Below are 141987 nucleotides of genomic sequence, written 5' to 3' on the forward strand. Positions count from 1 at the left end.
AACGTGGCTTTTAAATGCAGTCAGTAATATTCCACAAACACAGAAATAACACCCTCTGTATTGACCTCTGCTCACTGCCCTCCTGACCAGGAGCTCAGGTACTGAACTTGGGTCATAGTGCTGTGCCTAGGCCCCAAATCTTGTCTGGATCACTTTCTTCTCTAGAACTCTAAGCAAGGGTACCTTTTGGTGTAATTGTTCTTATCAGCTACAAATTACAACATATCCATGTTCTCTTTTCAGTGACAAAATCTAATGTAAAGGGAACCCATGGAGAGCCTTGCAGGCCCCTGGGTAGCTCAGTTGGTTAAGCATCCGGTCCCTGATTTCAGCTCAGGTCATGATCTCATGGGTTATGAGTTGGAGCCCTGCATCAGGCTCTTTGCTGACAGTGCAGAGCCTGCTTAGGATTCTCTCTCTCTGCACCTTGCCTACTGTACCTTTCTCCCTCTCTCTCTCTCAAAATAAACAAACGTAAAAAAAAAAAAAAAAAAAAAAAAGGCTTTAAAAAAAAAAGAAAAAGAGAGACTTGGATCTGTAGAGGCACAAAATGTGCCAGTCACTGTTGGTCATTGTCCTCTCCTTGAAGAGATTAAGTAGTGTCAAAAGCACTCAAAAATCACAAGTTTTTGTGGACTTTTTTATACTTAATATTTTGTAGAGTGTCAGAGAATGGTACAAGTTTCCCCCAGTATAGATGTGCCCTGTGGTAATTAAGCAATGAGCACCTCCAAAAAATAAAATTAGTAAATGTATCCAACAATTTATTTATTTTTTTAGAGAGAGAATGAGAGCGTGAGTAGGGGAGAGGGGGAGAGAGAGAGAGAGAGGGAGGGAATCCTAAGCAGGATCCACACACAGCACAGAGCCCCACTAAGGGCTCCATTCCACAGCCCTGGGATCACAACCTGAGCCAAAATCAAGAGTCAGACGCTCAACCGACTGAGCCACCCAGGCACCCCGACATTTTTTTTCATTAGTAAACAGGGCATTTTTTATCTGAACTTGGTTGATATAATTTCAGTCATACATAGTGATCACTGTGATCTCTGCTTGATAAATTCTAAGTTCTGGTGAAACTGCAAACAGGTTAGAAAAAAATTGGCAACATAAAGTAGCAATATTAAACCAGGAGTTACCTATAGAGGCAAGTACAAATAACACAATGTACTTTTGGAGATCTCCCAGTGCTAACTCATCAGCATACTGGTTTGAGACAGACCAGCTGGGTTTGAATGGCTCTATGCTTCTTGGTAATGCAATTTGAGGCAAATAACTTGATTGCTGTAGGTCTCACTTTCCTCATCTGTGAAATGGGAATAATAATAATGGTTACCTACCTCATGGGGATGTAGTAATGATTAAAGTATATATTCTAAATATAAAAGACTATATATTCTAAATATAAAGGACTATTCTAAATATAAAGGTGCCTCAAGATGCAGGAAGCTCTCCAGAAATGTTAATTTGCTCTTGTTTTCATTATAACATAGATAATTCAACCTCTTCTGATGACCCCTTTTCCTTATCCATAAACTAAGGGCCATGATTCTGAACTGCCTACTTCATAATACACCTACGAGAATCAGATGATCTTAAAGTCTCAACCAAGATTATCATAATAAGGATGTTCGGTCCTAACATAACCATGATCTCTGCAAAGCTACTCTCCATAAAACATTCCCTTAGAGCCCTTGATGAGAGCTCCTCCTCATTATGTGTTTATTCCCAGGCTCCTTCCTGAGACTTGGGACTAAGGGAGGAAAGATGAGAAGAGGAAAGAGAACACAAATCTAAAAAACATTCAAACCTAAAATTACAAAATCAGGCAGCACATAGAAGTCATTTACTTGTGAAGGATGACTGTCTTAGTAGGAAAGCCTTTCCCTCTCTGATATATAGAACTCCACACCAACCATGGCATTTCACCTGCTTACAATCTTCTGAACCCTGCGGCTTCCCTCTACCCCACACCATGGCAATCTCATACCTGTCTCAGTTGATGTCAGGAATAACAGCAGAAAGACAAATAGCACTTTCATGTGGTCAATTAACATTTATCGAATACATGCCACACGCTAGGCTCTAAACTAAGTGGAATAGAAACACAGTGCCTCACCCTCATACAGCTTGCTGTCTGTCTAGTAGGGAGGCAGACCTGCCCAAATAATCAAAAATATATAATTACAAACGGCTGAGTGCTAGAAAAGAATTGGATATTGTTAGAACTTAGAGGGATCTGACTTGACTGGGGTGTGGGGAATGGAGTGTTCAGGGAAAGCTGAAGTATGAGGAAGTGTGGCATCATGGCCCTCGTTTTGACATCTCCTTGCTAAGCTTGAGAGCTTCCGAGTTGCCCAAGTTCCTCTAGATTATAGATGCGCCTAGTAATTGTGAGAAAAGAAATAGGGGTGCTCTTGGAGCCTTCTGGGATGTGAAGACTCACGGTGGCCACCTATGTAATTATGTTGTATATCTACATGACTGCTTTTAGGACCCTTCGAGAAAATCTGCACATAATAGTTTAACTCACTTAGAGGAATATGTGTATTATTTAAAAATACATATTTCAACTCTGCAGTGTCCTTTTAGTAGGAGGTCTGAGTCAGAGCTCTGAAAAAAGAGAGAAGGCTGTTGTTTTTCATTCACTTTCTGGGATATTTTCAAAGGTCCAAAGATCTTTGATCTCATTTTAAGTATATTTTCAAAACATCCCTATCCTTGGCCTCATAATTACTGTCTCCTGCATGTATGCGGGTTTGGTCTTATGAATGGCCACTTCCTCTCCACCCAGTGTGCCATGTCACTTCATGCCACTGTGTTTTCATATACTTGTTTTGAAACTATAAAACACTCAAACTTATGGTTTATATGAAATACATGAAAAAATTGCACGGTACAATGAGAAAGCTTTAAAACAAAATCTAAATATTTCATAGTAGACAAAATATATATGTGCATACATAAACATAAGTGATCTTAAAGAGTTTGTATAACATAGCACAGAACCACATCTCTGCTGGCATGAAAGACGATGACTATTTTATTTTTGCACAACCACATACTGGTCTGAGAATGAGGAAGAATACGTTTATGAAAGAGGATACTTGAGCAGTCAAGCAACCTGAAAATCAGACAAAACTATCTCCCTTCTCTGGTAAAAACAGTGATTGATTTTTTTTTCATGGCCACAACTAATGTGAGTTTGCTTTACAACTTAACCTAGGATCTTCCTTAAACATGTTGTGCCTACAAATCATTAAACCCAGAAGAAAGGCATTTGACTATTAAATATCCAAAACCTCAGCATTTTGAAACCCCCACAGCTGTTTTCCTTCAGTTCATAGTTTCCCCTTACCAACAAACATCCTTTGTTCCATACAGTTTCCTAAAATCGAGAGTGAATACTGCAAACAGCTATTAAGCTATTTCACAGTAGAAAGTTTATTTCAAGTTCATTAGCTTTCTGTCCTCAAGTCTTTCAAGTAAAGTTTTAGATATGGCAGGGACAGGCATTAAAGGCCATTAGCTTTTCCTTCCACTAACAGAGCTCAGATTCCACCCTCTTCCTCCAGCCTCCCACACCAGTTCTGGCGGGTGGGGTGGGAGAAGCCAGCTTTGCTCAAGGACCTCACTAAAGTGTAGTTTGTGAATATAGAACAGGCTATTCTCCCTCCAGGAAAAGTCCATTTTATAACCAAAACTATAAATGACATTGGAGCCAAATGTGCTGTTTTTTAGACAGACATTTTAAACAAATTGCCTTAGGTTATACATGCACTGTTTTTATTTTCATAAGGAGACATATTTATAGATAATTTTCACCACATCTACAATGCTCATCATAATGATTCAATGGAATGAGGCTTTATGTAAAAAAGCCTTAAGTTATCCCTGTAGACTTTGATAGAACAATGGATTAATTTTTAGAGTCTCCAACGTCCTGGTTGATAAATGAATGGGAATTTCTCCATTGTCATACTATAAACAGCAACATATACATAGGAATATGTATACATGATACATGGTAAATCATACTTGAGAACATTTAATATTTATTAGCTCTTTTCCTCATTTAGAATTTATATTTGGACACAAGTATCAGGAGTACATTATATTTTTGACATATAGTTTAAAGAATTTTTAATTTTAAGCAAACTCTGTGTCACATGTGGGGCTTGAACTCATGACCCAGAGATCAACAAGAGTTACATACTCTACCAACTGAGCCAGCCAGGCACCCCCAAAGATGTTTTAGGGAAAAAATTAAGTCAGATCATTTTGACATGATAGGCAGTACATACAGTTGATTTTTTTTTTTTTTTTGAGAGAGAGAGGGTGCAAGTGAGTGAGGGGCAGAGAGAGAGAATCCCACGAAGGGCAGAAAGAGAGAGAGAGAGGAAGAGAGAAGCACGGCTCACCCCGGGCTCGTGTTTTACTCAAAGCAGGGCTGTACTCACCCTAAGTGGGGCTCATGCTTACCCGATGTGGGACTCGAACTTACAAACTTTGAGATCATGACCTGAGCTAAAGTCAAATGCTTAATGACTTAGCCACCTAGCCCCCCCCCCATGCAGCTGATCATTAATATTGTCCTGAAATAAATTCTGGAAATAGAGAAATAAAATTGCTGTGTATGTATAATGGATTAGAAAAAAGAAATGTAAAGTCACCTTTTTTTTTAACGTTTCTTTATTTTTGAGACATAGAGACAGAGTATGAGTGAAGGAGAGGCAGAGAGAGAAGGAGATACAGAATCCAAAGCAGGCTCCAGGTTCTGAGCTGTCCGCACAGAGCCCAACATGGGTTCCAAACCCACGAACTATGAGATCATGACCTCAGCCGAAGTTGGACGTTCAACAGACTGAGCCACCCAGGTGCCCCATAAAGTCACCTTTTAAAAAGGCAGGTCTGGGGCTGCTGGGTGGCTCAGTTGGTTAAGTGTCCAACTTCAGCTCAGGTCATGACCTCACGATTCGTGAGTTCAAGCCCCGTGTCAGGTTCTGTGCTGATAGCTCAGAGCCTGGAGCCTGCTTCGGATTCTGTCTCCCTCTTTCTCTGCCCCTCCCCCACTTGTGCTCTGTCTCTGTCTCTCAAAAATGAATAAACATTAAAAAAAATTAAAAAAAAAAAATAAAAGGCAGGTCTGTTGTGGTGCCTGGGTGGCTCAGTCAGTTAAGCATCTGACTCGATCTCAGCTCAGGTCTTGATCTCAGGGTTGTGAGTTCGGTCAGGTCCCGAAGCCAAGACTTGATTGCAGATTGACTGAAGGAAGATCATAACATATCTACAGAAAAAAACAGCTCATTGGGGGTAGAGGTGGGGAGGAGTTGTGTCAGCCTTGGGAAATGGAAAGGCAGGCTGATTCGGTAGTGGATCTCCATCATCAGCCCAGGAGACAGTATCCTTCACTTTGCTCAATGCTGCACGTGTCTCTCTGTGTGGATGGTGATGGGTGCATCCATTTTATCCAGGCTCCATGACATCGTCCATTAACATCATTCTAAATGGCCACATCCCTCATTCCATGCTCACCACATGGTTGGATGTGCTTCACCCAACAAATATCAGACAGACCTCACTTGCCTGAAAAGTGCAATTGATAGGGATGAGAACATTTCCAGATTGTTGAGGTATGCTGTGGTTCTCTTTCAAGGTCTTTCTTGCCCCACCCCACATTCCTCATCCCTGAACCCCATTTCCATTTATCCAACTCTCATCTTTATCATCAAAAACAGGGTGAACACTCACACCAAGAGACAGGAAACTCAAATTCTAGTTACATCCCCGACATTTTCCATGTGACCTCGTAAAATCACATAACTTTCATTATTTTGTTGTAAAAATGGTAATTAATAAAGACCACCTGTGCATATGCACCTGGATTAGAGACTCTTCCAGTTATGGGATCTGTTCCTTCACCTGCTTACTTTCTTTCATGAATTATGGGTTCTGTGGATATTTCCCCAAGTGATAATATAAACATACCTATACTTACATAGTACACAAGAGAAGTGGTATAATTTTGTTTTCCCACACACTTTAACAAGAAATCTCACAAATTCAGTCCCATAGCACTCCACAAAATAGGAAATAATTTACAGCAAATCGTACATACCTGTGACACAGTTTGTAAGTAGAGCCATCTTTCGTCTTGACAGTTGTGTGCTTGACAAATTGTCAGCTTCTTATGATCTGAAACCAAAATCCTTACATTTCCTCCTCCCAATATCAGTCACTCTCCCACTTAGTGTGAGGCTTGCCCAGTCCCCTGGGAGGAGGCACTCATTAGGAAAAGTAGGAACGAAAATGAACATATTTCTACCGCATGAAATTCTAGATCTGGGCCACAGCCTCACTCTTTATGAAAAAGAGCATTGCAAGAGTACCACCCAGGCCACTGAAAACGACAATGGCTCACAATAGATGCCAGACATTGTGGTAGGTATCTTAACGTGTGTCATCTCTTTATTTTTTTTTTAATTGTTTTCTTTTTTTTTTAGAGAGCACGTACGCATGTACACCCAACTTGCGGAGGGGCAGAAGGAGAGGGAGAGAATGAATCATAAGCAGGCTGTATGCTCAATGCACAACTGGTGGCAGGACTCTAGCTCAGCGCAGAGCCCTGCAGTGGGAGGTGGGGGGAGGCTCTATCTCTCCACTGTGAGATCATGACGAAAGGACCTGAGCCAAAATCAAGGGTAGGACGCTTAACTGACTGAGCCACCCAGGCATCCCCATGTGTCATCTCTTTTTTCTTTTTTTAAGTTTATTTTTTGAGAGAGAGAGTGCAAGCGGGGAAGGGGCAGTGAGAGAGAGGGCGACACAGAATTGGAAGCAAGCTCCAGCTGAGCTGTCAGCACAGAGCCCGACACGGGTGGAACTCATGGACCGTGAGATCGTGACTGAGCCCAAGTCAGATGCTTAACCAACTAAGCCACCTACATTCCCCTGTGTCATCTCTTTTAATCCTCAATACAATCTAAGAAGGTTGATACTATTGTTATTTCTTTTCTTTCCTTCTTTTTTCTTTTCTTTTCTTTCTTTCTTTCTTTCTTTCTTTCTTTCTTTCTTTCTTTCTTTCTTTCTTTCTTTCTTTCTTTCTTTCTTTCTTTTTTTTTTACAGAGGAAGAAACCAAGGCACATAAAGCTTCTATTGCACAGCCAATGAGTGGTTGAGGCAGGATTTTAAAGCAGGCGGTCTGATTTCAGAACCCACATTCTTCACACAATGCTCTACTGCCTCCTAGTGTTTTAGCCATCCTCAGCCCAAGAGCATCAGAATCCCGGGTGGTGTTAGTTACACTGCAGGTTCCTGGGTCATTCGAGGTGTACTGATTCAGAATCTTGCTGTAAATCAGAAATCTTTAACATGGTTCACAGGAAGAAGGCGGGGAAGAGGTCCTTAGCAGAAGTGCTATGTTCTTTTTTTTTTAATGTGTATTTGTTTTTTTGAGAGAGCAAGAAAGCTAGTGGGGGTTGGGCAGAGAAGGAGGGAGGCAGAGCATCTGAAGCAGGCTTTGAGCTGACATCAGAGAGCCTGACATAGGGGTCGAACTCACAAACTGTGAGATCATGACCTGAGCCAAAGTCGGGTGCTTCAGCCACTTAGCCACCCAGGTGCCCCAGAAGCAATATGTACTTTAATAAAAAGTGTTAATAAAACATTATTCAATAGTCATGATATTGTTAATGAGGTAATTATTTTTAAAGTGTTGAGATACCCTAAAAGTGTTGAGATAACCATTTGACTTTCTGAATAGCAAGTCAAATGTCACTTGTGTAATCACTTCAAAACAATCTTCCAGAAATAAAATGAAGACAATTTCTGTGGTCTATAAATATTTTTTAAGTCCAGTAATTCACCCTGTATAGTATACAGTTTGAGTTTTGACAAATGCATGCAAGGGTTGTGACCAATACCCACAATCAAAATACAGAATATTTCCATTCCTTAAAAAAATTCCCTGTGTCCCTTGTAGTCAACCTCTCTCCCCATCTTAGATTCTGCCAACCACTAATGTGTTTGCTCCTCTGAAAGTTTTACCCTTTCCAGAATATGATTTAAATGGAATCATACAGTTAGGTAATCTTTTGAGTCTGGCTTCTCTTCCACTTAGCATTGTGCACTTGGCATTCATTCATGCTGATGTATCAGTAAATCTGTCTTCTTACTGACATATGTCATTCCATGATATGGATGTACCACAATCTGTTTCCCTGTTAACCAGCTGAAGGACATTTGAGTCACTTCCAATTTTTTTTATGTATGTGATAATGACTAAACTGCCATAAACAACTGTGTACATGTTTTGTGTGAACACAGTTTTTGGTTCTCTTGAGCAAATAGCTAGCAATGGGATTTCTGGATTCTATGTCAGATTCTATGTCTGTCTAACTTTTTTAATAAGCTGTCAAAACTGATTTCTAAAGCAGCTGTGCCATTTTAATTCTTCCAGGACTGTATGAGAGTTCTAGGTGCTTCACAATCTTGTCAGCACATGGAATTGTCAGTTTTTATTTTAGCCAGTCCAATAGTTATGTAGTGGTATTTCACTGTGGTTTTATTTTTCTTTTAATGTTTATTTATTTATTTTGAGAGAGAGAGAGAGCATGAGCAGGGGAGGGGCAGAGAGAGAGAAGGAGAGAGAGAGAATCCCAAGCTCCCAAGCTCCACGCTATCAGCACAGAATCTGATACAGGGCTTGATTTCATGAACTGTGAGATCATGACCTGGTCGGAAATCAAGAGTTGTTCACTTAATTGACTGAGCCACCCAGACACTCCTTCACTGTGGTTTTAATTTGCCTTTTCCTGATAACCAATAATGTTAAAGATCTTTTCATGTACTTACTTTCCATCTGTAGCTCTTCTTTGGTGGAATGTCTGTTCAAACATTTGCCCCTTTTTTATTGGGTTGTTATCTTTTAATTGGTTGAGAGTCTTTTTAAAATACTCTACATGCAAGTCTTTTATCAAATATGGATTTTGCAAATATTTTCTCCCAGACTGTGGCTTACCTTTTCATTTATTAACAATGTCTTTCAAAGATCAGGAGTTAATTTTTTTCCCCAGACTTAATGAGGTATCATTGGCAAGTAAAAATTGTGTATATGTAGATTGTACAACATGATTTTTTAAAGGTGTACAATTGGATGATTTAATATACATATAAATTATGAAATAATTATAATAATTAAGTTCATTAACACATCCATCACCTCACATAGGTACCTTTGTGTGCATATGTGGTGAGAACACTTAAGAGCTACTCTCTTAGCAAATTTCAAGTGTATAATATAGTGTTATTAGCTATAGTCACCATTTTTTACATTAGATTCCCAGAATTTATTATAACTGAAATATTGTGCCTTTGGACCAACATCTCTCTACTTCCACACCCTCATGCCATAGCAACCATTGTTCTCTGGTTCAATGTTTTAAGCTTCCATTTATAAGTGAAACCATACCAGTATTTGTCTTTCTGTTCTGGCTTACTTCACGTAGCATAATGTCCTCCAGGTTCATCCATGTTGGTGCAAATGATGAGACTTCCTTCTTTTTTATGGCTGAATAATCTCTGTATCTATATCACATCTTTATCCATTCATCCATCAACGAACACTTAGGTTGTTTCCAAACTTGGATATTGTGACTAATGCTGCAACGATCATGGGAGTGCAGATACCTCTCTCTTTTAGTTTTGTTTTAAGTTTATTTTGGGAGAGAGAGAGAGAGAGAGAGAGCGCGCGCACGTGCACAACACAAGCGAGGGAGGGGCAGAGTGAGAGGGAGAGAGAGAATCCCAAGCAGGTTCCACACTATCAGCGCAGAGCCCCACAAAGGACTCGATCTCATGAACTGTGAGATCATGACCTGAGCCGAAATCAAGAGTTGGACGCTTAATGGACTGAGCCACCCAGGCATCCCTCTTTTTCTTTCAGTTTTACTGAGATATAATCAACATACAGCATTGTGTAAGTTTAAGGTATACAGCATAACGACTTGACTTACATATATTATGAAATGATCATCACAATTAGTTAACATCCATCACCTCATATAGATACAAAAAGAAAAAAAAGAAAGAAAATGTGTTTTTCCTTGTGTAAGAACTCTTAGGATTTACTCTTAACAGCTTTCTTTTTTTTTTTTTAATTTTTTTTATTTTTTTTAAATTTTTTTTTTTTTTTCAACGTTTATTTATTTTTGGGACAGAGAGAGACAGAGCATGAATGGGGGAGGGGCAGAGAGAGAGGGAGACACAGCATCGGAAACAGGCTCCAGGCTCTGAGCCATCAGCCCAGAGCCCGACGCGGGGATCGAACTCACGGACCGCAAGATCGTGACCTGGCTGAAGTCGGACGCTTAACCGACTGCGCCACCCAGGCGCCCCAAACAGCTTTCAAATATACCCTACAGCAGTGTTAACTACAATCATCATGTTGTACATTACATCCTGAGTACTTATTTATCTTATAACTAGAAGATTGTGCCTTTTGACCACCTTCTTCCAATTCCTCCTTTCCCACCCCTGCCTCTGGAAACCACAAATCTCTTTTTCTGTGAGTTTTCTTTTGTTTTGTTTTGTTTTGTTTTTCTGTGAGTTTCTGGGTTTTTTTTGTTGTTTTTTTGGTCGTTGGTTTTTTTGTTCGTTAGATTCCACATATAAGTGAGAGCCTATAGTATTTCTCTTTCCCTGTTTTAGTTCACTTAGCATAATGCCCTCAAGATCCATCTGTGTTGTCACAAATGGTAAGATTTCCTTCTTTTTATGGCTAAATTCCATTGCATATATATATATACCAAAACTTTATCTATTCATCTGTCTATGGACATTTAGATTGTTTTCCCTGTCTTGGCTATTGTAAAGAATACTGCAGTGAATATGGAGGTACAGATATCTCAACATAGTGTTTTCTTTTCCTTCAGATGTAGTCCCAGAAGTAGAATTGCGAATCATATGGTTGTTCTATCTTCAGATTTTTGAGGAACCTCCATGCTGTTTTCCACAGTGGTTGCACCAGTTTACATTGCCATCAAGAGTCCACAGGGATCCCTTTTCTCCACATCTTCACCAGCATTTTTTATCTCTAATCTTTTTGGTGATAACCAAACAGGCATCTGTTTTCAATTTTATTGATTTCTGATGTTTATTATTTCCTCCTGCCTGATTTGGGTTTAATTTGCTCTTTTTTGTTTGTTTCCTAAGGTGGAAACATAGATTATTAATTTCAGACCCTTCTTTTATTTATATATAATATATAGGCACATATGTATAATATATATACATATTCATTTAATGCCACAGACTTCCTTCTAGGCACTGCTCTCATTGCATTCCACAAATTTTGATATACTGTATCATGTTTTCATTTTTGTTCAATTCAAAATATGTTCCAGTTTCCTTGCTGACTTTTTCTTTAATCCATGAGTTATTTAAAAGTGTGTTTTTAACTTCCAGATTTGGGGGGGATTTCCCAGGTAGGTTATTGGTTTCTAATTGAATATACCATTATAATCAGAAGACATACTTTATATGACTTCTTTCATATGTGTTGTTATTTCTTTTTTAATTTTTTTTAATGTTTATTTATTTTTGAGAGAGACAGAGACAGAGTGCGAATGGAGGAGGGGCAGAGAAAGACGGAGACACAGAATCTGAAGCAGGCTCCAGGCTCTGAGCTGTCAGCACAGAGCCTGACGAGGGGCTTGAACTCACAGCCTTGAGATCATGACCTGAGCCGAAGTCGGACACTTTACCAACTGAGCCACCCAGGCACCCCATTATTTCTTTCACTGCCCAGATGTTCTAACTTGCTAAATATTTCATTTGCACTTGAAAAGAACGTGTATTCTGCTGTTGTTGGGCAAGCTGTTCTATAAATGGCAACTAGGTCAGGTTTCTTGATGGTATTGTTCACTTCTATATCTTTATTGATTTTCCTTCTAAATGCCCTATTGATTACTAAGAAGTGAATTCCCACCTAAAATTGTGGATTTTGGGGGCACCTGGCTGGCTCAATTGGTAGAGCATGCAACTCTTGTTTTTAGAGTTGTGAATTTGAGCCCCATATTGGGGGTAGAGTTTACTTTAAAAATATTATTTAAAAAATTATAAAATTATGGCTTTGTTTATTTCTCCATTCACTTCTATTAGTTTTTTGCCTCATGCATTTAATTTTTTTTTTTTTTTACATTTATTCATTTTTGAGAGACAGAGACAGAGCACAAACAGGGGAGGGGCAGAGAGAGAGGGAGACACAGAATATGAAGCAGGCTCCAGGCTCCCAGCTGTCAGCACAGAGCCCAGTGTGGGGCTTGAAATCACAAACTGCAAGATCATGACCTGAGCCGAAGTCAGACGCTCAACCAACTGAGCCACCCAGGCGCTCATTGCTTCATGCATTTTGAAGCTCCGTTATTAAGTACATACATATTTAGGATTATTACATTTTATTGGTAAGTTGATCCACTTATTACTAGGTAAGCTCTCTCTTTACCCCTGGTAATATTCCTTCTTTTGAAGTTGACTTAAATGTTAACATGGCCATTCCAACTTTCCTTGGATTACTGCTTACATGTTATATTTTTTGGTCCTTTGTCTTTAAACATACCTGTGTCTTCATATTGGAAGCGGATTTTTTGGTACATATCATGTAATTGGATCTTGTTTTGTTTTTAATCCAATCAATAATTTCTGTTTTTTAATTGGTATATTTAGACCATTTGTATTTAATGTAATATTGATTAACATCTAGTCAGTTGTTTTCTCTGTTCCATTCTTGGCCCTCTTTCCACTTTTTCTGCCTGCTTTTAGGATGATTAATTTTTATTATGCTATTTCCACTATAGGCTTATTATTCATGCCTCAGTTTAAATATATATATATATTTATGGGGCGCCTGGATAGTTCAGTTCGTTGAGCATCCAACTTCAGCTCAGGTCATGATCTTGCAGTCTGTGAGTTCAAGCCCCATCTTGGGCTCTGTTCTGACAGCTCAGAGCCTGGAGCTTCAGATTCTGTGTCTTTCTCTCTCTCTGCCCCTCCCCTACTCATACTCTGTCTCTCTCTCTCTCAAAAGTAAATAAACATTTAAAAGAATTTTTTAATATATATATTTAATGGTTGGTCTAAAGTTCATAATATACATCTAAAATTAATCACATCCTACCTTAAAATAATAATATACTTCTTCCATATGGTGTAAGAACCTTTTAACAATATATGACAAATTGTTCCCTCTAATCTTTTATATTATTGTTGTCCTATATTTTATTTTTGCATGTACTGTAATTCCCAAATACAGTGCTGCTATTTTTACTTTAGATAGTCAATTATCTTTTATTGAAAATTTTATTGAGATAATTGTGGATTCACATGCTGTAGTAAGTAATAGTGCAGAATTATCCCATGTAATCTTTACCCAGTTTATCCTAATGGTAACATCTTACAAATTAGATAGCACATATCACAACGAGGATTTTGACACTGTTAACATTCCACTAATCTTTTAGATGGTTTTACTTGTGTGTGTGTGTGTGTGTGTGTGTGTGTGTGTGTGTGTGTGTGTGTTTAGTTCCATACAATTTTATCACATGTACGTTCATCTGTCCACCACCATAGTCAAGATACGGAACAATTTCATTCCCACAAGGATTGCTTGTGTTGCCCTTTTATTTATTTATTTATTTTTTTAACGTTTATTTAGTTTGAGAGAGAGAGGGCATGAGCAGGGGACAGGCAGACAGAGAGGGAGAGAGAATCCCAAACAGGCTCCCCACTGTCCGCACAGAGCCCAACACAGGGCTTGACCTCACGAACTGTGAGATCATGACCTAAGCCAAAATCAAGAGTTAAATGCTTAACTGACTGAGCTACCCAGGCGCCCCATGTGTTGCCCTTTTATAACTATGATCATCCTTATCACTTCCCACTCCCATCTTAAACCTCTGGCTACCATTAATCTGCCCTACATTTCTAAAATTTTTTCATTTCAACAAATGTTACATAAATGGAATCATATGGTATGTAACCTTCTGTGATTGGGTTTTTTCATTCAGTATAATTCCCTGGAAAATCATCCAAGTTGATGTGTGTGTCAATAGTTTAACTTTTATTGCTAAGTAGTATTCCATGGTTTCTATGTATCACAGTTTGTTTAACCATTAATCTGTTGAAGGAATTGTGTAAATGTAAGTTTTCATTTCTCTGGGATAAATGCTCCAAAGTGCAATTGCTATGTTGCATTATAATTGCATGTTTAGTTTTATAAGAAACTGCCAAATGTCTTATAGAGTGGCTGTACCACTTGACATTTTCACCAGCAATGTATGAGTGATCCTTAGTCACCTTTTAAAGTGATTTAGCCTGGGTGGCTCAGTCAGTTAAGGGTCTGACTTGGGCTCAGGTCATGATCGCAGGCTTCTTGGCTTTGAGCCCCACATTGGATTCTGTGCTGACAGTTCAGAGCCTGGAGTCTGCTTCAGATTCTGTGTCTCCCTCTTTCTCTGCCCCTCCCCACTTATGCTCTATCTCTCTCTCAAAAATAAATAAAACATTTTTAAAATTTTAATAAAAATAAAGTGATTAAAAATAAGGGGCACCTGGGTGGCTCAGTCAGTTGAGTGTCCAACTCTTGATTTTGGCTCAGGTTGTGATCCCTGGGTTGTGGGATTGAGCCGTACATCAGGCTCTGTGTTGAGCATGGAGGCTGCTTGAGATTCTCTCTCCCTCCACCCCTCTCTCACACTCTCTTTCTCTCTCTTTGAAAATAAAAAAATAAAAGATTTAAAATGATTATAAAATAAGAAAAAAAGAAGTCTTTTGTATTTACCTCCATTTTAACCATTTCTGGAGATCTTTATTCCTTGGTTTAGACCCAAGTTTCTATCTGGTAACTTCCTGAACACTTCATGTAATGCACATCTGCTGGTAATGAAACTTTCAGCCTTTTGTTTGTCTGAAAGTCTTTATTTCACTTACTTTTTAAAATGTTAGTTATTTATTTTGGGGGGCAGAGAGGAGAGACAGAATCCCAAGCAGGCTCCATGCTGTCCACGCAGAGCCTGATGCAGGCTCCCACGAACCGTGAGATCATGACCTGAGCCAAAACCGAGTCAGAAGCCTAACTGACTGAGTCACCCAGGCAACCCTCACTTAATTTTTAAAGATATTTGCCTTGTCTATAAAAATTTAGGTTGACAATTTTTTTCTTTCATATTTTAAAGATGTCATTACATTGCCTTCTGTCTTCCATTATTTATGGTGAAGAGTGTGCTGCTCATCTTATTTTTGTTCCTCTCTATGTAATGTATCTTATATCTTGGGCTACCTTCAGTTATCTTTATCTTTGGCTCTCATCAGTTTGAATATGATGTGTCTAGGTGTTTTTTGTTTTGTATGTTTGATGGGGTTTTCAATATTTATCGTGGTATTTTCCTGGTTCTCTGAGCTACTTGGATCTTGAACTTCTGGGTTTGATGTCTTTCATTATTTTTTTTGAAAATTCTTGGCTATCGTCTTTTCAAATATTTTTTCTAACCTGTTCTGTTCTCTTTTGGGGTGGGAAGAATTCCATTAAAATGTACGTTTGACTATTATATATTGTCTCAAGTCTCTTGGGTGCTCTATTCTTTTTGATTCTCACTCTCTTTGTGTTTCAGCTTGAGTAATTTCTACTGACATATCTTCAAGTTCACTGACTCTTTCCTCATGGGACACTCTGCATATTAAAGTTTGCACAAGTTTAGGGTACCTGGGTGGCTCAGCCGGTTGAGTGTTTGACTTCAGCTCAGATCATGATCTCATGGTTCATGGGTTCAAGCCCCACATTGGGCTCTGTGTTGTCAGCTCAGAGCCTGGAACCTGCTTTGGATTCTGTGTGTGTGTGTCTCTCTCTCTCTGTCCCTCCCCCACTTGTGCTCTGTGTGTGTGTGTCTGTCTGTCTCTCAAAAATAAACATTAAAGTTTGCGCAAGTTCAAACTTCTTCACCACTTTTAGCTCTCCCTTCAGGATTGAGTGTGGATTTATGATTAATAGACCATTCTGAAAGATAATACAGTCATATCCCCATCCCTAGTTGTCCTTATCTCCAGGCTTGGAAAGAACTTTGCTGATTTCAGGAAGAGCAAAATGAAAAAAATGCAGGAAATACACCATTTTGTATTCTCTTACTGCAACACCCTGGCTTGGATCAGAGAACTCAGAATATGAATCAGGTCTACTCTACCTACACTGCTTCCAATTCTTACTGAACATACCCACCAACAGACCAAGTAGTGGAAACCCATTGAGTACTGTTATGATGTACACCCCGTGGTAGGCTGGAGCCTGCTCATCCTGGCTGGTAAAAGCCATTATCAACTTTTCAGGAATTTCTCAGGCTGGGTTTTTTTTTTTTGGTTTTTTTTTTTTTTTGTTTTTTTTAATTTTTTTTCAACATTTATTTATTTTTGGGATAGAGAGAGACAGAGCATGAATGGGGGAGGGGCAGAGAGAGAGGGAGACACAGAATCGGAAACAGGCTCCAGGCTCTGAGCCATCAGCCCAGAGCCTGACGCGGGGCTCGAACTCACGGAGCGCGAGATCGTGACCTGGCTGAAGTCGGACGCTTAACCGACTGCGCCACCCAGGCGCCCCTCTCAGGCTGGATTTTAAACACAGCAATTGTTAAAAAAATAAAGTAAATAAAAAGCGGAGGTGGGGGGGTGCTTTGGTGGCTCAGTCAGTTAAGTGTCCGACTTTGGCTCAGGTCATGATCTCACAGTTCTTGGTTCGAGCCCCGCGTTGGGCTCTGTGCTGACAGGTCAGAGCCTGAGCCTGCTTCAGATTCTGTGTCTCCCTCTCTCTCTGCCCCTCCCCTACTCACACTCTGTCTCTCTCTCAAAAATAAATACACATTGAAAAAAATTTAAACACAGAAATTGTTAAAAATTAATATACTTAAGTTTATGATTAAATGATATTAAAAATAAAAGTGATAAGTACTCAAAACATTACTTTCTAGTTGCTACATTTTACTGTTATTTGTGCTTTTAATGTTATTAATACCTGCCATATCTGTATGGTGATACAATATGTGCATATGGTGTTACGATTATGTGTTTTGTTTTTTAATTTTATAATGGCATGATACTGATCATCTCTCCCCCTAAATCTGTGTTCAGTAATATCACATTTATAGCCTGAAATTAGCTATAGTGGATGTATTTATATCATGGAAATCAGTATATAGTATTGTTTTGTTTTGTTGATTGTCTAGACCAGGGGTTGGCAAACTTTTTCTATAAAGAGCCAGATAATATTTTTGTCTTCTGAGTCACATACAGTTCCAGTCACACAACAATTATTTGTTTGACAAGCCTTTCAAAATACAAAAATTATTCTTAGATCTCAGACAGTATAAAAAGAGACCACATGTTGGATTTGGTTCATAGGCCAAAAGAGGTGTGCCAACCTCTGGTCTAGACTTAAGAAAGTAATAAAGAAAATGTTAACCATGCAGCTGAAACTCCAAACTGTCATCTCTGTATCTGTGACACTGTGAAAACACAGGGAATTGAGGACATATTCTTTCCAGTATTGAAAATTATCATTCAGTTATTCAGAGAAGTTACTCACATCATTAATGACTGAGTAAAGTTCTGAAGTATGTCTTTATTGTTTCTTACTGGTTATTATAAACAAAAATATAAAATAACATTTAGATTGTAACTATACTCCTTGGCCTATGACATAAGTGACTTCTTTGTTGAATTGAATACTAATCAAGCATTTATTCTTAGTCTTGATTTCATGATTATTGCTATGAATTATAAAACCTTATGAGTGGAATTTTTAAGAAATAACAAGTCACACTGACATTATAGGTGTATGAAATTTACAATAAAGAGTAGGTATTATTAGTATTTTTAAGTCATATGCTATACATCCTTTTTATCAGTAAAATATATAATAAAGTTATATATGCATATATATGCATACATTTTTTTTTTCAGAGAGCCAGTTCTTAAGTATTTTCAGTTCACCAGTGTAAACAATGTGTCATGCTGAGCAATGACCATTCTTGGGTAGGAGAATCTAACAGGCTGGCTCAGTCAGAAGAGTATGCAACTCTTGATCTCAGTGTTGTGAGTTTGAGCCCCACATTGGATATAGAAATTACTTATAAATAAATAAATAAATAAATAAATAAATAAATAAATAAATAAATAAAACTTTAAAAAGAGAGAGAGAGGGAGGCACCTAGGTGGCTCAGTTAGTTAAGCATCCAACTTCGGCTCAGGTCACGATCTCACAGTTCATGGGTTCAAGCTCCATGTCGGGCTGTGCACTGACAGCTCGGGGCTTGGAGCCTGCTTCAGATCCTGTGTCTCCCTGTCTCTCTGCCCCTTCCCTGCTGCTCATGCTCTGTCTCTCTTTCTCTGTCACAAATAAATATTAAAAATAATAAATAAAAGAGAGAGAATATAATAGGCACACAGAGTCTGAGTCAGTTAGATGAAGATGAGCAACTGATCTGAAAGGTCTGGTGCTCAGTTGAGAGTATGTGTGTTTGAGAGAGAGAGGACCGTGAAATAAAGATGTCAGAGGCAGAGAAAGCTACCTCAGGCCCTGCCTTTCTCACTCCAGTCCTTGTATGATTCAACTCTATTTTATTCCCTGTCTGCGATGCCTATGAATTTCCCTACTGTATCCTTACAAGGACCCTCTCTTTATTTAAGACAGCTGAAGTTGAATTCCTATTCCTTCATAACCAAAAGTTCTATGACCAAGCCAGCCACATAAATCTGGGTTATATGGGTTCTCTTATATTGGCCCTGGAATCTACCAAATGTGACCACTATCAGTCACAGGGTAATCTACAGATGATGGTGATGCAGCATTACTTAACGAAAAGGAAAAAAAAAAAAAAAAAAAGATGTCTTCACTGATATAATCTGTTGAAGCATCAGTATGAGGCTTAAAATAAAAGGAAGTAGGGGGAGACTGGGCGGCCCAGTCAGTTAAGCATCTAACTCTTGATCTCAGCTCAGATCTTGATCTCAGGGTCATGAGGTAAAGTCCCCGCCTTGGGCTCCACACTGGGCATGATGCCTACTTAAAAAAATAATAATAAAATAAAAATGAAGGAAAGTGGCATGCACAATCAGGTGGACTCTGGAAACTGAAGGAAATCACATAGCAGTTCAAGGGTGAAGAAGAACAGTTGCGACCAGGCCACAAGACCACTTGGAAACAGCCAACAGAGAGGCCTGAACTCATATTTAACTTTCTTATTAGTTTATTACGGTAGTCAAAACACCCTAAAACATGTTGTATTTGTTTCATCTGTTTTGTTTTCTAAACAAATTAGGGGTTATAAAATACAGTTTTGCCTTCTGGTAGAATGTAATCTCTGTAAGAATAAACAACTGAAGATTTGTTTGAATCCCATGCTAGCCAAGCATTGGCCTTAAAGAGCCCCTGTGTAGTCTGTCTTGTTCCTCATTGAGAAGGGACTCCAAACCAGAATCTGAATTACTGCAATGCCCAGGGGGACCAGGCAAATCAAATTAAACATAGCATCATGAAGATCGAAAATTGTACTAGGGAAAAAAAAAAGATTTAAAACATAATTAGCTTCTCTAGCGATATCTCTTCTTAATTCAAAGATATATAACAAAAGGCTTCAGAAAAATTTTGCTTTCAAAAAGTAATAGAAATTTTATCAAATAATCTGGATTTTTGTCCCAAATAATTGAATAATCCCTACCTTCCAGTTGCCCATACCAGAGGAGGCTGACATGTAAATGGGTGATGCTAATGCCTGATGGGAAGTCATACAGCTTATCCTGAAGGATCATTCACAGTACATGGGAAGACAGAGGGTGGAGGTGAGGGCACACGTACACGCTCATGATGCTTCAGTCTTGAAATTACCCTCCAACGTGTTTTAAACAAAGTGGTGGGAATTTGGCATTCATTTTTATCACTAAACTTACTTCCATTCAACACAACTAGAGGTTACAAAAAGAAACTACAGTTAATAGTTATATTCAGGAGTAGCAGGTCCTGGTTTTCTGCCAAGAACTTACACTAAGCTCCCAGGTCCCTGTGGTTCTTCATTATGCTCCTGGTAGATCTTTTTTTTTTTTTTTTCCTTCATTTAAATCACATACATTAAAAGAGGGCTCCTGATTATTTGGGGACTGATTATCCAGTCTTCAGCTTCTTTCTGGTCACCTAAGCTATCTAAAATATCACCTCATCCCCTCAGCCAAGTGAGGAACTAACAGAAAAGATCAAAAATATCTGATAGTTTAGGAAGAAGAAGAGGCAGTTTATTACATTTTCATACTAAAATCAGCTGCTATTCCCAGAAACTAGGTATCATTCATTCATCTGAAAAAAAAAAAAAAAAAAAGGCACTGTGTGATTATTAAATGTGTTGGCACTGGACCAAGTACTGGGTATTCAATGGCAGGCAAAACTGACAGAGTTCCCACCCTCAAGGAGCTCACCTCTTGGTGCAGAAGGCAGATCTTAACCAAGCAATCACAGATAAGAGTGATTTACATATGGTGACTAGGATCACTGCATTAAGGGGGCGCCTGGGTGGCTTGGTCGGCTAAGCGTCCGACTTCGGCTCAGGTCATGATCTCGAGGTCCTTGAGTTCGAGCCCCGTGTTGGGCTCTGTGCTGACAGCTCAGAGCCTGGAGCCTGCTTCAGATTCCGTGTCTCCTTCTCTCTCTGCCCCTTCCCCTCTCATGCTTCACCTCTCTCTCTCTCTCAAAAATAAATATTAAAAAAATTATTTAAAAGATCACTCCATTAAGTGCTGTGATGGAAAAACACAAGGTATTAGATGGCAGCACATAGCCAGAGGGGCTGGCCTACTCTTGGCAAGTGGAGTCCAGAGGAGGCTCCCCTGGGGAGCAGTATTTGAGCTGAGATCTGAAGGGTAAGTAGGCATTAGCTAGAAGGCCTGCACCTAGAATCATGTGCAAAACCTCCAACTATCACTACCTCCTCCTCCAAAAGCCATAGCTGGGAATGTCCTTGGTGCTCTGGACTGGACTGCATTTGTTAGGAATGGCCACACCTTCCGATCAGTGCTCCACAAGACCACCCTTCATCTCAGGTCCTGCTTGGTCCAAGAATTGATTGGTAATGACCTACCCAACCCATTGCTCTTGTGCTGCTAGTTTCTGGGCTCTGAGACACAGAGGCTTGGGTCACAGGCTGGGCCATCAACACATATCTACTATAGCCTCTGGAAGTAACAGAGGCACCAAGGGTGCCACTGATACATGATGTCACTTCTGCTCCACACAAACTATCTTTGGAAAAAACTCATTTGGGGGCATGTGGTGTTGTATCTTCCCTGCATTCTTTCCTTTAAGAAAAATCCTCCCTGCTCTTCCTTTCCTATCTGACTGCCCAACTCCCAACCCCAAGATCAAGTACATGCCCAGACCTAGTCTGAGAACTCCAACCTCAGGCTACAACTACTGACTCAGGGATGGGCATGTGACTCATAAAGCTTTTCAAGGTCCACTGGGGGACTTCTGCTGGGCTAATGGGACAAATGTTAAGTGTTTCCTTTAGGATCTTAGGTTGTTGGGCCCAAGTAAGCTTGGAGTTATCTTGCAGCCATGTGGTAAAAGACTGGACTCAATACAGAAGGTAAGTCAGAGAAACAGGTTCCTATCATCACCTTTTCAGCTACCCAGATCCACCTCTGCCTGACTTCAGTTACAGGAGCTGGCAAGGTTTTTTTTAATGTAAGCTAGCCTGCACTCGGTTTCTGTCACTTACAGCCAAAGTGACTTGAATAATGTACCTTTCCCATTGGCACGTATGTCCAAATTACCATAAATTGGCAACCTCTAACCATTATCGGGAAAGATTCAGTGATTTCTATTTGGCCATTACTAACAAGGACACAGGAAGTTTGAAACAGCTGAGCACAGATTTCAAGAATGGGAAGACAAGGTCATGGTTGGTACTTTTGAACAAGACGTAGGTGCACACAAGCATGATGCTTCTCTCACCGCCTTGGTTCACTGATTGGAACCACAAGACCAGATGAGAGAACTGGACTGACAATGGGTACGAGATGCCAAAGAGGTAATGGAAACCCAAGTTCCAGTGTGAAGCAGCCTCAATCACACATTTCTCAAACACAAAGAAGAAAGGAATTGGCCTGATCAAGACCTTTAAAGGGGAAAAGAACCACAGAGCCATGATGGTGAGCTGCTAGTCACGGAATTAGTACAATGTGTGCTCAGAAGCCCAGTGTTTTATGAAAAGACTGGTTTCTGCTTGGCCGAGGCTCTTCTGTGCGTCTTATCTGAGTGTTTGGTTAGCAGCAGGAGCCTATTATCTTCCAGCATTTTCTAGTTATAACAGATTCCAGTTTCGGAAACATCAAGAAATTGGATTCCAGCTTCCAAGGGTTCCCTCTGGGAGATATTCGCTCTCCAGGACAGAACTGTCTTTTTCTCTTTTTTTCACAGTGAGTGAGGGCATGGGGAACACCTGTGGTAATCTGCAGAGGCAAATTGTGAGCACGCCAACAATACTGCAGAGAGAGAGCCTTAGGCTGAAAGTTCAAGGAAAGGCAGGGGGATGAACAGGATGAGTAAAGCAAGCTGAGAACTACCATGTTGTGGTTTAAGACCGAGTTCTTGCAGGCAACCATGTTAATGTTTCCAGCGGCCAGAGCAAAGGTCATTTCCCTACCACTTGATTGAATTATTTGATGCTCTTCAAAAGTCTCTCTGGTCTTTCTGCTCCTTTCTTAAGATTTCTTCTCTTTCTCTTAAAATGTCATTCTAATCTGGAAAAGATGCCCAGGATTTAGAGAATTTCTTTTCCTCTTTCACATTATGTTCCCTCTACCTGGATATGATTGGATCTATTGACCAGTCAGGCTTTTATGCTTTCAGAATGTCAATTCCAACCTTTACATTTTTTAATGAATCTCTGGTAGAAAAATAATTCCTAAGCCTTGCTTATAGTTTTGTTCACTTAATAAATATTTATTGCACACTTACTGTTTGAGGTGCTTGCCTATAGAGTAAATCAACACTGATCCTTACCATCAACAAAATGTATATATATTATAGTGGAGGCAAAAAATATCTTTAATGTTACTTTATAATAACAGCAATTGCACCTCTTACTTATGGAAAAATTTTTGCACCTCATATGCTCTCATAATGTTCTGCTTTCAAAAGAAGTACCCACCTGCGGGTTATAACATTCTAAAATATTGCTGTTGGTGTCTTTTTCTTCATTTTCTTGTCTTAGCTTACACCTGCTAAACAATAATATTGTTTTGTGCCAGTACAGATACTTTTGAATTAGGGATGGCAAAATTTGAGTCCCTCAAATTTTGAGTCCCTCTTTGCTACCTCTAGAAAGGGAACTTCTCCTTTCTAGGGTCAGCCTGATGAGACCCTTGTAAGAATAATGATGGCATCTCATGTATTGCAGGCTTATATGTGCCTGGCCCTGTTTGACACTTTTTTGTCACTGCTACAAATAACCCTGAAGATACTAAGGCTTACCTAGGTTAATTAAATTGCCCAAAGTTCGGGGTGCCTGGGTGGCTCAGCCAATTAAGCACCCAACTCTTGCTTTCAGCTCAGGTCATGATCCCACGGTTCATGAATTCAAGCCCTCATCGGGCTCCGTGCTATCAGCATGAAGCTTGCTTGGAATTCTCTCTCTCTGCACCTCCCCTGCTCACTCTCTTTCTCAAAATAAATAAATAAACTTTAAAAAATTAAAAACAAAATTTCCCAAAGTTCCACAGCTTGGAGCTGGGCTTCTTATCTCAATCTGAACTAAAAATCTCTCCAGGAGAAAATGGAATTTATAATATGAGTTTAGAAGAAAAAAACATTTTTAAAGAATAAAGTCACACACTTTCTGTGGAAATGAATTCATAAGGTCTGAATGAAAGGCAATGGCCTATAACAAATGTCAAGAACACTAACACCTTAATACGATCACATTGCCAGTGTGGAATGGTAAGGGTCTAAATCTCTACACTTCTTTGCCAGAGGTTGGGGCTATTGTTTTTTGGGTTTTTATTTTTAAGTTTATTTTTTATTTTGAGAGAGAGAGGGAGGGGCAGGGACAGAGGAAGAGATAGAGAATCCCAAGCAGGCTCTCCACTGTCAGCATAGAGCCCAACATGGGGCTTGAACTCAAGAACCATGAGATCATGACCTGAGCTGAAACCAAGAGCCAGATGCTTAACGGACTGAGCCCCCAGGCACCGGGGGTTATTGTTAATGTTTCCACCTATAAAGACTAACTAGAGGGGCACCTGGGTGGCTCAGTTGGTTGAGCATCTGACTTCGGCTCACATCATGATCTCACAGTTCATGAGTTTGAGCCCCACTTCGGGCTCAGTGCTGTCAGTGCAGAGCCCACTTCAGATCCTCTGTCCCTCTCTCTGCTTCTCCCCCCGCTTGCATGCATGCCCCCACCCTCTCTCTTTCTCAAAAATAAATAAACATTAAAAAAAAAGACTAGGAAAAAGCAGCAGTATAATATTTATTGGAAAAAAACAAGAAACAAAAAACAAGCAAACAAACAAAAAAACCCTGAAGTTGATGATCTCCTCTTTTGGACATAATCTTGTCCTCAGGTGGTCCCTTTGCAATGGAACATAACTTTTTTTTTTTTTAACTTAAATTCAAGTTAGTTAACATATAGTGTAGTGTTATTTCAGGACTAGAATCCAATGATTCATCACTTACATATAAAACCCAGTGCTCATCACAAGTGCCTTAATACCCATCACCCATTTAGCCCATCCCCCCACTTCTCGTACAGCAACCCTCAGGTTGTTCACTATATTTAAGGCTTTTATGTTCTGCATCCTTCTCTGTTTTTATCTTATTTTATTTTTCATTCCCTTCCCCTATGTTCATCTGCTTTGTTTTTTAAATTCCACATATGAATGAAATCGTATGATATTTGTCTTTCTCTGACTGACTTATGTCCCTTAGCATAATACATTCTAGTTCCACCCATATTGTTGCAAATGGCAACATTATAACTCATATACAGAGGAAAAGAAGCAGGCAATGGGAAAGAAATCAAAATTGTTGATAATTCTGTGGTGGTAAAACACAGGCTATATATTATCATGGTCCTGTGAACTTGTGGATAGAGTTTCCTCAACAAAATCTCCCATCACAGCCCCATTTCGGACACATCATTAGGAAACTGATTTAGCTAAAATCATAATCTTTTGGACCAAATGCTCTTCATTTAGAATGTTACAAGTGCTCATGTTCATGATACTTGGCAAATGGACTTAGCACGGAACATTGTTAAAAAGTGATTATCCCAAATTCTAGCAATCTCAACAAATGTATATGCTTATATGTACACACTTCTTTGCAGCTATAATATTTTATATACATTTAAAAAATTTTTAATGTTTATTTTTGGAGAGAGAGCGATGGAGAGTGAGCAGGGGAAGGGGCAGAGAGAGAGGGAGACACAGAATCGAAGCAGGTTCCAGACTCCGAGCTGTCAGCACAGAGCGTGACGTGGGGCTCAAACCCACAAACCGTGAGATCACAACCTGAGCCGAAGTTGGACACTTAACCAACTGAGCCACCCAGGCACCCCTATTTTGTATACATTAAAAAAAAATTTTTTTTTAATCTTTATTTATTTTTGAGAGAGAGCATGTGAGCAGGGAAGGAGCAGAGAGGGAGGGAGACACAGAAGCAGAAGCAGAAGCAGGCTCCAGGCTCCGAGCTGTCAGCACAGAGCCTGTCGTGGGGCTTGACCTCACAAGCCGTGAGACCATGACCTGAGCCGAAGTCAGATGCTCAACCGACTGAGCCACCTAGGTGCCCCTATACGTTTTTAATCTTATCTTCCCAGTGATGTGGGAGGGGAAGTCCTATCTTACAGTTTGAGGCTCTGAATACATGGAGTGTCCTAACTACTGTTTCTTGCTCTTCCAGGGATCGTTATAGAAAGCTATATGCACTTTTCAGAGAAATGGTTGTTTGTGTTTCCTATTCAAGGTCCTATGCTTCAATGGCTTACTAGGTCAAGAATATGTAAAAACATTAATCAAAAAGGGGCGCCTCGGTGGCTCAGTCAGTTAAGCGTCCAACTTTGGCTCAGGTCATTATCTCAAGGTTTATGAGTTCAAGCCCCTCATCGGGCTCTACACTCACAGTGCAGGGCCTGCTTGGGATTCTGTCTCTCTCCCTCTCTCTCTGCCCCTCCCCTCGCTCAGAATAAATAAATAAAACTTTAGAAAAAGACGTTAATCAAGGAATTTACAATAAGTATTTCAGAATCAACAGCATGCTTATTGAATTGACAGCTTGAAAGAACAAAATCCACCAGCACCAAGTATAATACATAAGACTAGCTCATTTCTAGTCTAGGTAACCTAATATTTAATACTGAATAAACCCACCAATTTTGTCCTAATGTGAAACAGAATTCATTAAACAAGCAGAAGAGAGTCCTTGCCTGGAAATTTCCAGGCTGTTGCTGTAGTAAATCACTACAGAAAGCACTTATTTTCCAAAAACAGCTTTAAAACTGATTTTAATGATTAGCTACATAAAATTAAACACTAAGAATATTTTCATTGTTTAAAAGACAAAGCCTTGAGGTTACTTTTTATTCACTCTGAAGCAATTCATTTTCCGATCTGCTCCTTTGCTGGAGTTTAAGACAGTATTGTTTACTATGTCATTGAGAGAAAAACCACTTTCAAAACTTTTATTGTAAGTGTAATTTTTGAAGTATTATGAGGCCTTCAGACAAAAGAGAAGCAAAGGGAAAGCTGCACTTACAGTATTTAAAAACATACTTGGTTCGGGGCACCTGGGTGACTCAGTCATTTAGGCATCGGACTGCAGCTCCGGTCATGATCTCGTGGTCCTGAGTTCAAGCCCTGCGTCTGGTTCTGTGCTGTCAGCAACCTGGAGCCTGCTTCAGGTTCTGTGTCTCCCTCACTGTCTCTGCCCCTTCCCCACTTGCACTCTCTCTCTCTCTCTCTCTCTCTCTCTCTCTCAAAAACAAATAAACATAAATTTAAAACAATTTTTCAACATTTGGCTATGTAGCAGAGTGATCTAGAAGACTATTTTTTAAGTAATGGATTTTGTTTTGGTTTCTGGCAGAGTATCCACAGATGACAGTGTAACTCAACAAATAAACTGGCAGATTTGGACTACTGGGGAAATGCATCTTTCCATTCCAGAATGTCTTCTCAAGCAGCAAGAATTGGGCCAGGGCTGTAAGACAGTGCTACCACACGGAGTCAGTGCTGTGCTCCGTGTCCTGTAATAAGCAGCCGAGTGCCCAGCTGGTGTTCCTCTCGCACTCTGGGCTTATCTCAACCTTGGACTTAACTCGTTGTACCACACCTTCTGGTCTGCCTCCTGCACTAATGCCATGTGAGTTCCCAAGGGCAGAAAGCATCATGCCTTACAACTCTGTATCTCAGGTCCCAGCTCAGTGCTAACACCTGGTAGATACTCCACAAATGTTTGCAGACAAAAGAATGCAAAGCATGCTTAACTGTCCAAATAGAAGGAATAGCCGTTGTTTTCTATAATATACTATAATTTCATTGTCACTTTTTTGTGAAAAGTGTGGACTTTGTTGCACTTTTAATAGAAGCTACATGCATAAAATAAGAGAATCAGTTTCTAATATTATCACATGAAGTACCTTATACCCTATAATTAGGAGATATTACACATTGGTTTTTTTGCCCAAGTACCCCATTTATGAGTCTCCATTAACAATAAACTGATCATTATACTTACAGGCTGCTGAGTAGTATATCCATAGGTCAATAAGAAGAAAATAGATCTATCAAACTTGATGAAATAACATGCCCCTTAGAACCAACATTTCTCTAACTATATCAAGAAATCACAGACCATCTTTCAAAAATGGCAGGGGCAAGAATAATACCCTTGAACCATACAGTTCTGCATACTCTAACAGTAAAATATTAATCAGGTATTAGAAGACTCCCTTACAAGCATGAAATTTATTTCAAATAGACATTTGCTAAATTCATCCTACGTGAATCTCCAAGCACTCTCTGATCACCTAACCATATCCTGTTCAGTGTGCAGTTGGCCTCTGGACTTCAGTCAGACACTTTCAGATTAGCATTAGCTGCGTAAGGCCACCAGATGCCAAATGTTACGTTATCACACAAAGATAAATGATCTTTAAGTGCCCTAAATAAGTTTATACCTCTAAAAATGCTTACTGGACCATGAGACTAGTTTGCCAGCGTGTCTGATTGTCAATGTATCTATGCCCAAATCGACAAGAATTAGTCTCTAGAGCCTCTGTTTCCAAGGAAGTAAATCTCTAGGTTCTCCACATTGGCTGCCCAATAGAATAAGCTAGTGACCTTTAAAAAATACTGATGGGGGCACCTGGGTGGCTCAGTCAGTTAAGTGTCCCACTTCGGCTCAGGTCACAATCTCATGGATGGTGAGTTCAAGCCCCATTTCGGGCTCTGTGCTAACAGCTCAGAGCCTGCAGCCTGCTTCAGATTCTGTGTCTCCCTCTCTCTCTGTCCCTCCCCCACTTGCACTCTGTCTCTCTGTCTCTCAAAAATAAACATTTTTTAAAATGTAATAAATAAATAAATAAATAAATAAATAAATAAATAAATAAAGCTGATGCCTGGACCTCACCCCCAGAGATTCCGATTTAACAGGTCTAGGGTATGGCCTGGACATCAGAACTTTTTCAAGCCCGAAGTGATTCTAATGTTCAACAGGGTTGAGGAACATTACTTTAGGGCCTCTATTCTCCAGGAAAATTTAGAGACAGGTTAAATGCACCCCTTCTTCCTGCATTGCTCTTACATCTATCAACAAATGAACTTTGAGTTCTTTCTACCCCAGATTCTGTTCCTCTTCCCTTTCAACCACCATGGTTTTCTTCCACAACATTGCTTGAGATTTTTGATGTTAACCTGGATTTCAAGCAACTTCCCCAGTGCAGGTGGAAAACATTCACTTAGTAGATGTAGAAGCTGAGATTAAGAGACCTGGATTTCAAGCAACTTCCCCAGTGCAGGTGGAAAACATTCACTTAGTAGATGTAGAAGCTGAGATTAAGAGAGAGTTCCTTCAAATTCTATAGAAGAAATGCCATCCAGAACAGTCCACATTCAATTCCTGTGTATACTCAACTCATTTCTCAACACACAATCACCCAGTTGTGAGTCATGCCTCTATAACAAGTGTCACCAAGTGCTGTTGATTCTAATTCCTCAATCCCTTTCATGTAAATCACTTCCTTGCCTTCCATGTTACATTGCTTTAGTCCAGGCCCACACCAGCATTTCTCATATAAAAGCAGTTCATCGGCCTTCAAACTGTTCTTTGCAATTCTGCTAACCTCCCTTCGAACCATTATGTACACTTCAGGGTGATGTTTTCAAAAGCAAATCTGATATTATGACTCCTTGGCTTAATAATAATAATATTCCATTCCTTTTAAGATCAAATCCACACTTCTCAAGCCTTTCTAAACTCTTTGCGGTTCCTCCAGCCATGTCACATGATCTCATGCCTCTCTGTACTTGCAGACGCCTTTTACATTGTCAAAATTCATCTGAGAGATCGCTTCTTTGCTACCCAGTCTGAATTGCATGCTTAGCTAGGTGTACTCACACAGCATACTTACATCAATCAATAATACCTAACACGTAGCCTTGTGATTTTCACTGTAATTGACGTTGAGCTTATTCAGGGAGGGGGCTTCATCTTTCGTCTTTTTGTGCTTTAGGGCTTATATATAACCTGATTTATAGTGTTTGGTAAATGTTTGTTGAACGAATACGCTGTCATTTTACATGTCCGTGCTTTGCACGTACCATTACTCTTCCCTCGCTACCTCCAATCTCTGTTTACACTATTAACACCTCCATTGAAACCCAGCTGAAGCAGCTTTTCCTCTGTGCTACCTTCCTGGACTTGGTTTCCAAGGCAGTGTCGATCATACCCACCTTTTAGTCACCATTATATCTTGTATATACTTCTAACTATAGTAGCTACCACTCTGTGCTGAAATTATCCTCATGTCTCCCTGACTAGATTGTAGGCTCCTTAGTGGCAGCAACCTGTTTCATTTACTTTTGTATCCAAAGCACTTGGTACACAATAGGCAACAAGTAACAAAGTTATCATTTTTGTCCCTCTCGAATCCTTGTTTTATACAACTGCCAGAATGTTCTCAACAAAATTCAGATTATGTCTGTCCCAGTTTAAAAACTTACAATGATTTCCTTTATCTATAGCAGTCTTTCTCAAAGGACAGCATCTGTATTCCTGGTAGTACATATGACAATTTTCAGATGTTACACAATTGTTCTTTTTATTCTAATGGTTAAGTGTTTTGTGTTAGCAAAGAATGAAACCCATGAAATGAATTATTTTGTGTCTAACTTGTTTAAGGCATGTAAGATTTTTTTATGTTCATAATTAAAGAAAAATATTTAGCAAATAATAGTACAGAGAGTAATCATACAACAAAAGACAAAAAAGTCATCATATTTGGGAAACCCAGATGTATAAGATTAAGAACATCTAAATCTAGCATACAGATCCTTTAGTCAGCCCCTGATTTCCTTTCCAGCCTCACCTCCCTCCAGCTGCCATCAGCGTGACATACCATATGTTACGGAATACAGGTTTCCATGTCTTTCTCCTTTCCCCCATCCAGCCTATTTTCAACACAGTAGCCAGAGGGATGCTGTTTAGGTCATTACTCAGATCAAACCTCTCCAGTCAGAATGCTTTTATTTCTAAGAGATATATACTAAACTAGAAGAGATATATAAATTATAAGATGTACGAAGTGCCACTATCTGCAACTTAACCTTAAAATAGAGAACAAAACACACACATGCACATAGATACAGATAAAGCGGATACGACAAAATGTTAACAACTGTTGAATCTAAGGAGTGGGTGTATGGATTTTCTCTGTATGTTTTTTTTTTTTTAACTTTTTTGTGCGTTTGAGATTTTTCATAATAAAAAGTTGTGAGGGGGCACCTGAGTGGCTCAGTCGGTTGAGTGGCCGACTCTTGATTTCAGCTTAGGTCAGGATCTCATGGTTCAGGGGACTGAGCCCCATGTTAGGCTCTGTGCTGGCAGCACAAAGCCTTGCTTGGGATTCTCTCTCCCTCTTTCTCTGCCCCTCCCTTGCTCTCTCTCTCTCTCAAAATAAATAAATAAAACTTTTAAAAAATATACGTGATAAAACAAATATAGGTACAAATAAATAGTGAATCTAGCTGGTGAATATATGAATCTTCCCTATACATCTTTTTCAACTTTTTTTGTATATTTGAAAATTAAAGTGTTCATAATAAAATGGGGGGGGGTGTAAGAAAAACTTTAATACTTTTTTTTAATGTTTATTTATTTTTGAGAGAGAGACAGACAGGCAGAGCATGAGTGGGGGAGGGACAGAGAGAGAAGGAGACACAGAATCTGAAGCAGGCTTCAGGCTCCAAGCTGTCAGCACAGAGCCCAACGTGGGGTTTAAACTCATGAACTGTGAGATCATGTCCTGAGCCAAAGTCGGACATTCAACTGACTGAGGCACCCAGACGCCCCTATAAGAAAAACTTTAAAAAATAAATCCTATGGATGCCTGGGTGGCTCAGTCAGTTAAGCATCTGACTCTTGGTTTTGGTTCAGGTCATGATCTCACAGTTCGTGACTTTCAGCTCCACCTTGGGCTGTGCACTGACAGTGCGGAGCCTGCTTTGGATTTCTCTCTCCTTCTCTCTCTGACCCTCCTTGGCTTGCTCTCTCTCTCTCTCTCTCTCTTAAAAAAATAAGTAAACATTAAAAAAAAATCCTTGGGGGTCCCTGGGTGGCTCTGTCAGTTGAGCATCCAACTGTTGATTTGGGCTCAGGTCACGCATGATCTAGCGGTGATGGGATCGAGCCCCACATCAGGCTCTGCACTGACAGCACGAAGTCTGCTTGGGATTTTATCTCTCTCTCTCTCTGTCTGCCCCTCCCTCACTTGCACACATGCACACATGTGCACACAGTCTCTCTCTCTCAAAATAAATAAATAAACTTTAAAAAATATGTTTTGGGGCTCAGTCGGTTAAGCCTCCAAATTTGGCTCAGGTCATGATCTCACAGTTTGTGAGTTGGAGCCCCACGTTGGGCTCTGTGCTAACAGCTTGAAGCCTGAAGCCTGCTTCAGATTCTATGTTTCCTTCTCTCATCCCCTCCCTGACTTGTGCGCGTGCGGGCGCGCTCTCTTTCTCTCTCTCTCTCAAATAATAAGTAAACATTAAAAAGATTTTAATAAAAAAATAAAAAATATGTTTCAAAAATAAAGTAAAATAAAATCCTTGGCTATGTAGAGTAGAAAATCCAAAAGAATCAACAACAACAAAAACTTCCTAGAACTAATAAGCAATTATAGCCAGGTTGCAGGATATAAGGTTAATATACAAAAGTCAATTGCTTTCCCAAAAGTCAACTGTTTCCTTGATAAACAAGTGGAAATTGGAAATAAAAACATAACACTATTTACATTAGCATCCTAAAAATTAAAGACTTTAGGGGCTCTGAGTCGTTCAGTTAAGTGCATGACTCTTGATTTCAGCTTAGGTTATAATCTCACAGTTCGTGAGATCAAGCCTCATGTCGGGCTCCATACTAGACATGAAGCCTGCTTAAGCTTCTCTCCCCCTTGGGGCTCCTGAGTGGCTCAGTCGGTTGGGCGTCTGACTTCAGCTCAGGTCACGATCTCGCGGTCTGTGAGTTCGAGCCCCGCATCGGGTTCTGTGCTGACAGCTCAGAGCCTGGAGCCTGCTTCGGATTCTGTGTCTCCCTCTCTCTCTGCCCCTCCCCTGATCATACTCTGTCTCTCTCTGTCTCAAAAATAAATAAAAACATTTAAAAAAATAAAAAGATTCTCTCCCTCTCTCCTTCTGCCTCTCCCCTGCTCACACTCACACGCGTGCTCTCTCTCTCTCTCTGAAATAAACAAACAATAAAAAATGAAGAATTTAAGTATAAATATAACAAAATATGTAAAAGATATCTATGAAGAAAACTACAAAAATCTGATGAAAAATAGAAAATTAACTAAAGAAATGGGAAAATATTCCATGTTCATCGATAAGAAGACTCAATATTGTCAAAATATCAGTTTTTCCTAACTTGATCTATAGATTTAACTCAATGCCAATCAAAATCCCAGAAGGTTATTTTGTGGTTATCAACAAACCGATTCCAAAATTTATATGGAAAGGCAATAGCCTTTCCATATAAGTCAGTGGGCCTACATAACCTGACATTAAGACTTCCTATAAAGCTACAACAATCAAGATAGTATAGTATTGGCAAAATAACAAATAGATCAATGCAATGCAACAGAGAGGCCAGAAATAGATCCACATAAATATAATCAACTGATCTTTGACAAAGGTGCAAAGGTAATGCAATACAGAAAAAGGTAGTCTTTTCAACAAATGGCTGGAACAACTGGATATCTACCTGTGTAAAATGAATCTAGACCTTGCACCTTTATAAAAATTAACTCACAACAGATCACAGACCTAAATGTAAAGTGCAGAACTATACAATTCCTAGAAGATAACACAGGAGAAAATCTGGGTGATTTGGGTATAGTGATGACTTTTCAGATACAACATGAAAGGCAAAACCTATGAAAGAAGTAATTGATAAATTGGACTTCATTAAAATTAAAAACTTCTGCTCTGCCAAAGACATTGTCAAGAGAATGAGAAGGGAGGCCACAGACTGAGAGAAAATATTTGCAAAAGGCATATCTGATAAAGGATTGTTATCCATAATATGCAAAGAAATACTAAAACTAGAGGCGCCTGGGTGGTTCCATCGGTTAAGCATCCAACTTCAGGTAGGTCATGCTCTCACGGTTCGTGAGTTTGAGCCCCATGTCGGGCTCTGTGCTGACAGCTTGGAGCCTGGAGCCTGCTTCAGATTCTGTGTCTCTTTCTGTCTCTCTCTGCTCCTCCCCTACTTGTGCTCTGTATCTCTCAAAAATAAATAAATGTAAAAAAAAAAAAAAAAAAAAAAGAAATCCTAAAACTCAATAATAAGAAAATGAACAGCCTGATTAAAAAATGGGCAAAAGACCTGAACAGACACCTCACCAAAGACATGCAAATGGCATATGAGGATATGAAAACATGTTCCACATCATAAGTCATTAGGAAACTGCAAATTAAAATGAGGTACACACCTGTTAAAAAGGCTAAAGTCCAAAACACTGACAATACCAAATGCTGATAAGGATGTGGAGCAACAAGAACTCTTTATTTCTTTGCTGATGGGAATTCAAAATGGTACAGCCTCTTTCAAAAACAGTTTGGCTGTTTCTTACAACACTAAACATACTCTTATCACACAATTCAGCAATTGTGCTTCTTGGTATTTACCCAAAGGAATTGAAAGCTTATATGCACACAAAAAGCTGCATATGGGTGTTTATAACAGCTCTATTCATAATTGCCAAAACTTGGAAGCAACCAATATGTCTTTCAGTAAGTGAATAGATAAATGAGGTGTACATCCAGACAATGGAATCAGTGCTAAGCCATGAAAAAACATGGAGGAAACCTAAATGCATATTACTAAAATTTAATCTATCTGAAAAGGCTACATACTATATGATTCCAACTATCTGACATTCTGAGAAAGGCAAATCATGGAGACAGTAAAAAGATCACAGGTTGTTGGGGTTAGGGGAGAGAGTAGGATGAAAAGGTAGAGCACAGAGGATTTTTAGGGCAGCAAATCTATTCTTTATGATACTGTAATGGTGGATACATGTCATTACATGTTCATCCAAACCCACAGAATGTACAACACCAAGAGCAAACCCTAATGTAAATTATGGACTTTGGGTGATAATGATGTATCTATGTAGGTTCGTTGATTATAACCAGTGTAACACTCTGTTGATATAGGGAAGGCTGTACCTAGTGGAGGGCAGAGAATATACAGGAACTCTGTACTTTCTGTTCAATTTTCTTGTGATCCTAAAACTTCTTTAAAAAATAAAGCAAATAAATAAAAAATAAATCAATCCTCCACTGCCTCACCACCACCAGGAATGTCATAGTGAAACCAAAGTAACAAAGCAGGGCTCTAAGGACCTACTAGACCTGACCTCCTCTCACTTACTCTGCTCCAGCCACACCAGCTTCCTTGTGAGATCTAGAAAGCCAGGCATGGTACCTCTCCATTCTTTTGCACTTGCTGTGTTTTCTGCCAGGACCACTCTTGCCCCAGAGAGCTGCCATGGTGCCCTCCCACCTCCTTGCATTTATTCAAATGTCACCTCCTGGGGCCTTGCCCATCACACTAATTAAAAATGCAGCTTTCCCCAACTCTTCTCATTCCCCTTCTTTCATTTTTCACCAAAGAACTTATTGCCAACTAATATAATATGTATTTTATTTAATTTTTTGTCTACCTGTCTCCCACTTAGAACTTAAGTTCTAGGAGGGAAGAGATTTCTGTTGTTTTGTTCCCTGCTGTTTGCTGCCCTATCACAGAACCTAGAACATGGTAGACTCTCAACGACGTTTGTTGAGTGAATAAATGAATAGCTTATTAAGAGTGCTCTCATGCGTCCAGACATTTGCCATGCTGTTTTATCTGCCTGGAATGATGTTCTTTAATGTTCAGGAGGAGAAATCCAACTTAGCATCCAAAACTCAGCTCAGGAACCCCCTTTTCTCTTAGGTGCCCCCTGCCCCAGGCAGACCAAACAAAGTAGGAATTTCTTATCTGTATTACCACAGTGCCCCATTTTATGCTTCCAGTAGAGCCCTTATCACAGTGTTTTACAATCTGTGGGGCTCCTTAGAGGCTCCTTATTCATCTTGTATCTGCAGCACCCTGTTTTTTTTTTGTAGTTTATGGGGGGGGGGACAGGCAAGGGGTGGGGAGGTGAGAGGAGGAGAGGAGAGGAGAGGAATGGAGAGGAGAGGAGAGGGGAGGGGAGAATCTTAAGCAGGATCCAAGCTCAGCACAGAGCCCAATGCAGGGCTCGATCCCACAACCATGGGATTATGACCTGAGCAAAAATCAAGAGTTGGACCCTCAACTGACTGAGCCACTCAGATGCCCAGACCCCAGCACCTTTAAGCCTGGCAGGCCCTCAGAAACATTTGTGCAATGAAATAATAAATGAATGAATGACTTAGATAAAAGCAATCAATATGTAGCTTAGTGTGGATTATATAGATATTTGTAGTATAATTTAAAGAACACTCTTAAAGATACTCCTATGAAAATTCCTTTGATATTAATACTCTCTACTATAGCTTACTCAAAATCTATGAATTAATAACTAATAATATCCAAAGTCCAAGATAATTGCCTAGTAATCAATATAAAAGTCTGAGTTTGCTTTAATATTTCCTTTACATTATTTCAAAGGCATTTTTACTCTACCTTTTATCTGCGTTTCCATATCCATACTGTTTTAGCTTAGAGAGTATCATCATGGGAGCTAAAGACTGAGCAGGTTTGGTAAACAAAGCATTGATGCCAAAAACCATTGAGGAAAGGGGTGACCTGAAACAGACAAAGATAGCATGGGTCTGTATCACACAGAAATCAAGGAACTTTTTGTCAGTTAAGTCCTCCTTGACTGTAACTAGACAATAGAAATATATAGTAGTTATAGAATATTAACCTCTTAGTCATAGTGGTTATAAACTTAAAAGAACCAAACTCTTTCAGTGAAGAAATGGATCAAAGAGGAGACACAGCTAGACTCTTACATGCTCAATAATGAGAGCTATATGTGCCCTGTGCTGTTAAGTCATTTTTTCTTAATTTTTAAAGTTTATTTATTTATTTTGAAAGAGAGAGAGAGAGAGAGCTCGAGTTGGGGAGGGCAGAGAAAGAGGGAGAGAGAAAGAATCCCAAGCAGGCTCTGCACTGTCATGACAGTGCAGAGCCCGACACAGGGTTTGAACCTGTGAACCATGAGATCGTGACCTGATTTGGAATCAAGAGTTGGGCATTTAACTGACTGAGACACCCAGGCGCCCCTGTGGTAAGTCATTTAAATCCCACCATAGCGGCACCTGGCTGGCTCTGTTGGTAGAGCATGTGACTCTTGAGCTCAGAGTCCTGAGTTTAAGCCCCACACTGGGCATGGTGCCTACTTAAAAAAAATGCAAACCTGTAAACTCCACAACAATCCTATGAGAAAGACATTGTCACTCCTGTTTTAGAGATGGGAGAATAGATTAACTTGTCCACAGTCACACCGCTAGTAAGTAGTAGAACTGGGATTCACACCTAAGTTTCTCAGCCCAGATTTCATTAAGGATTACTCAAATGAGCTCTAAGTGAGAATCCTGCCATATCATTTTTGATAACTAAGTTATGTCATATAAAATAAACCTAAAAATCCAGTGCATTGACTGAATAAAGTGAAATCTTGTCATATGTCAACTATCGGTGGAAACCTCTCCAAGGAGGAGAAAGAGAAGAAAAAGCAAGAAAATGGAGAGGAGGAGAAAGAAAAAAAGACAGGGAAGAAAGATGAGGCCAGAGAACTGGAGGAAGTCTGATTTGACAGGAAGAACTTGGGTTTCACTTCTAGTTCTTTAATCTGCTGGTTTTATTACCTTGGGCAAGCTGACCCCTCAAGAGTCTTAGTTTCCTGAAAATGAGGGTACTTCTGATTGTATGATATAATACTATAATACAATTGCTGTCTGTCTCCCCCACTAGGCTGTCACTGCCACAAAGGGTGAAGGCTACATCTATTTTGGCTCATTGTATTAAGTTCTTATCTGACATGATCTGGAGGACAGTTGGCTAGAGCAGAACAATCCTTTTTATTTATTTTTTATTATTATTTTTTTTAGTTTTTAGAGAGAGACAGCACGTGTGCGTGGTGGAGAGGGGCAGAGGGAGAGTGAGAATCCCAAGCAGACTCCACACTCAGTGTGGAGCCCAATGTGGGGTTTGATACCATGACCCTGGGACCATAACCTGAGCCAAAATCAAGAGTCAGGCGCTCAACTGACTGAGCCACCCAGGTGCCCCCAAAACAATCCTTTTTAGAAGAAGAGACATTAACCATTCTGTTTTAAGTGAAATGTACTCGTTCATCAATCTTTCCTTTGGGCTTTTCCTTTGAGTATGGGCCCACGGGTGGAAGTGCTATGCCATCATTCTCGCGAGGACAGTATCCATATTACATGATCTACAGTTTCTACTGTCAGTTATAGAGAGAACTACAGTTATTTACAAGGCAATCTGAGTACACAATAGCTTTAGGCTTTTATGAATTTCCCCCAAAACATTTATAGTTCTCATTGCATCAGATCTGATAATATTTTTTTATACCTTACCTTTGTCAGATCTTTATAAAGCATTCAACTTAGTTTTCACAGAAACAACTTTCATCTCACCCTTACAGTTCCTAAGTACTTTTTTTAAGTTTGTTTATTTATTTAGAGAGAGACAGAGACAGCACGAGTTGGGGAGGGGTAGAGAGAGAGACAGAATCCCAACCGGGCTCCATGCCAGTGCAGAGCCCAACTGAGCCACCCAGGTGCCCTGTAAATGTTCTCATTAAAATAACCATTGCATGGGGCGCCTGGGTGGCGCAGTCGGTTAAGCGTCCGACTTCAGCCAGGTCACGATCTCGCGGTCCGTGAGTTCGAGCCCCGCGTCAGGCTCTGGGCTGATGGCTCGGAGCCTGGAGCCTGTTTCCGATTCTGTGTCTCCCTCTCTCTCTGCCCCTCCCCCGCTCATGCTCTGTCTCTCTCTGTCCCAAAAATAAATAAATACGTTGAAAAAAAAAATTAAAAAAAAAAAATAACCATTGCAGCTGACATTAACAGATCTGAAATAAAAAGTACTAACTCCTGGTAAGGATACAACTTATGCCAGCAGATAGGCACAGGTATCCCCCGGGGTAGCCACTGGTCAGGAGCATACAGCATGCCATATGCATAAGAGAGTATGTTTTAGGAGAGCCTGGCAGTCTCAGTCTGTGGAACATGTGACTCTTGACCTCAGGGTTGTGAGTCTGAGCCCCACGTTGGGTATAGAGATTACTTAAAAAATTAAAAATAGGGGCGCCTGGGTGGCGCAGTCGGTTAAGCGTCCGACTTCAGCCAGGTCACGATCTCGCGCTCTGTGAGTTCGAGCCCCGCGTCAGGCTCTGGGCTGATGGCTCGGAGCCTGGAGCCTGTTTCTGATTCTGTGTCTCCCTCTCTCTCTGCCCCTTCCCCGTTCATGCTCTGTCTCTCTCTGTCCCAAAAATAAATAAAAAACGTTGAAAAAAAATTAAAAAAAAAAATTAAAAAAAAAAAAAAAGAAAAGTATGTTTTAGAGGGACTCTGTTACAAGGCCTCCTATATCGTATCTCCAGTATTTACCACAGTGCCTGACACATTAGCAGGCAAGCAACACATATTTATGGAGTGAGTAGTATCTACCACACAAGGCTGGTGTGAGACCTGAACGAGCAAAAGCCATATAATGTTCGCACACCTTGGAATGTGGTAAATGTTAGTGCCTTTTCCTTTCTATTTGAGACATTTTATTTACTTGTATCCAGTTTCATTCAAAAAGAATTTGAGAGTTGTAAGATGTTTACTGAGGTTTCTTCTTTAAAAAAAATTTTTTTTTAAATGTTTAGACAGAGAGACAGAGCATGAGCGGAGGAGGGGGAGAGAGAGAGAGGGAGACACAGAATCCGAGGCAGGCTCCAGGCTCTGAGCTGTCATCACAGAGCCTGACGCGGGGCTCAAACTCATGAGCTGTGAGATCATGACCTGAGCCAAAGTCAGATGCCCAACTAAGTGAGCCAGCCAGGCACCCCTCTTCTTTTTAAATTACTCATTCATTTTTTTAATGTTTATTTTTGAGAGACAGAGAGAGACAGAGACAGAGACAGAGCATGAGTCGGGGAGGGGCAGAGAGAGAGGAAGACAGAATCCAAAGGAGGCTCCAGGCAACAAACTCTGAGCTGTCAGCACAGAGCCCAACTGGGGGCTCAAATTCAAACCGTGAGATCGTGACCTGAACCGAAGTTAGACACTTTACCAACTGAGCCACCCAGGCACCCCTTAAATCACTCAATTAAAAAGAGTGGTTTGAGCCAGTCACTTTTCTAGACACTAGAGACACACAAGGAGAACGGTCCTGCACTGTAAGGAGCTCACCATCTTGCTTATCCTTCAAACATAACTTAGCAACAAAACCCTGAAACAGAAGAGGAATTATATAAAGAAGACATCAAGCAGTTTGACTGGCAAGGCTTTTCGCAGTACAGATTTCATTAAAAAAAAAAAAAAAAAAAAAGAGGCCATGTAGTCTAAGTGTTTCTACAGAGCTAATAAAGAATGTACCTGTGGGGCACCTGGGTGGCTCAGTTGGTTAAGCATCAGACTCTTGAGATCAGCTCAGGTCGTGATCTCTTGATTGTGAGATCAAGCCCTGCATTGGGCTCTGCAATGAGCCTGAAGCCTACTTGGGATTCTCTCTCTCCCTCTTTCTCTACCTCTCCCACGTTTGCACATATGCACACATGCACATACATGCTCTCTCTCTCTCTCTCTCTCTCTCTCTCAAAATAAATATTTAAAAAAAGGATATACCTGTGTTAAAATAACACGGGTATTCCTCTCTAATCTGTAAAATAGGGCACAGATAAGAAAACATTTACCAATCAAGTGAATTTTATAGCTGATGTAAAAAGCTTATAACCACACCAAAGAACAAAACCTCTCATCAGCAGCCCCTTATACTTTTTCAAGTAAAAAAAAAGATAAGATTTTTAATCATTAATTTTAATTCTTGCAATGTCACAGAGAAAAGGTCATTTTGCCTTCGACATCCAGTGTAATAAGGCGTACTGCAATACGTAGAACATAAAGCTATCTGAGATTTCACTTTGGTTTTGGAGATCTAATCCTGTCATAGCATTGGCTGTATGAACCTGCCGTATAAAAAATTATGATGCCCTTTCAGAAACAGGGAAAAGTTGCCCAGGGCAGACAATTATGAATATCCTATTATGTTCTGCTCTCTAATTCCCAGTGATGCTCTTATGATCATCTCTTAGATAGATGATTTGTAGTGGAAATATAAAAGGCAGACTCTTACAGGTCCTGCCTCCATGTGATATTGTTACAGCTGATATTTGAATAAATGTACTTACTGCCGATTGAACTTCAGTAAATCTGCATCCACCATGTCAGCTAGTGGCAGGTTAAACAAACAGAAAGAAGCTTGCACAATTACCCTAGAAATGATTTTAAAATATACGTATAAAATACACATATAACTAGGAGGCACAGATTTTCTTTTTAAAAACCAAACATCAAATGAAAGTTGAAATTTTGTTTATAAGAAGGAAAAATGAAATAATGTACAGTTGATTCTTGATTAACACAGAGATTCGGGGTGCTGACCTCCCGGGCAGTGGGAAATTCACATATACCTTATGCCTCCCCTCAAATTTAACTACTAATAGCCTACTGTTGACCAGAAGCTTTACTGATAGCATAAACAGTTGATTAACACATATTTTGTATATTCTATGTATTATATAAAGTAAGCTAGAGAAAAGAAAGTGTTAATAAGAAAATCATCATGGGGCACGTGGGTGGCTTAGTTGATTAAGTGATCAACTATTGATTTCGGCTCAGGTCATGATTTCACGGTTCGTGAAACTGAGCCCCGCATTGATATCCATGTTGACATTGCAGAGCCTGCTTGGGATTTGGGATTTTCTCTCTGCCTCTCTCTGACCCTCCCCTGTTTGTTCATTCATTCATTCATTCTCTCTCTCTCTCTCAAAATAAATACATTTAAACAAAAAAAGAAAAGAAACACCAGGAAAGAGCCAGGCAAGAAATGGTGAAGAGCTTTCCAGACACAGAATGCTACATGTTAGATATGAGGTGCCTACACTACAAAGTATTCCTGTTTGGTGTGGAGTACAGAAGAACTAGAAGAGTGATATGAGGATGAGGAAGTAAACAGAGACTATATAACAAAAGACCTCATATGTCATCATTTTATGATATAAATCTTAAAAGCAGTAAGAAGCTACTTAAGATCATTAAGGAATGACATGTTACTGTAGGAACGATGTGGACGAAGGTGTCAGGAGGACTGGAGACTAGAGACAAGGGAACCATATGGGAGGCCAGATACTACTCCATGTGAGAGATGATGAGGACCTGAGCTAATGGAAGCAGAGAAGGGATGGATTCAGGACGTATCAGGACTAATAACTGGTAGCCTATTGGACACAGGTGACAGAGAAGAAAGAGAAGACAAAGACAAAGTCTCTGACTTGGACATCTAAACAGATGGTAGAGCTGTTTTCCAAGATGGGGGACAAAGACAAAGAACAACAGGCAAAGAGAGAGAGAGCAAGCGGGGAAGGAGCAGAGGGAGAGGGAGAGTGAATCCTAAGCAGTCTCCATACCCATTGAGGAGCCCAATGCAGGCTCAATCTCACAACCAAGAGGTCATGACCTGAGCCAAAATCAAGAGTTAGACACTTAACCAACTGAGCCACCCAGGTGCCCCATGGGGTCAAATCTTTATTTGGCAGCAACATTTACTAAATGATGCACTTTAATAGGTTAAAAAGAGGAACATAACTTTACTACAAAATCTAATGTATGAAATCGCTCCAAAAAAGAAACTGTGAACATTCAGTTTGCCAGAAAGGTACAATGATTGCCTAGAAATGAATATTCAACACAGTTCAGATAAAAAATGTTGCACTGCTTGAAAGTGTAAATGGCAAGACCTAGTGTAATTTTGGGACTGGCATTTGGATTTACTTACATGATAATAGTGAGATAAAGAGCCAAAAGGTAATAGTATTGCTGTCCAAGAAGTGACATGACAATGGAGGCTGTTCCTTCTAGGTAGAAAGAAATTAAGATAATTTTATAGTAACCAAACTTCTTCAGCCAGGACTGACTGATAAATACAAGGCACTGAAAAGGAAACAAAGAGACATCGTATTAAGATGGACCACCATTAATTATGCTTGCTCTTGCTGGCGACAAAATAAATGTGCTCAGCAGAAAACACATTTGCTTCTGAACTATAATAGCAGCTGAAACACACAAGTAATACTGTCTATTGTGGCTAGAAATGTTGTGACCCATGTATATCCGTTGAAAATTGACTAAGGATAGTAATATTCCATAATAACAAAGAAACAGCTATTACTTCCTTTAAAATGAACAAACCAGGAAATGGTTTCCTACATTTTTATTTTCACACTATTATGAAGAAATTTTACCAAAACCAACCATATGAAAGAATCCATTGCTTAGAAACAGTCAGCATTGCTTTATGGTGATGTGAAAGGTGCAACTAAAATCTACTATAAATCCAGATTTTAAAATTTGGGGTTGGGGCACCTGGGTGACTCCGTCGGTTAAGTGTCCAACTTCAGCTCACGTCATGATCTCATAGTTCACGAGTTCAAGCCCCATTTTGGGCTGGGTGCTAACAGCTCAGAGCCTGGAGCCTGCTTCAGATTCTGTGTCCCCTTCTCTCTCTGCCCCTCCCCTGTTTACTCTCTGTCTCTGTCTCTCTCTCAAAACTAAATAAACATTAAATTAATTAATTAATTAAAACAAAATTTGGGGTTAAAGCCCAGAATTCACCTAGCACACAGTAGGTAAAACAAATATTTATTGAATAAGTGACTATACATTTCACTATTCTTACTGTAATCTATCTGAAATGTACTTTTTATACTAAAATCAAGTTTATGATTCTATCCACATTTCTTTGGGTTTTGTTTCCTGTCTTATCTGACAAATTTTATAATTCTAATAGATTCATGTTGAGGGCTCAGGCTTACATTTTTTCTGTGCATTTCATGCTATCAGTGAAGAAGTTCATTGTTCTAGAGTGAAAAGTTTTTGCTAAATATACATATTACATTAACAAAGATTAGAAGATACTCTTTGTCTTCAATTAAAAAGTACATTGTTTAGCCCTGAAAAGTTTTCATTAACCAAATGTACATACATTGTAATTACAAGAGAATTCTGAGTGATGCAAGTAGAATGCAAATGTGCTATAATAAACAAAAGGGTTCTTTCCCCTAACATTTTGGCTTACTTCTCTACTTTCAAGGAACAAGAACTCCTTTTCTGGATATTAAAAACAATGGCTCAGGGACTGATGTGATCCATGGCATTTCTTAGAGTTCTGTAAGAGTGAGTACATAGAACACCCCAGCAGTATAATATCATTATATTCCTCCACATAATGATAATATTCAATAATTTCAATATTTCAATAATATTTCGATAATTTCAATAAACAATATTGAATAATATTCAATATTTCTACATATTGAAATGAAGCTTCTTGTTCTCACCCTCTAACACATAAACATAAAATACAAGAAATTAATGATAACGTAAGGAATATGTGGCAGAGTAGAAAGTGCAAGATTTTGAAATCAGATGTCCCTCGGTTTGAATTCCAGCTGTGCCACTGTGCCAGTTGTGTGGCCAAGGACAAGTTACTTTACCTAAGGAGCATTTCATCCAACTAACACTCTCTCTGTGTGTTTCTACCTCCCACTGTCTCTCGTTCTGTCTCTGACTCTCTCATCTATAGCACACACTCAACATATAAGGTACTCAATTGTTAGTTATTATGATGATGTCCAATATATAAAAAGATATGAGCCAATGATAAAAATGATGAAAGATACCACTTTTTCATTTATTAAAATAAAGTGTTCACAAACTGAGGATTTTGGCTCTCCATTCATGTTTATTGAGTAGGAGTTTGTGAATAGTGAATCTCAGCATGAATGTTGGCAACCTGTGCCAAAGAAGCCCAAATCAAAACAGATAAGGTCAGTGTGTGCTTGCGGTGAAAACTGAATAAATATTTGCTGCATGGAGTCTTAATAATAAGAGCTAACATTTCTAGAGTGTTTAGTTTGTGCCAGGAACCATTTTAAGTACTTTGTGTATTTTGATTCATTTAATCCTCATAATTATTCTATTAGTTAGGCACTATTTTTATTCTAATTTTACAGATGAGGAAACTGAGACACAGAACTGTTGAGTAACTTGCCCAGGCTCACACAGCAAGAGACTCCCCTGTGGCAGACTCTATGCACTTAACCCATTTACTATCCTGCCTCTCTGAAAGGAGTGGGATGTGGAAGATCTCAGACCTGTTGTTGTTGCTGTTGTTATAATAGTAATGGTGATGATAAATATAATTATAGTTATTATTTATTAATAATAAATATAATAATTATTATTACAATTACTATTTTAGAGAGAGAGAGGGCACGAGCAGGGGAGAGGGGCAGAGGGAGAGAGAGAAAGAATCTTAAGCAGGATCCACGCTCAGCATGGAGCCTGACTCAGGGCTCAATCCCATGACCCTGAAATCTGACCTGAGCCAAAATCGAGTCGAACACTCAACTGACTGAGCCACCCAGACACCCTGTCACAGACCTATTAAAACAGTTATTAGAATGGAATACTACTTGGCAATGAGAAAGAATGAAATACGGCCTTTTGTAGCAACGTAGATGGAACTGGAGAGTGTTATGCTAAGTGAAATAAGTCATACAGAGAAAGACAGATACCATATATTTTCACTCTTATGTGTATCGTGAGAAACTTAACTGAAGACCATGGGGGAGAGGAAGGGAAAAAAAAAGAGAGAGGGAGAGAGTCAAACCAGAAGAGACTCTTAAAAACTGAGAATAAACTTAGGGTTGATGGGGGGTGGGAGGGAGGGGAGGGTGGGTGAAGGGTATTGAGGAGGGCACCTGTTGGGATGAGCACTGGGTGTTGTATGGAAACCAATTTGACAATAAATTTTATATTAAAAAAAAAATAGTTATTAGAATGAGCACTTGTTCATGCTTTTCTCCTCTCACTTATACAACTCCTCCAAAAGAAGGCCTCTGAAAAGACAGCCTGAGAAAATGAAAACATGGTGCTTATCCTTCATGACTATATCCAACAGTTAAAGTGACTTAGCCAAAAATAACAAATAAGCTATCATTTTTTTTTTCTTTTTATTCCAATAATTTATGTGAATGTCACTTGTCTGGATATTAGGAATACACTTGAAGCAATTTTGGGCTTCCACTTTATAATGATTTTTTTTTTGTTAAGATCAACAGAAATCATGTTAGTGTTGAGGGTTTGAGAAAAAAGATTGTGGAAATCTTTTGACCATGTTCTCTTAAAATGTAATAGCCAAGATGAAGAAGTCATGGGTGTAAAAGGTGCAGCATAGAGAATATAGTCAATGGTACTGTGATAGCATTGTATGGTGGCAGATGGTAGCCACACTTGCAGTGAGCAGAGCATAACATATAGAATAGACTTGTCCAATCACTACGTTGTACACCTGAAACCAATGTAACACTGTGTGTCAGCTATACTTCAATAAATAGTTTAAACTTTTATAGCCAAGAGAGACTAGGAGAAAATACTTGCTGAACATACATCCAACAAAAGACTTGTATCTAGAGTATATAAAGAACTCATATAATTCAGTAATATGATAACAAACAGCTTGATTAAAACATAGGCAGGGGTGCCTGGGTGGCTCCAGTCAGTTAAGCGTCCGACTTCAGCTCAAGCCATGATTTCATTGTTCCTGAGTTGAAGCCCTGCGTTGGGCTCGCTGCTGTCAGTGAGGAGCCTGTTTTGGATGCTCTGTCTCCCTCTCTCTCTGCCCCTCACCTGAGTTGTCTTTCTCTCTCTCTCTCAGAAATAAACATTGAAAAAAATTTTTTAAATAGGCAAAAGATCTGAACCACCTGAATTCACCAAAAAGCCAAATGGATGGCACATGAAAAGATGAAAAGATGCACTAATAGTATCATTAGTAGTCATTAGGAAAATGTAAATCAAAACCATAATAAAATACTATTACACACATACTAGTATGACTAAAACTAAAAAGACTGATCATAAACATTGGCAAGAATGTTGAACAACTGCAACACTTATACACTACTGGTGGGAATGTAATCTGGAAAACACTTCAGCAGTGTTTTTATGTTTTTTAAACACTTTTTTTCTGGAAAGTTTTTTTTTTAAGTTTTATTTAAGTGATCTCTACACCCAATATGGGGCTCAAACTTAAGTGGAGATCAAGAGTCCCACACTCTTCTAACTGAGCCAGCCAGGCACCCCAGTGTTTTTATTTTATTATTATTATTTTTTAAGGCAGGCTTCACGCCCAATGCAGAGCCCAATGCAGGGCTTGAACTCACAACCCTGAGATCAAGACCTGAGCTTAGATCAAGAGTCAGATGCTTAACTGACTGAGCCACCCAGGAGCCCCTATTTTAGCAGTGTTTTTAAAAGTTAAAACACACGGGGTACCTGGATGGCTTAGTTGGTTGAGTGTCCAACTTTGGCTCAGGTCATGATCTGGTGGTTCAATTACAGAACACTGATGTAATTTACCCTAACACAGCTATTTTTAAAAAGTAGATTTATATGTGACATGGAAATTTGCATAACTTATTAAATTTAAAAAGCAGTATACAAAAAAATTCATGGATGTTTCAATAGTGTATGAATCTTTACAGCAAATATGTATTACTTTTGTTAAAAAAAAGAAAGAAAAAAGTTGTTATGGTTTTCTCAGAAGCACAGTAGCCCTTCATTCCATCAGAATTCAACCATCTGGCAATCTCTACCCAGAACATGTCTATGAGCTAAAAGGAAACAAAAAACATTTATGGGAATCACCAGAATAAAGCCACTAAATCCATGCACTTAATAAAGCTCATGTACTTTGTTCTGAAAGAGCCCCTCAAGTCTTCACTAAAAATCTATCTAAATATTTAGGAATAAATTTAACAAGGAAGGGGAAAATTCATCCTCTGAAAGCTACAAAACATTGTTGAAAGATATTTTAAAAGATTGAAATAGATGGAAAATACTCTATGTGTCAGAAGATTTAACATTGCTAAGATAGCAATACTACCCAAACTGATCTACAGATTCAGTGCAATCTCTATCAGCATCCAATCTGTCTTCTTTGTAGAAACTGACAGGCTGATTCTAACATTCACATGGACTCCAAAAGACCCTGAATAGCCAAAGCAATCCTGAAGAGAAAAGGGCTGGAGGCATCGTGATTCAGGACTCCAAGCTGTATTACAAAGCTGTAGGCATCAAGACAGTATGGTACTGGCACAAAAACAGACACATAGGTCAATGGAACCCAGATAAGGGCCCACAACTATATGATCAACTAATCTTTCACAAAGCAGAAAAGAATATCCAATGGAAAAAAGACAGTCTCTTCAACAAATGGTGTTGGGAAAACTGGACAGCACATGCAGAATGAAACTCTACCACTTTCTTATACCACACACAAAAATAAATTCAAAATGGATGAAAGACCTAAATGTGAGACAAGAAACCATCAAAATCCTAGAGGATAAAACAGGCAGCAACCTCTTTGACCTCAGCTGGAGAAACTTCTTACTAGACATGTCACCAGAGGCAAGGGAAACAAAAGCAAAAATGAACTATTGGGACTTCATCAAGATAAAAGCTTCTGCACAGTGAAGGAAACAAACAAACAAACAAACAAACAAACAAACAAACAAAGCTAAAAGGCAGCCTGTGGAACAGGAGAAGATATTTGCAAATGACATATCTGATAAATATATAATTTATCCAAAATATATAAGGAATTTATGAAATTCAACACCCAAAAAACAACCTTGTTAAGGAAATGGGCAGAACATAAAGAGACACTTTTCTAAAGAAGACATCCAGATAGCTAACAGACACATGAAAAGATGTTCAGCATCACTCATCATCAGGGAAATGCAAATCAAAACCTCATGAGATACCACCTCACACCTGTCAGAATGGCTAAAATTAACAACTCAGGCAACAACAAGTGTTGGTGAGAGTGTGGAGAAAAGAAAATCCTTTTACACTGTTGGTGGGAATGCAAACTGTTGCAGCCACTCTGGAAAACAGTATGGAGATTCCTCAAAAAGTTAAAGATAGAACTACCCTACGACTCAGCAATTGCACTACTGGGTATTTACCCAAAGGATACAAAAATACAGATTCAGAGGGGGTACATCTACCCCAATGTTTACAGCAGCATTTACCAACAATAGCCAAACTACGGAAAGAGCCTAAATGCCCATTGACTGATGAATGGATAAAGAAGATGTGGTGTGTGTGTGTGTGTGTGTGTGTGTGTATACCTATATGTAATTGAATATTAGTCAGCCATTAAACGGAATGAAATCTTGCCATTTGCAACGACATGGATGGAGCCAGAGTGTATTATGCTAAGTGAACTAAGGCAGAGAAAGACAACTATCATATGATTTCACTCATATGTGGAATTTAAGAAACAAAACAAATGAACACAGGGGAAGGAGGGAAAAGAGAAAAAAGAAAAGAGAGAGAAACTGTAAGAGACTCTTTATGATAGAGAACAAACTGAGAATTGATGGAGGAGGGTGGGGGGTAGGCTAAATGAGTGATGGATATTAAGGAGGGCACTTGTGTGAACACTGGATATTAATATATCAGTGATAAATCACTAAGTTCTACTCCTGAAAACAATATTACACTACATGTTAACTAACCATAATTTAAATAAAAATTAGAAAAAAAAGTAATAAAATTCATATGGATTTGCAAGTTACCCAGAATAGTCAAAACAATCTTTAAACTTTTTTTTTAATTTTAGAAGGAGGGGAGGGGACAGAGGGCGAGAGAGAGGGAGAGGGAGGGGGGAGAGAGAGAGAGAGAGAGAAAGAGAGAATCCAAAGCAGGCTTCAGTGCAGAGCCCAATGCGGGGCTCAATTCCATGACCCTGGGATCATGACCCTAGCTTAAATCGAGAGCTGGACACTCAACTGACTGAGCCGCTCAGGCGCTTCTGTTTTTATTTTGAGAGATAGGGAGAGAGAGAGAGAGAGAGCATGAGATGCGAAGAGGAGCAGAGTGAGAGAACAAATCTTAAGCAGGCTCCACTCAGCACAGAGCCTGACACTGGGCTTGATCCCATGACCTGGGAATCATGACTTGAGCTGAAATCAAGAGTAAGATGCTCAACCAACTGAGCCACCCAGGCACCCCATATCTACTCTTTATTTATTTGTTTGTTTGTTTTCTATTTTTTAATGTTTATTTATTTTTGAGAGAGAAAGACAGAGCACAAGCTGGGGAGGGGCAGAGAGACAGGGGGGAGACAGAATCTGAAGTAGGCTCCAGGCTCCTATCTGTCAGCACAGAGCATGACTTGGGGCTCGAACCTACAAGCTGTGAGATCATGACCCGAGCCAAAGTGGGACACTTAACCAGCTGAGCCACACAAGCGCCTCTCTACTCTTTTTATTTTTTTATTAAAAAATTTTTTTAAACATTTATTCATTTTTGAGAGAGAGAGGCAGAGCATGAACAGAGGAAGGACAGAGAGAGAGAGAGAGGGAGACACAGAATCTGAAGCAGGCTCCAGGCTCTGAGCTGTCAGGCAGCACAGAGCCAGATGAGGGGCTCGAACTCACACACCACGAGATCGTGACCTGAGCTGAAGTCGGACATTTAACCGGCTGAGCTACCCAGGTACCCCAACTCTTTTTATTTTTAACATAAGAGTTTAACAAACTTTTTTCTACTTTGAGGAGATACTATAGGCAAGTACATGATTAAAAGTGGGAAGATATATATATATATAATATTTTATGTATTTTAGAATCTGATAAAGCAGAGATAGGAACCCAAACAGCTCCCCATCCTAGGTCATTGAACATAGGAGCAAACAGTTAGACAAACGTCAGACTGTCCTGAAGGAATAGCATCATTTCAATATACATACCCAGTACCAGGGACTATTCTGATAAGCCAAAAATGATACTCTATTTGGCATACTCTGCTAAGTAAGCCATGTAAACACAGTACATTTTAGAGAGAGAATCTAAACATGCACAACTCTAAAAGCAGATGCCTCTGTACATCCCTTTTCTCATCTGTAAGGATAAGAAGAGTCTTTCCTTTGAAGGGGTTGTGAGGATTAGGTGAGGTAATGTATACAAGGTGCTTGGCATAGTTCATGGCACATGGTAAGCACCCAATGTGACTTTCCATTATTATGATGTATACAGTAACCAAACTATGACAAAGGCCTGGAGCTAATCGTGGAAAAGACAAATTGCATTCTGTAAAGTCTGCATAAGGAACCATGTCAACACTTAAAATATTTTAGAACTATTTCTATCTAACATGGTTTAAATATTTTTGAAGCCAGATAAACGTGTAAACAGTAAAAACTCATCTATCTAGAATGATTTATTCTCTAAATAATGAATTTTACTTATTTAATTATGAAAATAGGAATCATAGGCTACATTAAGTCATATTTTGGGGTGACATATTTAGGTGAAAGAAAGCAATATGATTCATCAACTCTCTAAATGCTGTAAAAAAAAAAAAAAACAAACAGCAGGCTGGTTTATTTTTTGAAGGAGGACATACCTTTTCCAGTAATGGTCATGAGCATGGAATTTTAATAATGCTTTGGAATTCTAGGACTCAGTCTTTTAGCCAAGTGTTTTGAAACCTGGCTTCAAGAATTCTTTTTTAAATAAAAAAAAATTATTTTAGAGAGGGAGAGAGACAGTGTGAGCTGGAGAGTGGGTGGGACAGAGGGAGAGAGAGAGAATGGCAAGCAGACTCCATGCAAAGCGTGGAGCCCAACGCAGGGCTCCACGTGGGGCTCGATCCCATGATCCTGGGATTATGACCAGAGCCAAAATCAAAAGTCGGACACTGAACCAACTGAGCCACCCGGGAGCCCCAAGAATTCTTGACCAAGTAACTTTCTTCCTTATAATGGTACAGGAACGTTAACTGCCCCGGTAAAGCAAAACTGCCATTTATTTCCCTCCATATCTCTGCTAAGGTTTAAGTGAGGAAGTTCAGAAGAACAAAATTCAAAAGCTAAGATGTTTCAATTATCATGTCACTCAGCTCTCATTGGGTTCGCTTTTCTTTTTCCCTTTCACTTCTTATTTCCATTACGTTTCTACTGAAACATAATATCTGGGGCTCTGAATCTTTGGGTCTCTTTTTTATTGAAGTACGTTTGATACACAATGTTACACTAGTTACAGGTGATTGGACAAGTCTGTATGTTATACTATGCTCAGTGCCAGAGTAGCTACCATCTGCCACCATACATTATTGCAGTATCATTGACTATATTCTCTTTGGGTCTCTTATGTGCATCATTTTGTCAAACTACTGACATAATCAGGCTTTTAATTTCCTCATCCAGGTGAGACTTAGACCTCTAATTCCCGTAGGAAGATAAAGGAAGAATCATCACATACCTGTGGGCAAATAAAGCCTGCCCCATACATGATGCTCCTTAGGAAAGAAGGAAGAACGTCCTTGGGAATGAGATTATCTGCAAAGATCATCATGAAGTTTTTGAAGAAAGTTAAATGGAAGACTTGGAAGAAACTCATTATCAGAAAAAGGCAAAAGTTTTTCTGGGTCAAGAGCTGTCTCATCAATGAGATGATGGAGGTCCAGGGGAGATCCTGTTCACTTTCGGAGAAGAGGTTTTCCTCAGGGCTTCTTTTCGGTCCAAAGTGACTCATGCGGTACATGCCAGTGTAAAGGCTGGCAGTGGCAAGAATGGCAATGAGCACAGTGAAGGCCTGAAAATTGAAGAAAATTTCCATGTTATCAGAGATGAGGCCACCAAAGAGGATGCTGGTGGATCCTACTAGTGATGCCACTTGGTTAATTTTAATAAGCTGAAGCCGACTTTCATGTCTAGTGAAAATCTCTGCAAACAGCATATACTGGACTTGCTGAACGAAGGTAAGCGTGCTATCAAAAGCACATAGCGATACCACCAGATGAAGTCCACTCAGCCAGTCACCTTCGTGATAGTATTTCCAAGGGAACCAAGGAAGCAGGAAGGCTATCGAATACAAAGGGGCACCATACAACACAGAACTATGACGACCGGAACAGCAGTCAGCCTGAGAGTTGTGAAAATACCCAGTCAGGTCATTAAGAGCATTCCAGATCATTAAAATCATCTAGGAGAAAAAACAAACAAACACAGGGATTATTTTAGTGTGGTTTATCCTGATGAAAATGACTCCTGAATTTTTATTTAATGTAAAGTAACCAAAACTATCCATAAAAAAACAGAAAACAAAAAACAAAACAAAACAAACAAAAACAAAAACAAAAACCACCACCACACACACTCAAAACCCTCACTGCTTTCAGGACCAGCAGGGGGCATATATCCTATAGTATCAATAATAATAACAGCTCATGCTACTCCAAAAGCCAATGTGCATTCACTTTGTATTTAGGCATTGTACAAATACTTTCATGAATTAATTCATTAAATCCTTAAAATAATCCTACGAAGCAGGTACTGTTATTATTATCCCTACTTTACAATGAAGAAACTGATGGCCAGAGAAGTTAATCAATTTGCTTACCTGATAAACGACAGAGCCAGGGGCTGAGCCAAGGCAGATGACCCCAGAATCTGTGCTTTCAATCATTACGTTAGACTGCTTCCCCACAAGGCACTCAGGGCCATGCCTCTGCAGGGAATGATGGCCCGTATATATACCATGGCATAGTTTTACATAATTTCATTAGGAAAAGTTAAAATACCAATGTTTACCATTGCAAAATGCCAAAAACACTAATTAAGTCAAGTATGTAATTGACTTACATACTTATTACCAACTTACATACATATTACCAACTTACATACTTACAATATGACTTATATACATATTACCAACAATTGTTGGTAATAAAGGAGTAACATTATAAAATATAAAGGTTTTTAAGGGCATTAACTTTATCCACCCTGACCACATAATTGGTAATGAGTTACAGCATAATTTGTGATTACCATGGACCTTTTCAAGATATAGTGTCTTAATAATAATTCTAATTGTCCCGTATAAGTGAATTTTCCAAATAACCAAAACTTACCCTTTAAATTCTAAAGCTTTAAGGTTTTAAGTGGCAATCTTTTAATAATTTCTTTGCCCTCAAGCAGAGGATCTTGGACATGGATAACCTTTTCTTAAAAACTCTTCCAGCTGTGTGAAGAATTAGCTCTTTGGGAAATTACAATAACATATAACTATGGGGAAAGAGAAACTGTCCTAGGTGAACAGATAATAAGGGCTCCATCTCACCTGGGCTTGGTAAAAAGCCACTTCTGAAATCTTGTACAGATGTAAAAACAGCTTCACATAGTAGAAACTGAAGACAGAATTTAGCATTTCAGTCCCTAATGTTATCATAGCATATGCCCAAGCAATGGGTTTGATACTTAAAAGTGTCATTTTCCACGCAAAGGAATTCTTCCTCCTTTTGTTTAAAAAAAAAAAAGATAATGGTTAAAATCCATTATTTGCATATAATAGCTGATGGGTGGCAAAATTCCTCTGAACACTAGCTCAATTTTAATTAAGAATCCCAAACCACTAGCTGTGCATATGTCATCAGATTTAACACTTAACTTTCTTATCCATTCACTCAACCTTTTTTGAGAAGTTGACAGGAATCCTAATTTGCATAGAGTGTGACTCTGCTTCTATATATATATATATATATATATACACACACAATATATACTGAGTACAATATATATACACAATATATATTCAGTACAATATATACATATATGCACAATATATATTGAATGAATATACATTCATATATGTATATAAATATAAATAATAAATATAAATATATATATATATATATACATATATATATATATATATATGGCTTGAACCTATGACCCCAAGATCAAGAGTCACATGCTCCTCCAATTGAGCCAGCCAGGCCCATGCCAGTGAACGTATTTTTATGAACTCTTCCAAGTTATCCAAGTGAGATTTATCCATGAGTTTGGGTATGCTTAATTGGAGGCCAGAGGGATGTGTTTATGTCATTATTATCCTCCTTACTTGGGAGGGTGCAACAGAAAAGGAATGATGAGGTGACATCCCTTAGCTAAAGTTGGAAGGAATAGAACCCTTCATCTTAATATAAAGCTGACCATTCAGTGGTTACAGACTTGCATTGGAATATTTATGCTTGGTCTTCTCCTGACAGACTATATAACTTTAGCCCAAAGGACATATCTAAGATGGCTATAGAAATAACACATTCTGGGGGTGCCTCCGTGGCTCAGTCGGTTGAGGGTCTGACTCCGGCTCAGGTCATGATCTCACGGTTTGTGGGCTCAAGCCCCGCGTGGGCTCTGTGCTGACAGCCTGGAGCCTGCTTCGGATTCTGTGTCTCCCTGCCTCTCTGTCCCTCCCCCACCCTCACTTTGTCTCACTCTGTCTTTCAAAAATAAATAAATGTAAAAAAAAATTTTTTTTTAAAAAGAACACATTCTGGTCTTTGCTCTAATGTAGATACTCCTCTTAAATCTGGCCTATTGTCCTACCCTTTCAATGAGTTGATTTATCCAATGGATAAATAGGAAAATAGGAAAAGGTTAACCAAGCGAGAGGTAAGTACAGATCCATCTTTTAATCCTGACTATAATTTAAGACAATGCCATGATTTTTCTGTTTTTCTTACTGGAATATTTGGCCAGGTCTCCACAATCTAACTGAATCACAAAACAGACAGATATTCAGATAACTCAAGAGATGTTACTTGCTTATATAATCCTCGGGAATTAAGCAGACACTGCAGTCTATATTGTCCAATCTCTTAGGGAAGGAGAGGGCAAGCTAGAAGCAGGGCTCAAATGACCAAAATATCTAAGTCTCTGAGCTTCACTTTGCATTGGGTAGATCCAAGAATGATTGTGATTCTATGGGAAGTAGGGCCCTACAATTAAAAGGGGTTATTGAGGTACCTGGGTGGCTCAGTTGGTTCGGTGTCTGACCTCGGCTCAGGTCATGATCTCACGGTTTGTGGGTTCGAGCCCCATGTCAGGCTCTGTGCTGACAGCTCAGAGCCTGGAGCCTGCTTTAGATTCTGTGTCTCCTTCTGTCTCTCTGCCCCTCCCCCACTTGTGCTCACTCTCTCTCTCCCTCTCTCTCTGTCTCTCAAAAATAAATGAATGTAAAAAAAAATTTTTAAGGGGTTATTAAACCCATATGCAGACCAAGCATTGTCTATAGACTGAATAAAGAATATTTTGCTCATATGTGCACTAGTATTCTTTAAATGTTTCTGCTGTAACGATTCCACCTGAAGTTTTTTGTTGTTGTCATTATGCAGTGCTCAAACACTTGAAAAGTACAAGTACTATTACGCGGAGGTCAGCCAACATTTTTGGCTTTAAACACAATTTTCGGATTTGAAAAAACTGGGAACTACTGGTGAAGACCCCACTCTAGGGAGTTACTTTTGGCCTAAGTGAGAATGAAGATTGAAGGCCAAAACAAGGCAGTCAGTTGAACCAAAAGCCAAGATACAAATTTAGCCCACCAAAATGTAGGCACTCTTATTTTTCTTAGTTTTATTTCAGGCATGCCGAAACAAGAAGCCTGCCACGCATTCTACGCTGATCTATCATTAAGTCAGAAGGTGGGTATTTATAAACCGAGAATTTTGCAAAGGGTCATAAACTCGCTGAGTTCAAATTTTTTAAAAAGATTTCTAGTTAAGCACCCATCCTGTCTGAAACGTGTGAATATAAGGTTTTAATAACATTATGAAAAAGTCTTATAACCTGAACGTCTCTGTTTCTATATGCTAATCTTTGTATCGTTCCAATTTTAGTCTACGTGCTGCCGAAGTGAGCCCTGTTTGTTTATGTATACTGACAGAAGGAAGTAAAATCCCTCTTATTTTCATTTGCAAAAGGAACCATCAATGTTTTGCTTTAGACTATTTTCATCATAGTAAATACTTGTTTCAGTAAGTATCAAACTGAAAATCACTTAGAATTTTTTTTAAAGCCAACACTACTCTCTAAAAACTCTCCTTACCTGACTTTACTATAGCAACAAAACACAAAGAATATTATATCTTTCTGAGCAGCGACAAAAGACTTCTGACACTGGTTCTTCTTTAGCACAAAACGTTTTATACAGAAGAGTTTAAGTGGCAAAATAGGGCAAAAAAGAGTTTAAGTGGCAAAATAATGATATACCCATTAATTATTAAATGAAAACCCAAAACCCTCCTTTAGAATCACCCTGGGTTGTTATTCACTAACCTACTACTAAACCAAGTAATATTAATGTCACTGAAGAGGTGTTCATGATTGCTTCTATGTTTTGACTAAGTAGACTGTATGAGCATGATGGAGACCCCTCCAAAGCATGGCTTCAAACAGTGAAAGCTAACATCTCTTTTTCATTGCAATTTTTGTGCAAGATTTCCCAGGGGGAAAAAAAAAGTTTCCCCAAAAGGTTTTCTTAGAAAGAACCCACTAATCCCAAAGACAGTCTGTTGTGGGTTTGGGTTTGTTTTTTTTTGTTTTTTGGGTTTTTTTTTGCCATTTTAAATTATCAGTGACTTTAATTCTCCATATCTTTCTATTTGTTTTTTGTTTTTGAAGGAGAATGTGAAAGAACGTTTCATTACACTGTCCAATTTGATATGGAGTCAAATGAGTTATTTGCCATGGAGAAAAAAGCTAGCACTTTCAATCTTGCGGATCAGTGACTATGGAAGATGAGTCCCTTGAAGGTCAGATGCCTGATTCTAGCCCTCAGCTTCCACAAACCACAGTCAGCAAATCCTAAATCCAATCATCTCTTTCCAAAGAGCTCTATTTGTAGTGACTTACTTTTAGATTAAGATAGTTGGCTTTAAATTATTTTCTTTTGGCTCTGGACTCTATCTCTACCTGAATTTTGACAATTAGGGCAGTAAAGGCTCTCAGGTAACCTAAATTTCTTCTTTTTTTAACCTAGCAATAAAAGTAATCAGTAACATTTTGCCTTTTAGTATATCTGGATTCAGAAGAGAAGGATTTGTGAGTTTACCATTCCTCTTTTATTACTTTCTAACACCATTATTCCTTCTGCATTTATTGGTTGGCATTCTACTATAAGAGAGAGCACTGCTGTCTTCTATCAGTTGTTATCTTTACCTTTACATCAAGGTCGAGAACATTGACCTTCTGGTCTGTGCACTATGTAGGAGTTTCTGGGTTTTGCCTGCACGATGATGGTAAAAGCCGCACCCCAGGAGCAACAGTGTCCCTTAACTCTGTGGAGAACGAAGTTCACTGCCTTGCTGGCCATCAGGTGCTAGGGCTGCATTTCCTTCCAGGTGCAATGTCATGACTCCGGGTGCTTAACTGGCGGTCTATGAATCTTTTAAAAGTCGTATACAAAAGTGCTTGTAACTTTTTTTTTTTTAAGGAGATACCTTCAAGCGCACCCCTTTTCTGCCCCAGATACTCAAGTGGATCCGGGGCCCTCTGTTTCAGGGGAAGTAAGTACAACTCTCAGCGGGTTGAAGGTGAGAGTTCACTTAATCAAGGAGAAGACAGCTAACAGCTGTCGACCGACCCTTAATTTCCTCAGATCAAGAAGAGCAAATCTGAGAGTCAAAAGGCCCCAAGGGCCAGCCGGGCAGCGGACCTCGGGCTCCCGGCACCCTTCGCGCCTCCGCTTGCACGAAGGGCGCCCCCACGACAACCGCCCACTGCTCTGAGGCCGGACTCCCGCCTCTCAAGCCCACGCACCCTATCCACTGGCTAACTGGCCGGCTGGACACCCGCCACAGGCGCCGCTGATGTCGCCACCTCCACAACCAGCACCCGAAACACTGGCCCAGGAACGACCCTAAGCAGAAAGGAGGGCGGGGTCCTCGGCCGCACCCCTTCGCCTTTCCCCCGCCTTCTTTGTTTCTTCCGGAGTCGCCATTGGCTGCCTGCCCGCGAGACCGGGCGACCCGCGGGACAACGGTGAGACAGGATTGGACGACGTCACTGCCGCTCGGCCAGCGGCCCGCTCTCGATTGGCCGAGGAGCCGCCGGGGGTTTGAATCGCGGCCCCGGCCGGGGAGGGTTCTGCCAAAGTGCCACGTTGGGCCCGGTTGCGGCGTGAGGAGCCGGCTCAGGGCTCCGTCCCGGGCGTTCGCGCCTGGGCACCGGCCGTTGGGCGGCACGAGTAGAGTCGGGAAGGCGGTCCGCGGCGTGCGCTGCGGGCCGCCCCGCGGCGGCGGCGGCGGGGAACGGCTCCGGTCAGGCGGCGCCGCGGAGCCTGGGCGGCGGCGCGTCCCGCCCGAAGGCGGCTCTGGCTGAGGGCGGAGGGGCCGGCGGAGCGCCCGGGGCAGCGGCTGAGGCGGGACGGCGGCGGCGGGGGCCGCTGCCCCCGGAGGAGCCGGTCGAGATGCTGGCGGAAAACCTGGTGGAGGAGTTTGAGATGAAGGAGGACGAGCCGTGGTACGACCACCGGGACCTCCAGCAAGGTGAGGGCGCGGTCGCTCCCCGGGCGGGCGGCCTGGAGAGGGAGGCTCCCGGGTGCGAAACCGTTAAAAAGTTGGTTTCCCTGGCGGCTGGCGGACGTCAGGTGCGGGAATGTCCGGCGCTCACCTGGCGTGGGGACCGGGAGGGTGCCCAGTCCGCCGGGAGGCCGCTTCTGCTTAGTGACCCTCACCGTCCCTGCGTGTGGGGTGCTAACTGCGCCGGGCACCGCTGGGACCGCCTCCCCAGTTAGCGGTTGAATCCTCCCCGCGTTACCTGGAAGCTCCGGTTGCCCCTCCGCACCTCCATGGGGACCCCCGGCCCACGCCCGGTGGGAGCTGCTGCAGGTGTTGGGGGTAGCAGTGCTGGGGGGCGGGAACGGTGCCGGGCCCTCCCATTTCATCCGCCCGACACCTTACTTGGAGAGCAGCGTCTCTTGTCCCCATTTCCCAGATGAGGAAAGCGAGGCTAAACCGCCAAGTGACCTCCCCCAAGTGAAGCGTGGGGGCAAGCATTTTTGAACCCATACACTCACAACGAGGAGTCCTAGCTACTGCCCAGACCTTATCTCTCCTTTATCACCGGCTTACAGCTTCTTAAGTTGGGTGTCAGAAGGTTGAAAAACTTTTTTTTGCTAATGCATCGTACACCAGATGCCAAGTGAAAATGACTTGAGGCACTTCTGCCTCTGCCACTTCTCCTAGTTGGCATCTAGTTTTTTAGTTGCAAACAGGCTTTCAGATCTGGGCCTGCCTCGGATTTCTTGCTGAAGATGTCTCAAAGAAAAATGTTAAAGCAGCCTTCAGTTTGGAGGCAGTGCCCCCACCCTTTTTTGCATATTAATAGAGAGCATTTGCAATTAGGGAACGCTTTTTGTGGATTTTTAACACTGATGCCCATTTAGTCTTCCCATCAAGCTATGGATACTGTTACTGGGGGAGATAGGATTCCACTCCGAACTTCAGAGCAAACTTTTTAACCAGCACACCGAATACTCCTTAGGAATTTTATCCAGGCATCTTCGGTTTCTGCAATTCTGTGCAAATCAACTTTCTCAGCTCTAAAACCACACTGCAAATTAACATCTCATTTAGTTGAATATTAAATGGCGGTGATACTTGTTCATGCTAATCATTGAACTTGGGGTGGAGGTGGGGAAGGGTGTAGGCTTGAGTAGCTTGTACTTAGAAAAGGAAAACAAGAAAGGAAAACAAGACAAGCAACTCTTTTGAGAGGGGAGGTGGTTTTGTTCTTTCTTTTTCTTTTTCTTTTTTTTTTTTTAAGTGTTTCGTGGACAGTCACTTGAACCAAAGTGGTTCACAAGCTCACTTACATAGTCCAAGCTATTCAGTGGCTATAGTGCATGATTTGCCATCATGTTCCCAATATCCACAAGGCAAATTTGTCTTACATTTTAACAAACCCATTTTCAGAATTCCCCATAAGGATTGATGGCCTAGTTTGATACTTTCTCTAGGATTAATGAGTCAAATACTGCACCATTGCAACATTTCCCTACAATACCTTAAGCAGTTTGTATAATCGAAGCTAAATATTTTTATTTAGCAAGCACAGATCTGTATAGGCCCTTATTAAAAAATCTAGCATAACACTGATCACAAAATAGAGGCTCAGTTTTAATATTTGGTGAACTGAGGCTCTCAAACTGTTTTCATGTCTCCCATCAGGTGCTTTTGTCCACACTACACTTTACACCCTGTGGGAAGTTGTTAAGAGCAGATTTAAGTTGTAATACTTAAATTTACAAGAAGCAAATGTAACATGTTGGGGTTACATGTGGAACTCTTTAACCTCTAACCAAAACAAAGTCATCAGATGTTCAAGTTTAATGAAACCTTAATGAGCACAGGTCTGAACCTCCTTAATGTCAGTTTGCATTTGGAATTTGTTCTCTGCTTTTCAGAAGACTTTCACATCTGTTATTACAGTGGACTTTGACAACCCTGTATGTCATAACCAAGTGCGTGGGGGTAGGAATAGGTGTGAAATTGCAAAAGTCATAACTTACGAATAGGCCTGTAAAAGAATGACGTCTGCACTGTGAATAAAAGAATAGCTTTGTCCCAGTTTTCATTAAAAAAATTTTTTTAACATTTTTATTTATTTTTGAGAGACAGAGACCGAGTGTGAGCAAAGGAGGGGCAGAGAGGGAGATACAGAATCTGAAGCAGGCTCCAGGCTCTGTGCTGACACAGAGCTGGGGCTCAAACCCATCAACTGTGAGTTCATGACCTGAGTCGAAGTCGGACACTTAACCAACCGACTGAGCCACCCAGGCGCCCCTGTCCCAGTTTTTAAAAATTATATATTAAAGAATACCTAAACTTCTAATGAATTTTTAAGTGTGTTAATTTCTGAAAAATTTATTATCTACTCTGTGCCAGGTATTCATCTAGGCACTGGGGCCACAAGATAGGATAGATAAGATCCTACCTTTGGAGTTGACAGTGTAGGAATCTGTTTACTAGAGAAGCCTGGAGATGTTGCCTCCTGGTGTGTGCCCAGCTACAGTGCCTGGTGCATGGTAGGCCCTTAGTAGATATTTGCTGCTAAATACAGTTTGGGAGCAAGTCTGTCCTGTTGAACAGATTGATAAACACATCTAGTGGGATTTTTATCAAGTGCGGACATTTGTTTATTTTTTTAACATCCTCATTATTAACTTTACTGAGCAAGCCTTGTTTGGAGAGAGCTCCTAAAACAACTTTTTAAGATCCTGTTCTCAAAGTCATTAAACTACAAATTTGTTTCCTTTAGTAATAGAAGTATTATTTAAGTAGATCGATCGTATCAAAGTTTGGTGGGGCATTCTTTTTTAAATTAAAATTGCAGAAAAATTCTAATCTCAGAAGGCTCTGGTCCACCATTTATACCTTGTTAGAAACATGTAAAGCTTGTGCAGGCAGAAGGAGAAAACCTTTGCTTTTACAGAACACTTTGATAAAGAGACTGTCTTTTGTCAGCGAGCTGAGTTGGCGCAGTAAGAATACTGACAATGATCTCTATGGGTAAGATCCTTTCTGGGACAGCAGGAGCCTTCTGTGCAGGTAATGATGGTGCTTGCTTTGAAATGTGTGCCTGAGAACAAGGTGGAAAGACTTCAGAGACTAAGTTTTCTTTCAGTCCAACTGCTATTATAATTGTCATTTGGTGAGCTGTGCAAGCTTAGAATAACGCTTCAAGTTTCTACTATATGGATCAGCAAATGAAATCTTAGTTTAAAGGAATCCTTAGACTTCTGCTGCTTTTCATGATGAGTATGTTTTCCAAGTGCACAACTAATTTGCTGAATCATTGTTGAAGGGTCATTAAAACTGGCACCATCATTTTTCTTGATGTTTATATTCAGGCTTTTTTGCTTTCCCAATTATAGTAACGTTGGCAACAGGAGTTACACAGAAGCATCACCCAATGACGCATCTGATTTTGTAATAGGAAAAGCTTTCAGCCTTTATGTTGTTGAATTACTGCTGCAGTCTTCAGCTAACATGGGAATATGTTGTCCTCATGGTTCATGAAAAACTGAAGTCAATTAAAAATATAATAGCAGTGGAATTTAAAGGTTTCAGAATTCTGGAAGAAAGAGCCTTTAAAAAAAAAAAATCACTCAGCTGCCAGAGGTAGTTTTGCTTAAGGCATAGGGCTGAGTAGAGTACCGGTTTAAACCTTACAGTTTATCTGTTAAAATAGATGATTATTATGTGCAAAGATTGATTAGTGAAAATATTAAACATATGAAGATACTGATAGGTTGTAATTCTCAAGCCTGCAGGAAATGTGTGGTATTTTTATTTATTATTTTTGATGTTTTATTTATTTTTGAGAGAGAGACAGAGCACCAGCAGGTGAGGGGCAGAGAGAGAGAGAGAGAGAGGGAGGCAGACACAGAATGAGAAGCTGGCTCCAGGCTCTGAGCTGTCAGCACAGAGCCTGACGCGGGGCTCGAAACTGCGAACCATGAGTTCATGACCTGAGCTGATGTCAGATATTCAACCGACTGAGCCACCCAGGTGCCCCAGTGTGTGGTATTTTTAGTGGCTGCCTAGATCAGCTCAGTAAGTTCAACAGGATTTAGAAAAGACCATCTCTTAATGAAAATCCTTATCGTAAACTAGAGATGATCAGGTGCATGAAGCTTCAAAATGATATTGTATCCTTTTGTGTCTTACTTTAAAATATAAGGACATTGAACATTCTCCCATTGCCCCCACTAATTATTTAGAAATGCTTCTTGGGCTTCCTGCCAGCTTTTGGCTTCTTATGGTTATGGAAGCCAGATGCTACACAACAGGAAATGAATTTTTTTTAAGACCAAAAAAAGACCCTTGTCTTTAAACTAACAGATGAAGTAATATCCTATTATGCCGTGTGACTTCGCAGACACTTACTTGTAGTTGAGACTTGTTTTTGCCGGAATTCTATCCTAAACATCTATGAAATATTTAGGAGATTGAGACTTCAGGTTACCGAACCAGGTTGGGGCTTTGTTTAACTGGAAATAAGGATTGAGATAAGGGCAAGTCTCAAATTATTTTCTGCTTGCTGTTTACTGGAAGCGTGCTATGCTTGACATCTCTTTCTGCAGCAGTAGGAGGAGAAAAGCTGCTCCTGGCTGCGTATTAAGTAGCAGGTAGTTTCATAAGTGAATGAAAGTAGTTGAAGATGGCCACAAGTTAGCCTTGATTCTGGAGGAGGTTTTGGCTCAGGTTTTGATCGCTAGTTAAGAACACCTTTGATGAGTCTCTGGTCCTTCCCAGTGAGGAATTACCACCTTACAACAGGCCAGGAGAGATTTAAGTAATGTCTAGGTAATGTTTATATGCTTTGTCTTTGATAAGCATGGTGGCTTCTTGGTGGTGGGGCTGTGTATACACATTACACACCCTATGAGTACAAAGCCTCTGCCAGTGGCACATAGTTCCTTCTGCATTTAGTGAAAACAAGATATCAACTTGCCTGGAGTTGTATGTGATTTCACTGGCAGAACAGGCAGTAAAAGCCAAGTAGCTCAACTCTGGCTTCTCATCGCCATCTATAAAAACAAGTGAAAAGATTAAGTACCTCATAGAGGGAAATCTACTCTCCACCCGAAACAAAGAGGTGTGTGGGCCTCCTGGTATAAAGATGTGGAGTATGATGTAAGCGAAGTTAGAAGCTGTTGACAGTAGTTGCTGTTGTGCGGTGACTCACCATGTAGATTTGGTCAGTCAGGTAGCATCTTTGTGCTTCAGGTTGTTTCATTTGAAAATCTGGGCTAAATACCTTGAAAAGATAGAAAGATTAATCTCTTAAGTGCTTTGAGCTGTTCGTAAAGTTCTGTGCCTTGCGAATAGAAGATGTTATTTCATGGACTTGTTATCTGAAGTCTTAAGTTCATTAATAGGCTTTTTAATATTTAAATCATGAGAAAATGTATTTTAACACCTATCTGCCAACATATATACTGTTTTATTATAAATGGGTGTAAGGTGTTTTAAAATGAGCTGGAGTGGTGTCTGGGAGGTTTTGCTACTTTGTTTTTTCCTAATGAGGAAAAACTAATCAAGTAGAATACTAATTATGCACTCAAGTGGACAGTACCACATAACAAAAATTAATTGCTTTTCTTTTACCACTTTAGGTTAAGTTTTAATGTCGATGGTAATGAATAAACATAAAAACTTGTCAACCTCTAAAAGTCAAGTTTTTAAAGGTTTTTGTTTTGTTTTTTAGAGAGAGAGAGAGAGAGCGCGCACCAGAGGGACAGAGGCAGGGTGAGAGAGAATCTCAAGCAGGCTCCACACCCAGCACGGAGCCCAACGTGGGGTTCGATCTCATGACCATGAGATCCATGACCTGAGTCAGATGCTTAACCGACTGAGCTACCCAGGTGCCCCTAAAAATTAAAAAGCATATGTAGTGAGGTTCCCTGTTTTCATCATGAATATTGTTTTCATAATATTTTCTGACATTAAGTACAGTGACTTTCCATCATACTTAGAGTAAAATTTAAACTGTCTCTACATGGGCTATGAGCTCTTGTATGCTCTGCCTACGGTCCAGCTTCATCTCTTCCCGCTCTCCCTCTCCCGCTTCTGTCACACTGGCTTCTTGTCAGGTTGCAGACTGTGCCAGCTTCTTTCTTGTTGAAGTGCCTGTCTCACTTTTTTACTCCTCACTCTTCAAGCCTCAGCTAAAATATCCCCTCAGACTTTTCTTGTGACCTCTTTCTAAAATAGATCCTTTGTTCATTATCACCAAATCTATTTTTTTCCTCACACATCACATTCAATTGGTTGACAAATCTCTTTAGCTCCACTTTAAACCATATCTGGATTCCTACCCCTGTCTTCATCTCCTCCACTGTGGTCCAAGCCACCACCGTCTCTTACCGAGATGATTGCAGTATCCTCCTGTCACCCTGCTTCCATCTTTATCTCTTCAGTCTGTTCACACAGCAGCCACTCATCCTGTCAAAAGCCTTCACTGGGTTCCATTTTACTCAGAGTAAAAGCCAAAATCTTGACCTTCTTAGTTAGGTCCTATACCAGCTGGCCCGGCAACCTTGGAGCCCCTCTGACTTGTCACCCTCTTGCCCCTTATGCACACTTCGCTTCAGCCTCATTAGCTCCAATTACACTTCCTCCCAGAGCCTTTGGACTTGTTTTGTCTCTACGTGGAATGGTGGTCCTCTAGATTGATCTAGGTGGGTCATTTATTCAGTTCCTTCACACCTTAGTCCTTTTTGTTTTTTTAATATTTATTTTGAACAGCAAGTGGGCAAGGGGCAGAGAGATGGGGGGACAGAGGATCTGAAGCAGCTCCAGGCTCCCAGCTGTCAGCACAGAACCCGATACGGGGCTCTAACTCCAAAACCGCAAGATCATAACCTGAGCCGAAGTTGGACACTCAACCAATTGAGCTGTCTAGGTGCCCCCACATCTTAATTCTAATGTCACCCTGGTCGCGTGTTCATAAATTTCAACCTCCCACATCCACATTCTTCACATCCCCCTAACTCGATACATTTTTTCTCTTTAGCACTTACTGCTATCTTTTTAAAAAAAATTTTTTTAACGTTTATTTATTATTGAGACAGAGGGAGACAGAGCATGAACGGGAGAGGGTCAGAGAGAGAGGGAGACACAGAATCTGAAACAGGCTCCAGGCTCTGAGCGGTCAGCACAGAGCCCGACGCGGGGCTCGAACCCACGGACCGCGAGATCATGACCTGAGCTGAAGTCGGACGCTTAACCGACTGAGCCACCCAGGCGCCCCAGCACTTACTGCTATCTATTTTATATTTTATCATGCTGTTTCTCCCAATAGAAAGAAGCTTCATGAGGGCAGGGAATTTTTTAGCTAAGTTCATTCTTCTATTCCTAATGTCCAGAACAGTGTCCGGTATTAATGAAGGTATGCATGCATGTATGAATGAAAAGTGTTTATCACATTTGGCAAATTTATTTATTTACTGTCTGACTTTTCCCATTCATCTCTTGGAATGTCAGGATAACAGGAATTTCATCCATCTTATTCACCATTCTGTAGCCAAAACTTGGCATAGTGCCTAGCAATAAAAACATTAATTTGTGAATCAATGCATACTAACAATACTTTGATTTTGTATGCAGCTTAGTTTCTGAAGTACTTCCTTATATATTATTTCATTTGGTTTTTATAATCTTACACTGATAGGACCATCATCTCTCTACACAAGAATACTAAGTGTAGGGACCTTTAAAGTCACCATATTGAAAGAGTTAACCTGGTAAATGGTAGTCAGAACTCGACCTCAGACTTTTCTACTCAGTTCAGTGCATTTCTCACTATATTGAAGGACCTCCCATGAAACTTACTATGCAGATAGGTGTTTCAGTTACTTATATTAGAACTATTGTCCATTTTAGTATCATTAAATTTTTTGTTTCGGGTATTGTGTATAATGCAAACAAACCTTGTCTTAGGTACATAAATGCCTAAGAAGAGAGAGAGTTGGAAAATTAGGTTTAAAATAGAAATATGGTAGGGCTCCCGGGTGGCTCAGTTGGTTAAGCGTTTGACTTGCGCTCATGTCTTGATCTCACAGTTCGTAAGCTCGAGCCCCACATCAGGCTCTGTGCTGACAGTTCAAAGTGTGGAGCCTGCTTTGGATTGTGTGTCTCCTTCTCTCTCTGCCCCTCCCCCACTCACGCTGTGTCTATCTCTTTCTCTAAAATAAATAATAAAACATTAAAAAAATTAAAATAGAAATATGGTTTGTGTTAAGTCAAAGTATAAGCTATGGACATGTAATTACCTTAAAAACTCACTGTATTGCTTATCTGATGTGCTCATCTTGGAGAAAGACATGAAGAGAGGTAGAAAAAAATGAGAGACCTGGAGCAGGTATTATTATTGATGTTTTGGTTTTTTTTTTAAGTTTATTTTGAGAGAGAGAGGGGGAGGGAGGGGCAGAGGGAGAGAGAGAATCCCAAGCAGGCTCCACAGTGACAGTGCAGGGTTCAGATCCACAAACCTTGAGACCATGATGACCTGAGCCAAAATCAAGTGTCCAATGCTTAACCGACTGAGCCACCGAGGCACCCCAGTTTTTCCCTTTTTTGACTTAATTTTAGTCTCCTTAGGAGTTCAGGATCTGTAATACATACTTTGCTTTGACAGATTCACAACAGCCAGATTTCATGGGAACTCTAGAAACTATTGAAAGATCTGCCTGTACTTTGGCATAAAGATCTTCTAGAAGAAAGTAGACAATGATATGAATAAGTCCAGTCCATGAGCAAATAATTATTATGTTAGAGGTCACTGTGATGAATGATCATTTCTGAATGAATAAATACATCTCCATCTTACAAGTAAGGTATGTAACAGTGTACATTACTGGATAGAGGAACCCAGTTCAACTGAATTTTAAATAGAACTCTGGTTTCTTTCTGTGCCATTTTTCCTTCCATTGGGATCTGACTGAAAATTTGTGTTGGGTTAGGTCCTGATTCATTCTTAAAAAAAATTTTTTTTAATGTTTTATTTATTAAAAAAAAATTTTTTTTAACGTTTATTTATTTTTGAGACAGAGACAGAGCATGAACGGGGGAGGGTCAGAGAGAGGGAGACACAGAATCTGAAACAGGCTCCAGGCTCTGAGCTGTCAGCACAGAGCCCGATGGCGGGGCTCGAACTCACGGACCGCGAGATCATGACCTGAGCTGAAGTCGGCCACTTAACTGACTGAGCCACCCAGGCGCCCCTGTTTTATTTACTTTTGAGAGCAAGAGAGAGCACAAGTTGGGGAGGGGCAGAGATAGAGGGGGAGACACAAAATCCAAAACAGGCTCCAGGTTCTGAGCTGTCAGTAGAGAGTTCGATGTGGGGCCCAAACTCCCAGACCATGAGGTCATGACCTGAGCCACCCAGGTGCCCCTTGATTCATTCTTACTTTAGGCACTGGGTTATATAGAAGGTTGAAGTGTGATCATTTGCATTATTGTGCTTGTTGACTTGTGCTAGATCTCCAACTTGCTGCTGAACTTGGGAAGACGTTACTGGATCGGAACACAGAGTTGGAGGATTCTCTTCAGCAGATGTACACAACCAATCAGGAGCAGTTACAGGAGATTGAGGTAATTTACTCATTAAGAGAGTTACGCTTTGAGGTATGGCCTATTGCTGTTACTGTACCAATCATGTTCTGCACTTTCAAAGAACCATTGGAGAGGGTGGGAGGTTGGTTTCTATTTTCTTTATGCTTTCCCAACATAGAAGTCTGATGAAAGAAATTTCTCTCTTCACCCTTGGTAAAGTGTATTAGAAGTAAATGGTCCAGTATTTGCCAGTATGTGAAGCACAATAAAGTTGTCCATATTATACTTCATTTTTTACTTTTTTCTTTTAAAAAATTAATTATGCAATATTCCAGATATGCCAAGAGGTATAAGAATAATACAGTTAACAGCTATGTACCCACCACCCAGCTGAAGTAAAAATACCCACATTGTTGAGGCTCCCTCCTTGGTTACAGCCCCTCTCCTAACCACTGCCAAACTCCATCCTAAATTTAGGTTTAGATGGAAAAAATTTTAAATCATATTACCTGATTTCATAATATGTTTAAACTTCTTATGCCATTCAGGAGTGCCTGGGTGGCTTAGTCAATTAAGCATCCGACTCTTGATTTCGGCTAAGGTCATGATCTGACCTTTGTAAGATCCCAGCCCTAAGTCAAGCTCCATGCTGAGCGTGGAGGCTGCTTGGGATTCTCTCTCTCTGTCTCTCTCTCTCTGCCCCTCCCCTGCTCGTGCTCACTCACTTGCAATCTCTCTTTCTCTCTCAAAATAAATAAGTAAACTTAAAAAAAAAAAAAAAAACCTTCTTGTGCCATTCAAAGAATTAATCAGGGACACCTGACTGGTTCAGTCAGTAGAGCATGTGACTCTTGATTTCAGGTCTTAAGTTTGAACCCCATGTTGTGGGTGGAGTTTACTTAAAAAAAATTAACCATAAAATAGATATTTCTTTCTCCCTGCTATGATCTTAATTTATTTACATTTTTAGTAGATTTTTAAAATTTTTTTTAATGTTTTATTTATTTTTGAGACAGAGGCAGAGCACGAACGGGGGAGGGACAGAGAGAGAGGGAGACACAGAATCGGAAGCAGGCTCCAGGCTCCGAGCCATCAGCCCAGAGCCCGACGCAGGGCTCGAACTCACGGACCACGAGATTGTGACCTGAGCTGAAGTCGGACGCTTAACCGACTGAGCCACCTAGGCGCCCCAATAGATTTTTTAAAATTAAAAGAGTACTTTTTCCTTTAGTTGAACAAACTAAAATGAAATACACTAGATTAAGGCTTTAAAAATGCAAGGTGCTGTCTTATAAATGGTCCCATTCTAGTAGCCCAGTTATGTGTAAGTCATGTGACTGTAAAGATGATAATTTTGGATATTAACCTGACAGTTGTCTGATTAGAATACTTTTCTCCATGCTCCAACCCCCCCGTATGCCCACCCAAAAAAGCTTTGCACTTAAATTACAATTCCTTCTCTTCAAATTGGTACATTAAAACCAGCACTCTTGTGTGAGTATAAAAGACCTTAGAACAGTGATCACGGGCGCCTGGGTGGTTCAGTTGGTTAAGTGTCTGACTTTTTTTTTTTTTTTTTTTAATTTTTTTTTTTTCAACGTTTATTTATTTTTGGGACAGAGAGAGACAGAGCATGAACGGGGGAGGGGCAGAGAGAGAGGGAGACACAGAATCGGAAACAGGCTCCAGGCTCTGAGCCATCAGCCCAGAGCCTGACGCGGGGCTCGAACTCACGGACCGCGAGATCGTGACCTGGCTGAAGTCGGACGCTTAACCGACTGCGCCACCCAGGCGCCCCAAGTGTCCGACTTTTGATTTCAGTTCCAGTCATGATCTCACAGGTTCATTAGATCAAGCCCCACCACTGTGCTGATAGCAAGGACCCTGCTTGAGATTCATTCCCCCCCCCCCCCCCGCCCCGCCACCCCTCCCTCCCCCAACCCCTCCCTCCCCCCGCCCCTCCCCAACTTCTGCACACTTGCTCACAAGTGTGCTCTCTCTCAATAAACAAGTAAATATTCTAAAAAAAACCAACCGTGATCAGAACTTACTGAGTCTAATTATATACTGAACCAGGTTCTAGAAACTCAAAGAAATAGAATTACATATAGTCCTTGACTTCTAAGCAATCAAAATTACACAAACTTCAATTTTTTAATACAAATAAATCTACCATCAAAACTAAGGCAAATTCATAATCTCAGTATCCTTATTTTTACATAGTAGCCATAATTAAGATGTATATATACAGTAGATCTGCCTCTTCATCAGGATTTATGAATATAGCCAATAATGTGATTGGCTATGTGGGAAATACACTTTTATCATTCTAGGAAGGTGTATCTTGTAATGATATTAAAGTCACCAGCTGCCACTTTTAGCACTTTTCTATATCAAAAGAGTGTAGAACATGCCATACCCAAAATTAGATGTAATTACTGTACAGTTTGTCAGAAACCTAAAAATGCAGAAAAACCAGGCATTTTTTTGAAAGTTTATTTATTTTGGGAGAGAGGGAGCATGTGCATGTGAGTGGGGGAAGGACAGAGAGAGAGAATCCCAGAGAGAATCTTAAGCCCTGAATCTGACTCAGGGCTTGATCCCATGAACTGTGAGATTATGACCTGATCCAAAACCAAGAGTTAGGTGCTTAACCGACTGAGCCACCAGGTGCCCTCCAGAAATACCAGAATAAATTTTTAAAAACTGTTAAAACTAGCCAAATGTTGTACGTGCTCAAGGAATTCGTACTTGCTTTGTGTTGTAGACTTTGCTTTACAACTCATCAGAAGATGTCCTAGAGTAGCCTATGAAGTAGTCTATGAAGACTATCATATACTGTGAGATATGTCTATTAGTATTTGTGTAGAAGCATTTTCTTAATACACTGTATTGATGTTTTCTATGAAAAGCACCTGAATTCATTGTAACTGAATTCTATAACTGCTACTTATTTTAGAATATCTCCCAAGTATAGATGAAAAAAGGGTATTATTTGCATACTAAGAGCGTGATGCCTATTTGCTACCACTGTAGGAGATCACAAACACGATTGCTTTATGATCTAAGTTACTTATTTTCTACCTTTTTTTCCCTGTTGTATTGAGGAATATTAAGACAGATTGTTAACATTCTGAAAAAAAAAAAATCCACAGATCTTTAAGATTCTCCAAATCTATAAGTAACACTCTATACCATCTATTGTTTTCTATAAGATGTTGCAAAGCATAATGGAAATGCACTACTCATACTCAGTTCACATCTTAATGGTTAAATAAATATGAAATTAAATACATGTATAAACTATTCAAATAAATTTAGCCTGGAGTATTCCAGAAATGTTTTCATGAATCTCTTGTTTCCATAATAGAGCATGCAGTCCCCTGGTTCTTAGATCCAAGAATTGTAGCTTTCAACATTTTACTCTTTATCCAAAGCTGTGTTTTGGCTGAGAACAACACTGTCATAGATTACTTCTCTGCCATTGCACTTGGCTTTCTTCTTTCTTTTTGTAAATCACTTTATGAAAGTCAATGGGGATGGGACAAAATGGGATGAAATGGCAGTGCTGGTTAAGCCCACTTAGCAGCAAGAGGACCCCCACAAACTGGCCTTGTTGCCTGCTCAGTTCACATCTGCTCCTGTGCAGACTTACAAATCACAACATAGACTTGAAATAGTCTAAAACAAGGTAGGCTTGATGTTCTTATAAAAGTAAGCGGGCAACCAAAGAGCCTAATTCCCTACTGAAAGGGAATTATGGGGGCGCCTGGGTGGCGCAGTTGGTTAAGCGTCCGGCTTCAGCCAGGTCACGATCTCGCGGTCTGTGAGTTCGAGCCCCGCGTCAGGCTCTGGACTGATGGCTCGGAGCCTGGAGCCTGTTTCCGATTCTGTGTCTCCCTCTCTCTCTGCCCCCCCCCCCCCCCCCCCCCCGTTCATGCTCTGTCTCTCTCTGTCCCAAAAATAAATAAAAAAACGTTGAAAAAAAATTAAAAAAAAAAAAAAAATGAAAGGGAATTATGTGCCTCTTATCGTTGTAACCTTTAGGAACCCCCTAAACTTTATAAGGGCTCTTTCCTTAATTAAAACCTTCTATCAGTTTCTTTTTCTCTTTTAAGTAAACTTTTTATTGAAATACACATGCAGAAAACACAGATCCTAAATATATAGTTCAATGAGTTTTCATAAAGTAAACATATTAATACAGTCAATACCCAGATAAGAAATGAGAACATTATCAGCTCTGCCAGTTGTCACTGCCACTAACCAGCATTCTAACACCTAGATTAGCCTGTTTGAACTTTATGGCTCATACAGGTTTTTTGTTTTTTTAATTTTTTAGCGTTTTGTTTTTTCTTTTTTTAGAGACCGTTAGCCGGGAAGAGGGGCTGAGGGAGAAGAAGGGAGAAAGTGAGAGAGAATATTAAGCAAGCTCCATGCTCATTGTGGGGCTTGATCTCATGAACCATGAGATCATGACCTATGCCAAAATCAAGAGTTGGGTGCTCAAACGACTGAGCTACCTGGGTGCCCCCCACTTGGACATTTTTTTTTTCTTAATATTTTTTACTTTGTTGTTTATTTTTTAAATTTATGTAGTTTGTTTATTATTGAGAGAGAGCAGAAAAGAGTAAGCAGGGGAGGTGTAAAGAGAGAGGGAGAGAAAGAACCCGAAGCAGGCTCTGCACTGTCAGCACAGAGCCCAGCGTGGGGCTAGAACCCTGAACCATGAGATCATGACCTGAGCCGAAATCAAGAGTCGGATGCTCAACCAACTGAGCCACCCAGGTGCCCCCCACTTGTACAAGTTTTAAGCTAACTTTTCAGAATGTTTATTGGGAGTTTTCCTGATTAGAAAAGTAATACATGATCATTTTTTGAAGTTAGTAAAAGGTGTAATTGAAAACCAGAAAGTCAGCCTTTACCCCCAGAAAAATTTGAAATGAGACAATCCATAAAAATAGTACTGGTACAAACTACTTAAAGTGGATAAACAATATTGCAGAACTGGTAATAATACTAGGATAAAATCCCCCAAACTGGACTCATTATAGACATTATAGAAATAGACAACTAAGAAACTGTCAAAGGGTATTTTGAAAGTAGAACTACAAATGGGCTCTCAAATACTCGGCGGGTTTCAAATAATCCTAGTAGAAATTGATCGGTATTCTTTTAGAGATTGTTATTAATTGTAAAAAAGAAAAAATATTAAACTATTGAAAGTAATGATTGGCTTCAGAGATGCCTGCAGCCTGTGTCACTTGTATTCAGTGTTGATCTGCACAGTAAGTTTTTCTCTCCTGGATGAGGAGAGGAGAGAGTACGTCAGAGAGTAATGAGATCTGACACCCTCAGACACAACTGGATTCTCTTCAAGATTCCTACAAACACGTAAGCAAGCCTACAGCCTTGTGTTTTGTTGCCTCTCTGCTTGGAAATCTGCATGATTCCCAACAGTGACAGGACTTGTCACTCCCACCTTCAAGGCATCCCTTCTTTCATCAAGAGGTTATGTCTTCCTTAGAAATTTTAAAGCATTTTATGCTTCCTTTACTACATTTACCAATGTTCTATATATTATATTGACTGATTTGTTTCAGTCCCTCCTCCCCACACCCGTTTGTTTCCCTTTGCTGTTGCTGTGTTTATCCATGATAGATCATCAATAAACGCGTGTTGAAATCAGTATCTTCAGAGAGGACAGATAAACAGTTTGCGATCCACTTCTGATGATTCCTAAGCTGTGGGTTTCCACCTCTGGAGATTTTTTTTAAGAAGATGGAAGGAGCTCTGGCTTCAGCCTTAGAAGATTGAGGTTTAAGCCCTCAATTCTATGGCAAATAGCTAGAGACTTGAGGCATGTGAATTACTTCTCAGGTCCGGTTTGCTCCACTGTGTCTTGGTGATAAGAACGCTTGTACTCCATTGGTACAGACTTGTTCTGAGGGGATGAGATTATGTAAGTGTTTGCTTTTATTTTGGATGTAGAAATTGTTGCACAGTTTATCCATGTTTTAAGAATTTTAGTAATGAAAGAATCTTAATTCAGAAAAAAAATAAATCCTTTTCAATTACTGGAAAATTGATCTTAAAAACAAGCCAAGCTTTTAATAGATTATATTATAAATGGTTTTTATTTTCATATTCATGCCCTTTTTTTCCAACTTAAATTTCCTACAGGGGAAATAAAATATTTTAATCAGGGAAAAGAGGTTTTTCAAAGGTAATAAGAAATCTTTCTTCAGTATTGTAGAAGGTCATTTTGATTCTAAATTCAGAGGATTTGGGCTGTAATCCTTAGTATAAGGATAATCCCAAAAAAGCCAAATTTCCATTCCATTCCTTATGCATTTTTAGTTGGGGTTGTTGGTCTTTCCCTGCATTCTAGGTCGGGGTGCTACAATTGCAAATAGGTGTTAATATAATTCTGCTGGCCTTTCTTTTTTAAAGGGTTGCCTCAGTTGTTAAGGTGACCTGTTTTATAGCTTTTGTGCATAACCTGAACCTTGTACTCACAGTCAAGGTGACCTTCTATGTAAATTCCAAGACAGGCATGTGATAACTCACAGAACTTAAATGTTTATACTTTTGCCTATAAAATTAACATTTTTGCCTGTGATTTTGCTACTTTCATGTTCCTCTCCCAATGTTTTGCTTAAATGTCTCCCTTTCCACGGTTTAATATGGCAGATACTTTTGTACTTGAGCAGTTTTTGCCACTTGAATTTGGGGATCTTGGCAGTCCCATCAAATTTATTTGAGGTTGTGTATCAAAGATTCTGGATGGAGAAAACCAGAACATTAGTAGCATACCTGTGCCTTTAAATGAAGGTTAGAAAATGAGCTAACCTGGTTCCTTCTAGATTCAGAAAAAATTTGATAAAACTAATTTGAAACTTGAGAGGCCAAGCATAAAGCATTATGCTCCACATAAATGGAGTCTGGATTCTCTAGCCCTATATGAGAACTTGCTGAGAGATCTATTAATTTTTCTTTTAAGTTGCTGACCAAGTTAGTTCAGACTTCTTGGTGAGGTAATCTGTTACAGATTCTTGGGGGAAGTAAAGGGCTTCTCTGATTAGTTTTGATTTAATAATAATAAGATTAGACTCCTACCATGTGAAAACAAGCTCCCTGCCATTCTTTAGATTGTTCTTAAAGCCAAATCCTCTAAGGCCAAGACATCACAAGCTCTTTGTAAATGGTCTCATTGTGTTTTTATTACAGGTCCATATATCAAATGAGGGGGACTTATGGTAGCTTTTTTTTAGCATGCTAGTCTTCCGCACTCCCCAATGTGTGGTTTTACTGTCCGTAGTTTCAGTTATTGTGGTTAGCCCTTGTCCAGAGGCAGATGATCCTCTTCCTGATGGATGGTCAGAAGGTCACTATTAGCCCAACAGCTGTGTCACACCTCCTGCGTCCTCTTGTGGGCATTTTATCACCTCCCATCATCATGAGAAGGTGGTACACGACTATGAGATATTTTGAGACCACATTTGTATAACTTCTGTTACAGTATATAGTTATAATTGTTCTATTTTATTATTAGTTACTGTTAATTTCTCACTATGCCAAATTTAAATTAAACTTCATCATAGGTATGCATGGATGTATAGGGAAAAAACGGTCGTATATTTAGGGTTTAGTACTAAACATGGTTTAGGCATCTGCTGGGGGTCTTTGAATGTGTATCCCCAGTGGATGAAGGGGGACTGCCCTAGCCTCTTTGTACGTATTTGCGTATTTACTTGTTTCCTTTATGTTGGCCACAACTCTAATTTGAACATTATATCTTTAAAAGGGGTCAACAGCTTGGGGCCCACATAATAGCTGGTAGGAATTATAAAGGTCTTTCAGATTACTGGAAGGTATTCTTGCCACGGGAATAAATTAGAAACATCTATAAATGGAGCTAGAGAGGAGAGAATTAGTGGCTAACAGGGCCTTTTCCCAAGAGGGCTTTACCCAAGACCCTTCTCAAAATCTTTCAGTTAAGTGTCTCAACATTTCAGTGGCCCTCGTTGTGTAGACAGCACAATCAGCTGTTGTCCAGAAGTCTAGAAATTGCTGTTTAGGGGCACTTGGCTGGCTCAGTTGGTAGAGCAGGTGACTATTGATCTCAGGGTCTTGAGTTCAAGCCCCGCAGTAAGAGTAGAGCCTCCTTGAAAGAAAGAAAGAGAAAAGGAAGGAAGAGAGAGAAAGAAAGAAAGAAGAAAGGAAAGAAAAGAAAGGAAAAGAAATTAATTGACATTTAGCCAATGTATTTTTAGTCCCTACTGTGTGTCAGGAATTGTGCTGAATGAACTAGGTATACAGAAGAGGCTTTCCTTTTCAAGGAGGGTTAGAAAGACTGGACACTAACAACTATGCAATTTGGGTGTTTATTATTACATTGTTTTGAGGGAAATTAATAGGGTGCCTTGGAAGGGGGGCTGCTTTCGAGGGGGTGGTTTGGAAAGGCTGCTGAAGAGGTTACGTTTGAACAGAGACCTAAATTTGTGCCATACTCTATGCTGAGCATGGAGCCTGCTTAAGATTCTCTTCCTCTGCCCCTCTCCCCCACTTGAGCTCTCTCTCTAAAATAGAAGAAAATAAAAAAATTTATGTCATAGGTCCCTTTGGCTGTCTAGTGAGGTCTGTGATGATCCTCTTAAAATACATAGAGTTACAAAGGGAATCTGTTAGATTGAAATGCCTATCAAAACATTGAAAAAATGAATGTGTGATGTAGTAATAAGTTTCTTTATTAATACATTAAATACTAGGATCTAGGGGCGCCTGGGTGGCTCAGTCGGTTGAGCGTCCGACTTTGGCTCAGGTCATGATCTCACAGTTCGTGGGTTCGAGCCCCGCATTAGGCTCTGTGCTGACCGCTTGCTCAGAGCCTGGAGCCTGCTTCAGATTCTGTGTCTCCTTCTCTCTCTGCCCCTCCCCCATTCACGCTTTGTCTCACTCTGTTTCTTAAAAATAAATAAATGTAAAAAAAAAAATTAAATACTAGGATCTAATGTCAGACTAAAAACTAATTTCAAATAGTGATGAGTGTTACCAATGAATCAAGATTTCTGCAGCCTCTCTGACATGATATGAAAATGTCTGTGATTTCTATTGGTGATGAAGTCCTAGGTGCCCTGTCATACTACTGATGGCTTGCTGCCTCCATTCAAAATCAAAGGGAATGCTAAATTTCAGTTAGAAGTTAGAGAAAATGAACACGTAACTTCTCTTTCATCCAAGTTCACAGACCCTCTCAATTCTGTGTGAGGACCCCATGTTAAGAACTGCTGGATTAGATGGAGCCAGCAGGAAAAACACATCCTTAAAGAAGGGGGAGCTTGCTTAGAGTAAGGCAACTCTGCATTTTTAAGGTAAATGTGTGAAATAAGGAAGAATCAGTAGCTTCCCGGTGAAACTGGAAAAACCATTTAAGAGACAGTTGGGAAAATATTAATACTGAAACATAAATAGTTGATAGTAAGGGATTATTGGGGTATTTAGGTATGGTTAAATTGTAGTTAAAATGGTTTTCTTAGAAATACATGAATCTGTATACCTCAGTTAAGATGTCTTGGATGTGTGGGGTGCCTGTGTGGCTCAGTGGGACAAGTGTCTGACTGGATTGCAGCTCAGGTCATGGTCTCGTGGTTCGTGGGATCGAGCCCAGTGTCAGGCTCTGTGCTGACAGTGCAGAGCCTGCTTGGGATTCTCTCTCCCTCTCTCTCTTTTTCTCAAAAGAAATAAGCTTAAAAAAAAAAAAAAAAAAAGGCTGTCTTGGATTTGCTTAAAACGATTGGAGATGAGAGTAGAAAAGTAGAGGTGTGACAAGACTGATAACTGTTGAAAGTGGATGATGGATAGATGGAGCCTCATTAAGCCATTTTTCTGCATTTATATGTTTGAAATTATCCATAATAAAAAGCTTTTTAAAGGTAGATAAAATTAGCCATCTGCAAAGAGTCAGTACTTGGGGGGACTAAGAATTTAGGCAGCAGCACTCAAGGTGAAGACACCTCATACATTATTTCCCGGAAGTATGGTAAAAAATGCTGCTGCAGCAGTTTAATACAGCTTCATCTTTGTGGAGCGCTCCAACTAAACCAAGTCCTAAGGAGGGAGGCGGTAAACGGTGAGCTTAAGAATCACTGTTGATCTAAGTGAATGCTGATGCCTCCCGGACCCAAGAGAAAGAGACATTAGGTTAGGGGAGGGGGGAGACCTCCAGGATTTTCCATGTCCAAGAACAACATTCCTCTAGTAAGTGTGATCCATGGACCACTCGTACTAATATCACCTGGGGTTTTTGCTAAAAATGCAGAATACTGGCTCTACCCCAGTCTCACTGACTCAAAACTTTAGGGGAAAGGGGCCCAGGTTCCTATAGTTTAATCCCTCAGATGAATCTTAACACATGTAAAGTTTGAAAACTAACTGTAGGTAGAGATGAGAATACCTTTTATCGAGCAGTTGTACCATATGCCAGATACCACGCCAAACCCTTCACATTCTTTTTAATCTTACAGCAACCCTTGTGAGGTAGGTGATGAGGAAATCTCACCTTAGAAGAATTAAGCTACTTGCCAAAGGTCACCTGATTAGAAGTGGTAAAGTGTAACTTCAAATTCTGATCCCAGAGCCTATGCTTTTAGCTATGGCAGCCTCCCACCAGGCTCTTTTCGCTGATCCAATGCCCACCACAAGATTTCTGTGAGAATTGAAAAAATTACAAAGCAGATGTGTCCTACAGAGGATGTGAATATTCTAGTCACCGGGCAGAGACCGCTCCTATTGTAAATTAATACTTAGTGTCTGGTCTATGTGTTACCTTTTTTTCAGGTTGTTGTGAATCCTCCCAAAGAATACTTAAGGCCTCTACTTGATATAAAAGCGGCTTGCAAAATTTCTGTAGCTATTGTATGTATTCCTGTATTCTAAACCTTTGTTCCTAAGAGATTGAATACCTTCCCTTCATTGACGGGACCTACTAGGACATTGCTAGTCAGAGGGCAGGGTTAAGGCCCGACTCCTGGAGAAGCTGGTGGGGGTGGAGGGAATGAAGAATAAACACAAGGTTTTACAGGGACTGCTCTGTGCTCACTTACCTTATTTAATACTTCAAGCCCTACAAGATAGGTTAGTAACCGATCCACAGTTCCTTATTTTCAATTCCAAACCCAAAAGGCTCTGTAAAATAAGATTTTTTTCTTAAGTTTACAGCAGATTCATTTGGCAGCAAACTCTGAGCTAAACTGCTGTGAGGCTGTTTTATGATCCTTATTCATACTTTTTGATGCAGAAATATTAATGCTCAAGGGGTGCCTGCCTAGGTGGCTCAGGTCATGGTGGTTTGGGAGTTCTAGCCCTGCATAGGAGCCTGCTTGGGATTCTCTCTCTCCCTCCCCCTCTCTCTGCTCCTCCCCCATTTGCACTCTCTCCCTCTTTCAAAATAAGTAAATAAACTTTAAAAAAAAGTTTAAAATATTAGTGTTCAATTATAGGGTGCTGCCCATACCTCACTGAGGATGCTATAAAGTGTATGGTGTGTGTGCCCTGTTGTTCTAAAATTTAAATAATTTTCTAAAACATTTTTGGCCCCAAGAGTTTCAGATGAGAAAGTTGAAGTTAGGAGAGTTAAGTGTTTTCTCAACACCTTGCTACCAAGTTACATAATTAGATATAAAAAGGTCACATAGGGGCACCAGGGTGGCTCAGTCAGTTAAGCATCTGACTTCCGCTCAGATCATGATCTCCCAGTTCATGAGTTCGAGCCCCATTTCAGGCCCTGTGCTGAAAGCTCAGAGCCTGGAGCCTGCTTCAGATTCTGTGTCTCACTCTCTCTCTCTCTCTGCCCCTCCTCTGTGTGCTCTCGCACACACTCTCTCAAAAATAAACAACTAAATTAAAAAATAAAAAGGTCATTTATGCTTTGTTTTTCAACTTTGCCACATGGTCGTTTAAAGAGCCCACTGAAAATCATTGAGCACGTTCTTTGAAGGAAATCTATCAGCTCTGCAAATACATTTGTACAGTTGACCCTTGACAACACAGGTTTGAACTGCATTGGTCCATTTACACAAGAATTTTTTTTTTTTTTTATAAATACAGAACAATACCGTAAAAGTATTTTCTCTTATGATTTTCTTTACATTTTCTCTAACTTCATTGTAAGAATATAGTAGATAGTATATACAACAGACAAAATATGTGTGTTAATCAACTGTTGTCAGTAAGGCTTCTGTCAACAGGCTATTAAAGTTTGGGAGAAGTCAGAAGTTATACACGGATTTTCAACTGTCTGGGGGTCAATGCCCGAAACCCCTGTGGTGTTCAAGCATCAACTGTATAGTTGTATAAAAAGCCCAAGAAAAGTGTTTTTAAGGTCCATTTAGAAAGCAGTCTTAGCTGTACCAGAATAAATAATCTGGTATTTTTTTATGAGTGAGGAGGATTGTGGTGATAACTTTTCTCACAGCATTAAAAATAACAAGAGTCTTTGAATCCTGGTAAGCTAAATATCTCTTTCTGCTTAAATCAGTGTTATTTTCCCTATTTTTTGGTCCAGGATAGCTCATTTAGAGAAGAAAATTTGATTTTTTTCCAAGCAAAAAATCATCTAACATTCTCTAAAGAGAGAAAAAATACATGGTCTTTTTGCTTAAACATTGATCATGTGTTCCATACTTTTTTCTCTTGTGGGATTATCAGGCTCCCTATAGATTTTCATGTCGAATCTTAATTTTATGTATGTATTGTGCTTTGTAAGCGTAGATCAGCCTTATATGATAAATAGGATGTTGGTAAGCATTAGGGGAAGTAAACATATAAAGGATGGCCTATGTTTATTTCCTCTTAGGTACTTTAATTGGGATTTAAAGTTTTTTTCATAAAATGAACCTGTAGTATTGTGGCATAATAAAAATCATAGATTTGATTTTGTCTCCAGTTCCTGGCACAGAGCTTCTAAAACCCTTGGAATATCCTGAGTGATAAGATGGGAACTGGTTGCCAGAAGGAACACACCCATGTTATTAGAGGGTTAGAACCATCAGTCCAACCCCCAACCTCTGGGGAGGGCACTGGGGCTGAAGATTGAGTTCAGTCACCAATGCCAGTGATTTAATCAGTCATGCCTATGCAGTGAAGCTTCAGGAAAACCCTGAAACCAGAGCACATCGATGTGCTGGGAGGGCGATGTGTCTGAAGAGGGCGTAGAAGCACCACTCTGCACCCCCATACTTTGCCCTATGCATCTCTCCCATGTGCTCTTCCTGAGTTGTTCTCCTTTAAAGCAGTCAGTGTAAATACAGCGATTTCCTGAGTTCTGTGAGTTGTAGTGAATTACTGAACCTGAGGGGAGGTCATGGAAACCCTCATATTTATAGCTAGTTTGTCAGAAAGAAGTACAGGTGGTCTCTGAGCCTTGCAATTGGTGTCTGAAGTGGGGCAGTTTCATGGGACTGAGCCCTTCCTAACCTGTGAGGTCACTACAGGAAGGTAGCGTCAGAATTGAATTGTAGGCTACCCAGTTGGTGTTAGCGAATTGGAGAATCGGTGTTGGGACGCCGCAGGTGTTTTATCTGCCTAGTGTGTCACCTGGTCACAATCATCTTCTCTTACAGTATCTGACCAAGCAGGTGGAGCTCCTACGGCAGATGAATGAGCAACATGCAAAAGTTTATGAGCAATTAGATATAACAGCACGGGAACTGGAAGAAACCAATCAAAAGCTAGTTGCGGACAGCAAGGCCTCACAGCAAAAGATTCTGAGGTAAATTTTCTAGAATCCATTGAGGAAGCCCTAGGGTAAGTCATTTAGTATAAACTAGAATAGAACTTGCACATAGAGGGTTTGGGTCAACACGGGGTATGGTTTAACTTAATTCTTTATGGAGAATAGAGATTAAGTAGAAGTCCTTTCCAATTAAGAAAACCCAGTTTGAGTGGCTGGCGACTAATCTCTCCTCACTGCTTATGCCCTTAATTTAATATGACAGCAGCAAATGGCTTCTATCTGTTCCTCACAGTCTGACTGAAACCATCGAATGCCTACAAACCAACATTGACCACCTCCAGAGCCAAGTGGAGGAGTTGAAGTCATCTGCCCAAGGAAGAAAGAGCCAGGGGAAGTGTGACCAGGAGAAATCGGCACCCAGATTCTCGTGTCTGAAGGAACTCTACGACCTCCGCCAGTAGGAGTCTGCCTTTCTTTGTCATTTATGAGCAGGGGGACATCTCATGTCAGGGACACATACTGGATCCCAGTAGATTAAAAGTACCCTTTTAAGAAATGCCACTTGGTTATTAGACCACCAGTGGTTTGAACAAAACCACTTAACTTAAACATATGATGGATAGAGTTCTTGAGTCTTGGTAATTCTGCAAAAGCTTATTTTTGGAAGTCTTGGGAGTGCTCACTTCAGTGCGTTTCATGTGTTAAGTCTTCATTTAAATTAAAATGCAGTACTTGTGATAGACTACAGATTTGGGGCTGTACCTCACATTAGGGTGCAAAAAATTGAAATGTCAAAACAAGTTTTTTGTCTACAGAAATGCCTTTATAATTTGGAGTTAAGAGACTGAATCTTTAAGGACTATTTCTTGAGCACCTATTGTATGGCAGGTGCTATGCCAGACATGAGTGGTGAGCAAAATAGACACCATTGCTCCTGCCCTCACACTTTCACTCTCAGGGAGGGGCAGATACAATCATCACAAAGATAAACCCAGTTACAAGTTGCCCAGGACCCTACACAGGAGAGAGACCAGCTTCTGCATTTTGGTAGTTTTCAACCTTGACCCTTCATCAAATCACTTTGGAGTTTTTCAAACTGCAATGACAATGAGGCCCTTAGGCCTGAATTAAAATCTCTAGGTGCAGGTAAAAAGCTGTCCAGATGATTCTGATGCACAGCCAAAGTCGAGAACCACGGGGCCATTCTAATTTCCTTGAAAGATATCCATCATACTGGTGGGCTTTGAGAATAGGTGTTCTGAAGTACTTTTAATGGTTAAAAAAAAAAATAGTCACAAAAATTATGTTTTCTTACATGTGTTTATTTGCCAGCCTTACATAATTTCGTGTTAGCCACTGCCCTAGTACGGAATAGGCAAATAAATAAATAAATAAATAACCGTCAGAGTTCCTCAAAAATACTTAGTTGGAAAAAAAAAAATCAATCTCTTTTCATTCCCAGTCAACCTACATAATATATTCTTTCAACATTTTTCTCCTAGACACTTTGTGTATGATCATGTGTTTGCCGAGAAGATCACTTCCTTACAAAGTCAGCAAAGCCCCGATGAGGAAGAAAATGAGCACTTGAAGAAAACAGTGACGATGCTGCAGGCCCAGCTGAGCCTGGAGCGGCAGAAGCGGGTGACGATGGAGGAGGAATATGGGCTTGTGCTGAAGGAGAACAGTGAACTGGAACAGCAGCTGGGAGCCACGGATGCCTACCGCGCTCGGGCGCTGGAGTTGGAGGCCGAGGTGGCCGAGATGCGGCAGATGCTGCAGTCAGAGCATCCATTCGTGAATGGCGTTGAGAAGCTGGTGCCGGACTCTCTGTTCACCCCTTTCAAAGAACACAGCCAGAGCCTGCTGGAGGAGCTGTTCCTGCCTTTGCCAGAAGCACACAGAAGGCCTCTTAAGCGCAGCAGCAGTGAGACGGTGCTGAGCAGCTTGGCCGGGGGGGACATTGTGAGGGGCCACGAGGAGACCTGCATCCGGAGGGCCAGGGCTGTGAAGCAGAGGGGCATCTCCCTTCTGCATGAAGTGGACACTCAGTACAGCGCCCTGAAGGTGAAGTATGAGGAGTTGCTGAAGAAGTGCCAGCAGGGAGAGGACTCCCTGTCCCACAAGGCTGTGCAGACCCCCAGAGCTCTCGCCAAAGACCTGGCGGGGACCAACGCCCAGCCTGAGCTGGGCACCAGCGGCTGGGAACCAGCCTCTGTCACCCCAGAGCCCGTCAGTTCCCCCACCACCACAACACCTCCGGAATACAAGGCGCTTTTTAAAGAGATCTTTAGTTGCATCAAGAAAACAAAGCAAGAAATAGATGAACAGAGAACAAAATACCGATCTCTCTCCTCTCATTCCTAATTCAGCCTCCAGCTCTACTACTTATTTGCTCGTTTCCTTTCACCTCTCTCTCCCACTCTGACCGGTGTCTGTAAACCCCATGGCCACGTGGCTCATGACGTTTGCCTCGCTGTTTTGCTTACTAAGCAGCCAACAGCAGGGAACGAAGGTGGCTGCTGGTGTCAGTTCTATAACCCGGTTCCGTTTAAGCTCCTCAGGAAATCCCGTGACAACCTGGCCTCTGGCTGGTGCACTGATTTGTGTTGTGATTCCTTGAAAAGCCCCAGAACCAGTGGAGGGATAGATGTGTGTTCCTAGAGAAGTAGGCCTGGAGTCCCTATATATGTAGTATATAGAGAGTGTATAGTATACTGGGGAAAAGGGCAGAGTTGAAACAAAACTAAGGCGACTCCTACTGCCTCCTCGCTTCTCAAAACTGTGTAGGAGTCAGATGGCTGCCAGCCTGAAATGGCTTCATAAACACTGTTGTATACTGTGAACTCGTTAAGAAGAATGTCCAGGAGAAAGCAGGGTCTAATCCAAAATCAATGGCGTTAAAAAATACTCCAAGCCTTGAGTTTGGTTACATCTGCTACCAGTTGAGCTGTGACTGACAAGGAATCATAATATGTCTAAATCCAACTGATACCAAACTGAAAGGCAAGCTCTGGTTTGACCTTTGTTACCATCTTGCTAGCTTATGAGCATAGGCCCTGGAGGGCCCCCACCCCCACCTTCAGATGTTTTTACTCAAAGCTATAGTGGTTAGCATAGGCAAATATGTAAATCATTCTTAAAGTCAGACTAAAAAAGCAAGATCAAACCCCTCACTGTGTTGTCCAAGCTGGCTAAGCTGACAGCCACAGGCTGCCCTTGTTCAGTTCCTGTCGTTCCTATAAATGTTTTTTACTTGCTGCAGAAATTCCCATTTGCTACTTTATTAAACAGTATTGTTCTTTGGGAATCTACTCATCCTCTCACTTTGCATACTTTTAATTTAAAACTATTTAAGAGAACTGAAGTTCCACTTACTGTATATATTTTTTCTAAAAACCAAATAAAACTACCTGTGAAAATGAACAAATGGATCACTTGCTCATTTTAAGCTGAAGCCATTTTAATGTTCTAACCAACTGTTCCATTTTTTTCTTCCAACAGATATCTCTGAGATTTGATAATGATTTTTTAAATTTCTATTCCCTGTTCTTTGGGATTCTTATGTTAATGTGTTCATTAGAATTACTATATGATTGAAAAATATTTTCAAATGTATATACTTTATATAATCACAAGTTTAGAAATGTCAGACCTGGTTCTGAATTAATAGCATTTGACTCAAAACATTTGATTATTCAATCCTAGGAAAGACTTACAATATTTAAAAACTAAAGTGCGCCCTGAATCTGAATTTTGCTTTTGGATTATTTAAAAAGGGGTAAAATCCTCTTTTGAGACAGCACAAAGAGTTTGTGAAGTAAGTCATCTTGTTGTCCTGACCTCCCAACTCCTCTCCCCAGGATCAACTAGTTACCAGTTTCTTGTATATTCTTCCAAAATATTCTGTGCATATGTTATTACATATGTTTATATCACTCCCTATTTCTAAGCAAAAGAGTATACCATAAACCTTCACTGTATCTTCCATTTTCACTGAACCATGTATCTTTGAAACATTATCTGACCATTTACATTCTTTATGATAGTACCGTAGTATTACATCTATGGACATAGATAAACTCCATATGTATATTTAACCAATGTGGACAGCGAGGAAACAAGAAGGCTGGTGTCAGTGTTACAATCCAGTTTTGTTTAAGCTCCTCGGGAAATCCCACAACAAACTGGCCTCTGGCTGGTGCACTGATGTGTATATATGCACATATACACACATCATATCACATATATATCCTATCTATGTATATATGAGAATTCATTTAAGTAATCCCTGTATCTTTGGATGTTTTTGAATCTAGAAGGTACATCATTAGGAGTGAGGTAAAAGAGGACATTCTGCTCTTACCATCTTGCAGAAGTTTACTCAACCTTGCTCCCCAATATAGGAGGATGCCTAGTTGCTCACACTCGTGCCAGTAAACTTTTTGACCTTTGCCAAACTAATGGAAGAAAAGTGAGATTTCCTTGTAGTTTAATTTATTAAGGTTGAATATTTTGTGATCTGTTATGCCATTTATGTTGTCTTTTGCCTGTGTTTCTTATTTAAGAGCTCTAGCATTTAGAAAATTCACTTTGCAATTAGAAATCACAAATCTTTTGTTTGTCTTAATTTTACCTTGTTATTGGCATTTTGTCAAGCAAAATTTTTATGTGGTTATGTTAATCTTGTAACTTTTCCTTTTTGTGTTTGACAGGTGTTTGATCCATCTGAACTTCATTTATTTTTCTTTTTTTAAATTGTAAAAAATACACATAATAGTTATCTTAACCATTTTGAAGTGTGTAGTTAAGTGGTATTAAATACGTTCACATTCTTATGCAACTGTCACTACAATTCATCCCCATAACTCTTTTGATTTTTAAACATGAAACTAGGCCAATTTAATAATAACTCCCTATTCTTTCCTTGGTTCGTGACAACTACCATTATACTTTTCTGCCTTTGTGATTTAAGTGTCTCGTGTAAATGGAATCCTACAGAATTTGTCTTTTTGTGATTGGCTTATTTCACTTAGTATGATGACCTAAAGGTTCATCCATGTTGTAGCGTATTAAATTTCCTTTTTAAGGCTGAATACTGTTCTGTATGTATATGCCACATTTTTTTATCTGTATGTATATGCCACATCAGTGGACACTTTGGGTTGCTCCCATGTTTTAGCTATTGTGATTAATGCTGCTATGAACGTGTGTGTGCAGGTATCTCTGTGAGATCCTGCTTTCAATTCTTTTGGGTCTGTAACTGGAAGTGGAATTGCTGTTTTTTAATGTTTTGAGGAGACTTCATACTGTTTTCCACAGTGGCTGCACCAGATTTTCCCACCACAGTGCACCAGGATTCCAGGTTCTCCATGTCCTCGCCAAAATGTGCTTTCTGGTTTTGTGATAGTAGCCATCCTGATGGGTGTGAGGTGGTACCTTGTAGTTTTGATTTGCACTTCTCTAAGGATTAGCGATACAACTTTTGATGCACTTGGCCATTTGGAGATTTTCTTTGGATAAGTGTTCAAATCCTTGGCCCACTTTTCAAGATGTTTTTTCTCTTGAATATATATATATATATATATATATATATATATATATATATAAAACAGATCATATGATTTGGAAATATTTTCTCCCATTCTTGGGTTCCCTTTTTACTCTGTTGATAGTGTCTTTTTTTTTTTTAAGTTTATTACTATTTTTTTAGTAATCTCTACAACCAACGTGGGGTTTGAACTCACGACCTTGAGATCAAGAGTCACATGCTGTTCCCCCTAAGCTAGCTAGGTGTCCATTGTCTTTTGATGCATAACATTTAAAAATTTTCATGAAGTTCAGTTTGTTTGTTTTTCCCTTTTTTTACCTATACCTCTGGTGTCATACCAAGAGATCACTGCCGAACCTAATGTTAAGAAGCTTTTGCAATATGGTGTTATTGAAGGGTCCGGCATCATTCTTTAGCATGTGGATATCTAGTTTTCCAGCACCATTTGCTGAGTAGATTGTCCTTTCCCCATTGAACGGTCTTGGAACCTTGTCAAAAATCACTTGACTATATATGTGAGGGTTTGTTTCTGGGCTCTCTGTATTCCATTGGTCTATGTGTCTCTCTATGCTAGTACCACACTCTTGATTACTATAGCTTTGTAGTAAGTGTTGAAATCAGGAAGTATGAGACCTCCAGTTTTTTTCTTTTTTCTTTCTTTTTTTTTTTTTAGATTGTTTTGGCTATTCAGTATCCCTTGAGATTCCATATGAATTTTAGGATAGTTTTTTTTTTTTTAATGTTTATTTTGGAGTGCAAGTGAGGGAGGGGTAGAGAAAAGAGGGTTTGGGAGATCTGAAGCAGACTAGTTGTTGACAGCAGTAAGCCCAATGCTGTTTAACTTTTTTTAAATTTTTTTTTTTTAACGTTTATTCATTTTAGAGACAGAGACAGAGCATGAATGGGGGAAGGTCAGAGAGAGGGAGACACAGAATCTGAAAGAGGCTCCAGGCTCTGAGCTGTCAGCACAGAGCCCAATGCGGGGCTTGAACTCACCGCGATATCATGACCTGAGCCGAAGTCGGTTGCCCAACCGACTGAGCCACCGAGGCGCCCCTAATTTTTTAAAAATTTAGTCTTATTTTAAGTTTATTTATCCATTTTAAAAAAGAGGGAGAGTAAGAATCCCAAGAATGTTCTGCACTGACAGCACAGAGCCCAACGCAGGGCTCAAACCCATGCACTGTGACACCATTACCTGAGCTGAAACCAAGAATCAGACACTTAACCAGTTGAGCCACCCCAGTGCCCCACCTTGATGCCATTTTAAATGGAATTGGTTTTTAATTTCCTTTCTGGATTGTTCATTGTTAGTGTATAGAAATGCAACTAATTTTTGTGTGTTGACTTTGTATCTGGCTACTTTGCTGAATTCATTTATTCAGACAGTGTTTTTGTGGAATCTTCAGAGTTTTTTACATATAAGATCTTTTACATAAGATTTTTACATATCATCTGTAAAAAGCTAATTTAACTTCTTCCTTTCCAATCCGAGTGACTTCTCTGTTTTTCTTGCCTAATTGCTTTGGCTGGAACTTTCAGTACTGTTAAATTAGAAGTGGTTAAAGCAGGCATACTTGCCTAGTTCCTGATCTTTGAGTAAATGCTTTCAGTTTTTCAATATTGAGTATGAGGTTCACTGTGGCTTTTTCTTTTTATTTTTTAATGTTTATTTTTAAAAATTTTAAATGTTTATTATTTTGAGAGACAGCGAACAGGGGAGGGGCAGAAAGGACAGAACAGGAGTGGGACACACAGAATCCGAAGCAGGCTCCAGACTCTGAGCTGTCAGTACAGAGCCTCATGCAGAGCTTGAATCCGTGAACCGTGAGATCATGACCTGAGATGAAGTCAGACACTTAACCCACTGAGCCACCCAAGTACCCACTGTGGGTTTTTCATATATGGCTTTTATTATATTGTAGTTATATTCCTAGTTTTTAAGTGTTTGGTTTTTTTATTTTTAATCATGAAAAGGTGTATTTTGCCAAATGCTTTCTCTGAATCGTTTGAGATGATCGTGAGTTTTTTCTTCCATCATTCTGTTAATGTAGCATATTGTGTTGATCAATTTTTATATGTTGATCTTTCCTTGCATTCCAGGAATAAACCCCAGTTGATCAGGATGTATAATCCTTTTAATGTGCTCTTGAATTCTGTTTGCTGGTATTTTGTTCACCAGTGAAGCCGCCAGGCTCTTCCTTGTTGGGAGAGTTTTTTTTTCATTACTGATTCAATGCATTACTATTTATAGGTCTATTCAGATTTTCTTTGTGATTGAGTCTTGGTAGGTTTTGTGTTTCTAGGAATTTGTCTCTTTCATCTAGATTGTCTAATTTGTTGGCATACAATTGTTCATAGTTCTCTCTCAGCAATGTCTATAGTGGTTTTAAGTTATTTTAAAATTTTTATTTAAAAAAAATTGAGTAATCTCTACACGCAATGTGGGTCTTGAACCCACATCCCCAAGATCAAAAGTTGCATACTCCATCAACTGAGCCAACCAGGTCCCCCAGTATAGTGGTGTAAACATATTGATTGGACAATTCTATATATTACTCAATGCCTGTAACCATATGATTCTCTTAAAGTCCTTTTTATTTTTTTGAGAGAGAGTGCAAGTGAGTGAGGGGCAGAGAGAGAGAGAGAGAGAGAGAGAGAGAGAGAATCCCACAAGGGGCAGAGAGAGGGAAGGAGAGAAGAGACAGAAGCGGGGTTTACCCGAAGCAGGGCTTGTGCTCACCTGATGTGAGACTCAAGATCACCCAGCGTGAGACTCAAACTCAGGAACCATGAGACATGACCTTAGCCAAAGTCAGATGCTTAAGGACTGAGTCACCCAGGCACCCTAGTCCTTTTTATTTCTGTAGAATCTCCACTTTCATTTCTGATTTTAATAATTTGAGTCTTCTCCCTCTTTTTTAGTCTATCTAGCTAAAGGTTTTTCAGTTTTTTGATCTTCTCAAAGAACAACTTTTGGTTTCGTTGACTTTTCTCTATTGTTTTTATATTCTCTATTTCATTGATATCTCAATCTTTATCATTCCATTCCAACCCATTCACTTTGGGTTTAGTACCTTTTATAGTTTCTTTAGTTGTAAAATTAGGTTGTAGATTTAATATTTTTCTTGTTTTTTTTTTAAAGACTTTTTTAAAAAGTTTATTTATTTTGAGAGAGAGTGAGCAGGACAGGGACAGAGGGGAGAGAGAATCCCAAGCAGGCCCCACACTGTCAGTGCAGAGCCTGATTCAGGGCTCACACTCACCCCAAGATCATGACCTGAGCTTAAGTCAGATGCTTAACAGATGAAGCCACCCAGGTGCCCTGAGACTTTATTTTTTATTTTTTAAATATTTATTTTTCAGAAAGCATGAGCAGGGCATGGGGGGAGCAGACAGAGAGGGAGACCCAGAATCCAAAGCAGGCTCCAGGCTCTGAGCTGTCAGCACAGACCCCAATGTAGGGCTCAAGCCCATGAACTGTGACAACATGACCTGAGACAAAGACGCTTAACCAGCTGAACCACCCAGGGACCCCAAGACTTTATTTTTTTCAAGTAATCTCTCACCCAGTTTGGGACTCAAACCTACAACCCCAAGATGAAGAGTTGCATGCTCCACCAACTGAACCAGCCAGATGCCCTTTTTCTTGTTGTTGTTTTGTTTGTGTTTTAGAGAGAGTGCGTGCGCACACACAAGCAAGGGTAGAGATGGAGGAGAGGGAGAATCTCAAGCAGACTCCTTGCCCAGTGCAGAGCCCAATGTAGGGCTTGACCCCACAACTGCAAGATCATGATCTGAACTGGGAAGAGTTGGATGCTCAACTAACTAGGCACCCAGGAACCCCACCTTGTTTTTTAATGTGAGCATTTATAGCCCTAAATTTCCCCCTTAGTACCACTTTTGCTGTGTTCCATAAGTTTTGGCATGTTGTGCTTTCATTTTCATTCATCTCTTAAGTATTTTCTAATTTCCCTTTGACCTCTCTGATTGGTGGTTTAAAAGTATGTTGTTTAATTTTCTCAATTTTGTGACTTTTCCAATTTTTTGTTACTGATTTTTAAATTCATCATGTTGTAATCAAGGAAGATACTTTGTATGATATCTTTTAAAAATCTGTTGAAACTAATTTGTGGCTTATGGTCTCTCCTTGAAAATGCCCCATCGGCATTTGAGAAGAATGTGTATTCTGTTGTGTAGAGTGTTGCTTATACATCTGCTAGATTTGCTTACTGTGTTGAATCCTATATTTCCTTAGTTATCTTCTGTCTGGTTGTCCTGTCCATTATTGTGGTTGGGGTATTAAAGTCTCCCAATTTCCCTGGAATATCGTGTTTTTTTTTGTTGTTTTTTTTTTGTTTTGTTTTGTTTTTTTTTGATCCTTTTAATTTCAACCTGTTTGTGTCTTTGGAACTCAAGTGAGTCTCTTGTAGACAGCATCTGGTTGAATCGTGTGTGCGGTTTAATTGATGTATAATTAACATACAGTGTTATTAGTTTCAGATGTACAATATGATGATTCAACAATTCTATAACTTTGTGCTCAAGATAAGTGTATTTTTAGTCCCCTTTATTTCATCCATCCTCTCCCCACACTCTGCTCTGGCAACCATTAATTTGTTGTCTGTATTTGAGTCTGATTTGTTTGTTTCTTTGTTCATTTGTTTCTTAAATTCTATATATGAGTGGAATCATGATATTTGTCTTTCTCTGGTTTATTTCACTTGGTATAATACCCTCTAGGTCCATCCATGTTGGATCATGTTTTATTTATTCTGGTGATCTCTGCCTTTTGAATGGAGTTAAATCCATTTACATTTAAAGTAATTTTGAAAAGGAGGAAATTTATTGTGCTGTTTTCTACATGCCTTACAGCTTTTTTGTCCTTAATTTCCTGCATTCCTGTCTTCTTTTGTGTTTAGTTTATTTTTTTATTGTAATGAGATGTTTAAATTCCTTTCTCATTTCCTTTTGTGTATATTCTACAGCTGTTTTCTTCATGGTTAGCTTGGGGATTACATTTGACATCCTAAAGTTATAACACTAATTTGAATTTATACCAGCTTAACTTCAATAACAAAAAAACCCAAAAAAATCCCTCTGTGTCTTTACGGCCCCACCCCCATCCCTTTTGGTTATTGATGTCACAAAGCTGCCTCTTTATTGTGTACCCAAAAACATAAACTACTGTGTTTTTTTTTTAAATGCATTAATCTTTTAAGTTACATAGAAGACAAAATTTGGAGTTATAAATCAAAATTACAGTAATACTACCTTTACACAAATAGTTTTTCTTTAAATGTATTAGTCTTTCTCTCTCTCTTTTTTATTAAGCTCTATGCCCAGTGTAGGGCCTGAACTCACAACGCCAAGATCAAGAGTCACATGCTTTACTGGCAGAGCCAGCCAGGCATCCCAAATGTATTAGTCTCTTGAATCATGTAGAAAACAAAAAGTACTATTAGAAAACACTGTTATAGTTATACTGGCTTTTATAGTTGTCCATATATTTACTTACTTTTATTGAAATCTTTGTTTCTCAGTATGGCTTCAAGCTATTGTCTAGTCTCTTCATGTTTCACCTTGCAGGACATGTCTAGTGATCGTGAACTGTCAGCTTTTGTTACCTAGGAACATTGTAACTTCTTCACTTTTGAAAGACAGTGTTGCTGGATATAAGGTTCTCGGTTGACCGTTGTTGCTGTTGTTGAAGCACTTTGAATATATTGGCTCACTGTTTTCTGGCCTCCAAAGTTCTAATGAGAAGTCTTTTGATTATCTTATTGAGGAACCCTCCTCACCCCCTGTATGTGATAATTTGCTTTTCTGAGGCTTTCAGGATTCTCTTTGGCTTCTGAAAACTTGATTATAATGTGTTTCAGTGGGTCTGAGTTTTTCTTACTTGGAGTTTATTGAGCTTCTTGAATGTTTATCTACATGCCTTTTATCAAGTTTGACAAGTTTTCAGCCATTATTTCTTCATATATTCTCCACTTCTTTCTCTCTCCTGGGACTCCCACAATGTGTATATTGGTCTTTTTAATGGTGTCACACAGGTCCCTTAGATTCTGCTCACTTTTCTTCAGTTTTTCTTTCTTTCTGTTCCTCAGACTGGATAATTTCCATCATCTTCAAGTTTGCTGATTCTTTCTTCCGCCTGCTCAAATCTGCCTTTGAATCCCTCTCATGAAATTTTCATTTCCATTACTGTGTTTTTCTGTGCAATTCTGTGCCCAAGTTTTTTTTTTTTTTCTTTAGGTCTCTTTTTATTATTTCCATTTTGTTCACACATTTTCTTTACTTTCTCTACATCCTGTAGTTCTTTTGAATGTCTTAAAACACAGTTGTCTTAAAGTCTTTGTCTACTGCACCTGCCACTGGGTCTTTCAGGGACAATTTATGTTGATTTATTTTTTCCTTCGCCCTGTATTTTCCTGGTTTTGTATGCCTTGTGGTTTTTTGAACACTGGACACTTGAGTCTAATAATAACTCTGGGAATCAGATTCTCCCCTTTCCCAGGGTTTGTTGGTTTTCTTGGTTATTGTGTCTGTTCCTTAGATTGTTGCAGGCTGTGTCTGCTGAGGATCGGCCTGAGGTGTAAACTTCAGGGCTTCTCAGGTCTCTCGTGAGCCTTTCCCTGGGTATGCATGGTCACTTTCTAATTTTCTCTATGTAAACAATCATTTTTTTGAATATCCTAGTTTTTAATGTCTGGCTCACAAAGGGGAAAAAGTGAAGAATGAGGGGGACAGGGAGCATTCCGGCCCTTTAAAAATCCCCTGGCAGTCACTTCACCCCCAGCTGTAGAGGCTTGCAACCGTGAGGGGAGGTACAACAGCAGCTGCCCACCTCTGGTAGAAGCGGCAATCAGATCACAGATTCCTGGCATTTGAACAGGATCTTTTTGCTCACCAGGTTCATACAAGCTGCTGCGAGCTTCTCCATGAATGTGGCTCGTGGTGGAGTAGCAACTACTATTACTACTAGCTACTACTAGTAGCAGCAGCTACTGTGCTAAGAGCCAAAATTGGCCAAAATTGTGTGCCATTGACAGTCCTTATTCTCCCTGGAAGTTGCAAGCCTTTAGACTCTGGGATTCTAAAATACATCAGGAGCACCTAGGTGCCTCAGTTGGATGAGTGTCTGACTCTTGGTTTTGGCTCAGGTCATGACCTCAGTTTCATGGGATCAAGCCCCACATTGGGCTCTGTGCTGATGGCGTGGAGCCTGCTTGGGATTCTCCCTCTCCCTCTCTCTCTGCCCCTCCCCTGCTAATGCTGTCTCAGTCTCTCTCAAAAATAAATACATAAACTTCTAAAAAATAGCTACATCACATCACCATCTTTCCAGAATCTTCCTAAACTTCATCTATTCCCCATCACTTAAAATCACCTGAATCAGTACTAAATCTCTACATGCATTGGAACCTATTTCTGTTGTAGGATCTGGTTCTTGTGCACCTGTGGCGGTTTTTAATTACTATCTAGCTTGATATTTTCCTGACTGGTAAGGGAGTATTGCCCTCATTGCTCCCTCAGAATTTCGCTGGTTTCTTTTTGTTGTTCTTGCATGATTTTTGCAATAAGAACTTTAAAGTTGGCTCGTCTGGTTCTTGGGGATAAATGGTTATTGAAATTAGGCTGAAAAATTACTTAAGTACAGACTGACACAGACTTTGATCCAAAACATGGGTTCATGCTTTCCCATTTATTCCAGTGGTCTTTGTTTCTCAGTTTTCATGTTTTTACAGTTTAGGTCTTACAGATTTCAGAAGTTTCACCTCCTGAATGTAAGATCTTCTATTACATTTTCTGACTATAGTTGCATATAGGAAATCTATTGATTCCAGCTATTTTGTTGAATGCTTATTGAGAGCAGCTTTTAGTTGATTCTGTTGACGTGTTGGAAAAAAATGTCTTGGCTCCTTTATTTTTGTCTAACTTCTTTGCTAGACAAAGGAAACTAATTTGTGTATTTTTTAATTTAATCTTTGTCTAACTGCTCTAAGAAGTGTACCCAGGATATGAAATAATTATGGTGAGTAAACATACATCTCAATCCTAAGGTGCATGTCCAATGTTTGATTTAGCATGATGTTAACTTTTTACTATTTGAGGCTAATGAGAATCCATCTACTCTTACTTTAAGAACTTATTATATCTGGAATGAAACAGATCTTGATCCCTGAGAGGAATTGTTCCTCCTTCCCTTTTGGCCTGTTTATAGTATGAGCTGCAGTGTTGATGCCTTGATACCACCCTTGCATGTCTGTGACAGTAGTTATTCCCAGTATCCTCTTTGCAAGGCACCTTAGGGTATTTAAAAAACAATTTTTTTTTAACATTTATTAGAGACAGAGACAGAGCATGAGCATGGGAGGGGCAGAGAGAGGGGGAGACACAGACTCTGACGCAGGCTCCAGGCTCTGAGCCGTTATCACAGAGCGCCCAATGTGGGGCTCGAATTCACAAACTGCAAGATATGACCTGAGCCAAAGTCGGACACTTAATGGACTGAGCCACCGAGGCACCCTGGGGGTGTGTGTATATATGTAATATATATGTATGTATGTGTGTGTATATATATATATACATATATATATGTATATATGTAATCTTGATAGAGGGAAACCGAATTCTAAGCAGGCTCCATGCTATCAGCCCAGAGCCTGACATGGGGCTCAAGCTCTCAAACTGCAAGATCATGACCTGAGCTGACATCGAGTCGGAAGCTCAACCAACTAAGCTACCAAGGCACCCCAGGGTAGCTTTTTCTTTCTTTAACATGCCAGTGCAATCTACTACTTAGGATTTGTATTCATAGCATGCTATCTCTGTCAGGTTTTTATTTATTTATTTATTTATTTATTTATTTATTTATTTATTTATTATTTATTTATTAATTATTTTTGAGAGAGAGCATAAGCAGGGGAGAGGCAGAGAGAATCTGAAGCAGGCTCCAGGCTGTCAGCACAGAGCCCAACGTGGGGCTCCAATTTACCAACTGTGAGATCATGCCCTGAGCAGAAGTCAGATGTTAAAGCGACTGAGCCACCCAGGTGCCTCTCTTTGTCAAGTTTTAAACCGCTGCTTCCGGATTTGGAGGCTTGTTACATGCTTAAGTTTAACCCTTGTGCTTGTCATAAAGATGTGAGAATAGTTCAACCATGGAAATTCCTGGACCTGTTCTTTTCTAATAATTGGTCTGTCATTTTCTTTCCAACCAGTTTAAAAAAAATTTTTTTTAAATGTTTATTTTTGACAGAGCGAGAACGAGCATGAGCGGGGGAGGGGCAGAAAGGGAGACACAGAATCCGAAGCAGGCTCCAAGCTGTCAGCACAGAGCCTGACACGGGGCTCGAACTCAGACCGTGAGATCATGACCTGATCGGAGGCTCAACCGACTGAGCCACCCAGACACCACCCCCTTTTTTTTTTTTTTAATTTTTTTAATGTTTATTTTTTACATAGGGACAGAGCATGAGTGGGGGAGGGTCTTTCCAAGCAGTTTTAAGGCTCATGCCATTTTCCTTCATGTTGGTGTATCTTTAATTCTTATAGCGAATTTTTTTGTTTTTAACAATTCTTTCCTAAATTCCTTAAGTTTACTTTCCTATTTGAATTCAGTGTTTAACTCATTTCCCTTTGTCAGTGTGTTTCAGGCTATGACTGCCCACTGAGCCCTGAGACCCTTCTCTGTGGTCATGCTGTCTCTGCTGTGCACCATGAGGAGTCTCTCCTTTGTAAGGTGGTTATACAATAACTGGACATACTCTTGATCAACTCTGGAAATTTTTACTCTTTTCAGGCTCATGTTAGTAGTACCAAGAGCATAATGTCCTGTGAAACTACATTACCAAATGTTTTCCTTTTCGGTGTTGAGCATGCATAGACCATCAACTAAACCTTCAGGTACCAGTGGCTCTTTTGCCCAAAACAGATCATGGAAAAAGACTTAGGTAGTAAAATTTCACATCTTGCCCACGCCAGCTTACTCTTACTTTCTTCCTAATCCTCTAGGGCTGTACTATCCAATAAGGTTGACATTAGCGACACATCCCAAGTGAGCACTTAAACTGTGGCTGGTCCAAACTGCAAATGGCGTAGTATAAGGTACCAGATCTTGAAAACGTGGTATTTTTTTTTTTTGTACTTTTTATTATCACTTTTTTGATGTTTATTTTTGAGGGACAGAGACACAGAATCCAAAGTGGGCTCTGCTGAGAGCTTGCCTGACACAGCGCTCGAACTCACGAACCGTGAGATCATGATCTGAGCCAAAGTCAGATGCTTACCAACTTAGCTGGCGCCCCTGTACTAACATTTTTAATTATACGTTGCCGTTTTAGCTACATCTTGGGCTAAATAACCCATTTCTACTAGCTTCTCTTTACTGTCAAAATGTACAAGTTACACCTATGGCTGCATGGTTGTGCCAGGCTGCGCTGCTCAGGTCATCCCCCGCCCCCCACCCCAACGCCCACGGTGGGCTCCCTCCCATGGCTGTAATCGAGGCCCTGAGAGCACAGACAGCACTGCCTTCCTGTGACCCTTTGAAGACAGTAGCACCACGATGCCAGGTTAGTGTTACATTTATTTTAAAAATACACAAAATATAAATTTTTTACATCAAAGTGTGATAACCTTATACACCGTTCCATACTTACCTGGTTTTGTTTGCATCCTTATGCAAACAGAATAGATGGATTTGATTCTGATTTTTCCTATGGTTCATGTAAACAGTCGAGACTGCTACATTAAGTCGTTTTAAAAGGTAAAGTGGCCACAGAAACCCAACAGTAAAACAATTTGATTTGGTTTGTTTAATGAAATTGGCAGAAGTCTTAGCAGATAATCAAAAACTACACACTGGCTTCTAGACATTTTAAATATTTAAAACCTTGAGGTTTTCTTCATCTTGTAAACATAACTTAGACCTCGTTGGCATTAAGTTTGAAAAGTAAAATATTAAACCATGATTTATATCAGCCTGCCTGTGGTCAGTATACACTCTCTTTATTAGGAGAATGAAACCAAATAATAAGCAAAATACATTGGGGATTTCAAATTCTACTGTAAAGAAGGTCCCGGCCGCCGTCTTCTGGGAGTGATCTAACTGAAGCTGACCCTGCCACTGGCTGAGGGTGACCCCTGCTGGCCACCAGACAGCACGACACCCCAGCCGCGGGACGGTCAGGTCCTCTTGCTCCGTGGCTTCGGAAGCAGGTGAGGCTGCGTCCACCTCCGCTGGCTCCGCTGTCCTTCCTGGGACTTCGACGCACTGGGTGAGTGGTCTGTGACTACTGTCAAGACTGTACCGTCCCTTTAAGGTACCACATGCCACCGTAGCTCACACAGCAGTCCTGTGATGAGAGAGGGGTGTTCAGCAGGCGAGGCAGCTACTCCGGCCAGTACGGCTCCTCACGACTCGGTTTATGATTAATGGATAGAACACAAACGGGAGATGATGATGCTGTGGTAACTGCCTGGTCTCTTTAGTGCTTGGGGCTCAGGCCCTCTTCCTCTGGGGGGGGGGGGGCGGGGGGAACCACAAAAGAATATGCTCGGCAAGCACAAGATAAAAAAAACTGTCAATAAGCTGACCCAGAACAAAGGTGCTTCATAAACAGCACCATAGACGGCCTTGGATGTTTGAGATACTAAATCAGGATGTAAAGAAACCGTCCTCAGCTTTCTGTGTTCCAACGTTTCTGCCAATATGGTATCTGCACCATAGTCCATTCATAAAAGCATTATAAGTAGTATATTTAAGGACTTGCTTATACTACATGATAAATTATATATTTCCTTTTAAATTTAAAAATTGATTCTACTGAAAGCCAAATGCTACAGGATTCAAGAGGGGAGTGGAGTCAGGACTCAGGCCCTGTCACCTAAAGGGATGACCCGGCTGGACGAGCCGTGAGCAGCTGCAGAGACCACAGCTGGCGGGGGGGGGGGGGGGGGGGGGGCGGGTGGGGGCAGGGAGGACTTCCACCCCGTCGGCCTCCACCGCAGGCGCTGCTCCCCAGAGTGCGTGTACCTTTAGCACTTTGTCCACCTCCTGTTTACTCAGATCCTCTCCGCACTCTTGAGTCAGCCGCGACTGGATCATGTTCCGACGGACCCGGTAATTTTTGGAAAAGATTTCAAGCAAAACCTGTCGGTGCTTTGGTAGCAAAAATATGTTATTGTGGGAAACAGTCACCTAAAAGAGAAACCTCCCTGAACAAGAGATCCAGAGCCGTGGGACTGAACTCCACGCTGCAGTCTGTGTGCGCCGGGACTTCTCTAGACAGGAATACACCCAACCAAGCCGTCGTCCCGAGACCCCAAGAAGAAGAAAGGACCAGGCAAGCGCCAGCAGAGGATCGGCAGTATAGACGTGGTGTTTCGTGACACAAAACAGAAGTGAAAATGGATTTAGGATGCAGGGAAAGTCACCATCTAAGCTACATGAAGACAGGGCTGGAGACTGTTGCCCATAGAGCTTTGTCTCAATGCACTTATCTTCTCATCAGGTTGAAATTAATTGTGAAATTGTTTTCATTTCCTACCCCTTCAGATGCCACCTATTCTGGCCAAGAGCACACAGGCTGGCTCAGGAAGAGCCCCTGCAGATGCTCTTGCTCCGGGGCCCCGTCACAGCCCTGGGGCACAGAGGCCCTCCCGTCTGTCCTCGCCTGTCCGGCAGCCCCTCTGAGGCAGAAGAGGGATCTCCCTTCCTCACCACACCTTAGGAATAGGGCCAACTAGTGTTTTAGCAGTTTATTCTGAAATCCTTAAAGTTAAGCGAGTTCATGACTGAAGGAAAATTTCTGGACGTCAGGGTCCATGCAGCCACTGCTGCTGTTTTAACTATTTTGTTCACTAGACACTTATGACCCTTCCTGCCAGGGTGTGACAGGAGGCAAAATGGACCAGTTTCTCTAACTTAGAAATCCAGCACCTGAGAAACGTGGACTGTCACTGGTTCACCAGACAGGCTGGGTGGCAGAATCCTCTGGAAAGCTTTGTAGAAGTTTAAATACCTAGGACCCTTCCCCGTTCCTCTGGAACTGAACGAAGTCTCGGGGGTTGGTCCTAGGAGTCTATGGAGATTTTTTAGAAGAGGACTTGGATGCAGCCAGTCTAGATGGCAGTAGGGGACCAAGGGTTCCGGTCAAATGCCTGGCACGTCCGGCCTAACACTACACGGGGACACGGAGCCAGAATATTTAAACTTGAAAGCGGCTGGAAAACGAGCATGTGTTACCGCACTCTGGGTCTCCCCGAAGGCCTCACACCCCCTCCCTGCTCTTGGGGAGACTGTAGCAGAGGTCACCTCACCTGATCGCTCATGTCTCCAGACTCCCAGAGGGCGAACACCTTCTGCTCATCTGGGGATGCAGCGGTCTGTGGGGGAAACTAACCAAGGCCTAGGCATTAGTACTTTGTCTTTGCCACGTGGGTCCACCCGCCCCTCACCCCTCCCAGCCCACACAAGCCCCATTCAGGGACAGAGCCGCCCTTGTGAGACTGTGGGTTCCAGTTCCAGCTCCTGCCACTCACTAGGGCGTCAGTGGGAGGGAGCGGGACAGGCCCAGCCTCAAGTCACCGGATGCAGTTGACAAGGTGGGGAAGGGAGTTCTGCTGTGTGTCCTGTTAGCCTGGCATTAGGTCCCCGCTCTGCTCCGACACCCAGTGTCCTCCTACCCTAAATATACATGCGCAGATGGGTCCTGAGAAGCACTCCCACCCCCACAGCCCCTAGGAGGATCTGGGGATTCCCTCTCTCGAGGGCCGTGTCCTTGTGGGTTATGGACCCTGCCCAGCTCCCAAGCACCCGTGCCACTTGGTTCAGCAGGGTCTGAAGGGGGACAAAGAAAAGGGTGGCCAGGCTCAGGGCACCCGGTAGACCGGTTTCCAGCCCTGACAACACAACAGGGGTGGCTACCACCACATAAAGCCCCGGGGGGACCCTGACACGTACAGTCTCATTTGATCACAGGAAACCAGAGAGGTGGGAGCAGGGAGCTGCTCCAGGGCAGAGGTTTACTCACTGTCCACAGTCGAACGTCTAATAGTAGAAACAGGATTAAACTCAAGCCTGTGAGTCGAGTCTCCTCCTGCTCCCTGGACCTGAGCATCCTTGTGTACACATCTGAGGTCTTTTCCTCCTCAGAGGAGACTACGATATACGGTCCCTACATCAGGATCATGGGGAGGGAGATGGATGGGAGCAGCAGAGGGGCCATGGTCTCCCAGAGATCCCAGCCCCATTAAGAGGGAGAAATAGGGCAAGGGTACCTGAGAGCAGCCTACCTCACATCCCTCTCCCATCCACACAGCACCCAAGACGGCCCGGGGCTACCTAGACCCCTTTGCTGGGGGGGCAAGGGTGCTCCAAATAGGGCAGGGCCCCCAAACCCTGGTACCTTCCAGAGGAAACCACACCAAGGAGGCTCCCAGACACGAGGGCCAGATCTCCTGGGATGGCCCGCCAGCATGGGATCTCAGGCCTCTCATGCTAGTTTCTGTTTCTCAAGTACAGAGTTGGGCCTTTGCCTCATCACCCAAGGCTGCAGGTGCTTCTGACCTTGGACTGCAAACGTCAACGATCTCTTAAGAGGCAGCCGCAGCCCCACGTCACGCGGTCTGGCGCCAAGTCTGGGCAGAGCTTAGGAGGAGAGAATAACCAGCACCACGTCCTGAAGCCACAGCTGACACTCCTCACACTCAGCTAAGGGAAATGGTCCACAACACACGCTCTGCTCCTACATTTCGTCCACTCCGGGGCCCCTTCCTATGCAGGGACAGGAAGCCCCGGGGTGGGGGGAGGGGGTTGTCACGCTGCCACCTGCAGGCCTGGCATCAGAAATGCTAACTATGCTGGCCTGGCCAGCTAACCTCTAGCCCGGAAGGCCTGCCAGAACCCACGCACGAGCCAGTACAGCAGAAAAGAGTTCAGCCCTGGGGCACCTGGGTGGTTCAGTCGATCAGGTGCCCGACTATCGATTTTAGCTCAGGTCATGATCTCATGGTTTGTGGGTTCAAGCCCCACATCAGCCTCTGCGCTGACAGTGCGGAGCCTGCTGGGGATTCTCTCTCCCTCTCTCTGTCCCTCCCCCACTCATGTTCTTGTTCTCTCTCTCTCTCTCAAAAAAAAAATATTTCAGCCCTGCAGCCACTAAACTGAGGTTCAAATTCCAGCTCTATCACTTCCTGGTATACGAGACCAGCTCATTTCCCTTCTTTAAAACTCAGTTTCTATACCTACAAATTGCAAAGAAGATCAAAAGATAACAGAAGTGGAGTCAGCTTGGGGCTGGGCCTGCGTGGCTCAGTCGGTTAAGCGTCTGACTCTTGATTTCGGCTCAGGCCACGATCTCACGGTTTGTGGGATGGAGCCCTGCACTGACAGTGCCGAGCCTGCTTGACATTCTCTCACTCTGCCCCCTCCCCAACTCTCTCTCTCAAAAAAAAAAAAGGAGTCATCCTGAAAACACGACAGGAACAAGATGTGCCGGCAGAGTGGGGGTTGGAAACCAGGCCAGGGAACCTGCACGGACAGCCCCCACTCTAGGCCAAGTAGCGGCCTGGCACCTTCAGACATCTCAGGGGGCCCTCACCCAAGTCCCAGGAGACCAAAGCCAACATCTGCCCACGTCACACGACGGCGCAGAGCCTAAGAGGCCCAAGGTCACACAAAGCCACCACACGAGAGCCAAAATTCAAAGCAAGGTCAGTGGTCCTCCCGAGTTCCCAGGCAGCCTCCAAGCCGACGCCCCCAAGGCAAGCAGGGCGCAGGCCACTCCAGAGTGACAGGACCGGCCTCCTTTCAGCCACGAGCAGCGCTGCCCACCCAGGAGCCGCCTGAGGGCCGGAGGGCAGCCTCGTTCGTACGCCCATCGGGCTGGCGCAGGCTCTACTTACAGGCACCAGTATTTGCTTGCAACCGGCGGCCAGCACCGTGTCCTGCAGCATGCGGTCCGAGATGCCGCTGAACAGCGTGTGACCAGGTGGAAGGCTGGCCAAGTGCAGGTTGAAGAGGCGCTTGAGTTCACTCAGTGTGAGCACAAACTGTCTCTGAAAGGTGGCCTCCACGAAGGCCCTCAGTTCCCGGGCCACAGGGGTGCCGGCACAGCCCGGGGGCGGGTGCCCGTTGAAGCTGTCCCCGCCCGCCGCCCGCCCGCCAGGCAGCCCGTTGGCCAGCCTACTGTGGAGGCCGCCACCGAGAGAGGTGTCCATGGGCTCCTCGTCTTCTGCTTCCTGCTCTTCCTCCTCCTCTCCCTCCTCACTCACGGGCTCCTCCTTGATCCGCACGCCGGGCAGGACCGTGGACGCCCGCACCTGCTCCTTCCTCCGCTGCAGCTCCCGTTCCAGCAGCGCGTGGTTCTGCTGGGCCTTGCTTCTGGCCACCTGGACGCGCTGGTCCCCGGAGACCAGCCCGGCAGGCCCTGCAGGCAGAGGCCAGCGCTGCTCAGGGGGGTGTAGGGACAGGGCAGAGAGGGGCCCTCGGCCTGCGGACACCCCCTGGTCCCCCAGAGGGAGGGGATGGAAACAGTGCAGACCAGCCTCTCACTCCCACCTCACCCAGCGGGGACTGAGCTACCCCGGCAGAGAGGAAAGAAAGAGAAGTGGGGAAAGTCAGAATCGCATGTTGGGAGACCCCAACCAGGACGGGTTCCCGGTCCCTGCCAGCTCCTCCTGTCCCCCCACCACTTCTTGCCGACCCAAGAGGGCCCAGAACCTAGGAGAGCCTCAGAGTGCACAGGCCCTCAGTCCCCAAGGCCAAGCATTTAACGGGGGACAAGCCTTAAGCTGAGGTCTGTGGGGAAGGGAGACGAAAGCACAGAAAGGCCAACCGATGGGGAGAGCCACACACCCCTCTCTGGGCCCGACGAGCCCCAGCAGAGCAGCCCGCCTGGAGCCAGGGGCGGGTTAGGGGCCTGCCCAGTCTGAAGCCCCCCCGCACACCTGATTGTCCATCTGGCTTCTTTGGCAAGGTTTCCTTCACGAGATTATAGACTTTTTCTAATCTGAAAAGAAGAATAAACCTTAAGCCACGTCCCGGGTCATCTGCCTCACTACGGCAACGTTCCCTGTTGAGGCCAGGGACATCCTGGTGACCGAGGATGCCGTGCGCACAGAGCCCGGCCGCCCCTCCCCACCGCGCACGGCCCTGTGGTGGGCGGCAGTGGCCCAGCCTTCTCTTCTGCGGCCAGTCTCCAGCCCGCTGCCTCGGGCCATGCAAACCCCGGCTCTCCACACGCAGCCCTCCTTCCTGACCCCTAAGAACACACCTGCCAGCTCTGATCGGCAGGGGTGGCTGTACCAGGCCTGTACGGCTGGGGGGGGGGGGGGGGTCTGGATCAATCTGCCACATCCACCGGCGTGCAGGACGGGGTGCACACAGCCCCAGTATGCTCTCACCAGCCCACACCCGGCCTAGGGGACGAAGTGGCTGTGGACGGCTCAGTAAGCCCTTACTTGGCCTGGATACCCGACCACAGCATGTGCTGCCGCTGGACCACATCTGGATGTTTCTTGATGAACTCTCCGTCGTAAGGCAGTATGAACTCCCAGCCTTTGTTGATCCTCACTACGGCCATGTGCTCCAGAAAGTCCTTCACATCCTCCGTGCAGAGCTGAGGGAGGGGAAGAAGTGAGGCCCGCAGGCCCGAAAGCCCGCCCCGGCCCCCGTTCCCTGCAGGGCCCAGGCTTCTGAGGGGGAACGTCACTTACTTTAGTCACTGCTGCCACCTCTTTCCGTACCACCCACCGGCTCTGTGTGAACTTCCACATCTGAGGGAGAAAAAGCAGCATGTTTCCAGGGGGCAAACAAAGACAGATCGCTCCTAAGACTGTGCCCCAAACCCATGCAGTTGTCCTGGGGGCCAGAGGGCAGGGAAGACAGTCGCCGACAAGAACTCAGACTTGACCAGACCTTCTCCCAGGCGCCGTCTGACAGCATCTGCACGGGAGAGAAAGGCTGACAGGCAGGGGCGGCTGAGGGCTTTGTGAACAAGCCTGGGAGTGGATCACCCCTGTGCTTCGACCCCGAGACCAAACTAAACTGCACAGGCACCCAGACACTAACTGTCCAAAGGAACAGGGACATCCGACCAGGGAAAGGAAAACACAGGCACTCTCTCCAGAGAGAGCAGACTAAGGGCTGCCCGCGTGAGCAGGCCTGTGCGAGAGCACATCACGGTCCCCGTGCACAAGCTAAGGAGACCAATTTCCCTGAACTCAAAGCACAAAGCTGAGGCCAAAGGAGGCAGTGCTGAGCCCAACGGCCCGGGTTCAAGCCCTCAGGGAGGCTGTGGCAGGGATTTAAGTTCTGGATAAGGGCAGGGGTGGGACAGGGCAATGGAATAGAGGAACGAGCCAGCAAAAACCCACAGCAATAGTGCAGGGAACGCGTATGAGAGAAGCAGATGTGCCCAGGACCGTGGAGAACGGGATGGTCAGCCCCACCCAACGCTGCTGCCCTTCAGGCATTTGGGCCCAGTGGTCCCAGACTGTCCAATTATTCTTAAACTAGAAATCCGGTTTGTACGGTGATTCTGAATTGTAAAAATCAATTTAAGTCAACATAAAAAAAAAAAAAAAAAAAAAAGACTGCAGACAGCTCAGGCCAAATGAAACCTATTTCTTAGCCAGAGTCCACCTATGGGCCTCTGGTTTATAATCCCCAGGCCAAAGGAACTCAGATTTCTTATGAAGCCCCAGACTCCAGGATTCTGAGTTGAAGGAGAAAGAAATAGGGTCCAGAGCCACACCTGCCCTTTTCCCACCACCGGGGCCAAGGTCCTGGAAGCCCTGCATCCCCCCCCCCCCCCCATGATCCCTACCCGACCGACCAGAGGCCAGAGAGCCTGAGCACTTACGACAAAGTCTCGGCCCCTGCAGAGCACCTCGGCAGGCACGCCGCTGTGAGGGCTGGAGGAGTCCTTGGGGTACAGGATGTCGCTGCCAACGAGAGCAGGAGCCACAGGTCAGTCCCATCCCTCAGCCCCTCTACCTGCCACAGCGCCAGCCCCCAGCTCCAAGCACTCTTTCCAACACGGGCTCGGACGGCTTCCCAGGGCCTCCCTTTTACCCTCGGAGCCTGGCTCTGTGAACACGTATGTAGAAAAGAAGCACCCCTGCTACGCACACCCCCTTAAGAGTTCTTCCTCACTGCCCTTCTCGACCTTCCGTGCACACATTGGCCCAGCCCCGAGGCCCACAGCAGTCAGGGGCTCAGAAAGAGGCCAGCCCAGGACTCGGGGAGACAGCGAGTCCTCCACATGCGGCAGGCGTGAGGCCAAGAGACTGGCTGTGAAACAGCACACGAGGCCTTTACCACCTGCCGGAAGGGGCGGGGTGGGCAGTGTGAGCAGGGGTGAGAGGGGTCAGGGGCTGGGACCTGGCTGGGCCCTGAGGCACGAGTGGGGCTAAAGCCTTTGGAGAGAAGAGCAGGGGACCAGCAGTCAAGCTCAGAGAACTTCGAGAACTTCAGGGCCCAGGGCGAAAGAGCAGGGTCATGAGGCTCACAAGCATAACTTGACCAAGTTCAGCCACAGACCCCATCACACCCCAGTGGGGTGTCACACACACCTCCCCAGGCCGCCCTGTGCCTACGGTGCCTCTGCCGGGAGGCCCCTCTCCTCCCCTCCTCCCTCCACCTGGCAACCAACTAATACCCCTCCATCGAGATTGAGCTCTGTGTCTCCTCTCTACCCAGAATAACTAAGGGAACAGGGACCTGGCTTGTGTTGATCACCTCTGCCACACAGAGTACAGGGTACTGAATGAGCGGAAGAACATGGTCCATGCCCTGGATCTCTGCACTCGCTGTGCTCAACTGTAATGGAGCCCACCTCCGCACCACAGATCTCCCGAGTGTGAGGAAGAGAGCGGAGCAGAGGGCACGGCCATATTTACCGAACGATTTATGAATTTTGCGTCATTTCCTCGCAAGAACACAAAAGGACAGGGCAAAGAAGGAGCATCGCCCACAGGCCGTGGTGTGGCGGCGTGGGCTTGCAGCAGGACCCGAGGCACCGGGGCAGACAGAACACATGGCCCAGCGGGCCCTACCTTCAAGTCACAGGGACACGCCTCAGGCTGAAAGGGCAGAAACATCAGGGCCACGGGCAGTGCCGGGCAGAGAGCTCAAACCCCAGCTCTGTGGCTGCCTTGCTGCCAGACGTTTGGCAAGTCTCTGCCTCTCCGGGTCAGCGTCCTCTCATTCATTCATGCTGTAAATACACCTGGCTGTCCCATTTAATGAGCGACGTGCCATCCGAAGGCCTTCTATAAGCAAACACTTGTGCGGCACAAGACAATGGCCACAATGTACGGACAGAGACCGGGCATCTGTTTCCCGGGGCAAGGGCGCCACCATGTGGCATTAACATGAATACCTTTACCATTCACTTGGCCGACTGAAATGATGGGAGCTGCTGCAATGGAGGACTTAAAAATTGGAACAATTCACATTTTGATAGATTGTTCGCCTTATACTACACTTCCTAAAAAACGAGCCTGTATGAATTAATTTTACATTACACTATTTAACATTAATTCAGGGAGCCACACTTGGCAAGGGTCTAAGATATGCCAGGCATTGTACCGAGTACCAAGGACATGAGGGAGAGTCCCTATCCCCTTGAAACGGACAGTCTGGTGGAGGAATCACAGAAGAGAAACTACCGACAGGCATCAAGCCACAAATTCAGGACCTCTGAACCCCACAGGATGTGTGAAAGGAAATTCAGACTCAGACACATCTTAAGGAACTGTAAAAAGCCAAAACAAGGGAAAATCTTAAAACGAGCCAGAGAGAAGCTAAGGTAAAGACTGGACTTGTCACCAGGAACAATGGGAATGAAAACACAACGAAATTATGTCCATATGTGGAAGGAAAGCAATCAACCGCAAATTCTACACTCAGTAAAAATATCCTTTCTATTTCCAACTGTATCAAAACCAAGGAAATCCATCACCTGCAGACCTTCATTAAATACCATCACACTTTTTAGGAGAAGGAAATCATCCCAGATAGAAACAGATGAAGAAAGGCAAGATGAGCAGAATAAAAAGGTAAATAAATATGTGAGCAGATCTAAAGAATATTGACTAAATACAATAATATCTTGTGGGTTTTAAATACAATTAAGGGGCGCCTGGGTGGCTCAGTCAATTAAGCAACTCTTGGTTTCGGCTCAGGTCATGATCTTGCAATTTCGTGGGTTTGAGCCCCCATGTCAGGCTCTGTGCTAACAGTGTGGAGCTTGCCTGGGATTCTCTCTCTCTCTCTCTCTCTCTCTCTCTCTCTCTCTCTGCCCCTCCTCCATGCACGCTCTCTCAAATAAACTTGAAAAAATAAACTTAAAAAAAAATACAATCAAAATATATAAATACAACGGCACGGGAATTGGGAAGAAAATACATATAAAATATTCTAAGGTCTTTGAATTGTGCTGGATGTGGGTAAAACACAGCAATTAATATTAAACTGTGATCGGGGTGCCTGTGTGGCTCAGTCAGTTGAGCGTCTGACTTGATTTCGGTTCAGGTCATGACCTCACGGTTCATGAGTTGGAGGCCTGCATCAGGCTCCACGCTGACAGTGTGGAGCCTGTTTAGGATTCTCTCTCTCCCTCTCTCTCTGCCCCTTCTCCACGTGCATGCACGCGCTCTCTCAAAATAAACAAACTTAAAAAAAACCAAACAACCCATTAAACCATCATCAGTTATGAATGCACACTGAAATGTGTAAGGTCCAGAAAGGAGAACTTCCAAATTAGCAGGGAGAAACAAAATAAAAAAAAAAGAATCCAGTAGAAGGTAAGAATGGATGTAAAATGCAGGACAAACAGAAAGCACTAAGGTAGGCTTAAACCCAAAACATTGAATTTGAATGGATCACACGATCCCGTCACAGAGTCACAGAGGGACTGACCTCTTCACCACCCAGTTTCCTTGGACTAACATCGCCACCTTCTGGATGCCACGCAGAACAGCCACAGAGTCGATGGAGGGGCCCAGGAGGCTCATCAAGTTGGCAAAAGGCATAACCTTCACTGAGGAGGACACAGACAACATCAGACAAGGGAAGGGTGCCCGGGCCCGTCCCTCTCCCCTGCCAAGTCTACATAGCTACAGGTTCACTTAACCACCCCGGCATGTAAATAACACTGATGACGTGGGTAATAACAACAGCCAACTTCACTGGCTGCTTGCTATGTGCAGACACCCTGCACCTCACTGAATCCTGCAGGAAAGACCCCAAAAGGTGCTCCTTAAGGGTAAAACTATTACGAGGCACCTGGCTGGTTCAGTGGATAGAACACACTACTCTTGATCTCAGGGTCATGAGTTCAAGCCCCATGTCGGGCATGGAGACTAGTCAAAAAAAGGGGGGGGGGGCACCTGGGTGGCTCAGTCAGTTAGGCTTCCCATTTCAGCTCAGGTCATGATCTTGTGGTTCATGAGTTCGAGTCCCACATCGGGCTCTGTGCTGACAGCTCAGAGCCTGGAGCCTGCTTTGGATTCTGTGACTCCTTCTCTCTCTGCCCCTCCCACACTCTTACTCTGTCTCTCTCTCTCTCAAAAATAAATAAAACATTAAAAAAAATTTTTTTAAAAGGGGGAGGGGGGAAGACTATTACTACTGAGGCCCAGAAAGGCAAGAACCTGGGGATGACCCCATGTCCTCTGCAGGAAAGCCATCGGACTGGCACCCTGGCAGCCCCAGGCAGAGCTGGGAGCTCCCCTCTGCTCAGGCCCCTGGAGACCCCTGAGTTGGTATCTCAGAAGAAGAGCCCAGGTCCTGGGACTCGGCTCTTGAGGTTCAGGGCTCACATCTGCCCTAAGGGTTCTGGCCCTCCAAGTCCTCTGAGAAAGGAGACCAGTCCGTACTGTGTGGAGCCTGGTGAGGACGCCTCAAAACAGCGCAAGCAAATGAACGGAACTCATGTTCATGTGCAAGGCTCTGTATAAGCCACATAGAAACCTCGTCTCTGAATCCTCATCTCAGCCCCCTAGGAGCTTAGTTCCTTTTTACAGATAAACTTAGGCTCAGGAAGGTCAGTGCCTGCCCAGGCTCACACAGCAGGGGAGTGGCCAGGGCGGAACAGGATCCAGAGCCTGGCTGCGGGAGCCTGCTGCAGTACCTTCCTTCCAGACAAGGCTGGAGCTGTAAAGCTGGGCACACTCTGGGTGGTGGGGGCCTCTGGCCTCGCCCCTCAGTCCTTAGTCTCTCCCAGATTGTTTCCCCAGGAGGTGGCAGGGCTGGGGTCCCCCCAGAGGAAAGGGTGTCCACCCACCATTCTTCATCAGGATCTTGATCTGATCGGCCAGGGGCAGGGTACGCAGCTGGGCCATGGACAGGACGTTGCTGGGGGCCACAGGTTTATCTCTGATGAAAACAGAGGTGATGGGTTACAGGACGGGATGTGGGGGAGGTCTGGGGTGGGGAGGATAGCGTGTGGCCCGAATCTACTCACTTCTCCTCCTCTGGGCTGGGTGGCATCAGCATCATGAGGTACTCACTGCAGGGAAGAGGGCAGGGTCAGGGGCTCCCGGGCTCTGTCCCTGCCCCACACCTGCCTGTGAACCCAGACTGCACCTAAGCTGAAGCATCCCCAGGGAAGGGCTGGGGGGTGGGAAAGCAGACAGAAATCCATCCCCATACTCCCTAGCACCCCACCCGCCCCAAACTTGTAGAGAAAGGAGAACCATCTCTTCCCACACCCACTCTCCTGGCCCTCTCCAGAGGACGAAGGACCCCTCCCCATGTCCCTCCTCCACACTACAGAAGGGACCACAGTCCCTAGGAAGGCCCATCAGAGGGACCCTCCTAGTGCCAGTGACAGGTTCAGTAGCCCATAGGGATTAACACCATGGACCGGAGGACCTCACCTGGGTGACTTGACAAGCTCTGTGTTCTCAACCCCGCTGGAACCCTGGCACAGGAGGTACTGGCGCTCGTGCTCAGAGCGGCTGTCCTGTTGGTGGAGGGGCAGGGTGGGAGGACCCTCCGCCACCCCCCACCCAGCCCTTCTGCCCTCCAGTTTTCACCCCTCTATCACCTTCCACTCCAGCCACCTACTGTCTGGCCCCAAAGCCATCCAACCACCTGAGCATGGCATCCAAGGCCTCTGTGGTGTGGCCTCAACCAACCATTTCCAGCTTTGTGACTGAACAGCCCCAGCACCCATGCCTAGGGGCCCTGTCTGTGACACAGGACCACTAAAAGCAATGATAAAAATAACAGCTAACAGTCAGTGAGCACCTACTATGTGCCAGGGTCTAGTCCAATGGCTGCATATATATCTCAACTTATCTCATTAGGTAATTTGCCTAGAGTCACACACTAGGAGATAGCAGAGCTTCTGAAGTCAACACGAATCTTTCAGAAGATTCCAGAGAAATCATGAGTTGTTCCTTCCCCAGAAAAATGTTAGGGAGCCCTAGCCTCTGGTGTCTTTGGCTTTGATTCAATTGTTTCCCTTACTCAACAGTTTCAAGGATTGGGCTCAAGGTCAACACACCAGATAAAAAGCAAGTATAGTCAAAAGCACCCTTGGCAAATACATGGTGAACTTGGCCCAGGGAAGAGATGGCCAGTTCTGTATCATGCGCCTCCGTTCAGGACCCGTGATGCATAAAAATACATAACTAAACACCAGCCCCACCCCAGAGTGCGTAAGATGCTCACACTTTGGCAGAGTCTGGGGGGCCGAAACCCCTGACCCAAGAAACAGCAGACTCACTTCTCAGTCTCCTGCTCCCCTGGGGACACTCAGTGGACCGGCTGGATCAAGGGACAAACTGCCCATAGGACTTCATCCTCCCACCCTGGGCTACCACTCAATGTGAAACCAGTTCACGGTGAGACAGTGAGGCCACATTGGGCACCAGGCTTTGCTCCCAGGAGCGCCCTGGGGCCCCCGGCTCACCCTCAGGCCGTAGTAGTGCAGGTGGACCCAGGGCTCCTCGGCGTGCTTCTTCTGCAGGAACTCGTACGACTGCACACGGCGCTGGCGGGCCTGCTCTGACTCAGGACGGGAGAACCGCACCTGGGAGGGGCGTGGTGGCCTCAGGCCCAGGACACAACCCGGCTGCATTCCGCGCCCACCAGGAGGCTGGAGAGCCCCACACCTGGGGCACCTCCCACCCCCAGCCCCCCCATCTCCTGACACAGGTCTCTTAAATACAGCTCCAACCACGTCCCTCTCTGTGACTCGCCAACACAGGCCACAGAGCAGCTTTTTCTTGCCTCCGCCTGCCGGCACCCACTCTATTTCCACTCCCGCTGGCAACAGGACCCCCGTTTTCCTTTAGGAAACGCCCAGTTCCCCCTCAGTTTGGGAGAGCAAATATCCCTCCCCCCCCCCACCCCCACACACGTTCCCAGCCACAGGAGTGGGCATGTGACTCAGACCTGAACAATCCGAGCACCAAATCCTCTTAGCCACAGGGGCTGGTTCAGGGTTGGCCAAGCCAACGAGTCCAGTCTGGGACTTTAGTTAGAAGTAATGAGAAAGAAGTTTCTTTTCCCCTGGGGTCTTGGAAGCTGGGAGGATGTGAGCCTGGAGCTGGGACAACTCTGTACCACTGGGGACAGACACCCTGCCTGAGAAAGAGGCCAAAAGAGGCAGGCAGAACCTGGAGGTGGAGATGGAGAAACCAGGTCTTGATGACAGAGTCTGAGCACCTGAATCCAGCCACACCTGAAGCTACCCCTCAACTTTTCAGTAACAGGGACTAACACATTCCATTTGGGGCTCATGCTAGGTAGATCTGGGTTTCGGTTGCTTAGAGTACAGACAGAACGAAGCCCTGACTCACCCCTCCTGTGAAGGGCACCTACACAAAGGCATTGGCTGGATTATCGAATCCTGGGATTCTTTTTTTTTTTAAAGTAAGCTCCATAGCCAACTGGGGCTTGAACTCCTGACCCTGAGATCAAGAGTTGCACGCTCCACTGCCAGCCAGGCACCCCAGGATCCTGGGATTCTGTACGGGTCCTTTAAGGCACATGGGCCTACAAGTGCCTTAATGTTAAACAAGGGCCAGTGAGTAGAGAAGGGAAGGAGCGTTCTAAGATCACTCACCAAGCTACTGAGAACAGGTGAGCACCACCCCCCTCCCCGCCCCCGGTTACATCAGTATCTGCCTGTCCTTCAAAGATGTGCAAATGCTTACAACTTTAGCCACATTTGTGTGTCATCGCATCAATATTTGTGCAGGACTCTTCTCTAAATGCTCATTTTAACCTAACTACGCTTACAGAGAGGAAGCTTCAGAAGCCATAAATGGAAGGTCAATATTCTTCCAATAACGTTTGATATAGGAATAAGAATTAAGAGAGAAACGTTGCACCTGCACACCCCTGAAAAGACAGAATTACACGGTTAATTAACGCGGCGTTTTCGCTCTACTAGGACCTGGGCTTCATGGCACAGGCTGAGGGCTCACTGAACCTTCTGGGCCCTGGGTCCCCAACTCTACAGAACCCCAGGGCTGCTATCCTGTTTACTGCTGGGATAAGTCAGGCCAGGCAGAGACCAGCTTATCCCCCCCAAGTCACCAGTGAAAAGGCTCTGAAGGAAACACGGTTTCGGTATCTGTCTCCCCCCTGGAGCCCACGTTCCACAGAGACCCTCCCGGCCCCCGCAGCCTCCGGGCAGCTGAGCTTCGAGGCCAGCCTGCTGCCTCTGCAGGCCGCACCCTCCCTCTTCTCGGGGCTAGAGCTACTCACCGTGATCTGCTTCACATCTTCTTCTGCCTCGTCCTGCGAGGAGTCTCCTGCTGTGAGAGAAAGCGGAGAGAGCGCGGCCCCTGCTTGCAGCCTCCGGTGGCGCCCCTACTCCCTGCTCTCAGCCCCACCTACACAGAAGGCCTCAGGCAGGGGTGTCAGTTCTCCTTCTAGACGGAGGCAGCTGCACAAGTCAGTGGTTCTCACCGGGGGCAATTCTGCCCCCGCCCCAGGGACAAGGGGAAACACGGGAAGATGTTTTTGGTTGTTACAGTTGCGGAGGGGAGTGCTAGAGCATCCAGGGGGTAGAGGCAGCCGTGCTGCTCAGCGTCCTAGAAGCCAAACCCCTGGGCTAGTTTTTTCCACACTAACAGCAGGGCTGCGGGGCCAGAGCTCACCCTCATTGGCCGCCTCCCTCTCTCGGTGCTTGGCGTCTGCCTTATCCAGGTAGGAGAAGCTGGGCCGCAGCTGCAGGATGCCGTGTAAAGGAGTCAGGTGAAGCTCACCTGGCAGAAGGAGGGCATGGACGTGACTCTAGGAACCGGGGTCAGCCCACCGGCTTGGCTCACGATAGTCCCAAAGGGCCCTGGACCCCTGCAAAGCCTAACCTTGACCCACTGCCAAGCCACCTCCCACCTCTGCTCTGGCCCCTAGTCCCAGAGCTGGGACCCCCAGGCCAGCGGCCACTCCCAGCACCCCCGGCCCTGCCGGATGCAGTAAACACACAACCGCACCAGGACGTGAATCCAGACTCTTCTGCTCAAAGTCACTTCTTTAAGCCTGCCTGCACACGGCCCCCTCCCCACAAGCATCCCACACCTTCCCAGCCTGTCCCCACTCCCTTCCCCCTGGCTGCTTGCTCTGGCCACACCGGGCAACTGCTCCACACCAAACACAGCCTTCGCCGGACACCTTCAATGCCCACCCCCTGCTCCTCACGCACTCAGACTGCCTCCGCACATCCTCCAACTCTGCTCATCAAAATCCCACCCGATCCGCACAGAAGTCAGCTAGTGCAAATGTGGTTGGAGGAACGGCCCCTGGTGCGGCCAGCTGGAGGAGTGTCTACACAGTCTCGGACAAAGATCACTTGTGAATTAGACCAGTACACCAGGAGGCAGTGCAAAGATAATCCACTTCTATCAAGTCAACGTGGGCTTGAAAGAGAAGACATCAGATGCTAAGGCTCTGGTAAGTGGCTCTGTGAAAGCTCTCTGGGCCCCAGAGGGAGCGGAGTGCTCGCGGTCAGGAGTAAAGAAACAAACGATCGTACAAATACTGTATGATTTCACTCATATGTGGAATTTAAGAAACAAAACAAATGAACAAGAAAAAAGACACAAACCAGAGGGGGGAAAAAAAAGACGGGGCACCTGGGTGGCTCAGTCGGCTGAGCACCCAACTTTGGCTCAGGTCATGATCTCGCGGTTCGCAGGTTTGAGCCCCACGTTGGGCTCTGTGCTGACAGCTTGGAGCCTGCTTCCGATTCTGTGTCTCCCTCTCTCTGTGCCCCTATCCTGCTCATGCTCGGTCTCTGTCTCTGTCTCTCTCAAAAATAAATAAGAACGGTAAAAAATAGAAAAAAAAAAAAAAAAAGCAGAGACTGAACTACAGAGAACACTGATGGTTACCAAAGGGGAGAAGGGGGGGATGGGTGAACTAGGGAAGGGATTAAGCGCACACTCATCGTGATGAGCAGCTAAGTCATGTATAAAATTGCTGAATCATTCTGTTGTACACCTGGCTCTAATAGAACACTGGACATTAATTGTACTGAAATGAAAAAAATAAAAAAAGAACCATCCTACCACCTTACATAGAATAATTTTCAGATATGTTAAAAATTTTAGTATAAAATACTATAAATACTAGAAAAACATTTTTAGGAGAACCTCTTAAGATGGCAGAAAGCATCCTAAGAAACACCACAAGAGACACAGGAGGAAAAAGGACAGGTAAGTTTAGCTACAGAAAAACACAATCACGTTGGGAAGATGGCAAAGGTTCTAGAGATGGATGGTGGTGACGGTCGTATGCCAACACGAATGCCCTTAACATCACTGGACTGTACACTTCAAAATGGTTAAAATGGTAGGGGCACCTGGGTGGCTCAGTCGGCTGAGCACCCAACTTTGGCTCAGGTCATGATCTCGTGATTTGTGAGTTCGAGCCCGGCATCAGGCTGTCTGCTGTCAGCAGAGAGCCTTCTTCGAATCCTCTCTCCCTCTCCCTCTTTGCCTCTCCCCAGCACGCGCTCTCTCTCAAAAATAACATTAAAAACAAAAAAAATAAACATTTTAATAAACAATAAAAAATGATTAAAATGGTAAATTTTAGGTTCTGTATATTTTGCCATAATAAGAATTAATTAAAAGAAAGAAATGAATGGTCCCAGCTGCAAGGGTGGGCTTTGAAGAACTATTTCCTTGGGGGCTCCTGAGTGGCTCATTTGGTTGAACATCCAACTTGGGCTCAGGTCATGATCTCATGATTCATGAGTTCAAGTCCCGTGTGGGGTTCTATACTGACAGCTCAGAGCCTGGAGCCTGCTTCAGATTCTGTGTCTCCCTCTCTCTCTGTCCTCCCCTGCTCATGCTGTCTGTCTCTCTGTCTCTCTCTCAAAAATAAACAAACGTGCAGGGGCGCCTGAGTGGCTCAGTCAGTTGGGCGTCCGCCTTTGGCTCAGGTCTCACGGTTCGTGGGTTCGAGCCCCACATGGGGCTCTGTGCTGACAGCCTGGAGCCTAGAGCCTGCTTCAGATTCTGTGTTTCCCTCTCTCTCTCTGCCCCTCCCTTGCTCATGCTCTATCTCCCTCTTAAAAATAAACATTAAGGGGCGCCTGGGTGGCGCAGTCGGTTAAGCGTCCAACTTCAGCTAGGTCACGATCTCACGGTCTGTGAGTTCGAGCCCCGCGTCAGGCTCTGGGCTGATGGCTCGGAGCCTGGAGCCTGTTTCCGATTCTGTGTCTCCCTCTCTCTCTGACCCTCCCCCGTTCATGCTCTGTCTCTCTCTGTCCCAAAAATAAATAAACGTTGAAAAAAAAAATAAAATAAACATTAAGACAATATAAATAAATAAACATTTAAAAATTTTAAAAAAGAACTATGTCCTTAAGGGGTGCTTGGGTGGCTCAGTTGAGTTGGTTAAGTGTCCAACTTTCGGCTCAGGTCATGATCTCACAGTTGTTAAGATCAAGCCTTGCATCAGGCTCTGGGCTGAGCATGGAGCCTGAATAAGATTCTCTCTCTCAGTGGCACAAGAACAGACACTCAGATCAATGAAACAGAATAGAGAACCCAGAAATGGGCCAACAAATGTATGGCCAACTAATCTTTGACAAAGCAGGAAAGAATATCCAATGGAATAAAGACAGTCTCTTCAGCAAGTGGTGCTGGGAAAACTGGACAGCGACACGCAGAAGAATGAACCTGGACCACTTTCTTACACCAGACACAAAAATAAACTCAAAACGGATGAAAGACCTCAATGTAAGACAGGAAGCCATCAAAATCCTCGAGGAGAAAGTAGGCAAAAACGTCTCTGATCTTGGCTGCAACAACTTCTTACTCAACATGTCTCCAGAGGCAAGGGAAACAAAAGCCAAAATGAACTATTGGGACCTCATCAAAACAAAAAGCTTCTGCACAGCTGGGGCACCTGGGTGGCTCAGTCAGTTAGGTGTCCGACTGTGGCTCAGATCATGATCTCAGGGTTTGCAAGTTCAGGCCTCGCATCAGGCTCTGTGCTGACAGCTCAGAGCCTGGAGCCTGCTTTGGATTCTGGGTCTCCCTCTCTCTCTGCCTCTCCCCCACTTGTGCTCTCTCTCTGTCTCTCAAAAATAAATAAAATGTAAAAAGCTCTGCACAGTGAAGGAAACAATCAGCAAAACTAAAAGGCAACCAACGGAATGGGAGAAGATACTTCCAAACGACATATCAGATAAAGGGTTAGTATCCAAAATCTATAAAGAACTTATTAAACTCAACACCCAAAAAACAAATATCCAGTGACGAAATGGGCAAAAGACATGAACAGACACTTCTCCAAAGAAGACATCCAAATGGCCAACTGACACATGAAAAAATGCTCAATATCACTCATTCATTATCAGGGAGATACAAATCAAAACCACAATGAGATACCACCTCACACCTGTCAGAATGGCTAACATTAACAACTCAGGCAACAACGGATGTTGGCTAGGATGCGGAGAAAGAGGATCTCTTTTGCATTGTTGGTGGGAACACAAGCGGGTGCAGCCACTCTGGAAAACAGTATGGAGGTTCCTCAAAAAACTAAAAATAGAACTACCCTACGACCTAGCAATTGCACTACTAGGCATTTATCCAAGGGATACAGGTGTGCTGTTTCTTTCTTTTTTTTTTTTTTTTCAACGTTTATTTATTTTTGGGACAGAGAGAGACAGGGCATGAACGGGGGAGGGGCAGAGAGAGAGGGAGACACAGAATTGGAAACAGGCTCCAGTCTCTGAGCCATCAGCCCAGAGCCTGACACGGGGCTCGAACTCACGGACCACGAGATCGTGACCTGGCTGAAGTCGGACGCTTAACCGACTGCGTCACCCAGGCGCCCCCAAGGTGTGCTGTTTCGAAGGGACACATGCATCCCCATGTTTATAGCAGCACTATCAACAATAGCCAAAGTATGGAAAGAGCCCAAGTGTCCATTGATGGATGAATGGATAAAGAAGATGTGGTGTATATATATACAAAGCAGTATCACTCAGCAATCAAAAAAAATGACATCTTGCCATTTGCAACTACGTGGATGGAACTAGAGGGCATTATGCTAAGCGAAATTGGTCAGAAAAAGACAAATATCATATGACTTCACTCATGAGGACTTTAAGATACAAAACAGATGAACATGAGGGAAGGGCAGCAAAAATAACATAAAAACAGGGAGGGGGCAAAACAGAAGAGATTTAAATACGGAGAACAAACAGAGGGTTACGGGAGGGGTGTGGGAGGGGGGATGGGCTAAATGGGGAAGGGGCACTAAAGAATCTACTCCTGAAATCATTGTTGCATATATGTTAACTTGGATGTAAATTAAAAAAATAAATTAAATAAAAATACCAAAAAAAAAATTTTTCTCTCTTTCAGGGCACCTGGGTGGCTCAGTTGGTTAAGCATCTGACTTCAGATCAGGTCGTGACCTCACGGCTCACGAGTATGAGCCTCACACCCTCACACCGGTGGTGCAGAGCCTGCTTGGGATCCTCACTCTCTCCTCTCTCTCTGCCCCTCCCCTCCCCCACTCATGCTTTCTCTCTTTCAAAATAAATAAACTTTAACTAACAAACAAACAAGCAAACAAACAAGATTGTCTCTGTCTGACCCTCTCCGGCTCACACACATGCCCACTCTCTCCATAAAATAAAAATTAAAAAAACAAACAAACTATGTCCTTGAGACACAGGTTCAAAAAAGAAAAGTTGATACAACTTTTGAGTCTATTCTAGTTTGTTTCCTAAGTGTCCAAATTAGTTTTATTGCTTTATGAACTCTAAACATGTACACTACCTTGTACTTTTTAAAGGTTTTATTAGACCATAACAATGGCATACAAAACCCACCCACTTAACGCATACAATTCAATGTATTTCATACATTCCTGGAGTTGTATAACCAGCACCACAATCAATCTAAGAACATCTTCATCTCCCAGAAGGAAAACCTGAGCCCATCCTCAGCCACAACGCATTCTACGGGCAACCGCTCTCTGCTTTGTCTCCACTGACTTGCCTCTTATGGACACTTCACGTGAAGGGACTCATATATGTGGCCCTTTGTGACTGGCTTTTCTCACTGAGCATCGTGTTTCCAAGGCTCGGCACGCTAGGGCTCCGAAGCACCAGTGTGCCATCTCTCACACAGCTGCAGGACACCGTTCTCCTGGCATCAGCTGACGGACTTCCGGATTGTTTCTGCCTTTTCACTATTATGAATGATGTTGCTATGAACATCCACGTACAAGTTTTCTGCGGACAGACATTGCATTTCTCTTGGATAGATGCGGTCTAGGAGTAACACTGCTCGTGCACAAGTACCTTATATTTAAAACCAAACACTACCACCTATCTCAAAAGTTATGCTGTGCGTATGTCTGTGTCCCAGGAGGACAATGACCTTGGATGCCCCAGCCCTATCAGGTCAGGCAGCATCAGGAGGCAGAAGTCCTCAGTGGTGGCCAACTCCAGCTCCCACGATCTGTCATTTCTACAACTTGCCTGGCCCCTGCGGGTGTCCAGCTTTCGGGGAGCAACAAGCTGGGTACCAGGCTAAGGACAGCCTCCCCGTCCCGGCCCCCATCCTGCTTCTCTCCCACTCCAGAGACCTCGAGGAACCACGGCGGCCCGGACGCCCAGTGCGGGTACCTTGCCTGTAGAGTGCGGCGGCGTAACGGGCCGTGTTACTGGTACTCTGGGAGGAGCAGAACGTCTGCTTGTCCATCAGCTTCCTGGGAGCAGAAGGAGAACAGAAGGGAGCAGAAGGAAGCTCTAGACCCAGGGCACGGCAGACAAAGCCCCTCTACCCCAGACGCCTTCTGAAAGCCAACACCAAGGAACAGGGACCGAGGCCCCAACTCAGCATATGGGAGCCTCAGCAGGGAAGCTGGGGATGAGGTTTGTGGCCCGAGGACAGGGGTGGGTACAAGCCCCACTCCCATCACGGGGCCTCTCCACAGAGAAGACACTTGCTGCAAGGCAGGGTTGCTCCAGGCCCAAGCATGTGAAGCTGGGACGCTGGTAGGGAGCCCAGCACAGGGGCACAAGGGCTCAGGCGATCCACAGGCCTTCAAAAGGCTCGTACTGGAGCACACCAAAGCCTGGAGACCGGGCCCAGGGAACTCACGAGGAGTATGTGCTGCTCTCGTCTGCACAGGCGCCATCCACGTTGAGTGCGATCTGCTCCCCTTTGCTGCGGCAATAGTTGGGGTTCAGGGTGTCGATGGCCATCTCAAGCTCTACCTGTAGGCACCAAGCACCCCCACCAGATATGAGGAACACAAGAACATCCCCAACCTGCCCACACCCACCTCCTGACCCCAGTCCCTGCCAGTCCCAGCCCTGCCCAGAAGCAAGCCCCCAGGCTTCAGTCTCCACTGAAGGCCATAAACCCAAATTCTCTGACAGAAAGGCCAGAGTGCTTTCTGGGGGGTGGGAGTCATGTAGTTTTGTTTGTCCTCCCTATTCTACCCTCCAAAATCTAAACCGGGTGCCAACATTAAAAAACCAACAGATTTTTCTCATAAAAATTCTCATTTCCAATTTCTCTTAAAGAATCTGGGGGTGGGGGGCTGCAGCCACCTGCCAGACAGGGTAGGGCACACCTACAGTTCTCCTGGCCCCTAGCACCCCAGCCCTTCAAGGCACTGGATGATCCCCCTTATCAGAGCTGCTGCATGCTGGCCCCTGCCTTATCCTGTGAACATGAGCCCCCCATTCCCAGCCCCTAACTCCTCTCAAGACTTCTTACTCCCTGGCCTCTCTGGAGCTGCCCACCCTCTTTCCTCCTGGAGACTTTCCTTTCTTGGTGGCCTTCTCAGCTCTGGAAGCGACCGGTTCTCCTCTGAACCCTCCAATCGCCCGTTTTGTGGGCTTCTAGTCCCCAGAGGGCCTGTCTGCTCTTTCATCAGCCCCCACCCATAGCACCCCTCCCCTCCTCCACCTCCATCAGAGGGCAGCCCACCTTTTGCTGCTTGGGCTTGATCTTGGCCGAGAGGTGTGGAATGTCATCATAGGTCATCGAGGCTGGACGCACAGGGTACTGGAGAGTAGAAGGGAGCTGTCTGTCCACTCTGCCCAGCCCAGCCCAGCGCTGGGCTCGAAGACTCCAACCAAGATTCAATGCCAAGCAGAGACCAGAGATCCCCACTGGGCCCTTCACACTGGCTCCACCCAGCTTCCTCCCAAAGGGCCATTTTCGTAGATCTCCGACCTCTGAGGGACAAGCCTAAGCACCAGGAGCCCCAACAGGCCCCGGTGCACAGTGCCCTGAAGGTTCTGTCTGGTAAAGCCACAGGACACTGCCGTGGAGGCAAGAGTAAGGGTCCGCGGTCTAGCTGCCAGTTTACAGGCCATCCAGGTGGAGAAGGACAAGGCAAAGGAGACCACGGGAAGCACAGAGTAAGACCTGACCAGCGACATGCCGTGGGCTGCTCAAGAGGGAATTCGCTACCCCATTCTCTCTCTCCGGCACCCTGTGAACTTTTCTGTAATAAAAAGCTGCCGATGACTGGCTCAGAGAGCCCCTTCTGGGCCTCAGTGTCACCATGTGTGAAGTTATTTTATGTCACTCTTTAATATACTGTTCTCAAGTCACTCCTTTGCTCTGCACACACTGGGGTCACCTTCCCACGCCCATCCTCACAGGGGCACCTTTCCTTTCCTTTCCTTTCTCCTGCACCGAATGGATGCTACAGGATGGGCAGATGAGTCACGGTTTGAAGCGCCCTCATGCCCGAACCAGACCACCTCTGGAAGGAGCCTGCTGGGGGCGGGGCAGCGTGTAAAGTGAGCCCTCTGCGTGGGGGCCGCTGCAGATCCTGTGTTCCGGCCCAAGGAAATGGTTATTTCCTAAAAGCTCAAACAACACACTGACTCCTCCCTGATTCCCAGGCAGGAACTTAGGGCCACAGTAGGACGAATAGCTTGCAGCCCAGCTGGCCTGGACTGAGCCCTTGAAAAAGGCCCCGGCTGGGACAGGCTGGCCCACAACAGCCTGGGAGGCCCCTAGTCGGCCGAGGTTCAGGGCGGCCCTGTACCCTCCTGATCTCGGGCTGGGACGGGTGGTGGTGGACGGCACAGGTTCGAGAATCAGGCCCCGGTTCCGTTCCCAACTCTGCCTCTGGCAGCCTATGCGCTTGGGCCGGCTCCTCACTTCACAGGGTGTCCTCACCTCACAGGGCTGCTTGGGGCAGGGAAGGAGGCTGACAGGGGTGGCCACTAGCCCAGGGCCTGGCACACCGCGAACACATACGGGGTCACTGTCACCACTGCCAGTTCCCCCATCATTTTGCAGCCAATCAAGGAAATCGGTTCAGAAGGCCTGAAGGACAGGCCCCCAGCCGCATGGCCTGTAAAGGCAGACCCTGCGGGGCTGGTGAGGAAGGACGCTGGGCCCCTTCCCAGCTCACACTTGGGGCACCACCATCACCACCCTGCCCTGGGCCCCTTGCAAGTTACTAGCCTCGCTGTGCCTTACCTTCTCACAGGCGACAGGAGACAAAATACTTAAAACCATACTTATTGTTGGAAATGTAAACTGGTACAAAGCAGTCTGTCCATTACTCTAAACATTAAACACAGAGTATCCAGTGGACCCAGCAATTCGGCTCCTAGGGATATGCCCAAGAGAAATGAAAATACCTGTACGGGGGCATTCACAGCAGCACCGTTCCTAATGGGCCCAAAGTGAAAACAACCCAAACACCCATCAGTGAATGGATAAACGAAATGTGGTGTATATATCCACACAATGGAGTACTATTCATCCATAAAGAGGAATGAAGCACTGATACATGCTATGAGTAAACCTTGAGAACATGATGCTAAGTAAAAGAAGCCCATATGACATGATTCTGTATGTATGAAACATCCAGAACAGGCAAATTCAGCGAGAAAACAGGTTAGTGGTTGCCTAGGGATGTAGGCAGGAAGGGAGACAGGGGACAAAACTGTCCTAAAATAGACTGTGGTGCTGAGGTCCGTGTTGGGCAGTGTTTCGAGCACTTTAGTGTGGATTCACCCCACCCCAAAGGGGACCCTACAGGGCAGGTATAGTGTTACCGCCACCATTTTGCAAACGGGGAAATGGAGGCACAGAGAGCTTAAGGGCCTGGCTCGAGGGCTCACAGCTAAGTCACGATGGAGCTGGGCCTCAATGCAGCTGCCTGTCCCCAGAGCCCAAGTTTTAACCACTACACTGTTCTGCCTCTCACAGCTGCCTTGGTTTTCCCATCTTCAAAATGAGAGACTATTAACCTGCCCACTCACAAAGGCCAAGAAAACCACCTTATCGCCCACTCTGTGCCCAGAACACCCAGCAAGGCTGAGGATCCCCCCACTCCAACCCTCGAGGTTTCCCTTCACCCTCAGGTCTCATCATTACCTGAAACAGATAGAGCTTCTCCGCCAGACTTTTGGCCAAGTACACATCAATCTGGGAACAAGGGAAGAAGACTTAAGCAGGAGACAGAACCAGTGCCTGGCTTGCCCCGGCATCCCCCGCTCCTCAGATTTCAGGAAGGGATAGTGGCTCCTAGAGGCAGTTTGGGGGAGGAGGGAACAGCTCAGCTACTGCTAGAAACAAAGGGGATGAAGTCTCCAGCCTCCCTCCCTACAGCTCCCACCCAGGGAGACCGGAACAAGAGTTGCTGGCCCCCTCCCAGGGCCACTATTACTCAATAAAAATGTACCTTCCCCAGGGGCGCTCAGATCAGGATGCATCCCGAACCAGGTCAAATGCTTTTCTGATGAGGCTGGGGCAGAGAACAGCCTACCCACTTGGCTGCACTTCCTCCCCTGGCCTCCACCACCTACCCTGGACCACCTGTCACACCCCTCTTAGGGAGGTCCGCAAGCCGCTCCAAGAATAATCTGGCCAAACTTGCTTTCTTCTCAACACTGACCACCCTGCCCCACCGAGCAGCGGTTTTACCTCCCTGCTTGCCGGCTCTTCGTATGAACCATGTTCTCTCCCACCACCAGGCCCAAAGGAGGAGTGAAGGGCATCGGCGCAAGGGAGGCCTGTGTGAAGGGCATTCTAGGTGGAGGGAACGGCATGTGCAAAGGCCCACCTGGAGGCACTAGGATGTGTCCTGATCCGGCCTCTGGAACCTACCTTCCCACCACCTACATCTTGAGACTCCTTCCTTTCAGTGTTGCCCACAGATCCTAGGTTTCCTGAGGGCAAGACACTGCCTCCCTCACTGCTGTCATAGCCCCCGCCCCGCGTACAATGGATCCAGTGAACACTGTTGAATGACTTCTTGGTGTGCCCAGGAAGGGGGAATTGTCAAACCCATTCACACATTCAACAAATAGCCACTGAGTATCTAAGTGACAGGCACTGAACTTGGCTTTGCTGATACAATGGTGAAAGAACAGAAGCCCTCCCTGGTGAAGCCTACATTCTAGCGGAAGGAGATTTATGTCCAGGGGATGGTGAGTATTATAACCAAGCACAAGGCACGGCCATGTTCAGGGGTCTGGTGGGGGCAGGGAAGGCATACAGGAGAAAGCCACACAAAGGCGGCGGGGTGTGTCAGGGAATTCTCTTTGACAAGGAGATGCTAGATCAGAGACTGGGAGGAAGTGAAGGGTTCAGCCAGGCAGGTATCTGGAGGAAGAGGGAATAGCCTGGCTTAGGGGTCCCTGGGATGCCAACAGATGCCAGGCCGGCCTGAGGACAGACGGAAGGGGACTCATCCCTGGGCACTTCTCCCTGGTGGCCCTGGCAGAAGGTGGGAAGCAGCAGTTACCTCCTGTACGACTGGGTCATCCTCTTCATTGGCCATACTAGGGGGGGGCCAGCCGCACGATCCTCAGACTCAACCTGCAAGGGAGAGCAAGAGGCCTGAGTCAGTCGTTCAGCCAACACTCAGGGTTGCCCATGCTGCAACAGGCCCTGCTCTGGGAGGGAAGAGCCTGAGACACGGCAACTGACCCTCTTTCAACATCTTTTCTGGAGTCAACAATGGACGGCCAATGCAAACAAAAAGAGAAATCACTAAACCCAAGGTGCAAACAGGTGGACCCGAGGCAGCACATGTCGTCTGCACCCACAGGGAAGAATAAATGACGAGTTTTAAGGGGTTTTTGACCACTCCCAAAGTAGAGTTCACTGCCAGGCAGGAAGATGGAGGTTGGCTGGTCCACAGCCATGATGAAAACACCTGAGCACTAGTTTGGGGCCACGAGGAAGCATTAAGGACGAGTCTGACGTCCAACAGGAGGAACAGGCAGTCCCAAGGCTTTCCAGAATGACTCTGAGTCTGATATTTGACTTTTAAGTGAACTTTAAGCCTAACTCCGCGTGAGACGATTCTCCCGTTTTGTGTGACACAAAATGACTCTCTTCACACACTTTAATGTATTCAACACAACAACCCCGCAAAAAAGATGGCTTGACTGTCCCCATTTTCTAATGGGAAACTGGAACTCAGGGACGCTTTGCGTGTATTAGCCAAGCCACAGAACAAGAGGATGCACTGGACTTCAAAGCCAGGCCATGTGACTCCAGGTAACAACTACAGGTAGGGGAGCTCACTCACAGAGAGGGGAGCCCACTCTCCTGCCGGGGAGAAGGCGGGGGGGGGGGGTGGCATTTGGGCTGCGCCCTGAAGGATAGAAGGATTTGGAGGAGGGATTCCAGGTGACCGGAATCACCTCAAGCAACTGGAGAGGAACGGCTGTAGGTCTCCACGGCAGAGGGGGAGTAATTTGGCTGGGCTAACCCTTCATATTCCCACGTGGGTCCCTTCAGAATCCCAGCAGCCCCCAGCCCCCTAGTTCTGGGTAAGACCATCACCATTTTTGTCTCATCTATTTAACTGAGCTAGTCAATATTTAAAAGGGCATCAGGGAGCCTGGGTGGCTCAGTTGGTTAAGCGTCCGAGTCTTGATTTCGGCTCAGGTCATGATCTCCCAGTTTGTGAGTTCGAGACCTGAGTCACATGGAGCCTGCTTGGGATTCTCTCTGCCCTTCCTGCACTCGCTCTCACCTGCTCTCTCTCTCTCAAACTTAAAAGGGTGTAATACCTTCACCAGGAGTGGGATTCAATGGCTGAGCTGCACCACCTGAAATCATCTCATGCATTCCAGATACACGTTCTAAACTCAGCCTGCCTGGCACCAACACCAGCCTCATCCCTGAGGCCTCTGTTCCCATCACCCCACACCAACAACTCCGGTCAGCTCTACCTTTAAGGTAGGTCTGGGGTCTGGGCACCCCCACTGCTACCTCCCCAGTCCAGACAGCTCCAATGTCTGCCTGCATGACAGCAATGGCCTAAATAAATGCTCTCCCTGCCCCACCTGAGACGCTATGATCTTTGCCCATCCCCACAGCCAGTGCCAGTGATCCTTCTGAAAGTCATGTCGGAGCCTGTCACGCCTCTACCTTGAAGGCCTCCTGTCCCACTCAGGGCAGAAGCTCAAGTCTTTATGACGCACCTGTTGACACCACGGCCCCTTTCCCTCTCAGACCTCGCCTCCCCCGGGCTCCCTTCCTCCTTCTTCCCCAACCTCAGGCCTTGGGAACAGTTCTACCCTGGGAGCCTCATGGCTCCCTCCCTCACCTCTTCCAGGTTTTTGCTCAAATGTCACCTCACCACTGAGACTTTCTCTGTCCACCCTATCCAAAAGTGCAACACCCCCCTCCAACTCCCGTCCCTGCTCTGATGCACACATCGCCACCTGACAGTTTATAGCTCTGATTTATCACCTGTCCCCACCCCCACTGCCAGTAGGCCGCAAATTACACGAAGGCAGAGGCTCTGCTCTATTCTGTCCCTTGCTGTATCCCCCTGAGCCCACAGCAGGCACTCCCTACATACCTGCTTTCTGAATAAACGAACCACAGGAAGGCTACTTAATGGGGAGCTACCACAGGTTTCTGAGTGGAGGAAGACTTGAGGGGGCAAGAAGCAGGCCAGGGGAAGCCGGCTACCTCAACACTTCTGGCTGAAGGCCTAGATGTAAACCAGAAGCCCCAAACCGACAGTTTTAGGTGCCCGCTCCTGCCCATCTGCACTGGTTGCCAAGTGCCGCCGATGTACGTCAAGCACCTCTCTCCTCTGAGCTGGTTCTGTGGACAACAGAGACTGCGAACTTCCACCTGAGTGGAACGGGTCACGCGTACAAGAGGCGTAGCCTGGGAGGTTCCCCTGACGTAATCATTCCTGAGAAACCGGCTTTCTCGGCTGTTGCGGGGCTCCCTAGCTGTGCTCTCCTGGCCTCTCCCCTGGTCCCTGGGGAGCTCAGGGAGGCTGACCAACCTGGAGCTGGCGCTCCTCCCCCCTCCCACGGTACAGTGACCAGGGCGACGCAGGGTTCTCACTTCCTTTCAGCCTCCCAGCCAACAGCATCCAACGCGGTGGCTTTCCAAGTTTTCAGCCTAAAACCTCTAGTAAGAAATCCATTTCATATACATGACCCAGAACATACACAAAATTATGTAACTAAACCAAGGCTTCACACACCCATAACTGCCCTACTATATGTGGGGCAGTGGTGTTTTCTACCCTCGTCCATTAAAATTAAACATACTGGTAACAATCCTCTGAGGTGATTTTACATCCCCCTAATAAATTTTTTTTTTAAGTAATCTCTATGCCCAACATGGGGTTCCAACTCACCACCAAGAGATCAAAAGCCACATGCTCCACAGACTGAGCCAGCCAGGCGCCATTTACTAATAAATCTTGATCCACGATTTTAAAAGTACCCCTTCTGGGGTGTGTGGCTGGCTCAATTCAGTAAGCATCCCACTTTTGGTTTCGGCTCAGGGCATGATCTCACGGTTCGGGTTCGTAGGTTCGAGCCCTGACCCTGTGGAGCCTGCTTGGAATTCTCTCTCTCCCTCTCTCTCTGCCCCTCCCCGGCTTGTGTTCTCGTTCGTTCGTTCTCTCTCTCCCTCTCCCTGTCTCTTGATAAAGTTAAAAAAAAAAAAAAAGAAAAGAAAAAAAAGTCCCCCTTCAACAAGTTTCCCTGAGGCTCCTCTTTTCTACCTCCAACCCTCTCAGAGACAGCCAGAGTTGTCCCTGCAGAAAAGTAAAGCACATCATTCTCCTGCTCAAAACGCTTCAACTGCCACATAGAATAAAATCCAAGTTCCCTTCCATGGCCCCAAGGCCCTATATGATCTTGGCCTTGCCTTTCTCTCACTAGCTACATGGCCAGGTAGCCACTTGCTGGGCCTCCAAGAGGCCAGGCCCCAGCCTGTCTCAGGAAACTTGCATGCCAGCAATTTTCCCCAGGTGTTTTCAAAGCTGGATCTTTTTCATTAGGTATCACTGCCACCCAACCCCCTTCCAGGAGGAGAGGTTCCTTGACCACCCATCTTAAAGAGCTCCTCCACCAACTGGCTCCCAGGCACCACCACGTCCATTTTATTCCCTTCATGGTTCTTATCACAGTCTGAAACTACCTATTCTACGTGCTTATGTGTTGTCCACCTTCTGCACTAGAACAGAAGCTCCACGTGGGTCTCTCAATGCTTCAATTACCTCAACCATAGAGTGGAGATGATTATACGTACTTCATCAAGTTGTTATAAGGATTATTATCTTTCTTTCTTTTTTTTTTTTAATTTTATTTATTTTGAGAGAGAGAGAGAGAGAGAGATTCCCAAGCAGGCTAGCAGACTCCGCACCTTCGGTGCAGAGCCTGATGCGGGGCCGATCCTACCAACCACAAGATCATGACCCGAGCAGAAATCAAGAGTTGGACACTTAACCAAATGAGCCACCCAGGCACCCCAGTATTAGTCTTTTTAAAATTCACGCTGTTCTCCCAGTGCCTAGAACAGTGCCTGGCATGAAGCAGACACTCGATACAGTACAAAGAATAATTAAATGAGTACGTGAAATCAGGTGGTTACAGACCCTTAACCCAGTAAGCCTAACTCAGGCCCAACCAGAGACTGGTGGCCTCACAGTGTGGGCCTCATGGGTACTTGAGAACAGACAGAGGCTATGGCCGAGGCAGAAGCAGGCTTCCCAGCCACAAGTCAAGCTTCCCCAACTGCAGTGACTACCAATGACCACCCTGGCCTCAACCGGGCATCTTGCAGCCATAATGGTATTCTGGGGGTGGCTCCATGGCCTTGGGCACACAAAATTTCCCCCAACAGGGAGCTGCCAACAAATGTAAAGGGGACAAGGGTAGCAGGTGGAGCCAAGGGAAATACCTAAATACCACACCTGGGTGTATCCCTGTGTGCCTAGGAATCTAACCTGTCATACAATCGTAAATGCACAGGCAATTTCAAAGACTCTCCAGCTACTGGGGGGAGAGGACAAAATACAACACAGTTAAGAGGAGAGTGCCCCAAGGCAAAGGGTCTCAAGGCCAGGATTCTAACGGTCTCTGTGCCTCCAGGGCAAGGCATCTCCCCTCTCTGGGCCACCTCTGTTTCCACCTCTGTTAAAGAGTTAGCCTTGAGAAAAAGAACTAATTAGCACTTAATTGAGCATCAGACCCTTCTCTAAAGACTTCACACACGTTCTCATCTTCTCAATAGTCCTTTAAGTCAAGATTCATCATTCCCAATTAAGAAATGAGGAAACGAAGATTCAGAGAGTATAAGTAATTCGTCCAAGGTCACAGTGCTGGAGGAAAGCAGAACCAGAGCAGAAACCTGGGTCCGGCTGATGTCAATGATCCCTTTCTTAACCACTATGCTGCACACCTTTCAAGTAAAAGGCAGTATGGTATAGTGGGTAAGAGCCTGGACTCTCAGAGCAGAACTACCCCGGTTCAAATCCCACCTCAACTACTTCCCAGCCATGGCCCACCTGGGATTGCTTGATCTTGAAAAGTCTCGCTATTTTCATCCCTAAAATGGGGATAATGAAAGTACAGATCCCCCCAGGACTACAGTGAGCCTTAAAAAAGGTAATGAATGTAACCCGCAGGGAACTTTGTTATTACTTGGCAACATGTTTTCTTCCAACGTAGGAGAATATAACGCCTTCACACATCAAACGCAGGAGCTGGGGCTTCTCGCGCCTTACCCTATTTAGCCCTCATCAACAGCCCTAAGAGGTAGGAAATTTTATTATCCCCATTTTACAGACGAAGAAACTGTGGCGACTGCTAAGATCTCCTCTATCACCCAACGATTCTAAAGCTAATATAACTGAACGACCTTGTTTATGTACTGGTTTACTTGACGTGCTTGCTGACACCTCCTCCGACCAAATGGTCAGGGCCGTATCCGCCGCACGTTGCTGGCTCTCCGTTAACGCTGAATGGTGGCCTGAATAGATGAATGAAGAATGCCGGGCCTTGCCGGGCGGAGGCTGATCTGGTTCAGCGGCGAGAAAGGGGCCCGGGCAGGCTTTGGGTACCCTCCCCCTGCCCAGCGGGGCGGGTCGCCGGCCCCGGGCCACACTGTCCAATGGGTTTCGCCTCCCTCACGGGTGGTCAGGCCCCCGTCCCTGACCATCCGCACGAGTAGCCGCGCTGGCGGGACACCGGCTGCCTTCGGACAGGTGCTCCCGTAGGATGCCCGCCTGGGCCGGGCGGGGCAAGGTGGCTAGACCCTGAGTCACCGCCGGCAGCCTCGCCCGCGGCGTCCTCGACTACCGGGCAGGACCGAGGTCTGAGGCCGCGGCCGGCCCGGATCAACGGAGGTCAGCCGTCCATCCTTCCCGCCCGAGTCCTGAGAGGCCCCCAGCCCCTGGGCTCGGCGCGGGCCTCCCGGCCTACTCGGCAGCCCAGCCCAGGCCCACCTCGCGAGTGCGGCCCGGCTCAAGCACGGGCGTGCGCTGCCTGCTCGGCACTCACCTCTCCGCGGGGGCCGCGCGCGGGCGGCGGCAACGGCCCAGGTACCCGCGGGCTGCAGAGGCGGCGGCGGCCCTGCTCTTCTCTTAGGCAGCGGCCATGTTGCTGGTGGAGAAACTCCAGCGGACACGTGGGGGGAGCGGGGCCGGGCCTAGCGCTTCCTTTTACCCACAATGCCCCGCCCCGGCGCGCGTGGCCCCGCCCTCTCCGCCTCTCCATTCATGCAGGCCGTCTGCCGGGTCTGGCAGCAGGGGGTGCTGATGAGCCAACAAAAACAGCAGATACAGAGCCCGGAAGGAAGGCGGTAGGGACAAAAAGGGAAAAAGCAGTGCTGGCAGCGGTGGGATTCGAACCCACGCCCCCGAAGAGACTGGAGCCTTAATCCAGCGCCTTAGACCGCTCGGCCACGCTACCCAGTTGTGGCGATAGCGTTCCGAGAAACTACTTAATACTTTTAGAAGCAAATTTTACTGGAATGTTTTGTATTTCAACTTATTCCGGTAGAGCTATTTCAAACATATCAAGCATTTAAAAGAAAATATTTGCTCCAATATTTAGACCCAGATTTGTTTAAAATAGATTTTAGAGTAAAAAGCAGTTTAAGAATCCATGTTCTTAGTCGGCTGTTTAACCTGGTGACCTCAGGCGGAGCCACGTAGCACCGGAAGAAATGGTGGATTCGCCAGTAACTCGCACCAGGGGGCTCGGAAGGCTAAACCAGGGGAGCTGGCTTAGGCAGTTTTCTCTGAAAAGTTGTGTGTTTTAATTGTTAGTTACTCAACTAGTAAGTGAAGTATTGCAAAATATGAGAACTATGCAGATAAGGTACAAATGCTCTTTTACCTTTGACCCTCCTCCTAAGTTTCATCCACAGAAATGACTGTTGTTCTCAACTTACTATGTGTCTTTCTGGACTTTTTGCTGTGAATTTATGTGGAGATAGATAGATATAGATATGTGGATATATATATATATATATATATATATATATATATACATATCCATAGGAAATTGATGTTTCGTGTGTGTGTGTGTGTGTGTATGGGTTTTTACATAAATATCATCATACTGTTACTATTGATATGCTACCGTTTTTCCACCCAAATATACTTTAAAAATATCTATCCATATTGATGTAAATAGATATTTAAAAATACAGAAAAAGTTCAAAGAAAAAATAATTATCCACATTCCCACCCACCTAATATTGTGGCATTTCACTTCCAATTCTTTTCCTATGTATATACTTTTTATTAAAAGGTACACAGGAAACGGTATGAATATGCTATCCTTTAAAAACTCCAGTTAAAATATACTAGACAATTAAAAAATTAAAAAAATAAAAATATACTAGACAATTACAAATTAAAAATAAAGCCTCCTTCCCAAACATCCTCCCTTGGCTATGACTATTATTATGATTTGATGTGTATTCAATCCATTTCTTATAATTTCATAACTATGTCTATGCCTACATAGATATTTGTGTGTGTATATATCTATGTATGAATCGATATTAATACCCGTAGATATAAATATAGGTATTTGTATGTGTATATATACATATATATACATATATATACACACTCATGGAAAATATATAGAGTCAATATATTGAATGGTCTTCTGTATGTTTTTCATTTACATAAATATTATTATGCCAAGATCATTCTGCAACTTGCTTTTCTACTCCAACATTATGAGGTCTATCACCATGCATGTAGATTTAATTTATTCCATGATGTGAATATGGACATATAGGTTGTTTATATTACATTGTTATATTCAAGTTTCTGGTTAATAAACAGTTGGCACATACCCTAACATTTGGGCATTCGATATTTCTCCTTCTCTTCAATTCTTCCTCAACCCACTTTTTTTCCCCACCTACCTTTAACATAAATATTGATAGGCAAACATTTCATTGCATGAGGAGAGTTTGCTGCTTTTAAAGGAATCCTTTAAAAATACAGAAGCAGCCAGCCGTCTGTTGAGGACACAGGGGATTCAAAGCTAAATGAGGAATAGTTCTTCAGATCAATAGAACATTAATCCAGTCACAGTGTTTTAGTACTAGGAGGGACTCTGTGAGTTGTGTGCTGGCTTTTCCAAAAGGAAATACCCCCATGGTGAAGGATAATTGCTGAAATCTCTGCCTAAGCTCACTTTTCTAAGAATTGCCTGACCAGCCTGGAGAGTAGATTCCTGAGTGTCACCATTGTGCTGTGACCCCCTGGCCCTGCCACACCATGGCCAGTGGGCTCTATGGTAGATATAGGACTCAGATTCTCTTTTGAGAATCTGAACTGAAACATGGTGATTTCCTGATTTGTTAATTTGACCATTTTAAGTGTTACAGTGTTAAGCATTAGTGTCCAGGACTGACTAGAACAAGGGAGAAAGGGGCATTTGGGATGGCCATATTTTGTGAAATGGATTGGAGTAGAGAAAGCTAATGCATAGAAAAAGAAAGAATGATACGATGAGAAAAGCAGAGTCATAGAAAAATCCTAAAGGGTTTCTGACTCCCAGCTCAAGACCCTTCCTAGAACCCAGTGGGATTCACATTCTTGGAGACATCCTTTTATCATTGCAATAAATACCCCTTTTCTGCTAAAGCTAGTGCTACCTGGTAGCTATCCATTGTAAGAAATAACACACACACACACACACACACACACACACACACACACCCCTCCTTGTATGGTAGGGGCTCAAATGAAGCTAGAGATATTTCTGACAGAACATTCTGGAGCAATTCACGTCTGTCTCTACTAACACATACTGGATGGGGTATTTAACAGGGAGTCTATACAGATGCAGGTCGATTCCGAAAGGCCGAGCCCAGGGCCTCCGTTTGGGAGTTTCTTGCAGTCTCCCAGCCCTACTACACAGCTGTCTGTGAGAATCAGATGTGAAAGTAACAAGCAGGAAAAGCAAAATGTTGTATCAGAACTCCTGGGCCCACAGGAGGGTCTTGAGGGTCTGTTGCAGCAGGGTCTGTCCTAGCAGCTTTAAGTAGGGAGGTGGAGGGAAGGGCTGAAACCCTGACTATCCCTTGGTATGCCTACTTCTCTGCCCCTGGTTAATGGGGCAGATGGAGGGGAGAAGAACCACAGGTCAGACACTGCCCATTTCTCCCCCGACCCCCAATCTAGGGCCTGTCAGGTGAAGACTGGCTGTCTCTATGTCATAAACCCTCAGCTGCAGGCAGCGAGGATGGCATGGGGACTCAGTCCTGGATCCCTCCATTCTTCACTCTCTTGCTCCTATAAAAGGAAAATTATCCTAAACCTGGATTGAGACAAACCCTTTCTGCACGAATCTCCTTCTGGAAAGAAATTAATGTTCCTGATAAAATGCTTAACTTCTTCTTATGACATTTGATAGCATTGAGATTTGTGCCGTAAAGCTAGCTTTCTACCCACTCAATTGACTCTCATCTGTCAGTCAAGAGCATAGTGAACTTTTACTGAACATTCTTTTCAATTTAATCATTTCCTATAGAATGTGTCTACCAGGACAGAGGCCAAAAGATTGGTCACTGTGTGTGTGGTGGGGAAGGAGTGGGTGGGGGTATTATTGCTTGGGAAGAGGCCCAAGGGAAATTTCTGGGGTGCTGTAAATGCTCAAAGTTCATCAAGTTGTATACTTAAGACTGTGCAATTTACTCTGTATAGGTGATACTGTATTAAAAAGTACACTTTTTGAACATTTTCCTATCAAATATGACTCTTTGGACCATTCTTGCAGCAAGATTGTAATAAAATTTTGACATAGGCTTGCCACAAAACCATCTGAAAATTTTCCTCAACACTCTCCTTTAACCTTCAAGGCCCTTTTCCTCTTCCTCATGAAAGGGAATACTCTGGGTGGGAATCAGTTGTTTTTTTCCTTCCCAGAATCCTTTTCCCCATTTTCTGGTTCCGATATTGATTTTCCTTTGGGGAAACCTCCCTGTGGTCCTGGAGGAACAGTCCATCAGAGGGCTAAGGGGGTGGGCACAAGACCCGACTGGACCAATCAGAGGCTTTAGCCTGGGAATCTGAATCTGGATACCACAGGGTTTAGCTCACTAGCAGGGTGATAGACTGAACTTCAGACCATCAGTTACCTTCTCCTTCCTGGATCTGCACACTCACCCTGGTACCTCCCCCCGATTCTTTCATTCTGTAAGCTTCCATTCTGTTAAAAGCTACTTCCTTCCCCCCAAATTGCTTCTTTGCTAAAGTTAGCCAGCATAGAGTTACCTACCACCAAGGAACTCAAGTGATCACCCAGCCCTCCCCCAAAGGAAATTTGTTCTTGCAGAAGACACACTTCAGTTGTGTGCAGAGCATACACCCTTAGCATGGTGCCCAGAGCACTTTTTTTTTTTTTCTGGAACAAATGCTTAATTGGAAGGAAAACTGGGACACGGGAGTGAACTAGGGCTCTCCCTGGTAAACTAGGGCATGCAGTAACCTCACCCCTTGACCACTCAAACACTCATCTGAATTAAGATGTCCTGTGTTGAGTCACATTATGCTGTAGACTCCGCTGGTGGTGGCACCCTTCCTCAATTCCTTTAAGTTCTAGTTTTGCAAACACACTCCTGGTGTCCCAGGAAGATGCTGGTAGGTCACGGGAATAACACAGCAGCAGGTGGCGTTGTTCATGTTGGAAATATGGCCACATCTGATCTTTAAACCTTCAACTTTCCTTTTTTTAAAAAAAAATGTTTATTTATTTTGAGAGCGAGAGAGAGAAGGGGAGGGACAGAGAGAGAGAGGAGAGAGAGAATCCCAAGCAGAGGGAGAGAGAGAATCCCATTTTGGGGCTGTATCTCAGGAACCATAAACTCATGACCTAAGCCAAAATCAAGAGTCCGATGCTCAACTGAGCTACCCAGGCATCTCCAACTTTCTTTCTTGATTAACTAAAACATTCTTGGCAAATGCTTTTGCAGAGGGACCCGTTTAAGCCTCCTTTTTCTCATCTGTGAAATGGTCATGATAATACTGACATTTGTTATAGGGTTAGAGATAACTTTATATGCCCAGTGCAAAGTCTGACATACTGTATATCATTTCTAAGACTTGTTCTTCACATTTTAATGTCTCTACAATTGATCTGCATCCTGTGACCAATGGCAGATGGTTTATTTTCAGTGTTTTTTTCTTATTCATAAATTAATGTTATATCTTAAGATCAATGGTGCCTTAGAGTCAAAACATAGTAGATGCTCAATACATTTAATTACTATAGCGAGTTTTTAACTTAGAAAATTTAATTTAGCATTTTTAACTTCACGGATATTTTATTATTTTAATGTTTATTTTTGAGAGAGAGGGAGAGAGACAGAGAGTGTGAGTGTGTGTGTGTACAAGTGGGGGAGGAGCAGAGAGAAAGGGAGACAGAAACTGAAACAGGCTCCAGGCTCTGAGCTGTCAGCACAGAGCTCGATGTGGGGCTCGAACTCACAAACTGTGAGATCATGACCTGAACAGAAGTCGGACGCTTAACCGACTGAGCCACCCAGGCACCCCTATTTTATTTTAAATGTTTTATTTATTTTAAGAGAGAGAAAGCGAGAGCAGGGGAGGGGCAGAGAGAGAGATTGAGAGACTCCCAAGCAGGCTCTTGCTGTCAGCGCAGAGCCCTACTCAGGGCTCGATCCCACAAACCATTTAATCATTATCTGAGCTGATATCAAGAGTCAGATGCTCAACCAACTGAGTCACCCAGGTGCCCCAACTTCGTATATTTTAAATTCTTACTTGAATTGAATCAAAGCCACGCATGTGTATATCAATTCTATAAGGCTTGTTATCAAAATCAGCTGTATGCCTGCCTCCCCCTTCCATCCCAGGCAACCACTTTCAACTTTCAGCTGATTCTTCTGATGTTTATCTCCAAATGTCTAAACAACATACTTACATCGCTTCCCCACTCCCCCACCCCTGTTTTAGGCATTCCTGACTGGTTTCTTACCAAGGAAGGTAAGAATTGAACTCTAACCATCCCTAATTCCACTATCACAAACACTCCCTGATCCCAGCCCTCCAAATATTCATATTGTGATATCATTTGTGCAGTAATTAGTAAATGCCATGCACTAAGCTCAAGCTTAGCTATACACTCAACTGTTATTTTTCCTTTTCTGGAAAATGTTTATAGTTAACAATCGCCTTATGAAAAAAATGTGTCTAGTTTCTATGGATTCATACCTAACTCAACTTCAGATTGTCCATCCTTGCCACACAGACATAATAGGCAGTCTATCGCTTCAGCTTCTTGAAGACATTTCTCCCATAGCCCCTCGTCAAGCCTATAAACCTTTTTTTAATCTTTTTTTTTTCCCCCAGCAAACTCTATTCCCAGCGTGGGGCTGAAACTCAGGACCCCTGACATCACGAGTTGCACGTTCTGGCACGCCTGGGTGGCTCAGTAGCTTGAGGGGCAGACTTCGGCTCAGGTCATGATCTCGCTGTTTGTGGGTTGGAGCCCTGTGTTGGGCTCTGTGCTGACAACTGGGAGCCTGTAGCCTGCTTCGGATACTGTGTCTCCCTCTCTCTCTCTGCCCCTCCCCTGCTTGCTCTCTCTCTCTCTAAAATAAACATTAGAAAAATTAAAAAAAAAAAAAAAAGATTTGCATGTTCTACTGACTGAGCAGGCCACGTGCCCCCACAGGGCTGTAAACTCTTTAAGTTTAGGGCAAGCCCACCATGTTGGGATCATCCCACACGCTTCAGGGTGTGATTTCGCCTCAATATAGTGCTGGACCCCATGCATTTCTTGTTATTTCCACACATGCTAGCCTTCCTTTGAGAGAGCAAATCCTCCAGTGTCTTCTGGAGAAAGCGTACATGAAAGATGAATTTTTTGAAAATTTGTAGGTCTGAAAATGGCTTTATTCTACCCTTATACTTGATTGATAGTTGGACATATGAGTGTAGGTTAAGAGCATTTTCCCCAAAATTTAGAAGGCATCATCTTCCAACTTCCAATGTTACTGTTAAGATGATGTTTGATGTCATTCTGATTCTCAATCTTTTGTATGAAACTGATTCTTTCCCTCTGGAAGCTTCCAGGATCCTTTATCCACAGTGTTCTGAAATTTCATGAAGATGAATCTTGGCATAGGTCTAATCTTATCCATTGTGTTAGGTAGTCATGGGCCCTATTATTCTGGAAAACACCCATCCTGCAGTTCTCAGAACTATTCTTGATTTTTTAAAGAGTCTTTCCCCTCTACTTTCTCAAACTCTTAATTTAGGCCCCTAGACTTTTTTTTTTTTAATTTCTTTTAAGACAATTACACTTCTTTTTTTCCAACAGATACTACTTAAGTGCTCCAATTCTCTAGAATTTAGTTTATAATTGGGAAAAGTAAAAATGCTCATTAAGTCAGAAAGAAGAAGTGTGGAGGAAGAAAAACAAGTGGATGCTTCAAATGGCTTGTAAAAAAACCAAAACCAACCAACCAAACAAAACAACAGACCAGGTCCTAACCAGACTTAATGAGCTCCCTTTGGTGATGTGAAACACCTATAAGCACATCAAGGTAGAAGGAAAGAAAGCGAACCTCTGGAACCTTCACTGTGTTACAGGAAAAGTAGTTGCTTACTGCTGAGTTCACTCCCTTCAATTTTATTTTTTTTTAAGCTTATTTCTTTTGAGAGAGAGAGAGAGAGACAAAGAGCACATGCGAGCAGGACAAAGAGAGAGGGAGAAGGTGAGAATCCTAAGCAGGCTCCACACCATCAGCACAGAGCCCAACTGGGGTCAAATTCACAAACAGTGAAATCACGACATGAGCTGAAATCAAGAGTCCAATGCTTAACCAACTGAGCCACCTAGGCACCCCTCACTTCTTTAAATTTTATTTTATTGTTATTATTTTTTAATGTTTATTCATTTTTGAGAGACAGACAGTACGTGGGGGGGGGGGGGGGGAAGGGCAGAGAGAGAGGAAGACACAGAACCCAAAGCAGGCTCCAGCACAGAGCTCCACACAGAGCTCGAACTCATGGACCATGAGATCATGACCTAAGCCAAAGCTGGATGCTTAACCAACTGAGCCACCCAGGCACCCCTCTTCTTTAAATTTGAATCAACACGTGGCAAATATAATTTAGTAAAAGTGACAACTATATCTAGATGCAAGTTCAATTTCTATTAAAAGCCTATTTGAAAATCTCATCTATGAAATTAAGGTCTTAGAATTCTGATCCCAAATTTTAAATGGTCAAGGAAAAGATCATTAAAAAAGTATACACACAGGGGCACCTGGCTGGCTCAGTCAGTATAGCATGTAATTCTGGATCATGGGGTTGAGTTTGAGCCCTATGTTGGGTGTAGAGATTACTTAAAAATCTTAAAAAGGAAACAAAAAACTACACACATACAATCTTGGGCTGTCCTTAGCTAATTTCTCCACAAAGCAAAAGTGATGACAATTTTAAATGTTCCATTGTAAAACAGTTGTACAGCTCACTTTGTTCCTCTGACTTCTAGTATTTTCTCACTTTTTCCATCCTTTTTGTTCCACTTCTTGGGAGATGTCCATTATTTTACAATTTTTATTAAGTTACTAATTTCTGTAAGAGTATACTTAATTTACAAGAGCTCTTTAGTTGTGTGAATTCTTATTTTTGTAATGTTTATTCATTTTTGAGAGACAGAGTACAAGTGGGGGAGTGGCAGAGAGAGGGGGAGAACAGAATCCAAAGCAGATTCCAGGCACTGAGCTGTCAGCAGAGCCCCACATGGGGCTTGAACTTGTGAACCATGAGATCATGACCTGAGCCGAAGTCAGATGCTTAACTGACTGAGCCACCCAGGTTCTCCTATTGTGTGAATTTTTAGAAGTGCACCTGTTCTTTTTGTGGATGCAATTATCTTTTTCTTTTCAAGATTTTAAGTAATCTCTACACCCAACGCAGGCCTCAAACCCACAACCCTGATTAAGAGTCACATGTACTCCACTGACTGAGGCAGCCAGGCGCCCCTGCAATATCTTATCTAAGGAAATGAATAATAGTTTTTTGTTTCTTAAGGTTTCCTTCTTCCTGCATGTTGTTTCCTCCAAGATGGTTTCTTCTGTTGGTTTGTTCTGGTGTCTTTTGTATGAAATGCTTATGGATCCTTACATATGGATCTTTGGCTGGCTGAATAGTTTGGGAATTCCTATGGATGTGGATGGGGCCTGGTGGCTGTGGCCTCTCCCACGAGGTGCTCCCCTCTAGCCTGCTTCATTAGGAGCAGTACCTAGGAGTAGTTCATCTCAGATTCCGTAGAGATTTCTCCAATGGCCTGCCTTCTG

General features: G+C 43.2%; 4 protein-coding genes, 1 long non-coding RNA gene and 1 other non-coding gene across 16 annotated transcripts; 3 read left to right on the forward strand and 3 right to left on the reverse strand.

Moving 5' to 3' along the window:
• Window positions 1–14053: 14053 nt before the first annotated feature.
• LOC147573070 (uncharacterized) lies at window positions 14054–19434 on the forward strand. Its single transcript, XR_015245670.1, has 2 exons — window positions 14054–16405; window positions 16668–19434. It is a non-coding gene; the product is annotated as an uncharacterized LOC147573070 (long non-coding RNA).
• On the reverse strand, window positions 19270–58930 carry LOC112853348 (solute carrier family 68 member 1-like). 2 transcript variants are annotated; one of them, XM_086692784.1, is made up of 7 exons: window positions 58812–58930; window positions 54331–54505; window positions 52471–53193; window positions 42912–43066; window positions 41266–41349; window positions 36522–36644; window positions 19270–19591 (listed from the first exon to the last, which is right to left on the reverse strand). In XM_086692784.1, exons 2-7 carry the CDS (start codon window positions 54478–54480, stop codon window positions 19459–19461), a joined length of 1368 nt encoding a protein of 455 aa, XP_086548910.1. In that variant the 5' UTR covers window positions 54481–54505; window positions 58812–58930; the 3' UTR covers window positions 19270–19458. The 2 variants fall into 2 exon arrangements, with proteins under 2 accessions (XP_086548910.1, XP_025772697.2); XM_025916912.2 differs by lacking the exon at window positions 58812–58930 and adding an exon at window positions 58212–58754.
• LOC147573071 (uncharacterized) lies at window positions 57559–58827 on the forward strand. Its single transcript, XM_086692786.1, has 3 exons — window positions 57559–58368; window positions 58486–58558; window positions 58651–58827. The coding sequence occupies exons 1-3, from the start codon at window positions 58286–58288 to the stop codon at window positions 58825–58827; spliced, it is 333 nt and encodes a 110-aa protein (XP_086548912.1). The 5' UTR covers window positions 57559–58285.
• A 375-nt stretch (window positions 58931–59305) lies between the features above and the next one.
• On the forward strand, window positions 59306–86283 carry CDR2 (cerebellar degeneration related protein 2). Of its 2 annotated transcripts, none has more exons than XM_025916872.2 (5): window positions 59306–59539; window positions 69045–69157; window positions 82741–82889; window positions 83146–83310; window positions 84356–86283. In XM_025916872.2, exons 1-5 carry the CDS (start codon window positions 59461–59463, stop codon window positions 85218–85220), a joined length of 1371 nt encoding a protein of 456 aa, XP_025772657.1. In that variant the 5' UTR covers window positions 59306–59460; the 3' UTR covers window positions 85221–86283. The 2 variants fall into 2 exon arrangements, with proteins under 2 accessions (XP_025772657.1, XP_086548909.1); XM_086692783.1 differs by lacking the exon at window positions 59306–59539 and adding an exon at window positions 68146–68397.
• A 12697-nt stretch (window positions 86284–98980) lies between these two features.
• Window positions 98981–132833, reverse strand: POLR3E (RNA polymerase III subunit E). Of its 9 annotated transcripts, none has more exons than XM_086692796.1 (22): window positions 132684–132833; window positions 126653–126726; window positions 125281–125331; window positions 122860–122937; window positions 122023–122138; window positions 121545–121627; window positions 115543–115650; window positions 115148–115194; window positions 113343–113462; window positions 112303–112388; window positions 111888–111932; window positions 111708–111799; window positions 110342–110462; window positions 107280–107361; window positions 106132–106191; window positions 105877–106034; window positions 105364–105425; window positions 104320–104843; window positions 102447–102590; window positions 101734–101811; window positions 100448–100573; window positions 98981–99767 (listed from the first exon to the last, which is right to left on the reverse strand). In XM_086692796.1, exons 2-22 carry the CDS (start codon window positions 126686–126688, stop codon window positions 99711–99713), a joined length of 2274 nt encoding a protein of 757 aa, XP_086548922.1. In that variant the 5' UTR covers window positions 126689–126726; window positions 132684–132833; the 3' UTR covers window positions 98981–99710. The 9 variants fall into 9 exon arrangements, with proteins under 9 accessions (XP_086548922.1, XP_086548920.1, XP_086548921.1 ...); XM_086692794.1 differs by having other exon boundaries at window positions 115148–115197; XM_086692795.1 differs by lacking the exon at window positions 132684–132833 and adding an exon at window positions 132043–132579 and having other exon boundaries at window positions 115148–115197.
• A 179-nt stretch (window positions 132834–133012) lies between these two features.
• TRNAL-AAG (transfer RNA leucine (anticodon AAG)) lies at window positions 133013–133094 on the reverse strand. Its single transcript has one exon. It is a non-coding gene; the product is annotated as a tRNA-Leu (tRNA).
• Window positions 133095–141987: the final 8893 nt, after the last annotated feature.

This window comes from Puma concolor, chromosome E3, assembly GCF_028749965.1.
Source record: "Puma concolor isolate L17-30 chromosome E3, mPumCon1.1.hap2, whole genome shotgun sequence".
In the NCBI taxonomy this organism is placed as follows: domain Eukaryota; kingdom Metazoa; phylum Chordata; class Mammalia; order Carnivora; family Felidae; genus Puma; species Puma concolor.

What these genes read in the sequence shown, in the direction of transcription:
- LOC112853348 (XM_086692784.1), bottom strand. Translation starts at nt 54,480, where the DNA reads ATGACACTTTTAAGTATCAAACCCATTGCTTGGGCATATGCTATGATA. An exon ending in CTTTATCTCACTATTATCAT is followed by an intron (nt 41,350 to 42,911) that starts GTAAGTAAATCC and finishes AATCATTTCTAG; the next exon opens with GGTAATTGTGCAAGCTTCTT. An exon ending in TATGGAAACGCAGATAAAAG is followed by an intron (nt 19,592 to 36,521) that starts GTAGAGTAAAAA and finishes TTTTTTCCCTAG; the next exon opens with TACAATTTTCGATCTTCATG.
- LOC147573071 (XM_086692786.1), top strand. Translation starts at nt 58,286, where the DNA reads ATGATGGTAAAAGCCGCACCCCAGGAGCAACAGTGTCCCTTAACTCTG. An exon ending in ACTGCCTTGCTGGCCATCAG is followed by an intron (nt 58,369 to 58,485) that starts GTGCTAGGGCTG and finishes TTTTTTTTTAAG; the next exon opens with GAGATACCTTCAAGCGCACC. An exon ending in GGCCCTCTGTTTCAGGGGAA is followed by an intron (nt 58,559 to 58,650) that starts GTAAGTACAACT and finishes TAATTTCCTCAG; the next exon opens with ATCAAGAAGAGCAAATCTGA.
- CDR2 (XM_025916872.2), top strand. Translation starts at nt 59,461, where the DNA reads ATGCTGGCGGAAAACCTGGTGGAGGAGTTTGAGATGAAGGAGGACGAG. An exon ending in TCACAGCAAAAGATTCTGAG is followed by an intron (nt 82,890 to 83,145) that starts GTAAATTTTCTA and finishes TGTTCCTCACAG; the next exon opens with TCTGACTGAAACCATCGAAT. An exon ending in GAACTCTACGACCTCCGCCA is followed by an intron (nt 83,311 to 84,355) that starts GTAGGAGTCTGC and finishes TTTTTCTCCTAG; the next exon opens with ACACTTTGTGTATGATCATG.
- POLR3E (XM_086692794.1), bottom strand. Translation starts at nt 126,688, where the DNA reads ATGGCCAATGAAGAGGATGACCCAGTCGTACAGGAG. An exon ending in GCAGGGGCCGAGACTTTGTC is followed by an intron (nt 106,192 to 107,279) that starts GTAAGTGCTCAG and finishes TTTCTCCCTCAG; the next exon opens with ATGTGGAAGTTCACACAGAG. An exon ending in TAGACGTTCGACTGTGGACA is followed by an intron (nt 101,812 to 102,446) that starts GTGAGTAAACCT and finishes GGCCTTGGTTAG; the next exon opens with TTTCCCCCACAGACCGCTGC.